The 144,179-nt window shown below is 43.8% G+C and overlaps 2 protein-coding genes across 10 annotated transcripts; both read left to right on the top strand.

Annotated features, from left to right (window-relative positions):
• Positions 1-36,806: 36,806 nt before the first annotated feature.
• LOC108132279 (neural cadherin) lies at positions 36,807-119,644 on the top strand. 9 transcript variants are annotated; one of them, XM_043213698.2, is made up of 21 exons: positions 36,807-38,531; positions 52,728-53,178; positions 53,610-53,826; positions 53,888-54,673; positions 55,067-55,300; positions 55,361-55,552; positions 58,773-58,963; positions 61,662-61,851; positions 63,644-63,826; positions 64,908-65,094; positions 98,867-99,010; positions 99,132-99,247; positions 101,348-101,509; positions 102,712-102,849; positions 104,633-105,956; positions 107,319-109,620; positions 109,709-109,879; positions 113,999-114,237; positions 115,366-115,578; positions 115,687-115,857; positions 116,214-119,644. In XM_043213698.2, exons 1-21 carry the CDS (start codon positions 36,971-36,973, stop codon positions 116,333-116,335), a joined length of 9,294 nt encoding a protein of 3,097 aa, XP_043069633.1. In that variant the 5' UTR covers positions 36,807-36,970; the 3' UTR covers positions 116,336-119,644. The 9 variants fall into 9 exon arrangements, with proteins under 9 accessions (XP_043069633.1, XP_043069629.1, XP_043069630.1 ...); XM_043213694.2 differs by lacking the exon at positions 113,999-114,237 and adding an exon at positions 111,055-111,296; XM_043213695.2 differs by lacking the exon at positions 101,348-101,509 and adding an exon at positions 99,964-100,128.
• Positions 119,645-137,897: 18,253 nt separating this feature from the next.
• On the top strand, positions 137,898-138,561 carry LOC108132272 (selenoprotein BthD). Its single transcript, XM_017251602.3, has one exon. It carries the CDS (start codon positions 138,057-138,059, stop codon positions 138,474-138,476), a length of 420 nt encoding a protein of 139 aa, XP_017107091.2. The 5' UTR covers positions 137,898-138,056; the 3' UTR covers positions 138,477-138,561.
• The last annotated feature ends 5,618 nt before the right edge of the window (positions 138,562-144,179 follow it).

Genomic DNA, 144,179 nt, shown 5'->3' with positions numbered 1-144,179 from the left:
TTTACTTTATTTGTTTTGGATATTTCATTTTTATAAATTTTTTTTTTTGTTTGTTATTTGGGCTCTACGAAATAATGAAATAAATCGATTAGTTGCCCTATCAGTTTCAGATTCAGTTTCCTTAGAGGCCTCCAGTAAGAGGTTCTCTAATAAGCTCACATCTTATTTTCTTTTTTTATTTTAGTTTTTATGTTGATATTTGACTCTAATACTTTACTTTATTTATTTGGATATTTAATTTTTATAATTTTTTTTTTTTTTTCGTTATTTTGGCTGTACGAAGTAATGAAATAAATCGGTTGGTTGCCCTATCTAGATGTTGCTGCTCTTGCTGAAAGGCTTGGAGCACTGATAAAGGACTTCTATTTTGAAGCGGTTATATTTTATGAAACATTATATACAAAAGGAACATTAAAAATTTTTTTTTTTGTATTTCGTGTAATGGCATTTCGAAAAATGACGAAACATCAAAGCAATATCTATTAAATATTAAAAATTGAAAAAAAGTTATAGTTATAGTTATTTATTCAGTAAACTTCTGCTTATTTTTTCGATGAAAACAATCCCTAAACTTTAAACAAGATATGATTAATGGTATGTTGCCCTAAATTCAAAATGGTTAACCATATTTCACAGCACAGCTTGGCCAAGAAACACCTTTTTGCTTAGAGATTTTGGCAAACATTTGCACATAATCCGTCATAAAGTGGAAAATCAAGTAACCAAGTGATTAAGCCATGAACAACTAGGAGGCGATGGAGGGTGAGGAGAGGGTTTCCAAACAGCGTTTGTAACAAAAATCAAATCGAAGATTATTCAATAGGCTTTGCTCGAACGTCTCGAGTGGCCATTGGAATCGGATTGGCTTGGCTCGGTGGCTTGGAGCTTCGAATTGGATTGCCTTCTATGGGTTTTCGTTTCATTTTTTATTTGGGCGGACTTCGTTTGCCTCACAAATGCATTTTAGCTGTTTGCCCACTGGGAAAGATTTACATAAATAAGTGCGCACCAAAAACGGGATAAGAAATCGTCTATTTTCCAATCCACAATCCCAGGTTTCTTTCTGCTTTCGGTCTTTTGATTGCCCCTCTTGTCGGGACTGTCGGGGCCCATTTAGACAAACCGCAACGAATTTTCTCACTTTTATCGCGTTTTAATTAAAAGCTGCCGTAGACTCGATACCAACCAAAACGAAACTGACTTCAGAAAAGTATACATTCGAACGGATCCAAAGAATTCGAGAAAATGGGCATCATATCTGGGATATTTATGAACACATAAATATGTCTAATTATTTGGATGGAGGCGCCGATACCGAATATGTTTAATATTAATCGAAAATGATTTAAAATGAAACCAGAACTTGGAATTTGGGCTGGAAGCTATGGTTTGCATTACTATTTCTAATTTATTGGCACCAATTTATGCGAAAAAACTTGTCTTGTAACTCCAACCACTTTTAATAACTGAATTCCAGCTTTGTAAGGCCTGACAGTCAATGGTTTTAAGCCCTTAAAATAATGTATTTAAATACCCCGATTTATGGGGTTCACTGGAGTACAGTTCTTTCATGCAGAGACAATATGCTAAGCGTTAACACTTCCAAAAATAGGCACTGAAACCATTCAGATGCTCCTCAAATTTCAGCCATAAGCCCCTCAATTTGGCCGGCTTAAGCATCCGGTAGCAGCTTGTTAGTCCGTTCTTAATCATTGCCCACTGGCCCGTTGACCATTTAGCTCTCAACGACTTCCGTTACGCTTGAAAAGCATTCTTATTTATTTGTTTTCATTTCCAGCCCCGGCTCTCTACTCCTTTTTAACCATTTTTGCGCTTGTTTTGTTAGCGTTTTCAAAGAGATGATTATCTAAGAGCTTTCTGCCGGTCTGTCTGTCGGTGGCTTTGTCTCTTTCACTTGCCCCCCGACCTCTGGCCCGTCAGCGGCCTTTTGTTGTTCCGACTGTCATCAATATCTCGCCGTCGATCGCCTTTCATAATTGTCACACATTGGCAGCCGGTTCACCGACTGAGTCCCCGATCCGTGGCATTCACTGATTGTGGGCCACATTATTCTCCGCCTTTCCATTAACGCATTTTAGTGCACTTGCCCATCTCCCATCCCTCGCTTTCCAGCCACTTCCCGTCTCTTTCGATGTGACAACTTTTTACAAAAGCGGTTTTTTAATCGCGTCGTTTTCGCCCCATCACGGGACTAATGACCAACAGCTGACCGCATATTTTTCGCAAATCTTTCAAGGTTGCTTAAGATAACGGTATGAAATCCGCACCTCATCGTGGGAACAAGCAAGTGTTTGAAAGTTCAAAAGTTTATCAATAATCTGCGATTTAATTAGCACGCTGTTCAGGGCATCGGGAAGAATTTAAGTAGTTTGAAAGATAAAATGTATTTAATGATTCTTAAATACTTGGCTTATTAGATTAAAAGAGGTATGAGTAGCCAAAAGCCGGTCCATCGTTCAAAACGTAAACAAAATTCATCGCGAGTTCACTTGCCGGCTTTCTCAGACAAATGAACTCCACACTCTCTGAGCTATCCCCCATTGCGACTAGGGGCAAGCCCCAGTTCCCAGTCTCTCTCGTTCAACATTTTGTAGCACGTGCAGCGTCAAACAAGAATAACAACATTGCGGGGTCAACTCACTGGCTCTCTCAGCGGCCTGCGCTCTTCGGAAGAAGACTACTGGGGATCGGCATCGCACAGATCGGGGCTTCTTTTTTCCAGTCTTCAGTTCATTTCGAACAGGCGAACGCGAAGCTCGAATCTCGCGGACGGATTTGTTTCCATTTTGGGCGGGAGATCGCGTAAAAATCAAATTAAATAAAAAACCGAATCGATGGAAAATCAATGAAATGGAATTGAAGAACAAAGAAGTTATGTAGAACAGAAAATAAACACAGAGATATAAAGTAGTTCCGGTAATAATATGTACGAATAAAACTTATAAATAAATACTCCAGAATAAATACTCCATACATTTGATTCCATATCTCGTCATCTTTTTCCGGCGGAGTGATTGAATCTTTTGCTTACATTGTCCCCCCTTTCAGTCTTTAAAGTTATTTTTGGGCGCTGTGCGCTTTTCTTCCATTTGGGATCGCCGTTCCTTGGATTCCCCCAGCCAGCCGTAGCGATACATTTGCATCTTCATACAGCATTTCCGTTGCGTGTGCAAAATTCGAAAAAACATCAGAGAATATCCGAGCGGGAACGTGCAGTGATGTGAAAAAATCGAGAGAGAATATTGTATATTTTTAAAATTTCGCCCTCAAGGCGCGAACGGCAACTGCGAACAGAGCCAGCAACAACCCCTTGGTGGTGCCCCCTGCTAAAAATGCATTGCATGTGTTTCTAATAATGAAGTGTTTATTTTGAGCGCCGCAAGTGAAAAGCATTTGAATGCCACAGAGAGCAACAAGCCGAAAATCCATAGATATATTTAAGTGGAAAGTGTTTTTTATTTCTTTTGTGCATTGTGTGCATCGCCCAGCCTGCCCAGGAGAGCCTGGATTGCTCATAACGTTGATTGGATTACCTCCTTTGCCGGGTAAGTCCCTTATCCGATATATCAGTATCTCCAACCATAGCCACTAGCCGGCGAACAAATTGTGATTTATGCACTTATTGTGAAATATGTATTTTCCCGCTTTCGAAATCTCCGTCATTATTCCTGGTGTCGGCGTAAAGTATCTCGCTTTTATTGGCTGCCATCTCCATGATTTTCAGCCTCTGTGCCTCACTCCTTGTAATTTGGAAGATTTCTACCCGATAGCCCCTTGAAGAGACTGTTCTTTGAGGTAATTTCAATAATTTCCTTAAATATCTCAACAGTTTGTTAAATGGCCAGAGGATCTTTTATATATATTCTTGAGAATAACACTCCTGTTGCGTAATTAAATGTAGACTTTCTGGTTGAATTTAATTTATTTTATGTGACATTTCCATCTTATCTCATGATGAATTCTCGACAAACTCAAATGTCGCATTCCTGTGTGCATCACTCCCATTTTGGCCCTCGCGTAGCCCCTCCCGATTAATATTTCACACACATCTACTCTTTCACTCAAAAAAGCAACCTTATCTGTGAAACGAAATCTTTTTCCACACACGGGTCTCCATCTGCATCCCCGAAGTACAAAGTGCTAGTCGCATTCTTGAGTCGCAAAGCTTAGTTTGCCATTTTTCTTTTGTCATATGAGAGAATGTCAACTTCTGGCCAAGTTAAATCGGAGACAATAACACACAACGCCTCGGAGTAAAACTTTTAAACAAAGCCCACAAATCATATTACACATCAGCAGCAGCAGCCGCACCAGAGTATAACTAGGCTGGGCTACGCCCCGCCGCCGCCCAGTGCCTTGGAGAAGGGCAAAGTGCATGGGGACAAGCCGAACGTCGGGCGGCACCAGCACATTCGAGCAACTATTTTGCACACATAAATCTGACTTATGACACACTCACAAATGGGGGGCAGGTCTCAATACTACACAGCAAAAAAAGTTTATAGCTTGGCTCACAGGGCGAATGAGCAATCATAGTTTCCCACAACAGATTCCATTATGTACTTGCCCACGTTTTCCTTCAGTGCATCTAGCATTTCGCTCCAAATGCCGTCTTGTTGATGATGTGTCTCTGTTAACAGACCGCGAGTTTTTCAAAATGAAAAATGCTGATAACTGCAACAAATCACCGACTCGACTCGACTCTCGGCGTAAATTGCAAGAATGTGAGCTCGTTCACAAAAACATCATTTATGGGCTGGGAGGTGGCAGCCGGGTTAACAGCACCCAGTACCTTTGTCTATGCTCTCGCACACCCCAAAAGTGGCGCCTAATGATGAATGCAATTGCCGCAATTTGCTTTTACTATTATGACCGGCAGAAACTGGAAAAGCTCCCTAGCGAAAAAGGCGGGAAAAGTGGAGGAGGATCCACAAGCAAGAAGCTGCAGGCTCGTAAAATGAAGAGCGTTTTTCGGTTTTGTTTGCAGGAGTGTTAGCCGGGGAATTCGACCTTTTGGCTGGCTATAAATCGTGTTGGTATTTTCCTACATTAAAGCCAGTCTTCGACACGTTTTTGTGAAGTTTTAAACTGGGGTAAACCAGGTCTCCAGTTAATTTTGGCCTAAGGCTTAAATATTTAGACTTTAAAGAGAATAAAGAGTTTTCTGATTATGGCTCACGTCTTTATAACATCTTCTGCCAAGGACATTGCACATGGCACTCCACTCTGGCTGTGGATTTCGGCTTTACTGTCGCCACAGTTGACAGACAAATACCTTGGGGAAAAATGGTTAACCCAAAAGGAGAGAGATGCAAAGGCCGGGTCTGAAATGCTGGAGTTTCTAGCGTTGCAACCATGGCAGATCGGAAGACGATGATGAAGAAGCGCGCGAAAAACGTGACGGTCGATTTGTGAAAAGTATTTCATACGTTTTTTTTTCAAAAGCCATTCGAATCCAGTCAAAACAACGGCAACAAAAACTGGCAATGGGAAATTTGCAGCCCTGCAGTTGCATGCTAAAGTTTTTTTTTTTTTGTAGAATGCAATCCAAATGTCAATGAGCTGCTGGAAGAAAAGTGTCTGACAAGCAACTTCAAAAAATATTGTACTACCCGTAGTTGTACAATATTGTCAGTTTGATATTTCTGACACTAATGACAGCGGAACATTCTTCCCCAAAGTTGCAGTTGAACTCCACCGACCCACAATCGGATGATTCAGTTTCCCTTCTTGTGTTTTTCCTCTTTTTTCACTTTGCCCAGTGTCTGGCATTTTGCTAAATTTTTATTTGTTCCCACAGTTTGTCGCTTGGCATAAATACATCGTTAGCGGCAGTTCCAGCTTTGGCTTCAGATATCCAGCTTAGCCCCAGCTTCACTTCGAGATCCGAGGCACACGAGGCAGCGGAGAAGACGAGGCAAAAACTTGCAGGAAGCTGCAGACAAAAAGTTGGACTAGACAAAAAGCAACAACCTGGAGCCTCTACTCGCTAGTCGCAGTCTTAGATGCCTTAGTCGTCTTAGTCGTAATAGTAGTTATTGCCTTACATGCACGTTTAATGTTCTTTGGAGGCGGTGCGACAGCTAAGCTGAAAAAGCTTGGGTCAGAGGAAAGGAAAACCTGGGTAGGAAAGAAAGCAAACCATTTGGGTTGATACCCTTTTGCTGTAAAAGCATAAATAGCTCCAATTCCTCTTTATTATTGGGAGGAGAAAGGATTGTATTATATTATAATCATTCTTCTACACTAGTTATATAATAGATGTTAAATATTCATTTGAAACCCATGAGCTTGAATAATTGAAATTATTTTTAATTAAATAACTGATTTCTATTGTATAGGCTCTGTAGGGTAACGAGTGACCTGTGTCTCCCGCTTTCGTCACCCGCACCTAGCTCTTCCCCAGTAGAATGGCAAGTAAAGTGTCTGTGAAATGGTGCACAAGTGAAAACAACAAATGGGTCGCCTTGTCAGAGAATCTCCGAAGTGGCTCCCAACTCGGGCTCACGTTTTTGTTTTTTATTTCGCCGTCGATTAGCTGGCAGTTCATGTCAATGTCTGTCCCATAGTCCAGCAGTCCTGCCCCCTACAGCAGCCAACATGTTAAGTTTTTGCCGCACAATTGCTCATCACGTTGAGTCGCAGCTTGGGTTCGCTTCCTCACTGGCTGGCTGGACTCGAAAACGAGAAATTGTCGCAGATTGTCACTTGCGGCATTCGCTTCCCCTTGCTCGACTTATAATCAACTGAATTCATAATTTTTGCAGCCATCTTCCACCGACTTTAATGAAGTTTAGCCAAGGGGACCCCGTTTATTAAGCTCTCGGTCAGGCGAAAGAGGATGTTTCTGTTTATTTAAACGCGCGTTTTTTGCCTGAATGTGTTTTCGACTTCATTAAGCCAGTTCTGAGGAGAGGCCGCGACATTCATTTCAAAACACAGGGAGCTAGGGCTGCAATCAAAAATCGCAGATGGCATTGAATATGCAGATGGTGTTCACGATGCATGAAGAATAACATGCCAATAACCCATAAAATACACAGTGCAGCTCATCGTTTAGACACTTAAAGACACTTGACTGGTATTTGTCAAGATACTTGTCTTTTAAAACATAATTCTAGAGTTAATTAAGTCATAACCAAGGCAATTAAATGGCTTTCCTTCAATCTACTTTCCTATCTCAGAATCCAAACTTCAAACAATAAGGCTAATGGTCCCGATCGCATGTGCTTAATTACCAATGCTTAAGCTTCAATTCACTCAGTAGGGGAGGATACATCAAGGAGCTCCCAACCTAGTAGGTCTATTCACAACCAGAATTTCCTTGCGGCATTCTCTCACAATCGGAGAAGCCAAAGTCAATGCCAGAGCTAATTCGCCACGACTTGGGGAAAGGAACTCGGTGGCAGGCTGGGCCGAACAGATTTGGCTACCACTTAATGCCGCACTATCGGGTCCAAGCCAAGCCAAGCCAACCAGTCCCCCGAGGTGCTGCACGTTCGCCCCAGCCACACTCCATGGCCAATAAACATATTAAAGACGTGCCACAAAAGCAATTACTTAGGCCGAAAGGGAGGAAGGTATGCGCCGAGCAGCGGATATATGCAAATAGGCCAGCATATATGAGCAGACCCGACTAGTTTGTCAACCAATTTGAGAGGCTGGCTCGTGAGAATCTTTTTCCTCTTCGGCACAACGGTAAGAAATGTAGGAAAAAGCCAAGTCACGCTCGATTTTTGGCCCGAAGAGGCGCGCTGGGCCCGGTTATCTGTGACCAAGACCTAAGCAGACTGGTATAAAGAATGCTTTTTGCCACAGAATACAAAATCCAGCATCCAGAGACCATCAAAAGTGGTGGGGGCGTGCAAATAAATCTTTGGGGGCAATTACCAGCCACAGACGCCCAAAACGGGCCAAGGCTAAACGGGTTCACAAGTGTTTGGCCAGAATGCTGTGTTTGACCTTTTATGGCCAACCATGCAGCCATTCTGCCATCCAGCCAGGAGTTCTGAGCCGGAGCCAAGGAAAGGTGCACGTTGCACTGCCTTTGACTTAGACAATTTTTAAACTGTGTTCCTCCCGCTCGACTGCGTTTGGATTTATGGTCAAAAGATCTCTGACAAGTTTTGTGCCAAGAGAGCACTTTAAAAACGCTAAACAGTTTCCAGGGAACCATTGCACTTGGAAAATGAACGCTTCGATTACTAAAGGTTAAACTTTTTGGAGAAGAACACCTGTTATTGCCTTTCTTCCAGTGCAGCCAAGTATCTCCTCTGATTGAAGACACGCCAAAATATGCGGCTCAGTTGTAATGCTGAGTGGAGCTGTGCGATCTATCCGATCGAACTATCTTCCACTTCGATCCCATGGTCCTGGCCATTTATTTACTCGTAGCTCTTCTCATGTCGTCAACTTGTTGTGACTTTGTTTGGCATACATAATAACAAGAGGCCGCAGCATCCATCAGTACGGGCCTCTCCAGGCCAGAGCCGACGGGAAGAAAAAGGCAAAGCCATTGGGGCATCCATCGGGCCAACATAGATCAGTGACTGATCATCAATTCGCTGATTTTCCTCGGCTAAATGCTCCATGTCATTGCTGGTTGTTTGTTTGCTGAGCTTTATTTTGTTTGGCATGTTTTATCTGCATCTTTCATGTTCGCATGTAATTTACTTTTGACTCGCCACGATCATCAGTCTTCGGTCTACAGTCTACAGTCTCCAGCCTCCATAGAGTGATCTCTAGTTGATCTCCTTTCTTGTTCTCTCTCTTTGCGCATTGCCAGTTAATTAGCTTTTGACTTGTCTCTGATTTGATTTGGCTCTGATTTGCGTTGGCAGTTTCGCGTTTGGGCCTTCAGCTTGAGTGATCTTCTTCGCCGGCCGTCAATTGTTCATGTGAAAAGCAGAAACGTGCATTTTCCAAGTGCCTAAATGGAAATTGGAGTGGAATCGGAATCGGAATTAGTTGCCTAACGAGTCGGGCAATTATCCCAGGCCTAAGCCGCCTGGAAGAGGAGTGTGACAGAAAGATATCGATCAATTAGGTAATTAGAGCTAAGTCTGTGGTACTGACCACTTTGGTACTGGCAGATCGATGGCCATGCGGAGAACATCGGCATCAGAAGCGTTTGAAGTGGTTCAAGAAGCCATTGAGTAAGAGTTCTCAGAAGCGAATAAATATAAAACAGTTGCGGCATCATCTGTGAAAAGAATTTGCGGAAAAACTGAAGGCAATTAACTATCAACTACTTCTTACCTTTGTTGTTGATCAGTTGATGGACAAATTTATCCAATTTTTATCCATCCAGTTAACCCACAAACGCCGCAATTCAAAGATTTATATCGCCCGTCCCAAGCGGACAAAGACAAATAGCTACATTAAGCGATAACCGATCTGAGGAGAAATAACAACAATTAATTCAATTTGCATTTTGATAACGTTTGACTTAAAAGCCAGTCCCATCGTCAGGGAAACAAAATGTAAGCGACAACGAAACAAAAATGAATTTTTTGCCATGCATATGCAAATGAAAAGCCAAACAAATTGAGGCGAGCCCTCCGATTGCCCCTCGGCGGAACCTATCAAAGCCCAAAACAAAATAGTTGTCGGCATGCGATTTTATTGACCATTTCAGATTCAATTAGGGGTAATTTGATTTCAATAACTAGGGAGACAACAGGCCAGACCCCTGCCCTCGCACAAAAGATACACGATGGGCGTATCTGTATCTGTTGGGTATCGTCGGCATCAATAGAGATGCTGATGGCTTCAAGGCGGTTATGGACGGTTATCGAGAGTGTGTCTTTCTAATTTTTGTTACGGTTACAGTTAGGACCGGGTTTCTTTCAAAGACTTCTTCATCAATGTGATACGTTTTAAAATAGCAACGCTATTAATGCTTTTACTTTTCGCTCAGTGTTCTAACTGGTTATTGGGCCTGATTTGAATGTTGCGTGTCTTGAAATGGCCTGCACTTCTGAGAGGAAAACGACAATGTCTCTATGTACACACTCTGTGGTGATTGCTGGCCACTCTGGGGCTTAATGATACAGTTTTTGTCTTATGGCTTATGGAGGAAATGTGCCTGAGTAATGAGTGAGCATAAAGTGTTGGGAGAAAGTCCCGAAATTAATTTTAAAGGTTTGTTTCATAGAGTCTCAACTCGAGTTTGATTAAAGACATCAGTGAGTTTTATTTATGAATCCATTAAGTCTTCCGTAAAATAATATTTTCATCGCAGGCCCCCTGCCACTGAAGCCCAGTTAATATTGACACTTCCGTGGCCACCTGTGATGCCTCTTACTTCCAAAGCACTTTTTAATTCAAGTGCCAGCAGCTCAATTTCAGTTAATTTGCTCATCACTTGGCCAAACACTTCATTCGGCCCGACTGGAAAAACAAACCCGAAATAATTGCGGGCCGTGATATGGGATCGGATCAGGTAACTTTCTGGCCGGGTTGTGGCCACCGTTGTTGGTTTTACGTTTTTTTTTTTGGTCGCGTGCAGCGTCCAGGGCTCGATGACGATATTTTTGGGCCAAAACAAAGACCCGACACGCAAATGAATTCGACTTTTGTTTTGTTTTGCTTTGCTGCGTTTTGTTAGGCATTTTGTAGGATTGTTGTATTTTTTTGGTCAAAAGATTCCATGTTTTTGGCGCCGGTGCGTGTTGCATGCGTTTCAGAAAAAAAAAGAAAAAATTTATGTGCAGCCAACAAAGGAGGAAACACCGATATGAAAATTATGACAACAGCAGCCGCGGTATGTCTGGTGGCCTATTGCCAAACACACGCAGCACATTGTATCTATGTTAATTAATTAACAATTAATTAGGTGCACCAGCAGCCCCAGAAGGAGGAAAACAACAACAGAGCTGACCACGACATCGACCCCGACGAATTGAATCGATGACGTCGCTAATGGGTAATGATGACTTTTTGAAAAGTTGTTGTGTCCCTTTTTTTTTTTTGGGGTTTGCCCCCTTTCCCCACACTACTCGGGTTCGGTGGGTTGGCGTGCCTAAACGAAATGTTTGGCCAAGAAACGAGTGAAGAAAAAAGGGAAGAAGCCGCTGGAGTTGCCACTGCCACTGCCCCATCGCCCCATCCCACTTCATTTTTTTGGGATCATCTCGTGCGGGTGCTGCAAACCTTCCGTGTGTCGCTTTGTTATCGGTCGCGTTTATCAAACGCTAGACAGCTTTTTATTAGGCAAACCCCGTTGGCCGACCCGATCCCTCTTCCATTCGGTTTCTGAAGCATATGAAATTGATTAATACAGCATGATAAATATTTTCAAACTTTCTATCAATTCGGTTCAATTTTTTCGATATCTTCGAGCTGCCATTAAGCCCATGATCTATAGTTGTTCGATAAGTCTGCCTGTTTGTGTCTCGGGCTCAGCCTCCTCTGATAATGACGGCTCAGGCGTATCAAAAACAATTTTTGTCGAAACCACTTTTCGGTAATGGATAAATGTGAACTTTATCCAGAGAGATGATTAAAAAATTACAAATTAAAATCGGAGAAAATTATCTAGGGCTGTATCAGAAGAAAATATCATGGGAAAGTAGAAAGCGTTGCGTTTAAATTTATTTCTAATTTATCAAGATGGATTAACATCGAATGGGTTTTGGTTTCAAATTGAATTTGTTTATGAATCTTTGTGTTCTGGATACAATTTAATATTTGTTGCACCAGAATGTGAGCGAAAACCACAAAATTCCACGAAAGGGGACCTATTTTAATTAAAACCAAAACTGTTTACAAACAAACAGAGCTGAGGTTTCCAGAAGGCAAGTACGAAATCTGCGTATAAATCTTCTAATCTCTGCTACTAACACCTCGGAAACAAATCGTGCAGAGAAGCCTCGGAATAGGGAATGAGTCAGAAATGAAATGTTCTGGCCAAGCCCAGAGTCTGAAGCGACTTCCGGCAGAAAGTGAACTTTCCTTTCCAACAAAAGCAAAAAGAAACCGATTTTGTGTCTAACTGGAAGAAGGGTTAACAAACTTCGCGCCGGGGCAATAAAATTTTGCAGGGCGAGGCTCTTCCTCCTCAGTGGCTCTCGGTCTGTTGTGTGAGGGAGTGTGTGGGTGGAATCTTCTACAGCATAATACAAATTGCTTGCATGTCTGAGCGTTTTATGACAATGGCCAACTTCTTCAGACTGTTAATTAATATGTGCCAAATGAGTTTTGGAGTTCCAGCCAAGCCTCGGCCAGCATTTGGAGCATAAATGACTGATTAATGAGTAGTAGATGGATAGATAGAAATTAGGTTTTATTTGCAAGAAGTAACCAAAATTTTATGGTTAATAAATCAAAAGGGAAAATCCCTAAACTAAAATTAATTATTCCGTGAGTGTTTGTTTTTTCAGAGCTATAAAATAGTAATTTAGAAAACTGATAAGCCATCGAATGGAGAACATTACCTTGTAATGGGCACAGACCTTATAAAATACTGGTCTAAATCTCCCTTTCAAGACTCTCTTTTCATGTAAAAGTATTTCAAAGAAATGATAAATGATGCAGATGACTCTCATAGAATCTTTTTTATCCTTTTTGTTGAACGGAAGTTGCAAGAAACGTGCCGACAGTGCCGTCATCATAGGCAGCATGAAGCACAATAATAATAAGTACAAGAAATGGTCTTTAAAAGGTCTTGCTAATATTATTTATGCATTGTTTCTCGGAAACATTTAGGAGACACTTACTTGAGAGTACATTTTTGATAATTCTTGGGAAATTATTTAAAAGACAAGATCTCTCCCGCCCAGTTCCTTATGCATTTATTAATATACAAGTTTTTGTTTATGGAGCTCTCCGAGCTAAGTGGAGCAAGCCACTCACAGTGGACACAGCTGGGCGCTTCGAAAGGCATTCACATTCCTTATGATAAATGATGATGTACGCAAATTTGTTTATGGCTGCAGGCGTTCTAATTGATGATCATGTGTGAGTAATAAGAGTTTTTCTCCGCGACTATTGCAGCTGAGAACTTTTGGGTTAATCGTTTCAGGTTACAAAAGCTCACACATTCTTTCCCGCCTTAGCCTAGTTGGAACCGCCAGTTGCCGAGGTCGTTAGGGTTCTTTCAGCTTTTATGGCATTGTAAAATCATCGCTAATGACCCAATTCGGTAAGCAAATTAAACAACAGGATTTATGCTGATTTACACACGAAGGCTCCTAGTTCGCAGGTCTCCTCGGGCGGCCCGGCTTTCAGGTTTGCTAGACCCATAAAACGGGCTAGACCCGCAAGAACAAGGCATTAAAACGGGCAAGGGGGCGGCGCGAAGGAAATAAATCAATATTTAAATTTTATTAGCCGCGTTCAACGGGGCGTATGTGGCATGTTATCATCGTCGACATCGAGCGACGTGGTGCTGTTGTGTACGCCACTTGTAATTAATTGTTAATGTGCCTACCCAAATATATATAATTTGGCTGGTTTGTGCAGCAAATATTTGCTTTACCACTAATTTACCAACAGCACTGACCATGGGCCTAGCGCAGCTTCGAGCCAAGTGTTTAATGTATTTTTTGCCCTTTTAATTTATAATGATGGGGCAGCCATAAAGTTTATACACGAAAATACTCCGGGGTATTTTAAATGATCAAAGAAGTGGGCCCTGAATGAAGCCAATGGAAAATGTTAATGAAATACCTTTAATTGCAGCGACTTGGAGGGTTTCGGTGAATGGATTATATGATTGATAATCTTATCGAACCATGAGTACATTCTGATTCTGAGTCTATGTCACAATAAATGGCATTTATTCACACAAGTGCTGTGAGTACCTGTCTAGACACTCAATCACTGCAAAGACTTGCTCTCCATCTTTAGTTATATTGACAAATTACTCTATCGAATGCCGAGCCGAGGGGGAAATAGAAAAAATAGTTTTCCTGTCGCTCACACATTCAAAGTGCCAGAAAGGAGGAAAAATCTGGGGCTTCTAGATTGAAGCTGGGCGAGCAAAGATAATGATTGTCTTGCTTGGATGCTCGTCGAGTGCCTTCCCTGGGCGGGGGTGGCAATAGTGGTAGTAGGGGGGGTAAATGGATCTCATACATAACGATTATGGGGCCACTTTTCTCATAAAAATTCAAGCAGCAGCACCACGATAATGATGCTGATGGCCCGCTGGTGGGGGATGCGAGATGCCACTGATGATGTCAAAACAAGCAACAAATTGGGTTCGACCGGCAAACACTTGTCATGAATTGAATCATTGATATTCCCCTTGATTACGCCTGCGGCGATGTATGAAGCGCTCCACATCATAATCATTATATTTTATTAGAGTAAACTTTCCGGCTTTGTTTTATCAGGACAGCCAGCCAGAGGAGAGGAAAACGAAAACAACCGCTCCAATAACAAAGGAAAATATTTTGGCTCTTGCCAGGACTTTGCATCGCTACCTCGCTGATTTTGTTGGAATCCCCTTTGAAAGGGGATGCCTGCCAAGGCTCTCAATCCTTTCTGGGAATCCCCCAAGCTCTCGAGTAGATTAGCTTTAATGCCCTTATTTTATTAAACTAATTCAAAAAGCGAGATCTGTTAAGAGACAAATCGCCCAGCAAATTGGATGCGCTCTGGACAGGAAGCTTGAATTATAAGATAATTGAACTAATCTAATTTTGCAAAAATTCAAAACTATCAACTCCACAAAGCCCATTATTTTGGCCATCAAAAATAAGTGAGTGCTCAGCATTATATTTTCCCGAACCTTTAATGAAATAATCTATTTTATGGGCTGTGTCGGCCGATTGGCTGTTTAACTTTCGCCATAAACTCTAAATTAGTTTCCAGCTCTATAGGTGCTCTTTATTGTATTTGACAAAATTGAATTCGTGGCTTAGCCACCGAGCCAGCAATGCAATATGTTTATCAGTTTATTGATTTTTCGGAGAACAAACAAACTTCCCCCCAGAGCTGCAGCGCATTTAGCAAATCTGTATCCACATGGCGAGGGGGAGCTGCTGGAACCTTGGGAAGCTGGCCAAGACTTGTGTCAAATGGCAGCAGATCAAATATCCTGTGGTTAAAATGCGATTCAGTGATAAATGGGACGCACATGTGGCCGAAGGCGGGGAAGGTAAACAAACAAACCTGGGGGACTGGGTCTCGGGGTCAGAGGCCACCAAATGGGGTTCTTATATTGCCCTTCCACCCATCGAACACTGACAGGGATATCTTTTAGTTGCCATTCCCCCAGCCTCAGTGTTTGCGGTCGAAATTAAATTGCAATTTCCAACTACTTCGGCCATTTTCATTTTTATGGGATTTGTGCTGCTGCTTCCCTTCCAGCTTGGCTCCCAACCTCCACCTGAAGGTACGTGCAAAGTGTCGAACTTGAACAAAAACGAATAAAAACAAAAGGATAGTTGGAGGGGAAATGGTTTTTTCAACACTAAATGGAAAAATGGGATCGCAGGGCTAAGATGAGTTCAGGTTACCGTTGCGCTTAATGCATTTGATTTGCACTCGGTTGTGACTCTTTTGGATAAACTTTTCTGTCTGCCGATGACATACTTTCGTAGAATCGTAGAAAAATAGTTAAATTTTTTTGCATAAATAGGTATTATAGTCTTTTGGTGCGATTAAAATCTGCTTAAACTCTTAAACCTAAAAATAACATTTGCAGAAACCGATTCTCTCCCAGCAGGGCATTGGAAATTCGATAAACTCGCACAAACTTCCTCTTCCTGTGTGCCTTCTTTTTTGATGCAATTTTGTAACTTAACTAGGGTTCATTCATTTAGCAATGTCAACAGTTGGCTGACCAGAGGCGTCTTTGTTCGCCGCTGCCGGACGGCCGAATGAATGGGCGAATGCCCGACTGGCCAACTGAGTGATTGGGGGAAGGAGCGTGGGCTTGGCTGCGTGTCAAGTGTCGCAGGGTGCGGAAATCCAAAACCGGGCAACTCCAGTCCAGTAACCGGCTCAGTAACTGTCCCGAATGGGCGGTGGGAAATCTGCGAGGAGAGAAAAATGATACTGGCCAAACTAACTAGAATAGAATTGATAAATGATGAAGCGACTGTTGCAGGAACTAAAGATACTGCTGTCCATCAATTGTCCGAAAGACAAAGAGGCTGATGCATTCATTTAACATTACTGGGACGGCTGCCGTCTTCCAATCGCACTCTGGATAAGAGAACATGTACTCCACTTGACTGGGAGCATCACCCTGCAATTAATTTCACTTTCAATTTATTTTTAATTCCTCATTTAACGGTCAATGTGTTGTTAAAGTTCGTCCGAAGCAGAATGCAAATTAATTTTAATTGCCGCCATTAAGATAATCGAATGAACTTGACCAGAAAAGGCCAGGCGACGAAGGCGGAAAATTAAAGACTAGAATTAGGGAAAATGAGCTTAAATGCGGACCTTTGGGCGGGCAGACAGTACACTGGAAATCAATTAGGCCTTCCTCAATTATTCAGAATCCATTTGCAATCGACAGCTTCCTTCCGGCCTCTCCTGGTGCCTTTGCACTTTTGAACTAAGCCCTGAAAATCTATGATTTGTTCCGTCTGCCGTCTGTTTTTATTTTGTTTTGTATTGACTGTATAATTAGCGGCATTAGGGACTTGGCTCTTCAATTTATGCAGAGTAAACAAATGAAATGCAAAACTTTTGCATCTTCCCGGGTCTCGCCAAGCATTTAAGCCCACTTAAATAAATCCCCAGTGCTCCATTGTCCCACCCTCACATAGATTGAATAAAATAAACTCTTGAAAACTTTTGGCTAATGCCGGGATTTCCTCTCCTTTTGTGGGTGGTGGATGGAAACTTTTGGCAAAACAATAAACGCTCAAGTGGTCGCCATGGTTTCCTTCTTTTTTTCGATTGTGGGGAGTGGTTTCTGGCAATGTGCCCTCCAAAAGTTATTAATAATTAATTTAGTGGTACAGCTTCGGCTCAGCTTGGTCTCATCTGGTACGATGGCTGCATAAGAGCTTCGCAAACAGTTTTTCGACTGCACTTGCCACACACGCAGCTCCTATAGATTGGGTCTCTGTGTCCTGTCCATGTTTGTGGCCAAAACAACAATTTTATTGCTGGGGATTTTCTTTGTTGCTGGTCTCTACGGCCTGCTCAAGTCGATCCTAGTTAATACTCGTTATTGCTTTGTTGTGTGGAAGCCAAGAGTCCTGTTCCCTCGGCTGCCCCTGCCCAGTCTGTTTTCCTTCCGGCTTCCATCGACCTCCGTTGACCAGTTGACTCCTTTTAACTCTGACATTTCCACAGTTTTTGGCCTTCGTCTTGTCGGTTTAGAACCTTTCAGCCATGTCCTTGGCATTAAAAGTATGCCCTGACTTTCCAATTCGACAAGATGTGATGCATTTTTAATAGGGATCAACCACATTAGGACCAATCGAAACCAGACATCTAAATTATTTCAAAATTATTATTCTCACAAAAAACAATAAACAAGGCTCTATCAGGAAAATGCAATTTGTTTATGACCAGCGCAGAATTTATTGAAAAATATTGCATGGGCGTATGGGCCACAAAAACTAATTGCAAACGCCAAAAAAGAGGAGTTAGTAAATTTAAATGGTTTAAAAAAAAGTTAAAGTAGGAAAGATTCTGAGTGGGTGGAGAAAACTGCGCTTTTGCATCCAAATGAATGGCAGACACATAAATTTCCAACAGACAAACGCGACGTGCGCATTGTCTGACATTGAAAACAGCAAAAAGTTGGTAAACCAGGAAAAAGGAAAGGGATTGTTGGGGCCAAAAACCAGGAACGTGCTCGAGTGTCGCAGCTCTAATTTATTCCTGGCCTTCTGGTCCTCCCGACTATGTTTTTGCGACAGCAGCTGAGCCCAAAAGAAAAACAGACGGCGGACAATGGGTGTGGACAAGGCTTAATTAGTCGGGTGAGCCTTGCACTTGAAAGTTTCGGTTTCGGGTGGTCCGAATTGCGTCCGAGGGCCATCAAGAACTCATTTCCGGTAGTGCTTGCCCTGTGGGTTCCCACAGGATCGGCTGGCTGCAATTGCAGTGAATTTGCCGCCATTAAATTATTAAGTGGAGCGCAAAAAGCGAAAAGAAGCTAGGTCGAGGGGAAGAAACTTCTTCCGGGAAAAAACTTAATCAAAAGTTGGCAACCCCTAACCGCAGTTTCATCAACATAGTTCCAATAATGTTGTTTTTGTAAAAAGTGAAGAGCATTTCGCCCATTGCGCCTCTGACTTTTCGATTTCCCTCGCTTATTAACCTTGCCAGGATTTCGCAGCGACTGTCCACCAGATACAAATGTATCTTTCTATCTGGGAGTGTGTATCTGTATCTGCATCTGCATGTGGGTGCCCCTACTTTGACTAGTTCTTGTGCCAGCTCGTTCATTTTAATTGAGTTTATGAGGCCCTGACAGGAGGGGTTGAAAAAGGAAACACGGCAGTGACTGAACTGTGGTTTTTGCAGCTCCCTCTCACTTGTCGGTCACATTGATGCATGGCATTTTAATAGAAGGCAGCAGGAAAATGAAGATTAACTTGTTGCCAGGGAGGGGAGGATTTATGGGCCTGTGAAGGAGTCGAGCCGAGCCGTCTGAAAATTGGTTGACATGGACAGAGGAATACGTGGGACCCAAGGTGCGGTGTCAAATGGGAAAAGCTGTGATGAAAACACGGCTCAACCTCCGGCTTACAGCTTGACTTACAGCAAAGTGGCTTCAAACCCTTTCGAGGAAAAAAGAGTCATTTGGCTGCAGCAATTGTCTGTCATATCCTCTTTTTCACCTCCCAGACTTAGGAACAAGTTTGCCGAAACTCTTTAGCGCCTGGCTTCTCGAGGAATCCAATTTGATTGCCATTTATAATATAATGCGCCATAATGTAATATGATGTGTAAACAATAAGCCTGGCATTAGGACGAGTGCTGTTTCCACTCCGTCACCTTCCCCGGCCCAAATCGAAGAGCCAGCAAAACTTTGGCTAAGCCGCAATACAAACTCAAGATGCCGGCCAGAGATGAAAATCAATTTCCCCAACTAAAGTGAATTTAGCAAGAGATGGCCACAATACGATTCCAATCCGGACGGCCAGAGTCTTCTCGTTAGGAGTCGAGTTAGAAGACGAAGAAAGAAAAATGTTCTTCCTGTTTGGTTCGGTTCCTTCCATTTTTTACATATATCCTGCCATCCCTTTGTTGTATTGGAAAAAGTTTATCGCAGAGCAAAAATCTATTAAGAAAGTTTTGCCACAACGCAGCAGTTTGGTTATGGTTTTTGTTTTCTTGGCCGGGCTAGAAAACTGTAAAAGTTGCACTTGGCTTTATGAGTTAGTTGTGCTCCGGATTTGGGCCTGAGCTCGGGGCTTGGGTAGGTGTTAGCGATAGGCCATGGAAACCTTGAGCACCACACTCCGGCATCTCGAGCCACAATAAAGGATTTCGCTTGCCTAGAATTTGGCGCGGGCTCTGCTGCTGCCAAGTTGCCAAATTAGTTTTGCATTGTGCATTGACATAATTTTCCCTCGAGCACGTTGTTCACAATTTGTTTTCATCTTTTCCCGCAGGCATTTGCCGCGCACTATTGAGTTTTAATTAAGAAAGTTGCCGCAGATAAAATAAAGGGCGCTTGTTTTAATAATTCCATTTCTCTGTTTCGAAATCGCTGTTTCTGCGGAATTCCTAGCCAGCTCTCCATCAATGCCAGACATATCAATTGTCATTATTTGTTAGTGTCGTACCTAATAGACCCTCGAAAACAAACACTCATCCGCAGGGTCGGATGCGAGAGTGCTCGGCGCCCCTGAAAGTCTGGGGAAACGTTCTGAAAAATTGCTTAATGCGCTCCCAGCGTGGGCTTGGGGGAAAAACCCGAGGGGGATCGCAGAATAAAACCGGGGTAGTAAAAGGACCAAAAAAATGGCAGCCAAAAGTTTTGATATTGCATTGCTTTTATTTGGATTTCTTTAAAGTTTCCCCCACTCGTTTTTATAACCCTCGCTTCCTGAGCAGAAGCTTCTGCTGATGCGTGTAAACTTTGGCATTTGTGCAAAATTTAACAGACAAGCTGGATGGGAGCTATATAAGGAGCTGGATGCTGGATGGGGGAAAAAGTGAAAAAGGAAGACTGAGTGCAAACCTTGAACTGAGACAGTTCCAGAAATTTTATTATATTTTTTATGATTATTTTCCCTTGGAGTGAGAACACCGAGGCGTGGCAGGAATTCACCATTAATCTCGGCAAAATTAGGTGAATAAAATACACGCATTACCATTTCACTTAAATAAATTATTTCGAATATTTATTACTCGCGATTGCGGTGGCTTTTATCCCCGAATAATAGTGTCTCCCGGCGCATCCTTAACAGTTTCAAGGATATCCCTTTTTGAACTTGTGAGCGGACATTTTGACAAGTAACAAAGGCTTTAAAAATAATAAACAGCAGAGTAGGATACTCCATGGTGGAGGTTATATAAATGTGTAACGAGGTTGGCATTAACGAAATGTGCCATCAAATTGCGACACTTGAACGATGTCATGTGGCCGCAACAATATCTAGCCAGAGTGGCCAGGATCTCGAGAACCAGGACTCAAAGTCAGAACTGTAGGGAGAGTCGGGTAATGGTCGGATGGAAACGTGACTCGAGTTCGGAGCCAAGCCGAACAGGATGGCAAAGTAGAGCTGTGAAGCGTTCAAGATGTCTACTTGGAATCTAGCTGGGAATACCAACTTCACAGTTTCAGACTAAAAGGGAATTCGCAGGGAAATATTTTATCCCAGTGCCAATTCCTATAACTATTTATTTAAAATTTAAAATAAATCGTAGCGGATTTTAAACTATTAATTTGGCATCACTGCCGTGCAATGCCTTTCGTTTAGAGGGAAGTTCAGTTGATGATGGTTTCAGCCTGCTGACGGGTCTGTGTGCTTGTGCCAAGTCCTTGGCGGTGAGGATGAGATACAGGCAATGTCAGCTCCCTTGCAAGCTGGTCAGAAAGGTGTCTAAAACGCGGGGAAAATGTGACTGAGTTGTTTTCACAGGATGATGGTGAATGTTGACATACAAAGGCGAAATGGCGCTGACATCAAAACCAGAAATTCAAAAGATAAAGTCCCAGAGAGTAAAACTATTCTTATTTAAACTGTTTATTAAAGTGCAGACTAATTGTATTGCTTTCCCCAACTCTATCAAGTAATACCTCCCTTTGGAATCATCAATAGTTTTATTTTAGAGTCCCACGCGCTTTAATTGCCTCGCTGGAGGAGGTGTCGCTGGAGGAACATAAATTAGATACTACTCCATTGATATCGACACATATCGAATGTCAGGGAGTGTCCGGGCAGGTCCTTTGATGACTAATGAACCGATGACAAATGAAACAAATGTCACAACAGAGCGACAAATGAACGCACTAAAACGAAATTGTTGCGCTCAACTTATAGTGACATAAAAATGCACTAAAAAGCGGAGAATAAAGTGGCAGCTGTTGCTGACAGAAACACTACTTCTGCGTTGATGATTGGCTCTGGGAGTTGTTTGGGTTTTGCTCCCAGACCCTGTAATTATATACAATAATGCGATCACAAGCCGCAAGGCCGCAACCGCACAGAAAGATGCTGGTTGCAGCCAATAATGTCATCATCATTACCAGCCCGGACATGTTTCCCATTCGGATACTCGGATGAGCGGGATTAAGCACAATTTGATAAAGTCAAAATAATAAAAATTTAAAAAAGCAGGAGAGTGTGCGCATGCGTGGCCGTGGCCTCTGTCAGTTTACAATCCCCGATCCCACGGAAAGGTCAACTGAACGAAATTGAACCTTTTATAAGGGCGAGGGCGTCTGCCGGCCCATATGCTCGTCTTTGCGTTTCAAAATTTTCAGGGGAATAACTCATAAAGCAAACATGTGCCGGCAATGTGTGACCAAATGTTGAGACAGCTTAAGGAAGAGGCATGGGTAGGATGTTTGTGCCTCGAAGGGCAAGAGGCACACGAGGCGAGGCAACTTGAGAACCTTTTAATTGGCGTGAGGTGAGAGATGTGGCTCGCTTCCATCAAATCCGATACAATCCAATCAATTCTTATCGAGCACGCAATGCAATCAAGAATGGAAAGCAATTATATTCCGCAGCCGGTTCTCGACTCGTTTTATGGAATTTTAATGAGCGAAATTATGCCGTGAAAACGCAAAAAAAAAAACAATATCGACCAATATCCCAAGCAACATCTCGACCTTTCCCGCAAATGTAAACATTTTGGGTTAGATTTGTTTGTTTCGTTGCCGGCACTCTAATAAAACCAAAAAACGCGCAATGAATATGAAATACGCTCCAAATATTCACCGAGAACCTAGGCCCTGAATGTAAATACAAAATATTAAAAGGAAATTGCGAAAAAATATAAAGAAATGAAAAGTTGATGGATCCTTTGGGTAGCCTACTACTTGTGGTGTGGATGGCAAAAGTTTTCAGCTTTAAAATTATAAAAGTGTCTAGACTGGGATTTATGGGAGGAAACAAAATGAATCCTAAAACAATCTGCATCAAAAAATCAAGCAAAAATATACTTATGTACTTATGGCTGCCTTATAAAGTTGGGGAAAACAAGCAAAGAACGCACATGGCCCTCAGTAATGCCTATATCTCTTGAATTAGGGCATTCTATATATTAGAATTGAATCAAAATTCAGCAGGATTTGAGCAGGATTTCTTAAAAGACTTGTATGTCAATTCTATATCAAACTGCATTTAAACCCTGAAAAGAGACTACTTTAAAAATGGAGAATTTACAATATCTACATATGGGCCCAAACTAATTGTATGTAATACCTTTGCCAACTTGTATCCTTTCCATATTCGGAATGCCTCGAAAGATTTTGAATCGGTAACCTACCAATCGGCGTTAAAATACGGGAATATATTTAGTAAAAAATTTTTGGTCCATTTTTTCATGGAGATCCTTTAAAAGTTGAGGAAAAGTATGGGTATACGGCCCTTAGAGACGTCTACATCTTTGCCAATTGCAAGATTCTTTAAAAGTTGTGTAGATCAATTCTCTACCGATCCATTTATAAAAGCCTCCATTAATTCGAATGGTTTTCTTAAGAGCGAAGTTTGAAATTATTTCCATCCGAATCCCCAAAAATTATCAAGCCATTTCCAATCAATTTGCTTCCCGAGGGACTTATTGCAGAAACTGTCAAACAATTATATTGCATTTCTTGGAAAATGGGAAATAAGTTTTACCCGCTTTTGGTTGGAAACTTTTAACACAACTTTCGTGTTAGGGACACAACCCCTAACCCCACCTTGGCCCACCTCTGTCACCTGTCAGCGGAGTCACCGTCGTCATCAACCCTTTCCGGCTTCTTTTCGTTTTAAATCCGACTCTTTTGGTTAATTAATTGGCCTTCTTTTTAATTTGAAATTAAAACTGCCTTAGCCCTTTGCACGATGGCCCCCTCCGCCGCCTGCTCTACCCCATTTACCGCCCTTCCTCCCTTTATCTCACGCTTGCCTGGCTGCTTAATTACAGAAATTCGTGAATCGGGGGTCTCCCTAATCCTTCCTCGGGCTGCCCGCGAAAATTGCATTCCCCCCCAGTTCCTACAACAGTGCACCCCCTCTAGGGGCGCTCTCTCTCTCAGGCTGGTAGGGTCGTAGGGGATGTGTTCTGTTTCCGTTTCGTTCCGCCGAAGACCGCTCCTTGGATATAATATTTCAGAGCTCCACTCAGACTTCCGTTTGCTGGCTTCGCGTTCGGTGTGTTTTGAATTCTTAGCTCCGTCGTTGTTGTAATTTATTCCAATTGGAAAACGCGTGCGGTTTGCCAAACGCCAACTCTCTTTCACTCCGTGTGTGTGTAAGTGAAGTCTTGTAAACAACGCAGACTCTCCGTTTTTTTGGGGTCCTACGGCCTAGAACTAGTGTGTGTGTTAGTGCCCGTGCTTGCGAGTTCCCTCGCATTTCCCACTTGACGTGTTCCCATTTCGCAGCTCTCTGTTTTCCTGTGTCCCCCATCCAGCCCCTCTGTTTACCCGATCATATGGCGCGCATTTTGCGTGCTTCCTTCCTACTTCTTAAGTTTTGTTTTTTCCTCCTTGGGTTTTATATTTTTGTTTTTGGCTAACTTCCTGTTGCGTCCTTCGCGCTGCTCATGCCAAATTCACGAGCTCCTCGGCGTTTATTGTGTGCATAACTGTCGGCTTCAACTTTAAATAACTGTATATTGCTGGCAAATAATTTTCGTCCTGGCTCCTGGTCCTGGTCCTTGACGTCGTCGTGTGCAGTCGAATGCAAATTTCATTTTATTTTCTCATTCATGCAAAATGAGTATTTATGACTCTTGCAAAGCATTTTCCCCCTGCTTGGCTTGCTACTCACTGCAGGTTTGATTTATTCCCCTTGATTTTATTTTTATGGTGGCCACTAAAAATGGGTGTGTCGCGATTTTCGGCCGGAATTGGCCAATAACATTTGCAATTGCCAAAAACTCCAAGGATGTCTATAATATCAACACCATTTTATTCTCAATTCATTCGGCTCGTTTTATAGCCATTTAAAAAAGCATCATGTAGTCCTTATTCCTAATCCTGATTCTTAAATTACTAAAAACTTTAGCCAGAAATACCACCCTCTAGCACTCATCATTCGAGCATCATTTTTCCAAAACCCTCAAAGCCCTAGTACCACGTAGGGTGTAACGGAAACTCGTGAAACTACAGGATATTACACAAATACAGATAGAGCAGCAACACCTATTGCCCAAAAGGGAGGGTATGTGGGAAGAAGTCGGCCCTAGCTAGCAGGTTAGCTATAAACGAAACGCAGGAAGTCAGGAAGTTCCATCTGCGGTTTGGGAGGAGACGGAATCTGTTTAGGCTTACTACACTTTTCGCACAGGATGCAAAACATATGATTCGGGGACCACTCTCTCGGTGGGAGAAATTTTCCTTCCGGAGAGAGAGTTTCCCTTTCTCCCTGTTGGGGTTTCCCACTGCCAGTCCGAGCTCTCTCTGCGCCCACTCAGAGACGCAGAGAGTGGGTTCCATGTGTGGCTTTCAGTTTGGTGGTGGAAAAGTCGGTTAGCCTAGACAGCGCTCGCTCTCGGCGGTTGTGAGGACTTTTCCAATACGCTCTGAACTCATTGTGTCGATAGAGTTGCCCGTGGAAGGACGACAGCATCGCTTTCTTCAGACTTGCTGTGTTCGGTTCGGTCCGCGCCAAAGGATATACAGAGACACACCAACACACACTTGCCGACACCACCCGCCCATCCCCCCCGAGTACATAGGCGCAGTGAAAAACCGTATACGTTGCTCTGTCTGTGTGCGTGTCTCGCGTCGCGTGTTCGAGTGCGTGAGTGTGTGTATTTGGGAAATGGGCACAGCGAAAATAATTTAAATAAATTCGGTAACGAGAAAGTCCAACACAGAAAGCTCGTGCGAATCCCCCCCAAACCGCAAACGGATGAAATCCTGTTCAAGGGTCTATGAAATACAACATATACCAGAGGAAAATAAGTGCATATAGTAGTATATGTATCAGTGCAATATCTTAATGCGTTTAGTGTCCATGTCATTTACATGTTTACATTTAAAACGTGCTGATGGAATCTGAAACTAAATAAAACAGAAACCTTGCCGGGTTTTCAGTTTAAACGAAAACCAAAGAAGCTATTGTGGCCAGAACAGCGTTCGCCGAAAATCAATAATTTGGATTAGTAGCTGAAGTTTTTAACAAAAGCATAATTGCGGCAAAGAAATCAGTAAAGTGAATCAAAAAGTAAGCTGGAATACAATAATTTAATAATGTATGGAAACAAGAAAAGCATTTACAAAAAAAAGTGAAAATAAAATAAATTGTTTACTCATTTTTTTTTAGCAAAGAAACAAAAAGAGTGACTGTGAAAATACTACTCCTGAATGGGATATTATTCTTTCTATTGAAGAATGAGATTTCCAATAATTTAATATTTTATTTTTTGTAGTTTTTTTAAGCAAACCCACTTGATTTGCGTTCTTTTCCTTAGTGTGTGTGTGTGGAGCATTTGAGGTTAACACACCTTAGACATATACATACACGCCGCACACACCAGCAAACGCAAACCCATACACATGTGCAGGAGAGCGGAGCCCCAGCCCGAGAAGCCGCTGGGCTCTATGGCTCCTGTGCGTATGCAGCAATTTCTTTTTAGCCGTAGCTCCCGCTCTGTTTTTGGGGAGCATGAAAAATCGATCGACCCGCCCCGCTCCCCTTTACTGTATCCCCCTTTCGCTCTCTCTCTTTCTGTTCGTCTGGAGGTACAATTATGTCCTGGCCGTGCTCCTGGTCCGTCCCCCAGGAGGAGGTCCCCCCAAACAGCGGCTGCCGCTTATCAGCGAACTACGAGCTCGTAGTACTCCACATAGTTTTCCTCTAGGAAAATTGGCAGCGCTCTGCAAAGCTTGCGGGGGGTTGGTTTTTTTGCAGAGCCTCGGAGAGAAAGCGCGAGAGTGCTCTCCGGGCTTTGCAGATTTTTGGCTTACTCTCCGGAGGACTTCTCTGTATTGTTCTCGCTCTTTCTCCGCAGGATTACCGCCATGTGGGTGCACTTGTTCCTCGGCACTTGCTTTCTGCGCCTTTCTGCCGGTTTCCTAGTCTCTGCTTTCATGTTTGCTTTGTCGCGGCGGGTTGGAAAAAGCCAATGAAGGGTGAAATGAATGGAATCGAGTTATCTTGAGAGAAAGGCGGGCTTTGAGATACAGTATCTGGAAGATAAACAAAAGCGAATTGGACAAAACTATTATTTACAAACTCCAAATTAGCTAAATGTTTCGTTTAGCTTCATGTGCCATTTATTACCAAAAATACCTCCTTCGTTTCGACCCTAATCGATCTTTCTCACATATTAGGCGCAAAATTGGCCGCAGGAAGAGAATTTCCATTTTATTGAAAACGATGAAAAACTAATCACTATAATTTGGCAGTCAATAATAACCGCCGTAATTTGCGGACAACGAGCACACTATAATCTAGCAATTTGCGAGCAATAATGTAATCAGTGATTGCGTCTCCACAAAAACAAAGGCCCAGACCCCGGCCCGAAGCTCGAAGCGGCCCAAAGATGATACATAATTCGAAAAAACTAAATAAGAGGAAAAAATAAATATGAGTATAAATCTACGTGCCAGTCAGAAAAATAATAAAACACTGTCTGGCCGAAAGAGTTTTCTGCAGGCGGACTATAGCCAATGACTGTGGTTCAAAGATGGTCAAAAAATTTGGCTGAAATATTTAGTATTTAAAACCACAAATACTTTGAGGATTAAAGGTTATAGTATTTGCTTTACTTATTCTATAATGTTTATTTTTTGAAAGAGTTTTCAGATCCCAGGTTTGGTAAGGTCTTAGCCCACTTCCAACCACTCTCCCATTGACAGCGTTGATTTTATCGCCTTGGTTCGAGCCAAAACTGAGAAAAAATCGAAGCCCAAGACGAGCCGTGTCGGTGACGTTGACTTTCAACTGTGGGAACTGCGAGAGGAGCAGCCAAAGAGCTGCTTGCCACCTTAAAAGCACCAGACAGCCTCAAAGAGTTCTTGGCCAAGTCAATATAATTGACTTATCTGCGCTGCATTGTTCTTGCCTTTTGGGGGCCAAGACTAGTTGCCGTTGTTGCTTCAGCTTCGGCTTCGGCTTCAGCTTTGGCTTTGGCTGCTTTTTGTTATTGGCCCGAAGAGGTTCGCTCCCTTCTGCGGTTGGGCTTGGAACATAATGAAGCTCGCTGGCCTCGTATTTGACTTATTGCGGTCGCAGCTCGCCGCCGTCGAAGATTGTTGCAAGAAATGGGGAAAAAAGCACAACATTCATTGATCGATGGTGACGGCGGCGCGCGAAGCGAAAAAAGCACGTGAAATATTGAACTCTTAGGCAGGGGGGCAGGTCAATACCTATCGAGATTGATTGAGATTGCTTTGCGGTTGAATTGAAAGCAAACCAGCCGGACAGCAGCAGCGCTTTTTCTGCTTATGCAAAGTAAAAATAATAAACGAAAGATAGATCTGAGCGGGAGATTGGCGACTTCCTCCTTCCCGGCTTGGCAGGGCATTTTCAATTAATTTTTTTCGGCACCTTTAGTGCCGGAGCGTCGGCCCAGGTTCCAGCTTCCATCGGACATGCCAGAAAGGCTAAAATTATTAATTTCAACCTCAATTTCCTCCTGCTGCAATTTTCCACTCAAGCGACAAGTCAAGGTCCACCAAGACGCAGTCGCAAGCAATTTGTTTGAACCCTAACCCGAGATGGGGCGAGGGGACTCCTCCACGCACGTCCCCGCCATTCGATGTACAAAATAATTTCGTTGCTGTCCATGTTTGCATTCCCCGAGTTGCAGCAGAGCGAATTGTGGAATTGGGAATGTTCAGCATTCAATGAATTTGCATGCCCGGCATTCGAGTGTGGCAAATATTAAAACAATTTCGCATTTATTGTGTTTTCCTTGGAGTTTCACCAGCTTGAAAGCGGATGCAGGGGCATGGGTGTTGGAGGCGTTTGGATTCCTTAAAGGCTTCACTTTTTATTGAATTTAAGGCCAGCTACTGTCCCCCTGGTGTGTGTCTACCTACGCCCCTGGGCAATAAATATTCTTCGGCTGGGACTCCTCTGGCCGGCCCAGACCAACGCCTTGTGGTCTCTTTGAGGAGGGAAATGAAATGAAATCTTTATGAATGAAATTTCTGCTTAATGCATTCGTTTCGGTTCGCACATATGAGCAGCATGTGTCGAAAAAAGAAGGGTCATCTTGGGCAGTCTGCCTGCAACTTGGGTGTATGCTTCTGGCCTGCCCCTTGCCTTTTCGAGTGGCCCGGCAGAATATGTCATTTCAAATGGAATGTGTATGCAAAGTAAACTTCTGGCGAGGGCGACCACAAAAAATGATGTGTTTGATGGCCGGGGAAGGCCTCACACAAAAGAGTTGCAACTTGCAACCCCGGCTTCCCATCGCTCTGGATCTGGCTGGCCGTATTTTCCACTGCATTCCGTTGCTAATTGAGGACAATTAAAATTTATTAGCTGGCAACAGCAATTAAATGCAGACACCCGGCAACGAGAGATTTGAAACTGCTTGAAAAAAAAAATGAAAACTGTTGAAGCGAAGCTCTGCAATTACCATACTGTAATCCATCTATTCTGGCCTTTAACAACTGGTTAATTAATTAGGCTTCTAAACACAACTTAATCACATGATTACCAAACAAAATGTTTGGCTAAGAATGCAGGCAATAAACAATGAATCACCTAGTCCTGGCATGAACCTTCAACCAGATATCAAGCTCTCGGCAGCCCTAGGTCCCTGTGGGATAAGCTTATAACCTCTAATAAGCTTACGACAACTCATATTGTGAATAATTGCATTTGCTCTGGCATCGTGGGGCAAGCTGCATCTACTCGAGGGCCGTAGCAGCCACCCACTTGCAACCACTTGACAATCAATCAATCTTGAGTTGCTGGAGGGAGTGGGGAGAGAGCGCTTAAGCTGCTAATCTGCATACTGTGTCAAATGGTGATGTGCACTGGGCTAGTTTATTTTTTGCCAAGTGGCACTTGCAACAAATTGGAGCCGGAGTCGCAGCTGCGGGTGGCAAACGCAAAGAAGCTGAGTCCACTTGGCCAGGGGATTTAATTTAACCAGAGGCAGTCCGGGGGCTGGGAACTTCTTAAATCTTTTTGCAACTTTTGCCGCACTGCAGAAGCACCCAAAAGCAGCAGCGACAGCGACATCAGACAACAGAAACAACGGAAAATCAATAGGAATTGCAACCCCAAGCAAAAATCATAGTCTGCGATCCGATGTCTCGGGTCGGGTGATTGCCCTCTTCGCCGGTTGCTGCGGTTGTTCTCTGCTCGCTGGCTGGAGAATCCCTCTCCCTCACTCTGACTCTCTGTATGCCACTCTGTGTGTTCTTCGACCCCCTTTGGCCACTCCACTTCCTCCTTTGACAACAGTTCCGGCATCGTCTACTCACATGATGGCGAATGGCTATGTGTGTGCGTGTGTCCCAGGGATATTTATGTGTGTGCGCTCGCGCATCGCATCCTTTTTATTGCACAAAAGCAGGGATACACTGGGAGAAAGCAGGCTATAGAATTGATAGAATCTCTACGAGCCTTGTTATAAAATATTGGAGATTAACATTGATTTTATTTGCTTTTTTAAGAGAAGGTCCTTTGATACTGTTTGTATTGGATTTATTAGACAAGTCCCTACTCTTCAACAAATTTATTTCAGTGGAATAACCCAACGGCATAGACTTTCGGAGGGTGGGCTGCTGAGGGTGGTGACGACAAATGGCAAAAAAATAAAATGGGAATGGTGCGGCGTGTACGGCAATACTTGTGACAAATCTGCAGGAAAACGAAAAAAAATGCAGATGTACGAACACGAGGGTGATCCACAATTCGCTCACAGGAAGGAGAGCTGCGGCCGGGCGCTATAAAAATGTAAAATTCATTCAGGGCAGCCGCAGCACAGACAAAAGGAGAACTACGCGACGGCAGCAACGTGACTGCGCATAAATACGTGGAGGAATACGGGCCAGAATCGTGACAGAGGGTGTGGTGGGGAAGAATGTCAGAAAATAAGAATCGATTAATTCTTCGGGGCATATAGGAAGTGTTCTTGCAGTTGTCAAATCAAAAGATAATCAGAAAGCATCTGAACACAATAGTGGGTTTAGATTTCCCAAATTAAAATGCTCAAAATAAATTATAATTTAAACAAACAAAATGTAAGATATTTTTGATTATTTACTCAGGCAGAAGAACAACATTTTGTTAATATTTCTGCCACGAACTGACGTTGCATCCACAAACACAAATACTCCCTGATTGGGCCATCTTCCCCTGGGCATTATCCTGCATCTGGTATTTATTTAGGTGTTTCGATTACCGTATTATCCCCACTTGGGAGGCTTCTACACCGCTGTTATTGTTTTACCCGATTGGAAAATGCTCTTCAATTAATTTCCGTCCCCATTCGCCCATTCGTGCTGCGGATTGAGTCTCAATTTAATTAGCGTTCGAGGCTTTTGGGCATTAAAGTGTCGCTGCTCGAAATGTGGCACACACAGTCTCCGCCAGAAAGCGCCGGACAATAGTACATGAGTGCAACATGCTGCGCCTGCAAAACAAATGCAAATATTTAACCTTGGTGCTACATTCTGAATATCTACAACATCCCCTTGTGCGAGTTGAATGGCTTCTCGCCTATGACGGTCACTGTACTGCGGCACCCCCGTTCACCTTTGAATTGATTTTGTTGCACTTTTTCCCCCTCATCGATTGCGATTTACACGCTCTACACTGCTGTTTTTTGTTGTTGGCTGTGTTCTGGCACAGTCGTAGGTTTTATTTATTTTTTTTCGTTTTGTTTAATTCAATTTTAGAGCATTGCACTTTTTGTACCGGCGATGAAGCCGGAAGTGCATCGGAAGGTGACGAAAGGAGGGAGGGCCTGAAGGGTGGCTGGCACTTCCCTGCCTGCCGCCAGTCATGGGCTGGGAACGGCTGGCACTCTGCCAACGTGTCTTGTTGTTCGGGTGTGTATGCTTAGTTCCTTCTGCTAGCAACTCATAAGTTTTTGGCACATTTCATGCTTAATTCAGTTCCATTGTTGAGCATTTCTCGTTAGCAGAAATAATGTCCAAAGTCTTGTTACTGGGTTCCTACCTTGTTATTAGAAGTTGGTTAGCTACAGAAATACTGCAACATATTGTATCAAGTTTCTAATTAGAAAAGAGGATATAGTGCTTCAGGAGTGGGTATTATAGGGTATATCCCAGTCTCTCCCAGTTCTCCATCGCAACCATTGCATGCAGAACGCCAGGTTAATCCAAACACACAAAATTGCTTAATCGTCTCTTCCAAATAAAAGTAATCAGCAACTGCCAGCACCAAAACCTGCATAGCAGTACCCTGGTGTAGCCCCTTTAATGGCTTGTCGAAGAATTCGCTTTGTACACGCAAAACGCTCCGCACTCCATGTTCCATGCTCCTCACTGCACAGCCACCGCAAAAAGCCAGACAAAAGTCTGCAAATTTAATTAAGGCGCTACCTCTATTCAACACCTTCCAGGCGTTCGCATCGCACCGAACGGTAGTGAGTAGTGAGGCGAATAAAAAGTTAATTTCTCTCCGGAGAATTCCTGGAAGCAGACTGGGTTCGGGCTGCAGAAGGTCCTACATTTAATTGCTTAAAAGCTTTGCCAATATTCGGTGTGCCGTGGGGCAGGGAGCCCCTTTGATCGACTAAAATGGTTATTACACGGCACGGAGCGGACAAAGCGGAGTTTCAGTTGCCCCCAGCTAGCCAGTTAATGACATTATAATGGCCAATTGTCCTGGCCGGCGGAGGAAACTATTGTAAGTGCAGGAAAATGCGATTTGTTTTCATTGGGAATTAGATTTGGGATATCTACCGAGCTATGATTATTATCCATGATTGGGTTACTTTTTAGCTTTTTATAGAATTAAGAAAAGTTAAACAACTTTTGCCGGTGCAGGCACTTCAGCTATGATTACAAGCCATCATCATTTCAGGCACTACACTCCCTCTTGGCCTGCCTTGTGTGATCACCTACCTGAGTTATCATTATCGCTAAATTCCAGTTGGCAGCTCAGGTTTTTTTCCTCCCGACCAATGAGTCTAGAGGTCTTGAGGACCTGAGCTCTCGAGCTCTCAAGGGGCGTGTCACCAAGCGCTGCCCATGAGTTAACACATAATTTGTTGCCGGTCAGGAGGAGGAGGGTATCAGGTTGCTTCTTACCTGTAGTGTGTGCACGCCCTCCTCTTCTGCCTGGCTACTGTGTTTTTGTTTACCCTTCCAAGGGAAACCGGGCGGGCTCTTCTGATATGCAAATATTTTCCCAGTGCATTGTCTGCCGGCAAAAAATCCTTTGGCGCATGGCAAGAAAAAATATAACCAGCGAGTGTGTAATGACTTTATTTATGACTCCGTCTCAGACAATAGCCCGGGGCCAGAAACCTGGACCGCAGCGATGCGATATTTGCATGGCAGAGTCATTTTCTGCTCGCCATCCTTTCGCGGGAGTGTTGACAGGCCATAAATACTCGCAGGACTCTGCGATTTAATGAGTTTCAGCTGATTTCACGGGAATTTCTTCTCGAATTGCGCCCGCCCGGCCTCAATTTAAATAGCAAAACAACCGGGAGCAGGCCAATTAATCATTGTCTCCTCAATTTTTCATTGTCACCCGAAAAGCAAGAGGGCTCGGTGAAGTTGACAATTTTTGGTAGGGCCCTCCATTTGTCTCCCCTCTGGTCGGATGGTTGGATGGTCGGACGGCCTATTTCATATTTGATGAAGCACTTTGTCTGCCATGTCCTGTCGGATGTTGGCAGCCTGGCTGGTTTAGAGCCGAAAAGTAAAACAGAATCTGGTCGTGGCGTCTATTCTGTTTCTACTGCCGGATACATTGAGAGGAGGGCGAAACCAGATTTCGACCCTCCTGTGGATGGCAACGAATCAAACCAGATACCAAAGACCGAAGAGTGCTCACCCCTCTGCCTGGCGTTCTATTCATTTTCAAATTTTTACCTGAGGGGGACAGAGGGCCATTGTTGTTTCGAGTGCCACGCGCTGGTGGCACAATAATAAAAATCTCAATGCCCCGATGCGAATGCCTCATCGCCTTTGATAAAGTGGACCCGGGCACACGAGGAGTTGCGAGCCCTTCATCGTGTTCCATTAAGGTTTATCTTTTGTCTAGAGCTCCCGTTTAGTTTCTCATTTGCATTCGAGGGGTTGCCCGCAGTTCCGCGTAAAAAATGTATAAAAAATTTAAATTTTTTATGTTTTTTTAGGAATTAGGGTAACTATTTGACCCTACAACTGCTAAACTGTGCATATGTATATTTTTAAATAGACCTTCATGACACTTTTCATAGCCCCGGCCCTCGGGCAAAAAAACGTTTCCTTTTATTAACAATCTGCTCACTCTTTGTTGCCAGAGCCATTTATTGGCCATTAAAAACATTTAATAACCATTATTTAATAAAGTTGATTGAGGCAATTCAATATTCTCTTTGCCACGAACTCAAAGCGAGAAAAAAGCTTAAATCGTACGTTTGTTGGCCGTCCAATTGGGCTCAAAGCGTGAAAGAAACCGTCAGTTCAAATACAACGTCGACTCTTGTTTGTGCGGATGACGATTGTGTAAATAAAATATGGAAATGTGAATTTTAATTGCATGCGATTGGGCAATATCCACAGGAGAAATCAATAAAGTGTCCCAGGCGAGCGCAGGTCCGAAAAGAAAACAAATATATCGACGACAATTAAAGCTTCATTAGTCAACATTTTGTGCCATTCACTCCAGGGCCGAGTGTATTTTTAGGACAGCCCTAAAAAGTAATTTATGCAGCAGGCTCGACCTTTTATGAGCTTCGCTACTGAAACCGAAACTTGTTAAATCTGTTGCCAGCAGTTAAAAATTTAATAAACGGCGGGCAGACAACGCCCTAAAACTCGAGTTCTTTGGGGCTATTGCGCGGCAGGTGGTCTACTGGCGTTGACTTTAAATCGATTTTAAATGACTTTAATGTGGGGGAAAGCCCAAGGTGATGCTCTGAGGGGGCGTGTTTTGATGCGAGGCCTACATAGATCTATCGGGAAAGTCGGTCAGATTGATTTCCCGACCGCAGTCTCGTGCCTAACAATTAGATACATTTTCATCAAACAAAGGTGTAACTCTACCCCGTGGCAGCTTCCAAGCATTTATATGTTTTGTTAGCCTCCTCTTCCATACCCATTGGCTGCCATGACGCATCAATCAATTGAATGTTTGAATAAATAAACAGAAACACACGGAATTCCAAAATCAAATATTCATTTATGCCAAAATGTAGAGCTATGCATTGGCACTGTTTCCATTCGGCTGTTGTATCGCGTTTTATCTTCGCTTTTAATTAAGTGACACTATGAAAAATAAAGAAGGAAACTTGTGGCTTTTATCCGGCAAGCGGAGGAGACAAAGCCCGGACTGTTTTTGATTAATCACGTACTGGGCCATTTCGAATGAATTTTAACACGAATCACAGTCAGCGGCAGCCCAAAGCCGCGCCGCCAATCAAATTAGCAGAAACAAAGAGATTATTTTGCTGGAAGCCGTGGCCGAATGTAAAAAACTTTGCCAAACAAATTGAAAATGATTTATAAGGCTCAGATCTGGGGATCCATGAAGCGAGCTTGTTACCCCAAAACTATGGGTTTATTAGCTGAAAAACGGAGAGAGCTGGTTATGCAAATGGACGACATTTCGATAATTTGTTTGGTAGTCAGCTCCGTCAACTGATTAGCAGATGGCACAGCCGATAGGCCTGGGCTTAGGTTTTATTATCTGCCTCGGCGCTGCTGGACATTTTCATAGCTAATTGCAATTAAGATGCCGCGTCCGCGATAAGCCAATGAGGTGAGAAAACAACATAGTGAGTTCGGACATTCGGATCTGGGCCTCCTAGTTAGTTATAGAACAAATATGAATGGCTTCAAAATATTAAACAGATGTCACACACGTGCACTTCCTACCATTTATCATAGGCCTTGTTGCCCTGTTATATCCCCAGTGCACATGCCAGTACAAACTAGTCATGTAATCACCGAAAATCATTTGTCAACGAATTCCGGTCACACCCAATAATAAGTCTGGCTAGTTATAAGATCATTAGCTCCCCTCTCTATGAGCCTCGGGCAATTGTTGGACCAGAAATCCTCCCATTCAAACACATCCCGTAAAAAGCAAATAAAACTATTGTCAACACATTGGTAAGGCAGTGGAAATGGCCAACAACCCAAAAGTCATCGGCGCCTGCGCAGCTGTTGGAAAAATAGTGAAGAGGGAACCTTTTTTTGGGCTCGACTTACCCTAACTTAGGTAGGAAGATTACAGGGTGCGTGCTGTTGTCGGATTAGTGGGTCTGGCAGACGTGGCGTGTTGCACATGGGGTAATTAAAATAATTTCTCAATGAAATTTTTACTTTTCAAGGCCAGCCAGCCATGTGTGGCGCACATTTCCAGGGGGTGGAAATACGCAAGTACTTACGCGGGAGAAGCCCGGAGTTAGCTGGAACCTAGGACAATGCAATTGTTGAGGCGTTATGTAGAGCGTGTCACGGCAACATCAAAAACCAGCCAAAAATCCCACATCCTGTGCAAAGTCCTTGACAGAATCAGGCTGCCGCCGACCTCATTTTCTCACTCTGTCCCTGCTACTCTTGAATATTTAATATTTTTGCTAATATCATTAAAAAGTTTCACTTTGTGCAGCATTCTCAGTGTTCTTTGTGAGTCGGTTGGTGTTGCTTTTGCTTCTGCTCCTGCTGCATGCCACATACCAATTAAAAACTGGAAAGTTGACAATTTTCTCAGGCTCAGCTGGGTGTGACGTTGGGACGGAGATGATGAAAATAATGTTGGCTATATGTATGTGTGTCCTTTTTAAAGAACTTGTAGCAAGGAATTGAATAATTAATGGCTTTTTGTTTGTTAGCAAAAGCAAAGGAGCTGTGGGTCATGGCTATTCGAAAAGGATTTTATTGCATACTCTACCTTAATTATCCCTGCACACGCGCGCATACTCGATTAACCCATTCAGGACTATTAGTGTGCTATTTATTGACCCCCAATGAATTATTCACCGCCATTGACCTGTAAACTTTGCACAATGCCCATAAATATTTACCTTTAATGAATCCTGCGAGTAACCACAAATCAATTTCCACTTTACTTTCAGGTTTTCGCGGCGACCCACACTAAAGCCACCAAAATGTATTGATTAAAGGTGAAACTAAGAGGCCCATGAATAACTTAAGTATAAAGTGTAGAATCCACAACTGAAAAATTATCAAAAGGAGTCGAAGAAGTCACGGGAGATTGTTTGTATAGAAAGGATTGAAGAGTGCCCCAGCAAAATGGCGGCACGACGTTGCCTGAGTCTGAGTCTGCCCAGGCAACGTGATTACACAACCAACAGATTTAATCTGTGCACCTGCGCGATACTTTTGATAGCCCTGCAATCGATTTTGGCCCAGGAGGAGACGACCTTCTCCGGCCTGTCCGCGGAAAATGCCGCTCGCATGCTGGCCGGCAGTCCCGGCGAGGTGGAGAAGCCCTCGCACCACAGCGAGATGTCCTTGGTCCTCCCCCACGACACTTATCCCGGCTTCAGCATCAAGAAGTTCAAGACCCATCCTGTGAAGGTAAACGGCACTTCCCACCGCGCGGAGGGCGCCGCCTACCACATGCTGGACAGCGACTACTCCAAGTACTTCACCGTGCTCGACGATGGAGTGGTGATGACCACGGCGGACATCTCTCCGCTGGTGAACCGCCCGGTCCAGCTGGTGGTAGTGGAGCAGACCCCGAACGTAACCAACACCCACAACCTGCAGCTGTTCGTGATGCACCGCAACGACATGCTGCGGTTCTCAGGCTCCCTGTTGGACGCCAGCGGCGAGGTGAGGGAGAACAGCCCGGCGGGCACCAGGGTCAGGGGCGTGCCCCTCATGCAGGCCTTCAGCGGCTCCATCCTGGAAGAAGAGCTGGCCAAGCCGAAGAAGGTGCGGTACACGATTATCGATGGAAACGTGGAGGACGCCTTCGCCCTGCAGGAGCGCAAGGCCAACCGGAATGTGCAGATGAACGCCAAGTCACTGGTGATCGACGGCGACGATGAGTCCGGGGTCTGGCTGGTCACCAACCGACCTCTGGATCGCGAGGAGCGAGCTCACTACGACCTCTCTGTGGAGGCCTCCGACGTGGATGGCCTGGATAAGACGGTTTCCAAAATCCAAATCACTGTTCTGGACGAGAACGACAACAGACCTATTTTCAAGGCCGTGGACTACAAGTTCGCCATCGCCGGGCAGAAGGCCGCCAGCATGGAGAGCAACAACAGCATTACGTACCAGCGGTTCGCCATCCTGGGAAAGGTGGAGGCCACCGATGCCGACGGAGATAAGATAGCCTACAGGCTGAAGACCCCCAACAACGTGGTGATCATTGTCCCCCAGACCGGAGAAATAATGCTAGTCGGAGAGCCAACTTCCAATGAACTCCTCATCGACGTCATAGCCCACGACCTGAGGTACCCCAGCCTGCTGAGCGCCCAGCCAGCCAAGGTCCTCCTGGAGTTCCTGGCCCCTGAACCAGTGTCCTTCATAATGCAGCACCTGGAGCACGACGAGGTGAACAGCCACTCGCACCATCGCGAAAAGCGCAGGGTCACTCGGGCCGTTCGACCCACCAAGAGGATCGAGTTCACGGAAGCCGATGGCGATACGGAGGGAAAGTCCGTGTTCCAGTTGGAGAAGGAAACGGATAAAGAGACGTTCAAGATCCGGGACGACAATCCCTGGGTGACGGTGGAGACAAACGGAGCTGTGCGCGTCAAGAAGAAGTGGGACTACGAGGAGCTGGGCCCCGAGAAGACCATTGATTTCTGGGTTATCATCACCAACATGGGCCACAATGGTAAGTCACTGTTTTAAAGATAATATTACTAGAGAGAGGGGCTAATAGATAGACCAACTTTCAGGCTGTTAAAGCAATTAGCAGGCGTTCACCGTACTTGTACAGGGATTGATTCAAACGACCACAGCCTCTCCAATAATCTTTCACATTAGCACAGAAATTTGTTCAGCACTTTATGCATAATTATGTGCGTCTGTGGTATTTATGGGGTATCCGAAAAATAAATGCGTCTGCATAATGAGGCTCAGACAATACCGCATTATGGAAATCGGGGGAGGAAATCAGGAAGGCCAGGGGAGGAGAAGAAATATTTGAATGGGTTTTCCAGTACTATGTGTTGCGTTAAAGCATTTAACATTTTAAGATAATTTAAAGCAATCTAAAATGAAGCTCAGCTCAGTGGACACAATCCGAATTAGGAATGGCTGAATAATTTAGTGTGTGCTGTTTTTATTGCAATTCGGACACATATACATAAATCACGGGAAAATTGCTGACTATCTTGTGCTCTCTGGTCCTTCTCTGCTCGAATGTCCTTCTATTTTTCTGTGTTTCCGTTGGCAGCATCTTTTGTTGCGATAAAATTGCAAATTGCTTTTCAAATATTTGGTTGACATGGCAAGCAATTACCTTCGATGCCAGAGAGAGCCGGCACTGAAAGTATAGAGGACATTTTCATACTATTCCAGCCCCGACTTGTTTCGACCAGGTCCTCTGTTGACTGTCATTCCAAGCGGGGATCAATAAGCAAATATTGACGCAACAACAACGGCATATCCCGTCAGCCATCAACTGAGCAGTTGTAAAGCAAGTTAGGATTAAAATCGAGGGCGTGCGGGCTGAATGCAGAATCCTCGAAAGCCCCAAAAACCGCACTTCCCGTCCACATTTTCCCACCCAACTCTGACATGAGTCAGGCGAAAAGTCCAACTGTCAGCTTTCTCTGCCAGAGTCCAAGCTCTTGTTGCAACCAGGACAAGTTCATGAAATGTTGAAATATATTCACAAGCCCATTCGCCCACACAGTCCGATTTAAACCAGTGGCTGTTGAAAAATGAAAAATAAAAGGCGGAAGTACGGGAAACACAGAGGAAGCTCTCCTCTGCAGTTTTCCGCATTGCCGTCGCTAATTGTTAAGGACAGTGTGGAATTGTGAGGACGAACTTTGGGCTTGGTGTCGAACCCTCACCCGCTTCCCGACTGTTCTGTCAGTCAATTAACTGTTTCCATCAATGTTGCAATTCTTTTCAATCACAATCTCTGTGCCCTCTACTAAATTGATTTTCATCTTCACATATCAAAGTGAGTTTTCCTCATTTTCCTTTCTGGCACTCGATCCAACTGCATCTAAAAATTAATTAAAAATTTATTTGCCAAGCTCAAAGGAATGGAAATGTCATGTCCTTCAGGTGATTGAACGCGAACCACTCTTAGCATAATTAAGGTCTTGATTATTTTTTGTGATGGTTTATTCAGTATGAGATATCTAAAACCACTTGACGACATCCTCACAAAAATTATCACTAAAGAACTCGCTTGAACTAGTGTTTAGTGTTTCAAGCGTTAACCAAAGGCATTTAGGATTTCAAGCACAGTATTTTCTGGGCTCTCAAAGGGATCCTGGCATCCTTGAGTTAATTTATGAGCAGCTTCTGGGAAAAGGCAGTCAGGATGCACACACGGCTCAGATAACAGGGAACGGAGGTCAGGGGACGGGGTGAGAGGGGCGAGGGAGGAAAAGGAAACCCAACTATGTAAAACACTTAACAAAGCATTGCACCAGCCAAAGGATAAAGAACAAGGACATGGAGGCTCGAGAGGCAGGGCCGAAGCAAAGGCAAGGCGGCCCAAGTGAACAAGAAATTTACGACAATATTTTTCATTCATTTAAAATGCTACGCTAATACACATGAGGGAACAGTATGGAAAAGGGTGGAGAGTGCAGGAGAGGGGCACAGTAGAGAAAGGGAGAGACTTCGAGAGAGAAAGGCTTTCTCAAATCGGAACGAGAACACCTGAAACAATGGTAATTCGAACATTTTGTTGAGCATGCGCCCTTCGCAGTTGAGAGAATCTCCTTTCCAGAGAGTGAGTGCACTCCGGGAGAGTGGAAATCTAAGGGTTGGGTTGGGATATTTGGGATGTATTTGAGAAGCAGTACCAAGACCAACAGGAAAATGCTCATAACAATTAGAAACCTCCTTACCTCATTCCCGCAATCATATGGAAAACCAATTGACTTTGGAGCCCCCCTCCATACGCACAATTTGGTATTCAGAAATCCTAGATGCCTAGAAGGGTTTTAAGCGAGGAGAAGATGAAAAAATGGGCCTTCATGATGCAGGACTTGCCTCTAAAAACTGGCATTTGTGTTCCTCTCAAAACACTAGTTCCTCATAGCGCATTGTTATTGCTCGAAAATGTATGCTACGTTTTTTTTGCTTGCATATCTCGTCCAAAGAAAAGGGTGGGAGGACGGGTGGGTGGCAGGTTGGAGGCTTTGACATTCCGTCACACACACATGCAGGCTTGGTAAAAGGGAAAAGGCATGTAATTTATGCACACCATGAAAAATGAAAACTTGCATGGACGGAAAAAAAACAAAACAAGGAAAAGAAAAGCGGGACGTTAAAAATATTGAATGCACAGCGAGAAATCATGGGTTGTTTGTAGGAACTTCATGCTTTAAAAATGTAGTGGGCCTTGAGTGAGTCCTTTAAAAATATCATGCACTTAGTTTCCTGTGCAACATCTCTTAGAGCAGTTTGGAATTCTTTGCCAAGTTATGCGCTATCTCAGGTGTAGTTCCCCAGCATCAAACTTCAAGGCATACCGGGTTGACATTTATCCCCTTTATTTGCAATTGTCAACTTTTATTGCGATAAAACTTTTTCGGGGCTGCCAAACCTGGACCGTACCCTGTACAGAAACTTCCAGTGCTCTGGGCCATAAACTGCAGCTGCTGGCCATAAAACTTGCACTGCCAAGACGGCAGTCCTGAAAGGGCAATCCTGGCTAAATACCGCACAAATTGAGGCATAGCCTGCGGCTGAGCCTGTGTATAAATTATGAAAATCGGAATTTAAGTTTACGGCAGGGAAACTTCTTGGAAGCCTCTTTGCAGGAATAATCGAGTCTGAGAAACGCCCACACACACGCTGGGGTGTAATGGAGGTAGAACTTGCTTAATTAAGCATTAATTTCATGTTTTATATGCAAGTCTGTGCCTTCCAAGAGCGCCGAGTGAGTGGAGCAAGTCAAAGGCCCTGTCTGGCAGCATCCTTCGTAATGAAAATTATTTAAATTAGGTTTATGTCGGCACAGTATGCATTGGCTTTGTTTCAATTTAATTTTAATATAAGTTATGAGCATACTCCGGCAATTATAGGAGGAATGCCGTAAGCTCTAGTGCGTAGGGGTCTCTAGGAATATCTTCTTGCGGCCGACTACTCTATGAACCTCTAACGAAGAAATTAATTTATTCAGACTTTGAAAATTTCCACAATAGTTCACAAACTCGGGCCACCCGATTTAAAACAACAGCGAGAGCCATTTGTGTCACATTCTGTACAAGTTTACACGGTTTGAAGGCCTTAAAATTTGTTAACCTGCAGCCCACATCTGCGCCATGCTGCCAGCTTCAGAAGTGTTTTGGCCTAAATTCCGAGTGGCGCCGCGGAGGGCAGCAGGACCAAGTGAGGTGGAGCCTAGAAAAAAAGTTGCGCTACATAAATTTTCCATGGCGGGGGATCCCGGTTGGCGGGCTAGGGTTTTCAATGTGACAGTCGAGTATCGCGAATATTAAGCAGGTTCGAGCTAACGACGCTCCAATTTCTGCTACATACACGATGAATACACAAAAGTATTTAACCTTCCCGGCACGAGGTGGAAAGTACGAGTCCCGTGATGAATAAAAAATGAAAATCCAAGCCCGTTTGACGTGCGATTTGATTGGGTTTTCTAATCTAATTGGAATTGCATTTAAATTGCTATCTTTCTGTTTTTGCCAAAATGTCATTGGCAGTCTATCGGCCATTATGAGGACCAGTTGGCAAATTATTTTTGAATATCTCACTTGAACTGTCAATGCATAGTTATGTCCATCTTTTAGTCTGGCCTGATCGAGAGATAAGTGCTTTTTCAGCTCAGAAATGTTGAACCATGAAAATGATTATGGAGTAATCGTGTTGTTTGGTGGAACAAGATTGGGAAATGTTTAATCCATCATCCAAAAACTAAATTAATATGTATCTCTGCAGTGTCATCCCCAAGGGCCACTCAAAACTTCAATTGTCATTTAATTTATTTAATCCTTGCATTAACCGTACACATAGTGTCGTGAAAATTGGTTTATAAAACACAAGCTGTCCTTCGGCGGCACTTCAAGTTGCCAATTAACTATTAATGCTCCTGACATTTTAATTCACAAAGTTTGAAAAGTGTTGCAACCGATTCAATAAATTTCAACACTTTAATGGAATTTCCATTTTGTCAAAGGTTCAATAAACAATGAAAAAAAAAATGAAAAAGTTTCAAATTACGGAATAATCGGAGTAGACAAGTGACAAGAACAGGACGAAATAAATGGCCCTGGCCAGGACGGGAAGGCAAAGGAGCAGAGCCAGAGACAGGGCAGAGGCAGAAACAGGAACCAAAGCTGAACCTGAAGCAGAAACTCAAACACAAATAGACAGGGAATGAAAGGCAGACACTGAGTCGCAAAACCAGAAAAGCCAAAACTGCCTAAAGGCAGCCTATCGAGGAAAGAACGCAACCAGACTCGTTCAGGGATACGGGGATACACGGATACAGATACAGATGTGGCAACAAAATGGCGTCTATTGCGACCATGTTGCCGTGGCAGCAGACGGACGGGAAAATTCGGGAGGTTGGACCGAGGCAGAGGCTGGCGCACTGCGTCCAAAAATCTCCGAGCACGGCTTAGTCTGTTTGCTTTGTAGTTTTTAGTTGCTGGCGACTGGCACTGGCACTGGCAGTGGCTCTGGCACTGCGACTGCAATAACAAACACACACTCTCAGGCCGCAGAAACATAATGGCGTCCAAGGGATAAATAATGGCGCCCCATTCGAGCAGTCAAAACAGGAAGAAGAACCCTTGGAAAACTAAACGACAAATGGAATAATAAGTATGAAGTAAACAGAGACGACGGCTGCGAAAAAGCACAAAAGTAAACAAGCGAAGACGCAACCCTCCGATGGAAAGATTTATATTTGTTATATGTATGAGTGCATATAGATACTTTATAGGAAAACTTGACGAGGAATGTTTGACTGCCAGAATGCCGAAAAATTCGCTGAGCTCTGGCTTTATTGTCGCCCATCCCTGGGACCGGATTATTTACTTGAATTCGCAAAATCAACTTTAAGTTGCCAAAGTTTTAGCTTCAATCTCCGCAGATTGGCTTAGTTTCCTCCGCAAGCTCAGCTCGCTTTCAAACTATTTCTATAAATTTTCGCACAAACATTATATTTGTCGCGAAACTAAAGATATTGACTGCAGAACAGCGAGTTAATAAAAAACTCTGTGGGGCAAGGAAAATTAAATGTTGAAATTTATTTCAATGCCGCTTCTTGGCCATGGATTCGTGTTCTACACTTTCTCCCGCCCACAGTATGTTTTTCTTTTGTGGCTCTTTTCTTTTTGGTCGTTGGGTGTGTGTTTTATTTCCAATTTGTTTGCATTGCAATTTCACATACCATTTTTTCTTGGCCAGGTTTCTTTTTTTTTTGCCGGAGTTGGCTCGGTTCTCGTTAGGTTCTCTGTAAGATGGGGCATATACGTTGCGTCTTGCTTTTGCTGGACGAGTACCGGGTATTATAAATACATATCTGAAAATGTATTTAATTTCAAGCTCTGATGAACTATTTTATTGTTTTTTTTTTCAATTATTTATTCAAAATTCTTAATAAAGTGTGTCTAACAAACCCATTCACCATATTCTTCATTTTGCGAGCCAAGTCCGCACATCCGCTCGGCCAGTTCGCCGCAGTAATAATTCATGATACAAATTGCGTTTATTACAACATACCCCGGCACGGCACGACGGGGCGAAGGGATCCTGCCGTACACGGAACCCGTAAGCACACGAACCCGACTCCTGGGCTGGGCTGCCGGAGAAATGGACTCCGTCCCGTGCGTGGCAGGCTGGCAACTCGATTTGCAATGCAAAAAAGGGGTAACGATATGCTCGGGGCGTGCCACTCCGCCCACAAATATGCGACTACAATTGGCCTCTGGCAATTCCAGGCGAAGCTTGACGTTTTCTTGCGGCAGTTATTTATCACAGTTTGCACAGAGCTCGCAGTTTGCAGGTCGTGATTTGTGTTCTTGTGGGCGGTTTGGTGGCGGCCCTACAGTGGGCACACACGTCAAGGTCCAATTAGCAGGCCCCAGAACGATGAAGTTGTTATCCGCCATAATAATCGCCGGTCGCTGATGAAAAGTTAACGCACAAAATCTTCACACTCGATTGGGCGAGGCGTTAGGGCTCGGCGCCAAGTGATCCGTGAAAATTTCGCATGTCAATGAATTCGATTGCGGCGCTCTAACAAAATTGGCCAAACCTATCGACGTCAAACGTCTAATGCCAGAAAAAATATAAATATTTAACACGTTTTCAAGCACATGTTTTGGCAATAAAATGCGAGATTATTTTCCAGTAAATTGCATTAAAATAAATAATTAATTCACATGGTCAGGCGGTGCTATTTTTTATGAGACACACAAAGTAATCAAATAAAAGGATAAATTAAATGAGCTGTGCATAAGCAGGGAATTTGCAGCATCTCTACTTTTTACCCAAAAAGCACTGATAGTTTGCACAATTTAAAATCGCAAAATAAACTTTCACTGAGCAAAATCAATAAACATTTGTTTGGTCGAGCGATATAAATAATTGTGCCATCCGGAGGGGGGAAAATGTGCGGCTTGGACGAAGGGCTGCGCAAAAAACAACTGGAAACCATATTGGGGACAGTGTTTTTCGCTGTTAACAGCTTTGGCTATTTGATGAAAACGAAAACACAAGAACGGCGACTATTTTTTGAGTGAGAAAACACAAATCAAACAGCAGGTGTGCCCCCATGGCCGGAGGAGGCCACCGTCCTGCGGATTGGCCGTGTGCAGTGGCCATTTTGTTTCCACATCGCAAATACAAATAGTTCGTGGAAATTCGTGCCTGTTTCTGGCTTTCGTTTCTCTAAACTCCACCAACCGCGCTACAAAAGCCGCTGTGAAAATTCGCTGTGAATGTGGGAAGTGGGAAAAAGTAGATATGGTAGATGGTCCTGCTTGCTTTCCACTTTTTATGATGTTCTTGCCCCTTTTTTGTGCCTGCGACCAATCACACTTTGCATATGCAGCGTTGCGGTATTCACACCAGCGATCCTGCCACCTTTTCCACAGGGCATCCTGCCCGTCCTGTCAGCCCCCTTTGTTCACTCCGTCAGCGCCACTGTGTTTACTCATTAAAATGCAAAATGCTCTCGCCTGTAGAGGTCCCGACTCGAATTCATGGGGCGCTCGACATTGTTGATACTGTGTGTGGATGTGACGAGTGCTTAATGGGAATCCAATGGAAGGACGAGGTTTCCCATACAGCAAATAGATTTCTCCTTCGGAATCCTTGCATTAATCCCCATCGATAGGCCACTTGAGCCGTTGTCCTGTAAATTCAAAAGCCGAAATAAATTCAAGCCACAACCTTATTACTCGACCTTTTCCACCTAGTGTGCATGGGTCCCCCCTGCTGTTCTGGGGGTCAATCCGACTGGCCTTTAATGACAACATGCCAGATGTTGTTGCCTGATCTGGACACTTGCCAGCCACCCGGCCAGTTGGGCAGCCGGGCACGCCCCTTTCGACCCTCTCAGCGTGAGTGGGCTGTGCAAATTGATGTGCCATTGTGTGGTTGCAATTTTATTGAATGGAAAGTGCGTGTCAGGCCGGGACAACGCCAAACGACAACAATTTACACAGCTTAATGCGCTGAAACATTTAAATATTTTTCGGTATTTGCATTTAATTTGAGCAATTTCCACAGGCTCGATTTCAGGCTGCGGACGTGGGGGGCCTCTGGGCGTGCCTGGCAGAGATTTCCCATTTGTTTTTGTGCTTTGGTATGCCGCACATGCGAGGCACAAATCAGCAGCAGCAGCAACAGCAGCGGGCTGCCCGAATATATATATGCTAAGCTTTATGATTATGATTACAATTTTCATAGCACACTTTGTTGGGCTTTTCCTATCTGCGCGAGCTTTCTCTTCATGTTTTCGGTGTGGGTGTATGGTGTACGTGTGTGTGTGTACATTATTTCTTATGGCTGCCATTGCTGCTGCTTATTATTATTGGAAAGTAAGGCTCATAAAAATGCATATTAAATGCGGTAATGGTTACGACCCGAACTATAATTTTTCTAGGCCAGGACCTTCCGCAGGGCGGATTGGAAAATTTGGGGGAGCTCCTAATGAAGTGGCGTGGAGTGTTTGATTTATGCGCCACAAGGGACCGCCAACAATCAAATCAATGAAATCGAGGGCAGGCCATACGCCTCCGGTGCAGTGAGCAAAAGTCCTTGTTTTCTTTGTGTGGATATAGCTCCCATTACTGAAAACTATGGCCAACACTTTGCGGAGAGTAGTATTTCGCTCTGTGCACCACCCCGCACATTATTTTATCTGGCATGCCCCACAGTTCAGTGCATTTCTATGTCACTCTCTTGGCATCTGACTACCACTACAACTAAAGTGAAATTTATGGTGAAACTTAAAGCCAACTTCTGCTCGGCTGGCTCATCAATCAAAAGCCAAAGTCCTGCGCTTAACTAAGAGCTCGAAAAAGAAGGAGCCGGGCCGGGCCGGAGAAAAAATGAACTAATGTCTCGTGCCACTGCCAGAGGCCTTAAATGACTGACTGCCACCTGAGACGGGGGTGCAGCTCCACCTGATTGGTATGCACGGGGGTGTGGCGCATCGCCTCCAGCTGTCTCACCACAGTCGGTGGGAGGGGCCGATGAACATCATGGCTGAAATTGCAATCAAGGCAGCGCAGTTGGCGCAGCACAATCGCCATCAAACTCAATCAAGCTCACGACAGCCCCCGGATAACAACGGATTGGACGCGGAGCAGCCCCAGAGAATGGCAGGCAAACCCGATGATAAAGCTCGCCAGGACTGCGTCTACACTGGAGGCAAGGTGCCATCGGAAAATTTCATTAATTTTCGCCTAATGTCCGCCATGTGCGCCATTTCACTTCATTTTCCCAGATCCCAGTATCTGGCGTAGTGCATGCAAAACAGAGGCTAGGCGGAATAGGCAGGTGGAACTCGATCTAGATGACTTTTTAAAGAGTGTGCCTTAGTTTTTCATTTAAAGTACCTATTCAGATTGTCCTCTATTCGTCGCATTAGCTTGTTGTTTCTTTTTTGTAATTATTTCATTCTTGGAACATTTCTTGCGTATGAGCCAGCCTCTCCCTCGAGTTGATTGGCAAATTTTAATTGAGTCGCAGCTCTAAGCAGCGACGCGTGGAAATTAATTTATTAATGTTGGCAATATTTTTCCCCAGCCTTCTTGGAGGCTGAAATTGGCAATTAAAGTGTCTGAATGGAAGGCCTGGGACAGGCAATGTTTCTTCTCCTTAAGCCGGGCAAGTGGCGTTTGCCGCTTTATGTGTCAGCATTAGGCTTGGCAGACTCGCAGAAATGCTTATAAATTGCCAAGTTTATTTATCAGATGCGGCGCGAGAAATATGACACCTGATGAAGAGCGTGTTTTTATGCGAAATGTCGGTGGCTGCGGCGGCACCAGAAGTCATAACATTATCTCTATCTGCAACTGCCAATTTGTTGGCAGCCACGCGATGTGGCGAGACAGCGAGAAGATAGTTTTTAATGCACTGAGAAAAGGAACCTCGAAAAAATGTAAGCCCTAGAGTAGATAGTAGCCTTATGTAGGTATTTCTGTATTTATTTTTCTGCGTGTGGCACCTTGCATATCTTTGCATTCGAAAGCAGACAGGCCTCCCCCGGCCCCAGCGCCCAACCTGAGGCTGTCTAGTGAGCAGCAAACTCGTGTCGCACCTCGACTTCTGCGGCAGTCGCTGGCGTCGTCCCACCTGTCCAGGTGTTAACTCATTTGCGAGTCTGTTAAGTGACTCAATAAACGACATCTCAAATTGAGGACTCCACGCTGGGGCTGCGGCTCTTGAACACGCGCTCTGGCGTATCTGGCATCTCTTGGGTTGCGTATCTGCTAGCTGATTTGCGGAGACAAATTTTTAGTGTCTTCCAGATGTTTTCATTATTCGGCCCAGGAGCAAACCAGTTTCCCGAGAACTGACTTTAAAGCTTAGCCTCAAGTATTTAGTTTAAAGTTTTTGTTTGCCGATTAATCGAAAAGTGAGAAGAGAAAGGAAACTTTCATAACTCACTTCAACCGATTGCACAGGATCCTGAGATTGCCCAAGCTCTCCAATTCGATTATCCTTGCCTCTGTTTTCATTTCGCCGGATACTTGGCACTCTGCACCAGAGCAATCTTGGAGCCAGAACCTCAGACCGAATTAGCCTCAACTCCAGGCTGCTTCTTCAATCAATAAGCAAGTTCAATATTTGGCCATGGTTTTTGCTACTTTCTTGTTCCGCCCCGGAATCCATTGTTAACTGCTTCATTAAGTCTTTTGGCCGTAAAAAAGGAGAGCTCTTTCCCCCTGGCCCGAGAAAATATTACAGCAGCCATAAAAATATTTCGGGGCGGAAACTGCTCAACATTGTACTTGTATTTCTTGCACGTATTTATCCGGGGCATAACCCCTATGCAATCCAAGCACTCGCCCTCGCCATCACCCTCGAAGGAACTTTTTCCATTCAAACCGCAGCGGAAAATGAAGAAATTCATTTGGAGCGCGTACCTGGATCCCGAGCCGGAGAATAAAGTTTCGACTTCACTGCATTTTAATCAAGCCGAGAGCCACGAACCGAACCGAACCACATTTTGACCCTCTTGATTATGTCGAACACCGAGGGGTGTCAATTGTTCGGAGCTTGGAGTGGCGGCTGATGTTGGGGTTCCCCCCAAAGTCACGAGCTCCCCCAGGCAAAGTCATAAAGGTTAAGTTGCCGTTAAATTGTGGCGAAAAACGGAGAACATTTTTCGGGTGGCTGATACCAACCAGAATCTTTCATGTTTCCATAATTTGTTGCGGAAATGAAGAGAGGTCTATTGTGCAAGAGGAGCGGGTTAAAGTTTCCGGTTCCCCATTATAGTTTCCTTGTAACTTATTCTCTGAAATCTATGCCATATAGATTCTGACTTGATGCTGAATCGACTTTCATTTGCAGAGCGGTCTCTCGAGTGTCTATTTTCGAAACGTAAACTCACAAATTGTGTTTATCCGGAGTGAAATGACATTAATGGAGCACGTAGCACAAGTTTCATTCGTCAATTTTCCTAACAAATTCAATTTCTATCCGCGCAGTGCTCCCACACCGAGATTCGTTAGCTTCCGCTTTAAAAAAAAAGGGAGAAAAATGGCGGTGCTTGGTGCTTGGTGGGCGAGGAGCTGGAAAAGTTCAAGCTGGCACCCACTCGAAGATGCCACCACAGACGATGAACCCGCATCCCCTAAGTATAAGTCTGAGCTGTGATGAGCAGCTGCTTCTCAACTCCCCTACTATTTTTTTCTCAGTGCAGCATCTCCCACTTCTCCCTAATCCATTGAAACAATAAGCAGCTTTGTTTGTCTATCCACGACGACAGTCTCGCACTTTTTCTTTCGGACTCTTTTTTTTTCCCCAACAAATGGATAGAGATGGAGCTATAGAGGAAGAAAGAGAGGGCTCTACGTGCAGCTACAGCAGTTTTCAGCAACTCTGAACTCTAGTCACACTTGGACGCTTTATTCCCTTTTAAAAAGAGACTCGATTGGCTTACAAAGTGAGACATGTGAGGCTAATTGAATTATTTTCATGGGGCACTATGCATTTCTCTCTTTAAAGGAGGGGACCTTATTGATATTATTCCATTATGGAGTAGTAGAGAATATAAAGTAGTAATTACAGAGTATTTTAGCTATTTTGTTGGCCTTTGCTACCATTTCTTTTCTCAATTTTTCGCTCGTTTCTCCATTGTTGTCCCAGCCCGTCTGAAGTGCAGTGCAAACGGGAATACGGAGACAAAGCCGGCACAAGCCCTCCCCAGTCTGCTTTTGGGTATTGCATTTAGTGCTAACCTCTGGGTGGGTTGCCACCCCGCCCGTCCCGACCCGGCCCGGAACTCCAACTCCTCTAATCTCATCCCCCTGGCGGCTAGCTTATGATGACAATGGCTTTGACTCTGAGGGAGTTGTGCGGCGAGCAGGGTATCCCTTGGCAGTGATTACGAGTATTATGGTTGCTGCATGGCTCTGGCTCCTCAAGGATCTCTCCGCCTCGGTTTGCATCGCGTGTGACAGGCACTTAATGTGCATACGTACGGTATATGGTGTTTCTGATAAGAGAAAAGCGACTCACACCCGCATAGAGGAAGCAATAAAGGAGCTCTGAGGGTTGTCGCTAAAAAAGGAGGCATATGTGGCCAGAACTTTCATTAAATTGGAAGGAGTGTGCGCGGAAGATGAAGGCTGATTATTGCAACATTTTCAGGGAATAGATTGTAGTGCTCTGTGTTGGATATAGTTGGGGACTGCTCCATGGATTACTGAATCGCAAATCACATATATTCACGGCTATGGCTGCGAACATAATGAAAATCTTCCGCCACACACATATTCGTAATTTCTCTGACAGAACACAAAGGGCATTTCCCCTTTCCTGGCCATTTTCCTACCATTTCCATCGTGGCTTTGTCGCCACGGAAATCCGCCATGTTGGCTGCTGCCTTCACTCTACATTAGTGCTCCCCACACACTCGCACACCCAACAATAAAACTCCGTCCATTTTATTTAAATTTCCAGTTATGTATGGGTATAGGATGGTTTTACTTCATTCTGGTCGTTTCTTACCTGCTGGCAGAAGCACAATAAGCCATAGAAAAGCGTTACAATGCCAAGCTGGCAGGAAAGTAACAAAAGTTGGCAAAAGTCAGCAGAAACGCTGCCAAGTTATGCCCAGCACTCTCCTGGACCCGAAACATGGCATGTATTATGTTCTTTTTGCGAAAACTTTTTCGCTGCGTTTTCCTTGCAATCTGTTGAGCGAAGATGCTTATTTCGCTCCCGGTTTAAGCTTTTTTTTTTGGCAAACTCGCGTCTTTGTTTCAATTGCAGTATTTGCTTACACGAGCCAGGGGTTAGCCACTCCTACCTGTTTGCGATTCACTTTGCCGCTCTTGAGAAATTACACATGCTTCACCCCTATTCGGCTTATCCTTTTCTTACTTTTTTCAAGCTGCCCCTTCTATGTAGCGCTCGAATTTCTTGGGGCACGCGGGGAGGCAGGTAAATCGTCTGCTTTATTTGCCTGCTACTTCAGCCAGCCCGGCACCACCCACACGACTCCCACAGACATCCACACGCCCCTAATAAGCGTCAGTGCCGGGGGTGCCTCTCCCTGTGGCGCTTCTTGTTTGCCCCAACCAACAACAACAAAGAGAACAACAACAAACACGGGGAGAGGCACACAACAACATGATTGGAATTTTCCGGTGCAGACATTTTTTGCAAAGCCAGCAAAAGCGAAAAAAGGGAAATGAAACAGGGCGACCCTGCATTACTTCTCCACTCACCTTTCACTCAGGACTCCCTTCCCAAGGCCCATTATTGATTTTCTTCAACGTAAACCATTTGGTAACAGAAAATATTTGTGTGCATGTTTAGTGGAAATTACTAGCTGGCTTCAATGGGCGGATTACTCGTCTAACTCTTGAAAATGTTACAAAATTATTAAGGATTATTTAAAATTAAGAAGCTATACTAGAACTAGTTACAATTTGGCTCAAAGAAGACCATCGCCTGCGAGTGCTTTTCCGGGTGATTGCATTTGAATGGCTTAACTGAAATCGGAGACTCTTAAATTGCAAACCAGGGGGCCTCTCTCTCATGCTATTGTTATACCCGAACCACTATCCATTAGTTGGAATAACAAAAGGCAAAAGTTTCGGCAAACCAACCGAAAAGCAAAACACAAACAAGCCGAACATTGAAAACAAACTTCTCATGCCCTCGTCTCTCCTTTCAGCTGGCATCAAGTATACGGACAACCAGCGCGTCATAATCCTGGTGAAGGACGTGAACGATGAGCCGCCGTACTTCATCAACCGCCCGCTGCCCATGCAGGCTGTGGTGCAGCTGAACGCTCCGCCCAACACCCCCGTGTTCACCCTGCAGGCCCGCGACCCGGACACCGACCACAACATCCACTACTTCATAGTCCGCGACCGGACCGGCGGACGCTTCGAGGTGGACGAACGATCGGGCGTGGTGCGCACCAGGGGCACGGATCTCTTCCAGCTGGACATGGAGTATGTCCTCTACGTCAAGGCAGAGGATCAGAACGGAAAGGTGGACGACCGCAGGTTCCAGAGCACCCCGGAGGAGCGGCTGTCGATTGTGGGCGGCAAGCGGGCCCCCCAGTTCTACATGCCCAGCTACGAGGCCGAGATTCCAGAGAACCAGAAGAAAGACTCAGAGTGAGTATGCCCAAACGGTCGATGTTTTTAGAAAGTGTTATCATTGCTAGCGTTGCGTGCATAAAGTTACATACGAGTTATGCCCTTTTTCGAGCTAGAAACAACAAGCTCAGAGTCGTCATATTCCGGGAAACTCACCGCCCCAGAGTATGCAAATTTCATTCGGTTGCTAATAAAAGTTATGCATAACAATGTGAACTAGACTGCGCCAAGTATGTGCTTCCACATACGGCCACATATTTGTTTGCTTTGCAATGTGTGGCTGGTGTCTGTTTGTCTTCATTGAAATTCCAATGGGAAAGCAACTGTCAAAAGGCAGTCGAGCGATTGACAAGCACACAAGGCAGGGCTTGAACTGGCCCTGGGTTGGATATAAAATATGCAAGAAACTTTAGAGTTCCTTCTAACTTTTCTTTTTCCACTCTTTCTAGCATTATTTCGATTAAGGCCAAGTCCTTTGCAGACCGCGAGATCCGCTACACCCTGAAGGCCCAGGGCCAGGGAGCCGGCACCTTCAACATAGGACCCACCTCGGGCATCGTGAAGTTGGCCAAGGAGCTGGACTTCGAGGATTTGCGCCAGCCCCATGTCTATTCCCTGATTGTGACAGCCACCGAGGACTCGGGCGGCTTCTCCACCTCTGTGGACGTAAGTTATAAGACAATTTTTTACCAAAAACTGAAAACTAATCTCGCAAAATCTTCCTCAGCTCACCATTCGGGTTACGGATGTCAACGACAATGCTCCCAAATTCGAGCTGCCCGACTACCAGGCCCACAACGTCGACGAGGACATTCCTTTGGGAACTAGCATCCTGCGGGTCAAGGCCATGGACGCTGACTCGGGCTCCAACGCCGAAATTGAATACCTGGTGTCGGATGATCACTTTGCCGTGGACTCTAATGGAATCATCGTGAACAATAAGCAACTGGACGCCGACAACAACAATGCCTACTACGAGTTCATGGTCACTGCCAAGGACAAGGGCGAGCCTGCCAAGTCGGGAACAGCCACTGTTCGAGTCTACACCAAAAACAAGAACGACGAGGAGCCCAAGTTCTCGCAACAGGTGTACACCCCCAACGTGGACGAGAACGCCGGTCCTAATACTCTGGTTACCACTGTGGTGGCCTCTGACAAGGACGGCGACAATGTCCGGTTTGGGTTCGTGGGCGGCGGCACCTCCTCGGGCCAGTTCGTCATCGAGGACATAACCGGTGTGATTCGGTTGCACAACAAAGCCATATCCCTGGATCGCGACAAGTATGAGCTTAACGTCACCGCCATGGACGACGGCTCCTGCTGTGTGAACGGCGATCAGACCATCCACACCTCGACTGCTGTGGTGGTGGTCTTCATCACAGACGTCAACGACAACAAGCCCGTGTTCAAGGACTGCAGCACCTACTACCCTAAGGTCGAGGAAGGGGCTCCCAACGGAAGTCCCGTCATCAAAGTGGTGGCCACCGACGAGGACAAGGGCGTCAATGGACAGGTAAGAGGCACCTATGGGTTATATCCTTGAAACCTAAACCGGCCTAATTGGAGCATTAACCGATTCAGATGCTTGTTTTACCAATTTGCCCCATCAATGGCTCTTCAAGGACTGTTCTGATTATCCTATCCTTAATTACACGCCTCTCGGCTTGCACTCCCCATTAATTATACACTATTTGTGTTTTGAGGCCAGCCCCAACATGGTTATCCTAATTGAATTAGCCCCATGTGTGTGTGATTTCATGCCGAGATTCAGCCATAATTTTCTTTTCGTGTCGCCAAGTTCAATGCACTGCAGAGTGCATGTCGTGTGCCGAGGTCAAACGCCTCAACGGCTCTAATCGCAATTTGTGTCAATCACTAAGCCAATTTTGCATGTTCTGGCCCACAGGTGAAGTACTCGATTGTGCAGCAACCCAACCAAAAGGGCACCAAATTCACCGTGGACGAGGAGACCGGCGAGGTGTCGACCAACAAGGTCTTCGATCGTGAGGGCGACGACGGCAAGTTTGTGTCTGTGACAGTAAAGGCTACGGATCAGGGCGATCCCAGCCTGGAGGGAGTCTGTTCCTTCACTGTGGAAATTACGGACGTGAACGATAATCCACCTTTATTCGATCGACAGGTGAGTATTTCCATATTTTAAATGGAAATAAATTCTTTAACTTTTACCATTATTCTTTAGAAATACGTCGAGAATGTAAAGCAAGATGCCAGCATTGGCACAAATATACTGCGTGTTTCCGCCTCCGACGAAGATGCCGACAATAACGGAGCCATAGTCTACAGCTTGACGGCCCCGTTCAACCCCAACGACCTGGAGTACTTTGAAATCCAGTCCGAGTCCGGTTGGATTGTCCTCAAGAAGCCCCTTGACGTAAGTGTTTGCTTTCCGATCGCTCCAATAGAACTCATTTTGTTTCGAAACTCTCCCGATTTTAAGTTTGCCTAAACCCTACTAACCAAGTCTGTTACTTTCAATTAAACTTTTTTGTTTATCGAAAGGAAAATCTTTTTTTTTACTAACCAATGGCGGATGCCTAGCATCTACTGAGCTTAGAGACCTTAAGCGGCTTGACTCGTAATCTATCTTATGTTTGAGTTTTTCGGTTTCTTTTCAAACTGCACCTTTCTTTTGTTCTTTATTGAAAGTACTTTCAAGACCGCAAAACAGTCGTAGGTGGAGTCCAATTTGAAGTGCAAGCAGTGCAAGTTTTTTTGCCACACAGAGCGGAATCGGCATTCAGCGTATACCGAATGCCGAATAATTTAAGTTGATTTGAACGATTCTTTTGTTTAGTTTATAGTGCGTACATTGGCTATGAAATGAAAACCTGAACACGAGCATTGAATGCCAAGAGAGCGAATTGATTTTTAACATTTTTTGAAACAAATCCAACTAACACTAACTAAGAAAGTCGAACCCTGAGTACCAGGGGTTCGGATTGAACGCTTATAACCGAAGCTGCTTATTTTTTTGGTGATAGGCTCGTAGGTTTAAGAAAATTATATGGAAACCCCCCAGGGCCCAGACCCCAAACGATCACCCATATTTTTGAGCATCGTTGCCAATCAATTTTTAAAGAATTTAAATTTAAATATACTCTTTATTTAATAAGTAGTTTAATTTTGTAGAGATACCACATTTTTATTTCCTTCCCATGAGAAATACTATCCCCAGAAAATCCCCGAAAACTGAAAAAAAAAAACTTTTTGTCGAGACTATGCAATTTTTGAACGTCTCTTGCTGAAAGCCTAACATATTTTTGCCGTAGCTGAGTTTATGTTTTTGTAACTAAAACTATATATTTTGAGAAACTATCATTTTTGCATGCCCATGGTGAATGGGGCCCGAGTACTCGGTGAATATTGAGAGAGATTACTTGAAGATTTTGATTTAACTGCACCTTTACTGATTTGTTTACCTTATTTCCTGTGTGAGATACCAGACTTTCCTAGGCATTTTAATGTTTTCTATTTTCATTTTCGATTTATCATTACATATACAAATTACGGTTCTATCAAATGTATGAACAACGATGTAGGGGTGTTATCCAGTAAGTAAATGCACTTCTGCGTTAACTTTGTTACTGTGCTAACCCCTAAAAGTCGCAATTTCAACTGTAAGCTAACCTCAAACGCAACTAACTCAAGGAACAGGTCCTGTTCTTCATTGTTGTACATAGTGTCGTGAAAGAGTACTTCACTTCATCATAGGGCCACTCAATAGAGCAAGAAATAGTCTCGTCAAAAGAAAACCCATAATTCTCCAACCTTTATGCGAACCGCCCTTCCCCAAACCCCATAATAACCGCTGTAACCTGTACTAATCCCCCTCCCTACTTCCATGTTCTGCCTAATTTTTTAAATATTTCATTTTTTATGTTTCATATATTGTAATTAAACTCGATTTGACAAAATCATATATACTACGTCAACGATGCCCAATACACAAACCTTAATACGTAACGTAACGTAACATGCTAACACTTTGGGTTCGGGCCTCGACTACCTCGACTCCCTGCCATGTTAACTCCCCGTACCGTTCTAACGCTGTTAACGCTAACACTTTGGCCCAAAACTGATAACTGATAACTGAAAACTGTACCATCTCCAATGCTTCAATCGAATTTCACTTCAATCAATCAATCAACAGCGCGATCGCTATCGCCTGAGGGTTAGCGCCTCAGACAAGGGCACACCGCCCTCGGCCGCCGATGTCGACGTTGAGTTAGATGTCGTCGATCGGAACAATAAGCCTCCCATTTGGGATAAGAGCATTTATGGGCCGATACACATACGCGAGAACGTCACTGTGGGTACGGTTGTAACATCGGTTAAGGCAAGGTTTGTATAGCCATTGAGACATCAATCACCTAACACAAAACTTTGAAATGCGAGTCTAACAACAGCCCCTAACATAGTTAGAACATTTTTTTGAGAAATAACGCATTGGCTAACATAGCATAAGCTTCCAACTACTTTTAGCATAAGGTCCTTCTGTTAATGCGGCGGGAGCTTTGCGATGTGAAAGGTCCTTTTTGGTGGCATATCGTAAAAGCTCTCCCAAGTTTCCTTTCAACGAAATTCGGCAATCAAAATTGAATTTCTAAATCGGAATCTGTGATTCAAAATCCTATCTTAATCGAAATGGAATCGAAATTTGGTAACTTTTTGAAGCAAATATTTTCGCATTTTTTCAACGGATGTCCTCGGTGTATTTTGCTTTTTGCTGAGACTTGAAAGACTGACTTTCTCTTATTCTCTCCACCACACACATAATACCCATTGGATTTGCAGTTCCCCCTCTCTGATCTGTGACTTACCTTTCAAAAACTCAAGCCCCCAACACTAAGTGCCTGGAATACTGTGAGGATCGTAATGAAATTTTGGTGTTGGTTTTCATTTGGTGAATAAGCTACTTAAACATGATGTATCGCATTAACTATAGTCCTCCATACAAGGTTGCAGTTTAGTTGTAAGCTCTAGAAACAAGGTAACTACACTCTGTGTTCAAAAATGTTAAAAAGCAATAGTCGAAATCGAAATAATAATCATAAGCGCAGCAGACTCTGTAAAGTATGCTATGAAAATTGTATTTATAAAATGCACAAAGCCCAGTTTTATTTTGAAATTATTTATTAGTTGAAGCATTTGTGATTCTTAAGTTAATGCTACAAATATTAATCCTAGCATATGAGATGTTTATTTTTCCAAGGCTAGGGTCGAGACTATAAAATAATTTGCACTGCATTTGAAAACAGTTTTTGCCAAAGGCCTTTCAATGACTGTTATCGTTTTTACTCCCATTATTTTTAACTTCTCTAACAGAGGTGTTGGTTTACCATTTTAAGTTTGTATCTTTTCTAGAATTTGTTGAAAAATACTCCAACTATATTATATAATTTTGTTTTTTGCATTTTTCCTGAACAAATGTCGTAATTACCAACCCGTATCGACGCGTCTGTCATTTTTGCAACGACATGCTTGATTTTGAACTAAAAAATAAAAAAAATAAAAAATGAAAACTGTATAAATTAACGATAAACGATAACGATTTTTGACAATATTGATCGTGAAATGTATATAAAATACAGCGCGAGACATACAAGTTAGAGGCCATGGCCCAAGACAAGGGCTATCCGCCACTGTCGCGTACTGTCGAAGTACAGATCGATGTGGTCGATCGGGCCAACAATCCGCCCGTCTGGGATCACACGGTTTATGGGCCCATTTATGTCAAGGAAAATATGCCCGTTGGCGGCAAAGTCGTCTCGATCAAAGCCAGGTCTGTTCATTTTTCGTGCAAAAGTTTTACCAACCAAAACAAAAACAAATATTAGACATAAATGAAATATGTTTCATTCCATTTTGCTTAGTTGAGTTTTAAGACTTACTTTTAAGTATATTTTACCATACTATTCTAGGTGTTTTTTTTCCTTAAAATTTTATTGTTTTGTTGTCGTGCCTTGCCATTTCTTTCTGTGTTGTGTGTTGAATGTCTAGATGTTTCTTTGTGACTGCCTTTGAAATCATTTTCTTGGGATCCCTGGATCCCCAAACCATACTTTAGCCAGTCTGTATATGTTTTATGTGGTTCCACGATTAGATTCCTCTTCCCAAATCATCGTTCCCCTAGAATCCCCAATCACCTATACTGCACTACACCTGCACCAGTTGCTGCCAAAACTGCACAAGCCACACATGTATATTAAATGCACCTATATTTTTTAGACTTTTAGTTTAAAATAAAGCTTTAAAAGTAAATACATAGAAAGGAGTTTATGTAAATCAATTCCGTTTTTGATGGTTTCCATATAGAAAAGCCATTTTAGCCCGGCTTTGGAAAGAAGGAGTATATTTTATAGCCTCTGCATCCTTTTGCTGCATAAACCTGCGATGGCACATAAGCAGGCTCACCGTCGACCTTTCGCATGATGAGCCGGGTCAGTTTCAATTACCTGCCACTTAGTGTCAGCCAGTGGCTAAAACAAAATTTATACATAAATCCGCTTCTGCTGCTATGCGAGCGCCGGGAGAGATTGCGAGAAAAAAATGGAAAGTTTATTTTAAACAAAGTTTTGTTTTTTATAATTGCAATTAAAAAACTTGAAGCAGAGCACTTAAATGACTTTTGACCCGCCCCATCTCGGTTTTTGCCTTGGATCTCCCCGGGCTGCGTTTTATCTTCGTGGCAAACCAGCCACATGGCACTGGCGTTTTAATTATGCGTCAGTCCAAGTCAGTTTTTATATTATCCCGTTCTGTATTTTTGCCATGCACTTTTTCTCATGCCGCACTAAAAGCAAATGCACTTAAACCTAAAGGCCAAGTAAAAAATAAAATAAAAAACAAAACGTAAATAGTTAAACGCTGCACATACGCACCTGCACTCACCCGAGCCTGAGCCTGAGCCTGAGCCCGAGCCCTGGCCCGGGTTTTAATCCGAATCTGGAATCTAGAATCTGCCGTAGTAAGTTAGTTTAGTGTCCCTCGGTCCTTAAGTACACCTTCTTCCGCTCCCTCGTGCAATATTACGGAAATTACAATCTATTAAACGTGCTTGGGTTCTGCTTTCCGTTCTGTTTCTTGAGTTTTGTTCTCGCCCTGTTTTTTATGTTTTTAAATTATTTAAAATAAAAGCATTTCGCCCCGAGTTTCAGTTCTCCTTCGGTTTGTTCCTTTCTTCTCTTCGCAATTATCTGGTCATGTCCCAGCACAGAAATTTGTTAACAATATGTACATATACATTAGACGCCATTAGACGCCGGAGAGGGTTTAAGTGTTTTAGCGAGGAAGGGGTTTAAGGACTCTCGAGAACGCCGTGTATATCATAATGATTGTGTTTGCTCTTGAGGCGCGCAAACACTTGGCAAGGTCGAGGCCACAAAAATGTAAAAGAGTTCCCAGAGATATCTGGGGCAGAAGTGCCGATAAGCTTACCGGTTGTTGTATGATTTGTTCCATTTTATTTCAACCATCTAGCCACTAGTATGTAATCTTTAGTTTAGGCTTTAAGCAAACTGCAACACAACCTTCAAAGCAAACATGTTCTCAGTGTACAGACACTAATGAGTAACTAATCATTTTCCGACACCTTATAGTTTCCAACACACTAAATGAAACCAAATTCGAACCAGCCCACCCACACTGAATTCAATCACAGAACAACTACAAACCAAACAAAATAAAACGAAACGAAACCTCCAAGAAAATTTCATGCAATCCACGAATCTCCTACCCATACTCTCCCCACCAATCCACCCTGTCACAACTTTTCCCCCCCAACCATTCCGCAAGCCATTCCGGTTTTCCTTTTTGTTTGCAACAATAATTTTTTTGCCCGCCAAGGACAACATTTTGGCGCAGTCTGACAGTTTTCATTTATTCTTAAGACCCGTTCTTAGGGCTTTTTTTCGCCGCCATCCTCTGTCAGCTGCAAGTGTTGTCTGGGCTGGCATGAATCGTATATACCCTAGGTATATGTATTCATCTTTTTGCGCCTAATTTCTTTTTCATTATCGTGTGCCGAACCCACTTCCCAACACACTCAAATGGCAATTAGATTTTTTGAAGCCATTTATGTTCAGTTGGTTTGCCTCAGTTTCCTTTTTTTTGGGTTCTCAGTTTTTTAATCGCACAAGGACGCTTTAAGGAATTTTAAAGCGCACAATCCCATTTTTGACTGCACTAATCCTAAGAGTTCCAATTGTGCGTCATGTTTTGTATTTTGTCATGTCGCATGCTATTTTTTTTCTGAGCGTCTGTCTGTGTGGGTGTCCTGCGAAGTCAGGACCAGAGCACGTTACTTTCGCTTCGTTTTTTTAAATTTAAGCAATTGATTTTTGAAGATAATGTAAGACCTTATTTTGTAGACAACTCATTATTTCATGTAGCCCGTACTTGACTAAACACCATCCTTCGCCACTGTCCCGCTCCCTTACTAATATTGTTTCTCAATTGACCTTTGGCCCCGACGTCTGCAGTTCGGGTATCGAAGGGAACCCCACAGTGTTCTACCGACTGATGCCCGGGTCGACAGCGCAGACGAACAAGTTCCACACCTTCTACTTGCAACAAAGACCGGACAACGGCGATACCTGGGCCGACATAAAGGTGAATCATCCGCTGGACTACGAGAGCATCAAGGAGTACAATCTAACCATACGTGTCGAGGTAAGTCTATCTGGAGAACCAGACCTACAGCCCAGAAACCGAAAACGAATTCAATTTAAAGTTTCAAAACGTCTTCTACAATCCCAGGCAGTAGCCAAAAGTTTTCTTAGGCTCAATTAGGCGCTGGGCCCGAGACATGTATTTGACTTTTGTATTTGGGAATGACTTCAAAATACGTTCGTAATTATTTGATTTGAAAAGTTTTAATTACTTGCGCGGGTCGGGGTCCACCGCCCACCCACCAAGAGTCGGGAAATGCAAATGCGGCTCCGGTTCGCTTCGAATTCATTAGAAACTGACTGATTGAGCGACTGCCTGGCAGACTGACTGACTGACTGACTGACAAACGGCTGATAGACAGCTGGTGGCGGAACGGTAATCAATTGCATTCCCAATCAATGTCAAGTTTTAGCATTCCGCTGCACTGGTAGCCTCATTAGTTTGGCCATTCAGCGCTCCTGCGAAGGACAAATCGTGTACGCCAGACAAAATAAACCGCCATCTGAAATATTAATGCGAATTCCGGGCTAACCGCAGTACACCGCGATCCGCGACACACTCGCTCGCTCGTCCCGTAATAAAATGTTATAAAAATTCAATTGCGCAAGAGATTCCCGCATTTCGTATTCAATGTTTAGGTAATTAAATATCACAGGGTTTCATTTTCATTTCGTGCAAATGACCCGCTAAAAGTTAATGGATCCCAACGGGTCCATGTCCTTTGACGGGCGTCTTGGCGGAAGGGGGCGTGGCAAAGGAAAAATTTACAAATGAGTTTGGAAAATAGTTTGCGGTTTACGTTGGCCATAAAAGTTTAAACACTCGCGTTTTAGTTTGACAATTTATTTGGATTAATTTTTAATCTACGCCTTTCCTTATTTTTGTGGTTGCGAAATATGTCAAATATATATCAGTTTGCTTGCGGTGGGTGGATGGTTAAAACCAAATTGGGAAAATGAAATATTCAGCTTTAATGCATTAGGAGTCCAATGTTGTTGAGCCAAAACTTCTAGGCCACTTCCAAGTCTAATTAGGCGCCAAAACCGATTCATTTGCGGAGGAATGTGGAATGAGCTCAGAATAAATAGTTCTCCATATGTGGCCTTGTTATGGCCCTGTTAGTGTAAACAGTGTATCGATATCATATGCATTGATTAATGCCGAAATATAAATGCCAAACTTTGTGCAAATAAACCTATTGGGGCGGGAATATAAACTAGACGCACCAGCAGGCTGCCACAACTCAATGCCTGCCAATAAAACAACTAATGAATGACAAGTTGCCAATGAGATTTGTTTTATTGATTGATGGCAATTGTTTAATCAATCATATGAAAGGGAAAATAGGCAATCACCAGCGGCATATTGGTAAAAAATTAAAGGGCTTTTTGCTTTTTACTCTAAAGAATTTTTTTAATCAACACGGGCTACGTTTAACTTTTATTGAAAAGTAATATACAAATATTTTGCCAGGACTGGATAGGCAGGAAGAGAACTCATTAAACACACACTTTTTATAGCTTAATTAAAAAACAAACAATTTGCCGCGCAAAAAGTTATTAAACAAATTGAAAAAAGGCAGAGCCAGTACACTGGAAAATTGATTGCAAATTAGATCCAAAGAGACTGGGAATGGGGATAGGATTAATAGAAATACATGTTTAAAATATTTATTAAATTAAAAATGTAATCAATTATTTATAATAATTATTACCATTTTTTTTCACTGTGTACTGTACTGAACCCTTTTAAATTGGTTTTTCCCCTTCTCTCGTTTCGTTTCACTTTATAGAACAACGGGGCCCAACAATTGGCATCGGAAGCGACCGTTTACATAATGCTCGAGGATGTTAATGATGAAATACCGTTATTCACCGAACGCGAACAGGAAACGGTCCTCGAGGGCGAACCAATTGGCACAAAAGTGACACAAGTGAACGCCATCGACAAGGATGGCACATTCCCAAATAATCAGGTGAGTACCATTCCTGCTGCGTCCTGGAAAATGGAGTTAAATTGAGAGCTGGGGGCTTGGGACGAGACGGGGAGTGACGGCTTTGGCCGGAAATGCCAGACGATTGGTAGCAAATTAATGGCGCTGACAATGAAGAGTTGCAAATCGAAAGAAAACGAGCCTGAAAAAGGTGACTGACAGCTGGCGAGATGGGACGAAAACCAAAGCATATTTAAAAGGCATTCGGTTGACTTTTAAAGCTTGTAATAATAGTCATTCAATACTGAAACCTAACCTTTATTTAAATTCTAAGATATCCCTGAAATTCCTTCTTAAACCTCTTAAATTGCTATCATCATAGCCATCTCCCCTTCTTGGCCAGCTACCTATCTCATTCCGCTTTCTGCGACCCTTTCACGCCCCGTAATTGTTTTTTTCTGCTCGCTGGCCACGTCCTTCGTCCATTTGGCCATCAGCTGGCAGCTGGCTAATAAATGTCAAAGAGTTAACATTTTTGCACGCCTTCCAAGTGTGTGCTAAGCCCTTGGTGAAAGTCCAAAGCGCGGGGCAGGGCGGCGACCTAATGCAAAATGCAGAGCCCAGAACCCAGAACCGCAGGCGATGTCTTTTGTGATGAAAAGGGGAAAGCTTAGGATGGAATGGGATCGGCTGTGTTGGGTCGTTCAGACGGGCCCCTCCAACCGCACCGCGATTATAATAATATGGCACTTTGGCGCTGGCCAGTCTCTTTTTTCTTTCAGCCAGTGAGCCAGCCACAATTTGTGTCCTCAAGCCAAGTAATTTGCATGTACGCGCGAAATGTCCGCACTAATTAGCGTTTTCATTTATAGTCCCAGCCACAGACCCGCCTGCGCCCCTGAAAGGTCTCAGGATTTGATTATCATTATCGTTCCGCTTTAATGTCCGAAGCAGTAATTAAATTTCTCACTTTCCTCACGCTCGAGCTCCATTTTTACTTTGTCTCCGTTTGAAGTTATGTGTGTGCCTGGCCGGGTGTTGGCATCGGGCGTCAGGACCATGTTTTAATTAACCAGAAAACCAAACAGAAATAAACCAGAGTGTCTTGTGTGTCGACTTTTAGGTCTACTACTACATTGTCGACTCGCCGCGGAACGAAGGCAAGGAGTTTTTCGAAATCAACCTGCAGAGTGGAGAAATTTTCACCAAAACCGTGTTCGACAGAGAGAAGAAGGGCGCCTATGCCCTCGAGGTGGAGGCCCGGGACGGAGCTCCCTCGGCCCGACCCAACAGCAATGGACCCAATTCAGGTAAGTGAAGAAAAAAAAGAGACATACCTCTTCTATAGCCAAATTAAGTCAAATTTAAGAAGGATATTTTCAAATTTAAACTGCCAGTCCCCTTGCCACTTTGCAAGGCCAGAAAAGTTTCAATTATGTATCTTTTTCAAACTGGCTGCTTATGCAAAGCAACAAACTTTTATCACATCAAGATCGGAAAACGCATAAAATAGTATAGCATTTGGCTGTAAAATGTTGTGTTCTTGAGGGCGACCGAAAATGGCAGCAAATAAATTTGCCTCGAATTCCCCGAAACCAAAAACGAATTCGTTCAACAAATATTGGCCAACGAATTTGTGTGTGGCGGTGTGTACTGGCAGTGGAGTGGAGTGGTGTGGGAGAGTGTGTTTAGTCGAGTGCATTTGGGGCATTTCATTTATGCGGCATGTTGACCAGGCATTTGCCACATTCGGCGTGGCGGACATCAAAAACATTTTACGTCAGCCGGCCTCCCGACTTTGAATGGCTAAGCTGGTTGGAAAAATATTTGACATAGGTGCGGATTGTTGACGGGGCTAGGACCAAGAACATAAAAGCATTTAGACTGAAGTGATTTTAGAGGATTATTCAACACAAAAGGAGGATACAAAAAGGGCTTTCTTTTCGGATACAAATTTCACTAAAAATTGGCTTAACTTGGTGGTCAGTTGTGTGCCAATTTTCAAAGCCAATATTTCTTTAAAAAGCATCATAATACTTTTCTGAAATTTCACTTTCCAAATCGGATTTGTTGTGTGCTCTTTTTCAATTGTGACACATTTCTATGGCAAAGCCTTGGCGTCATTGTTATTTGCTCTTCATTAAAAATTGCCCCTGAAATGGCAATCAATTTTTGTCCACGTTTCCCCCTCGTTGAGCGTTGATTTTGAAATTTTCTCTGTTGCGTCGCTCGGTCCGGATCGGCCCTGCCTGGGCCGGAAAATGCTTTTCAATTGTTTAATACATCGCTAAGCCGTACATAAGCCGTGGTAAATGGAAACGGCGAAAAAATAGACTCGCTAGCATACTTTTCATGGCGGCACATTGAAAATGATGTGCAATCAACGCGCAGAGGCAGAGGAGGCTGTTGGCCATGAAAACGAAAATTAAAAAGTTTCCATGTTTGTTTGGACAGCGCAAGGCATTGGCGGGGCCAACAGCTGAAGACTGGGAGCGAAGGGCTAGGAGATATATGTAAATTACAACAGTTGCTTCAGTAACAGGAGCTTGCGAATATTGATATTCATGTTGGGCAAATGCTGGGAAGGGTGGAGGAAAAAGTTGTGGCAAGGTTTCGGGCCTTCCAGGAGGCCTACACATTTTGTCGGCCCATTCTGCGGCAACAGCTTGCGGTTTGGTACTCGCAGAAACAAATGCAGTCCGCTGCTTGGGATCTTGTTTAGAGAAAAGCCATAAACTATTGTTAAATGCCAGAGCCATGAGATGATTTGTTTTTCGTTTCAATTTCGTTTCGGTTACGGTTTCATGTTCGTTTTCATTCTGTGCTTCGACTTTTGCTGATGCCAACTTTTTGGGACTTTTATTTATTGTTTTTAATTGAAGTTGCCTTATTTGTTTTTTACACGCCAGCACGAACAAAAACAAGAGAGGAAATAAATAAATACATCAGTGTTAGGGGTACTAGTGTGCTGTACGGTGTTTCCGGTGAAAAATGGCTTTCGAAATAGCTAGACTTCCATTTCGGTTCTTTTCTGAATTTCAATGTATTTCAATATTAAATAGGGACTACCTTGAGAAATGGGGAAAGGACCCACATTTTTCACAGCGTTGTCTATGTATATCTTCTGTCATTTTCATAATAATTATAAACAGTACGTCCTTAATGATTTGTAGATCGATTCTCCACCAATCTGCATCAAAACCTTGAAGAAAATATATTTTAAATGTTTTTTGGTCAATTTCTCCATGGAACTCGTTTAAAAATAGGGAAAGTATAGAAGTATAGAAACTCTCTATGCAGCCCACAGAATTTTTGTCCATATTCATGAGAGGAATACCGTTAAAGATTTGTGGATAGATTCTGTTCAAATCTCCACCAATAAACTATACTTTTCCTACGAAAGAATAAAATAAACTCTAAAGTTGAAGCTGAGAGGCATGTTTAACCCCCAAGAAAGCACCTTTCTTTCATTGATATTTGTTTTTCAGAGTCCTCTTCCCTTGCTGTTGCCTCTTATTTAATTTATTTCCATCTTGCTTTGATGCCTGGGATTTTTCTTGCCATGATACTGGCTTTTGTTCCACTCTGCTTTAATATTTGTTTGTCATTTTTAGCGCTTCGCAATGGCTTTCGTTTGCATTTGTGCTGTTTGCAGATATTTGTACCTTGATGTTTTCTGACTGCGATGCTCTGACTGCATTTGTTTGCTTTTTCACTTTCCTCGATGGCGGAGTTGATGTATTTTTGCTCCGCCACCGACCATTGTGTGCGGTTTCCCTGGATTCCTCTTTGCATTAGAGCGGAGCACACAGATTTCATTTGGTCTTTGTTATCCTTTGGCTTTGAGCGTTTTTGCTTTTATGCGGCGACCTTGTGACCTATTTAAATGGCAACGATTTTGTCACAGCTGCGCCCCGTTTCGGCTTCGGCGTGCATTTTCCGCTTCATTGGCAGCTGGCCCGGAACGATGCCAAACGGAACGAAAAATCATTTGGCTAAATAACAAACATATCTGCTAACCCACACGCACGCACAATCAGACACAATCGGATGGACCCGAGCTGGCAGATACACAGATACTCAGATACTTAGATACAGTTATCAATGGCTTGTTTTTCTTGCCTGTTTTTGCAGCTTTCTTTCCGTTTGTTGTTTTGTTATCTCCGGAACGTGCTCTTTTTAGTTATGCATACTTTTAGGCTTAAAAGCAGCCAGCCTGCACGTACGTCCTCTAACCATCCCGCAGCCTTCTGGCTTCCTCATGCATAAATTCCGCCGGCGGGAAAACCAAACCGAAAGCAGACAAACAAAACATGACAAATGTCGGAAAGTTAAATTTTAAGCATCAATGACTGCGTAGAGAGTTGTTGGTGAGGACCCTAGGAAAAGGACCCGATGGGGATAGAAATTATTATTTATCCTGGAGTTAGGAATTGAGCCACTCACAGAGCCAGGGGAAAATTAGGCCCTTCCTCCGGCACTCGTAAAAATCGCATTAAATAAAATAACCAGAATTTGCATGACATACTCGAGTGAATGGCCAGGGGCGACCTTAACAATGGCCCGATTGTTACACACATCATAAATTCCCAGAGATAGAGCAGCCGAGGGAAGCGGGAAAAGACTTATTGGGACTTCTACTTATTGGGAAGCATTCTTGATGGCAACACCCTTTCGGGCATAAACGGTCCAAGCAGTTGTCTAATTTCTGGGGCGGAAATAAGTGCTCGTAAAAAATGTTGGAGGCCATAAAATCGGAGGCGGCCGCACCCACAAATACACCGAATATTTGGCCCGCCCTTCGTCCGGGAACTGCGCTCTAAACGGTTTCTATGCTCCCGTTCCACGCGCGATAATGGCTTCATGTCCCGTCCACATCCTGGGCGACGTCCTGTCAGCCATTCAATTTATGAGCTCCTTCGAAGGGTCACAACAATTTGTAAATAGTTTGCTTGATTTTTTGTTTTCACCGTTTTAAACTGCTCTTGAGGCACATTGCGCATACGCCGTGATGTCATCAGGTCCACAATAAATGGCCGTCGAGTCGTGAATTCTGGGCCCCTCTCGGCCCTGGCCCTTGATGGCACTCGGCGGGACCATTTATCTTGATTGCCGCACTCCATCATTTATGATCGATGCTTGAGCAGGCGGAATCCTGGCTGCCAGACGTTGAACTTTCAGCTAGGGACATTAAAATAGTCTGGCACAGCATCAATATTTGCTGTAAATTGAATAGGTTCCCTAATGCTAGATGATAAGTGTAATAAGTGTACACAATACCTCGCAAATCGATAACCCGTACATGAACCACCTTCTTTCCTAGCCACTTGTGTTCTTGTCCGAAGACAATTTCCAGACTGTTGAATCTATCCCCAGATGCAGTCAGTCCCCACTGATGGATATACACTGTTAATATTAGCCCAGAAACGCCAAACAATTTGTCAAAAGCAAACCCCCGCCGGACCAAAGGCGGACTAGTTGCAGAAAAAACAAAGAGGAAGCCAAGTAAAAGTCTATATAGTATTGGTATGTGGCAGTGTGTGGAGGGAGAAATCATGAAAAATGGCATTTCCGCATTGCCAACTTCATTTCCGCTTTTCCTTCCGAATGGTCAGAATGGCAACAAGTCAACAACAAGTTGCCCCAAAGTGGCAGCTGCATTTACCACTCACTATTACTCGTCCGGGGCTCGAGAGCTGACAACGTCTTGAGAAATGCCCAAAGCGAAAAGGAAGGAATGCGCTCAAATAGAGTGGCAACGGGATCCAAAGGGGGAGGGCAAAGTAAACGCAAATATGTACTTTCGACCATTAAACAAAGCTAAAGGCACTTGGGCCAATTTGCTACGTTTTCTGAATAGCCCGCCCTCGATAAAAACAGCTGGAAATATGTAAACGCCGCTCCGCCAAGGACCGGCAATTTCCTTAAATTTTCGGCTGCCGAGCTTAAAGAAAGGCCTTTAACAACAATGGCCCAAAAATAGACACTCGGTGGCACAGCCGAGTCGAGTCAATTGCGCTTTCTAGAGCAATAAATCTTGGAGATTATTTTAATTTCATGCAAACTATTTCAAGCTGAGCTGCGTCGAGATGCCTGTCAACAACTTTTGCGACTCGAGAGCAGCAACAGCATCAGTCCCAGCGCCAGCAACACTACTACCAAAAGCGGCAACAAAAGATAACAAAAAGTTGCTAACCCATCACAAAAAAAAAACAGAGATGGAAGAAGGTTACGCAGTAACAAGCAGCTTTGAAAAACGAGGTTAAAATCCACACGCAGAGATGTAATAAAACGAAGTAGGGAACTTCGTTAATTACTCGGCATTCGCAGCAGGACGCTCTCGTACTTTCTCTCGCTTTCTGTTGGGCTTTCCCCGCTGCAAAATAACATTTTGAATTCGGAAAATTCTTTTACCAAAAAGGGGAAATATTGCTAGAAAGCTAACAGAACTCGAAACCAAGACTTGAACCCAGAGCCTTTTCGAATATTATGTCTACAATGGCATCCACTTTCTCCCCGACAATGCTTTCTAACAGAGCCAGAGGATTAATTCGAATTTGGCTCTCACTGTTCGAAGTCCTTCTGCCCCTTGTGGAACCCATGTTAGCCAGAAAGAATTTTTCGAAAAAAATCGCTCACAGTGCCGGCTTTTTGGCAGGTCTTTGAACTTGTGTCCAACCCAACCCATCGCGCTGGTCGTGTGTGCGTGAAAATCTGTGTGAATGGGGAAGGACTCTCAACATCCTGCCACTGCTGCTGCTCATGGCGTTTTTCGAGGGCGCTTCTGAACATGTTGAGCAGCCATCGAAGCGAATGCAATGAAATGCATCTCATGTAAAGTAAAGCGTAAGGACACCTCGACCGGGCCATCAAAAGTGCGAATCTGTTGAATGGGAGTGCCGAGTGCTTTTTGATGAGCAATATTAATGCACTTTGGCCCGACCTTGACACCCATTTCCCAACAGTTTGATTTTCCAACTTAATTATTTTATAAATATTGAACTTCAACAGAGACCTAGAGCTCTTTAAAGGCCATCCTTGTGGGCGTGTCTGGGCCCTCTTCAGTTGATATTTATGGCGCCGCACTCAGGGTCTACTTTTCAATAAACTGCTTAGTCGCAGTCTCGGTCGCAGGCAACCACAACACCAGAAAAAGCATGGCGGAATCTGCTCCAGCCTTCGGTGATTTATAAGTGGCTGGGTAGACACCCACCACCTTGATCCTGGTGCAGCCTTGCCCCCCTCTGGCGCATCTTGTTGCTATCAAACTGCAAATAAATGGCCGCCCGCGGAAGAAGAACTGCCCATTTGGCATAATGCTGGGAGGCCACCGCTTAAGCGTTTTCTGATGAGACAGCACACCTGGGTCTGGGACCTGAAACGAGTGTTTGGATATTGGAGGTCAATGATAAGGCATATCATTTGATGTTCTACTTTAAGCTCAAGTATCCTTTGAAGATTCCATTCATCTTTGTATATTCATGCAATTATTACGCCCAAGTGCATCGGAATCAGAGGGTCAGACATTCTCAATTAACATTCCCCAAGAGCCCCTTGGCCCTAAGCCCGGCCAGGAATGTTTTAATTGCCACAGGAATTCAGGTATTTGTAGCTGGCATCTTGGCCAGCAACTATGCCCGGCGTGTGTTTGTGGCTTGATAGCCATTAACATGGCCTTGTCATTCATTCTCATTCACTTTGACATCGTTGTTGTCGGTGTTGCCGGTGTTGTTGTCGTCGACGCTTTCAAACGTAAATGACACGTGTCAAAAGTCAGTAGCAACAGCAGCCCGGCAAAAACGTGCCACGCCCACACGGCCAACGTTAATTGTTTACGAAGCACAAAACCGAAAAAGTCCAACGCATTCGGGCCTCAAGTTGGTGTCGGAAGAGTCCTTATCGCTCAGTAGGGTATTTGGGGCTTCGATTTGAAACAATTTTTCTCCCGAGATTAACGTCACCCGAAAGCTGCTTGGCACCTTTTTGGGGCCAAATGATTAATGACAGCCAGTGGGCGGGGAGGTTGGAGGTCTTCCAGTCGTGGGCAGCCTTCCCTGGACGGAAATCTACTTGTTGGCGCCGCCCTCGCAGCCAATCAAATTTGTCCAAGAAGAGCGACCGGCTCTTTGATTTATTCTTGGCGATTTCAGCGCATTAATGATTACCCAGCCTGGATGATTGCTTTTTGCATAAATTAATCATATCGTGGCTTACGTTGGGGGGAGCCAAGTTTAAGGCCAATCAGCCTCGCAAATGTCATATGCTGGGCCCCCGATAGGAAGTAGTCGTCAAATTAGAGCTCCACAAAGTCAAGCTTCAGGTGGCACCCGCCACGCTCGTAGCCCCCATGGCTGGAATATTCAAAAAGACTCCGAATGGAATACACGGGAGTAGCACAACGAACGTCGTTTGTCGGCATTTGTCACGTGCACCGACAGGAGGCGGCTGGGGGCAGAACCAACTGTCGGTTTGTTTGGGAATTTGTGTGCGGCGTTTGATTGAAAGGCGTTGCGATTGTCGCTCCACCACGTTGCAACGCCTAACCCCAAAAGCACGAGCTACAAAAAAATGTGGAAAATATATGTCGAGGAATGCAGAGTGGGTCGGGAAAATGCCTGGCATGCTGTATTGCTGCTCTCAATCAACTCCAGCCAGTCAATCAGCCAGCCAGTCACTCATGCATTCAATTATCCAATTCAATTCATTTGAACACGCGTGCACTCGAAATTATTGAGCAAGCGGCTTTTGTTGAAACAGCCTGATGAGGACTTGAAAACTGAAGAGCACCCAAACTCAGCAGGAAAGTAACCATAGAAACAGCATTTTATTGCTCCCCCATTGCAGTTGCATTTCCTCGACATTTGCATCGGAATGTAACAGTTTAAAAAGCAGTTCAGTTCGTCCAAATTTCATGCTGCCAAAACATTTTAGTTGAACTAATACCAATGTCAGGAATACGTGTCCGCCCATCAGCTCTAATTGAGGCCACCCCCCTGTCGATACAATTTAACCTTCCATTTAAATATTAATTAAATCGGAAAAGTGTGAAAAACCAAATTATTACATAAATACGACATTTCGGGACTCACACTATACACACTTTATTTAATAGGGGTAATTAAAACTGCAGACTCCCAACGAAAAATAGAATGGCAAAAGTCCGTGTTAGGCATTTAATAACCCAAATAAAATCATTTTTTCCGCCACACAAATCGCAGTTCCAACATTTGGGCGAAAAGGAAATCAGGTCAGCGGCAGAAATTGCGTATACGCCGGGTGTTGCCATAGAACTCGATTGATTTTTTGCCAAACTGTGATACAGACAGGAATAAAAAAAGTGTGTTTAGTCTGGGGGCCTGCTTTCTGGCTTTGTTCGATGAATCGTGGGTGTACTAGGGATCCCTAGTTGGGGCTTATTCCGAGAATTTCAATAGCTTGAAACCAAAATCAAAAACTTCCAAAAACTCCCACAAGCCTGGAGTTTTTCCGCCTTTTTCAGCATGGCGTTTTGCATTTTCTAGCCCCTCCGGCTGTCGACACTGAGCCAAAACGCATAAAGTGTCAACTTTATCATGCGACCGCAGCCAACTAGCCCCGCTCCGTGCCCTTCCGGCCGGCTCTCTGGGAGGTAGAAAATATTACCGAGGCGTGCACATTCCGCACGTTTATCGGAGGAGGTCAGGACTGGCCAGAGGTCCTCTGGCCTTTGGCTGGCCATGTGCGCACTTTAAGCTTCCAAAAAATGGCGGTAACTATGCATTAAAGGTAATACACGAATTGGAGTTACGAGTATTATCCAAAGATATGGGACAAGTCTTAGTCCTTGCTCGCTTTATGTGCCTACAAGAAAGCCAATTTGCTCGTCACTCGCCAACAACAACTGCACAAAGTGTCAATGTAGAGTCTAACAATTTAATTAAAAACTTTATGGAAGCATGTAGCTGGTCCCCCGCCCGCCCACTACTAAGAAACAGAAAAAACAAGGAAAAATACTTCATAACTTCTGTGGCTGACAATTGTGGCTGGGAAGGAGGAGCGAGAAGAAACTGAAGAGTGGAAAATATTTTCATGTAACCAATAAAAGCATAAAGTAGACCAGGCACCAGAGCAGGAGGAGTGGCGTCGGCGATAGAGCTTGCCAGGATATATTGTCATAAACGTTGACGGAAAGCGAACATAGGAGTCGCAAGCTGAAAAATCATCATCAAGAAAGCAAAACAAAGCCGGCCACCCAGACACACTCCCCTGCCACACAACTGGGCGCAGCTGCTGCTGACAGAGGGAAATCACATGAAAACAACATGTCGCTGACATTGTGGATGTGGGCTGGTGGGTGGCATTCAAAGAAAGTCCTCAGCCCACTTTGGAGACTTGAAAAAGTTTTCAAACACTCGATACGGCTTCATAAGACACCAAAAAAAGACAACACAAACTTTTCACATATTTTACTTACAATTAAATGCAATTGTTACAACCGGGAGGCAAGGCGTGGCCGGGCTGGGGCGGCTGGTAATAATTTATGATTCTTCGGCGAGCGCGGAGCGCGTAAATTATGAAAATCCACTTAAACTTGCGCCGGGAAAACCGCGAAGAACCGCCAAGGAAAGGCAGCTAACGAAGCAAAACAAAAGTCTCAACAGGGCTAGACTTTTTTCACTTTTCCGCCCGTTGTTGCTCCTGTGTTGTTGGCCACTTTTATAATTGCTGGAATTTTTTTCCGCTGCCTTGGCATTTTTCCCTCAGACTCGAGCCACACCTCAAGTTGTGCACTGTAAGCATTGGCAGAACGGAGAGTCTTAGACTTTATCCGACACTTGATATTGAAAAGGACATTAATAAAGATCACAAGTGCTGGCTTAAAAATAGCAAGTATTTCCATGTGATTAACAAAGGACTTGACGAGCCAGAGAAAATTCCTCTCCATGAAACTCCCACTTTATGGAAATTCCTGTCTCCGTGCTTATAAAAAGAAAAACAAACAAGGATAACACTGTGAAGCAACATAATGAAAATACTTCTGCACATCGGTGTTGTTCTTTTTCATTACCCCTAATTAGTTATGAAAATGTCCCTTTAATTGCGGCTGTAATTAACTCTAATGAATTTTAATTGTCCCACTGCCATGATGCAAATATAATTTAATCAAAGACAGCCGTGAAATATGGCTGTCTCTCCGGTTGATTGTCGTCTGTGGGTCGGTGTGTCTGTTTATTTGTCAGCAGCTGTCACTGCAGTGTGGTTTTCGTCACAACACTCTCATACACATGGGTAATTACGAAAAACTGGTAAAGGTGCAGGTGTCACTGCTTTTACATTTGAAAGATTGAAATTACTAATAGAAATTTAAGTGAGCGAAAAAGTCCACCTGGCTGTAGTAAGAAATTGAAACTGAAGCCCTCATTGGGGTCAAGAGATGCATAAAACTGTCGACATAATTCACAGATTCATTGCGAGTCTCGAGGGCAAGAGACACAGATACACGGCGAAATGGAGGAAACATCGGTGCACAGTTGCAATTACCAATTAGAAGTTTGCTGGTTTCTTTTTCTGCATCTGCAGCGGAAACAATTTCATTGCCATTTTTGATTTATTCGCTATGGAGTCGCAGACAGAGCGAAGCACCGACCGGAAAAAGTAAGCGTGTAAAGGGAAAAAGACGGTCGAAATAAATCAGGGCAGGAATGCGAAACTATTGTTTTATACAGCAGTGGATGCTCCAATATTAAGTTCTTAAACTGGGGGGAAAATACAAAGTAACTTTGCTTAAATTAATAAACATTTTTCATGCAACATGCCCGCCACCTCCCACAAACATGTGAAAATATGATTATCAACTAATTTGGGCTGATAGAGGAGAGGAGCTAGTCCCCACTGGACTCGAGACCACCTTCCACATGTTGTCGCATTCTTGTCAACCAACATTTTCGTGTTGCATGCAACAAGGCAGAAGAATTCCAGCCCAACTCTCCATTGCCGCCTGCTTACACACTCCTTGCAACAGCTCAACGCTTTTGACTTTTAATATGCAAGCTTCCCGAAAAGCCCGACGAATCCCCCATCGCGCTGGGTTTTTTGTTGCAGATGAAATTATTTTGTTGGAGCGGCAACGACGTTGAGTGTTGCTTTGTTTGAAGAGGCACGTCGCACCCTGCTCTACAAATTTATGGTTGGCCCCCTCGTAGTCTTTTATTAAAGTTTTTGCACATTTCGTTCCTCACATACGAGTACAGTATGATGATTTTGTTGCTCTTCTCTGGAGGCGACTCCCCCTCCACACACTGGCAATTTCTCATATGCAACAAAATTTGCATAAAAAATAAAACATTAGCAGCCACGCCGAAAAATTGTTGCGTTCTTTTTCTACTTCTGCCCACATTACTTTTCCTTTTGGTTTTGTTCATGTTGTGTTTGGGGCGGGGTTACAGGGTCGGTGGGGTCGTGTTGTTATTTTTCCAGTTTGGTTACTCTTTGGGCCCCGCTCATAAAGATATATATGCAAATTGTGCTCCACTTGGCTCGCGGCGTCCTATGCGCACATGAGTTGCCCTAATCATGTGCCACTCAGTGGGGCAGCTCTCCCGAAATGAGCGGAAGGGTGACAGGTCAGATTATCCTGGCAAATAGGTAAACAAGTTGTGAACATCGGGCCGGAGCCTTATCCTTTTCGGAAATTGATTTTTCAAAAGTAATTTAAAAAGTTCATTCGCAACTTCAATAGTCTCTGTTGGAAGTTTGAATCCCTTTTTAGCCAATTATCTGTGATATGCTTTTGATAGATTTCTAAACCAAGAACCTGTCCGGAAAGAAAGGGTAACTGTTCGCAGAATATACTCCCAAACTGAACTGGGAATTAATTTAAAAAGTTATGCCAGCCTAAGCCTGCCAATGCCGATCGATCTGATGAAAGCAAACATAAGCTCGGCTTCTGTAGCATCATCATCAATATGTTTACATTTAAGGGCGCCACTGGGCAAAATAACGAAAACCGAAAACTTAATAAAAAAGCGACTTTGGTTAAAAAAACGCACTCGCTCATGCTCTGGGCGGCAAATTCATTTCAATTTTTCAGCTGCAAAGCTCCTGGCAAAAAATACTCTACAAAGGCCGCGAAATTGCAGTCGAACGCCCCGTTCTGGCGTTCTGCTGGTGGGCCCAATAAAAAAAGCTTTGTTAGCATAAAATTGAACATGTGTGGACTTCTGGGGAAAAAAAAAACGGGGGACAGGGCTTTGTGCGTTCCTGGATCCTTTTTTCATTGTAGTGCTGCCCGACAGAGGCGCATGGATTATCCCTTGGATTATCCTGTGCAGCATGGCTGCGTTTTAGTTGCAATTTCTTGGACGCGCTTCCCCTCGTGTTCCGGCTGTTGAGAGTCGAAAAGGCAATAAAATGGCCTGCCCTCACGTTCAATGGGTCCTGGAAACAGGCCATGGGCCAAATACACGGCTCCTTGGCGTGTTTTCTTTAAAGTTCACCCGAGTTTGGCCAACTTTTGTCTTCGGAAAAACTTTCAATTTGACTAATTGAAAGTGTATTTGCAAAGGAAGAAAAATAATTTTCATAATTTGATTTCGCTCGAAGCTCCCAACCGTTTGGCGCCTGGGCAAATTTTAAATAAATAGAACCAGCCCGGGCGCAGTGGAGTTCACGGAAAAAAGTTGAAAATTAATTATAAAAGGGCTAATAAAGGGCGGTGTTGTCGTCTTTGTTTTGCCGCCGCCTCTAATTGAGTTCATCAACAAAATTTGGGGCTTTTTTTAGGTCGGGTATTTGCCGAGTAATACGCTTAGGCAGGGGCGGGCTTAAGTGTAACTCCAATTGCTGATCGCCTTTGTGTGTAATCCGATGCGCTTAGTCCCCGTGGGATTCCCGTGTCAGTGTGTGGAACAATGAGTGAAAGTATGCCACATAAATTTGCGGGCGCCAAAGGCTTCGCTCTGGCCGTGTGTGCGTGTATGGGAGGATTTAGCATGAAATTTTAATAATATGGATGAAATTCCCTTCAAAGTTTTGCCAGGGAGGAGACAGGAATTTGTTAATTTCATATTTAAACCAGGAGTTTGCAGAACAGGAATTTTAAGGAGCCTTAAATGGGGAAAATTAAGAATGATTCAATAATGCAGTTCATAAACACAACAAATTGTAAAGTATTCTGGACTAATTTAAAGTAAAGCTCTTGCTTTAAATGGCAACTCTACAATAAACAAACGGGCTTAAGTGCTCCAGTCCCCAAATAAAAAGTAAACGCCAGGCAAACACCAAGCACCCACACTTACGTTGACACAAATAAACAAATACCAATGGCAGCCGCAAACAAAACGGAAGCAAAGCGAAATCCTGTCTCGCAATGAGCAAACAATGGCCGAGCGAGTGTGTGTGGGCGTGTGAGAGTGTGTAGGGGCCAAAAGGGTTCAGGTGGGGTCAGCTGCGGTTAAATGCGGATGCGGAAGGGAGCAGGGAGCATAGGAAAGGGTGGCCCCGGCATGTTGGTGTCAAGACAACAAATTGTTTTATAATGCTTACGAGAGGCCCATCCGCCGCCCAGACAAAGGCCACACACAGAAGACAAATCCGAAATGGAAATGGAAGCCCAAAATGGCCACTCACACTCCTCGGGGCGTGGTCAGCCGGCAGTTGGGGACGGGTTCGGCTTATTGTTCACATTGTCTAAGCTTAAATAATTTGCCAGTCCACGACGCCAGTCAAATGTCACGACAAAAGCATCGACAATTCTAGCACCAAAATATGGCCCCTCGCCATTGTTGTGGTGCTGTTGTTTCGAAAAAGTCCGTGAAAATGCCTTCCACAAAGCGCAGCATAAATGATTGCCCCCCTGCCCTGCTCTGCCCTGCAATTCCTCCTTTTTTGGAAGTTTTTCTTATTTGGAAAAGTTTCCCATAGTTTTTGCACCTGTCGAAAATATTGCAGCCAAAAAGGAATTTGTTATTGGCTCCAGGGACGCGGAAGCACTCCACTTTGGAGTGCCTTTTGTTTTTTTGCCCTTCCCCGAAAGCTGTTGCATATTTACAAAATTAAATACTTTTCCCTGCAGGAGCTAGTGTTTTTTTTCTTCTGAATATGCAGGTGAAATTAAAATAAATGCGAGAATGACTGTGATTTCTGCGCCCCAGGAAGCTACTCATTTTATTTGCAACTCTTTAGGCACAAAAACGGTTTAAAAATTTGCTCTATTTTCGCTCCAGTTTGTGCCTGTAATTGAATTTCCCGCCTTGTTGGGGTTGCCTTAACATTTCATAGAGATCGAATGGGATTCATTGAGTTGTCACCTCCGTAGCTGCAAATTGGCCCGACTAACACGATTTGGAGCGTTGTAGGGAAGGAGCAGGGGCTGTTGAGTGTGGTGACTGTCTCGGCTCGTAAATTGGCATTCATTTGCATTACCGTTGAAAAGTTATTTGCACATGCATGTGTGCACTTGGCCCGGCCGCACGCCCCAGCAAATTGCAGCTACTAAAGCGCTAAAACGTGACGACAGATGCCGGAGAAAGCTGGCTAAGGAAGCTGCTGGGAGCTCACAAAAGTGAGTGGGCCGTGCAAATACCCAAGTAAATTCGAGTGCAACAAGGGCCGGATCGAAGGCTAAGACATGGCATTAGTCTTCTCCACTTTTATTTCACTTTACTCAAACGCTTATTGGCTTAGTCGACAATGCAGCTGCAGACTCAATAAATGCCGAGGCCATGCATCCATACTTTCCTGTAAGCCGATTTGCCTCGCATTTTGCCGCCTAGAATGTCCTGGCCCTACCCTTTCCCTCGAAGGATCCAATTGCCTGATTGAAGAAGATTTTGTCAAGGTTTTTCAAATAAAAAGTAAAACATTATTCTTCAAATTTACTAAAAGTGTTTTTTCTTTTCTCTTCCAGGTATGTGATGTTTCTTAATCATCAGAGTACTTTTATTATGTCTGTGAGTATATTTTTAAAATTGGGGAAAGTCTTTTTAGAAAACTGGTGATTTAAAGACCTTTAAATATAGCAGATTACCCTTGTTTATGTTCCATAGTCGCTTCAAGCTTCAACTTCTATTCGCCTTAATGCCCTTTTCTAAAATTAAATGCATACCATCAGCCGATGATGGCCGCTTTTATAGGAAGAGCGGTCTGGTCTGGGGTGGCTAAGCGAGCGGTGCAGGTGGAAGTTGCCTGAACAATGACAGTCCTGCCATTTACAACCCGGCTGAAATAAACGCAAAATGACAGCCAACAAGCTGCAGCAACAGTACCTGTGCCACCAGTCGCGACAACCCCAAACCGAAAACAACACCAACAACAGTCGTGACGCAAGTTATGCTCAAAGTGGAAGCGCAGTTAAAGTGTCAAAAACACGCGCACACAAACACAGGAGAAAGGGCAATGGGGGGTGCACCCCATTCAGGTGGGGCAGCCACCACCTGAGTGTGTCCCTTGCCGGCTGGGTGCGGGTGTAAGTCAGTTTTATAGATTTTTTCGCACGTGAAGCATTTTAGACGCGCCATTAATCTCAAACACTCGTGGCGGCCCTCGCAGACCACGCCCACGGGGCTACAGTGAGAGAAAAACAAAGCCAGCTGGCCATTTGCTTAACGGGCTATCTAACACAAGGTAACTCCCATTTTCTCTCACTGCAATCATGGCCACATTTGTCATAAATATCGAACAAGCAAGTGGTTGCCACTTTCTCCATTTCTCCATGACTTTATTTTTATGTGACCACACACCCACACCCACAGATACTCGAACAGGCACTTACGGGAGGCGTAGAGGGGCGTGGCACTGTGCAGCACATGCGATTGATTTAAAATGCTCTTGAAATTATGTACGATATATTTGACAAGTGAATTTATTTAAATTTTTGTTTTTGGCAGGTGTCCGGGCCGGGCCAAGGGGGCGTATGAGTGCTTTTAAGTTATGTGTACGGCCCGGCAGCCACACCACTACCAACTCCGTAATTTACGGTTTCGAGTGTATTCTGTTGTCTGCTTTTAGGGGTCAACTTATGGCCGTGCGTGCCCGCAGTCGTGTGTTTGTGTTTGTGTTGCCGGGTTTTGGCCATTGTTTATGGGGCGCTCACTTTTTGCTGCAATATGTTGCTCTGGCAAACAATGCGATCGCATGTAGCGGACCAGTTCCAGAACAAATTGCGCCACATAAATTATGCGAATGTCAAAAAGTTTTTGGCGATTGAAACACGCCCCCAGGCCACGCCGCCCACGCCATTTCCCCAGGCCCCAGTCCAAGCATTATTGAATTAAATATAGGAACATGGAATTAGGTTAATTTAGAACGGAAATGCGCCAAAATTAAAAGACTTTTCAGAGCTAAGTGAGAAAAATCATTCGTGTTCTCCAGGTTATTTCTGTTTGAATAAGAGTATCAGAAAGTTTTACCAAAAACACTGTTCTTTGAAATATGAATAAAAAAGTTGTACCACATGTTTTTGGCGTTTCCTGGCTCAAGGAAGTGATCAAGGATGAGTTCCCAATTTCCATGAAACTTGCCGGTGGAGAAGTGGAAAACTTCAACTCAAGATTTCTGCATAAAAGAAGCCAGAAATTTCTCTAATAAATGAACTTTGCTCATCCAAATAGTTTCACGCGCAGTTTCATCACGAGTTTCCCAACCAAACTTGTGTCATCAAAAAATCACGCTCTTGGCTCGTTGGCTGATCACCAATTTTTCCGTTGTGCATTTAATAAGCAGAGTCACTTCTTTTTATGATTTTATCATGCATATAAACATTTCACAGCTCGAGTGTTTACGGCCAACTTCTCCTGCTCATCCAAACTTGCCAATTTCATCATCAATATCATCATCAGCCGCAGAATCAGCGGCGAGTGGCATGGGGCAGGCAGGGTAGCCACAGGGCTATGTGCCTTTGATGGCTGTGTTTAAGTATCCGCCTTTGGTTATAAAACTTTAAAATATGTGCGTATAAAAACCTAAGCAGATTCTTTGCATCTAACAATGTACGGATGCGCGGGTTTTTGGCAGCAGCTGTAGCCGAATTTTGAAAGCATTTCGGTCCTCGGACTTTACCGCGGCCAGCGTAATGAGCCAATGCTAAACCAAACAGGCGGCATGAATATTTCCTACTTAGTTAGTGGCAATAAAGTTTTCACATTGAATGCCACAAAGTTTCCATTCAAATTATATATAGCCAGATAAAGGATGAAATGTATGTATATACAAGGACGATTTTTTAATGATTTCTTCTATCTAAAAATTAGTAAATGTTTCAGGATATTAGAAAGGAATACATTCAAGGATACTGATAAATCACAATACTTCTATAGACCATAAAACTAACTAAATGGCTAGAAATCGCAACTTTCACTACATTCTCTACAAAAAAGTTTCGTTAAAAGTTTCCCTATAAAAATATCCTTCCATAAAAAGTTTTCTACAAACATTTTCCAACTTATACGCCACTTTCAAAGCTTTATACTCAGCTTATACGCTTATATTAGCTCCTTTTCATATATCCATCCTTTATATCTTTAGAATTTGTAGCAAAAGCTTTCGAAATTATACATAGAAGTCAGAAATGTCGAAGCTCATGAGTATAAGTTGAAGTTTATTGCGAAAGACTATACACAAAGTTCAAAGGATTATACTCCTTCTGTATAAGTAGTAGCTAGTAGCTTTTGATTTGAAAGCTTTCGAGTTTGGTTGAATTTCCCAGTTTTCCTAAGGTCCTTGGTCCTTTTATAGTGAGTATAACAGTTTTTCCGTTCATATTTCAACTAAAGAGCGATACAAACCAGAAAGAGTTACCTCCAACACGCCTGAAGTCCTTGTTGGAGGAGCCACCGTCATTCCTTCACCGTCTTGTTTCCTAGACCTTATAGTCACACAATTAAAAAGTCAGAAACCACCGCACTCTCCCTCTTTATATATGCAGTACTCCTTTGCTCCTCTTGCAAGTTTAATAACTTGGAGTGGACTTGGCGCCTGAAAGGTCGCGGCCGAGGACTCATTAGAGAAATTATGAGCAGTTTAAAAATCATTAGCGATGTTGTCTTGGAGTGTGTCTGGTTGCTGCAGAAGTAACTGGATTAGCCCAATTACCACTGCCACAGACAGCATTGGAGTTTCTTGTTAATGAGTGGACAAGGTCAAGTGCTGCAGGCGATTGTCGATTCTGGACGGCTGCCAACTGAGGGGCGGGGCTTCACCCATTTCTGTTTGCCAAACAAATCGCTTAAGACCCAGATGGCAGCCAAACAGCAAAACAACAGAGTGGCTCCAATATACACACATTTGTCAGTCAATTTTCAATTGACACTTGAGCCTTTGAGCTGCACGTAAATTTATTTGACTTCGCCGGGCAATCAGAGTGGGAATCAGCATACGAACTGGAATCTGAATCCAGAATCACAATCGAATCGCTGGGACAACATGTGTGGAGGTGAAAAGAAAATCTAACTGAAATCGTACACCTGCACAATGAGAAATCGCCGGATTTTCGCTGGAAAAGCCCGTGCCATAATGCAGTCAATTGAGTTTTCATTTCAGCGAAAATGGATCAACAAGGCGCTGCACTGATGCATGCAACAAATCAGCCAACGCTGACGATTTATTAGTTTGCAAATCGAATTTTAACAATCCGTGCGCTCCGGCCAGGTGTTCTGAAATATACTGAAATATTTGCTACAGCCCCTATGGTTACGTTGTTTCCTGAGTAAATTATCCGCATTCTGCTAATAATTTAATCGGCTTCATTTATCATTCGATCGAAACCGAATCAAAACCGCTATCAAATCAGAACCACTGGCGTGTAAATAAATTTCAGCTGACCATCCGAGCATTCACCGTATTGGAATAAAATACTGTAATTAAATATTTAATTTGCATTAAAAATCAGGCAACCGACGACCCGCTCCTTCTAAATGCATAATGCAGATGCTGCGAACATTTCAATTATGCGCCTGCCAATCGGAATTGAAAGCCGCGGGGAGGACTTAACTCCCTTGATTGCGAAGCGGCTGAATTCCAACCCCGGCGCCTTGGAGGCGAGGACATTGCAAGTTATTAATTACATTTTATACATTTTATGCGATTTATTATTATGCGCATTATGAAATTGCTTGATTTATGTCTGGGGTATGTCCGAGAAACCCTGCCCCCTAAATTCCCACACTCATTGTTGAAACTCTTTCCTTCGGCCATAAATCAAGGGTTTTCTTCTATTTGTTGTGCTTTGTTTTTTGGCCGGGCAGCTGTCAGGCAGTCCCGCAGGACGTTCGAGTATGTAGAAACGCTGTGACATTCCTTTTCAAAAAGGATAAATTGCTTCTGGCGGAAGAAGGCGCTCCCCAGGGGCGGGCAATACTTTTAAAGTGGTCGGGTAGTTAAAAGGAAATGGTATATGCGAGGATGTGTTGCTAAATCAGGAAACTTTATTTTCTTAAGAAAACAGAAGGCAGAAGCCAGGAGTTGACGCCGAACACCTACGCGAAACTTTTCTTAATTTTCAATTAAGAAACGCAAACAATAATTTAGACGCCAAATGAAAAAGAGTAACTGACTTATCTCTCTACACTGCAACCCAAGTTTGTGAACAGAATTCATATTTAACTTTGGACGATGTTTGACTATCTTAACTGGTTCTGAAAGGCTCAAGGTGGGGAGTTACCAATTCAGTGTCCACTTTTGTTGCCGTGCATCGCTGGTACTTTTTCAGCATCCTGTCTGCTGTCTACGCAATTAATTTGCTGGAAAAGGCGGACAGAAATCAGCTGAAAGCATGCAAAAAGTAACACGGACAAAAAGCAATGGCAAGACAATTTCTACTTTGGCTTTTTATTTCGCCTGCCTTCCTTTAGCTGAATACGCATAAATTCGCATCCGGCGACAAGATGGCGCAGCGAGAATGAGTTTCGGCTGCAATACCTCGTTCACTTAAAGCGGAGAAATTGTCAACGCTGCACTCTGCGCGACAGGGACGGAGAGGACTGCCTAGTCCTGGTGCCTTCTCTGTCTGTGTTTGGCAACATGGCGTATGCAGCACTTCCGCTAAGCGAAAAAAAAGCGGAACGGAAATGTGCAAATGAGTGCGCCTTGAATATCTTAAGCAGGCCACGGATACTCCGAGTCCCCCGTCTACAGTCTCCGCCCTGCTGTCATTGCAAATATTGTTTTGTTTTTGCGCCACGCCCCGCTTGCACTACCACTCCCTCTCCCCGAAAAGATGACAAGCTGGATAAAAATTACGATTTGGCCTTCTAGTTGCATTTTTTGTATTATTTTCGCTTAATTGGAAAACTATATGCAGACAGTGAGAGGCGGTGGCAGCAAAGTGCTGAGCATGGCAGGGCGAAATGGGACAGCAGCGTCAGTAGGGCAGGGCAGTTAAGAGAGGAAAATATGATTGGCATTACAAGTTGCAAGTAGAAGAGTTACTCAATCAAAGAAAGAAAAAGAAATGGAAAATGCATTTATTTTAAATTTTTCTTCGACGGAAAAGAAGAGTAGCTGTAGCATTTAAATTTGTGGCATTCAATCCCCAAACTAGGCAGAATTTAAGCTGTGACCTGGCACACAACAAATTCCCAGAAAGCTATTTCAATTAGTTGCGTTTGCCAGCTGCAAACAAGTAGTTACCCTTAACCCCTGAGCCCTGGCCCTGGCCCCATGTCCAGGACCTCTGTAATTAGATTTCATTTTCGGACACGATGTGAAAAACAATACGTCAATAGCAATAGACAAACAGCAATTGCCGCTCTGGAAATTAACAATGGCCAAGGTTATGCAATCTAATTGCCAAACTATCGGGTTATCTGGCCGAAATGAGCCCTCTCCTGTCTAATTGCAAAATTTGCAATCGAAAAGAGTTGCTATTTAATGAGAAACATCGACGCACTTTAAAAATTCCATTATGCGAGATGCGGCTCGAATCCTTCTGTCTCACTTCGTTAATTTTTCATCAAACTCCATGGAAGTCAAGCCGCAAACTCATTCCGATAGTGGTTCGAAAAATCTTTGTTGGCCAGAGGTAGAGCGTGGGGCCGAGTCCGACTCTGACCGCAGAAGCGCGTTTCTATTTCCGACTTCTGTGATGAATGACAGCAACGAGTGTGCATCATTCATCAGAGCCCGACCGTGGTGGAAGTTCAGAGCCCTTGATGTGTGGCCGAGTGCGTGCTGGGCGAGTTGAAAAATTCATTACAATTAGTTTGGCGCCACTGCACTGTCCAGACCCGAATGGTTTTCGCATTCAATCTGCGAAGGTCCTCTTAGGGCCCTCCTCTGCCTCCTCGTTGGCTGTTTGATGCGATAATTTGACAATTATCGCACTTTACCGAGTTTTTTATTTGGAACAGACACAAAGGATGTGTCAAGTGCAAGCTGTAGCGACAAGGGTCAAGTTAATAAAGGTGCCATTGGCCCAGGTGGTTCTTGACATATTAGGCTTTCACCAGGGACTGTTGCCTGTTACCTGTTACCCGTCTTTTCTTTAAGTCCTTCTCCAAAAAAATACATATCTGTTTGAAAAAAGTAGTGTATCTCTCAAGTCCTTTATTTATCGTCCATGCAATTCTCGAATATTTTTCTACGCAATCTGGGCAAAACTTTATTAGCTCGACCAGCTGTCACACGGCAACCTTTATCACATTTAAACAGCCGCCGAAAATACAAGAGAAATGAAAAAATGTTCGCTATCATTCGGTGGGGAGATGGTGGCCTTAAACCAGAGTCTAGGCCCTCAGACCCTTTTGCGTTCTCTCTCTCCCCTTAATTGATCAAAGGAGCTGGTCGAAATGGGCGAAAAGAAAACTCAAAACTTGGCTCAACAATTTTCACGCCAACTTAAAGCCGCTTAGGAGCGAACTCGGAACTGAATACTGAGAAGCGTGAAGGCAGACAAATACAGAAGTTCCCAGAAGTTCCGGCAGAAGGAGGAATCTTTCTGGTTGAGTGGACTTCAGGTCTTGTACTCCATCATTTGGCCTGCCTACCTCGCCACCTTTTTATCCGCTTTTTGGCCAACTTTGCTTCTCAGCGCTCCGCTCATTAAGATGCATTGCAATCTAGGTGTGTGCAATATGCTCCTACCTGGGCTGATGATAATAAACGGGAAAGTTTCTCCACAAGTCGAGTTGATTATTATGCGCCGACAAACTTGGAATTGTTAATGCGTGTTAAAGATTTTGCATTAATTATCTCAGATGGTGTTTGGCGACGCAGGGAAAACTTTAATTAAGTCGGAGTCCTCATAAAATAGTGAATTGCGTATATGCAGTGTGGGTCGGTGACTGTTGACTGAGGATGGAGGCCTGTGTGCAAACTAATTAAAAGGTGCAAAGTATATGTCTACTGTGTATGGGAGTTCTTCAAAGAGTTCAAAGCAAATTTTGGCTTCGAATATATTGTTGAATTCATCAACTGGCCATTAGGACATTTCTTTGCTTGAATTCAAAAAAAAAAGGAAACTGGTAAAGTGAAACCGAATAAACAAACCGATAAAACCCCAAGAAACAAATAGAAAAGTCATAAATGCGGACACAAGCAACTGAACGGCATAGCCGAGCAGACAAAAAACAAAACTTTTGCTACAAATGCCATAAAATGCCGAAAACTGCAAAAACTTCTTTGGCTGCATGGTTTTATGGTCGCAACCTTTATCTACATACCCCTCGGGGGTGCTCCGCCCCAGAGGCTTTCGACTCCTGTCGATATAACATGGCCATTGACTTTGAGCTGAGTTGATGATTTAATTGCGAGGACAGGTGAAGGAAGAAGGCCTTCAAGTGTTTGGCAAGAGCTAACCAGAAACGTTTCTCAGTGCTCCCAGCCCAGTCTCCCGCCTCCCTCTGCGGCCATAGTGGCTTCCCATTGTCAACGTTCAGACAATTGAGCTCAAGTGTTACCACTTGGATTGGAGTCCCCTCAGCACTGGCCTCATAACAAGTATAAATGTCCCGAAGAATGAGGTCCTGCTGCGACTGAAAGCCGGGAGAATGGAAGGGAGGGCAGTATCCGGGAAACTCTCGTTGTGCGGCAAGACAATAAAAAATGCTGGGGCAAAGTTTTCGCAGATAAGCCCAAGCACGTGTCGCTGAATGTGGTCGAGACCTTGATGACGCATATGCCGTGTGTTGCCAAGTAGCTTTTTCCTCATTTGTCAGGCTTGATTTGATGTGCAAAATTAAATTCAGATCTCTTCATTTTGCTTACCGATTTGGCCCACAGTTACTCCGACAAAAATTACATAATGTCGCCTCTTATTTATTGATTAACCGAGACAAGACCTCCTATCTAAACTTCAATTTCAGTTACTTTTGTCTCGGAGCAAACACAAGCCACATTGCTTACTTTTCTCTATTATTACTACTGCTTATTGTCCTTGGCTTCCTACAGCCACAAAGCCAAGAGTGCAATTGTCCCGGGCAGCTCATCCTCATGGCCGGGAACATTTTATCGCACACCCACGGACACGTCCTCGACTCTCGTTTAACTTTTGACCTCCTTGCGGCCTTTGTCTTGGATCCCTCCCAAGTGTTATTTCTATTTCGGACCATCTTTTTTGGTCGCAATTGAGTCGCATAATTCACAAAAGTTTATAATCAAAATAGCCTCCTCGGGGCTGGAATTTTTCACTCCGGCCAGCTAATTGAGTTTGCAATCTACGAAAATCGAGCTTGTGTTATTTGATGAAACTGGGCCGGGATGATTATCAGCTACTGACCAGCTGCTTTAAAAACCTAGCCGACAAATTAGCAAAAAGCTTCTGCCAAGGACTCTGGCCACCAGGAGGGAGGATATTTTCTAAAAAGCCCAGGCCCTGGACCGATACATTCATGTGTATATTTTATTGAACCGACAGACTGTGATTTTACCAGCACACTGAGCAGTAAATTCTCCAGGCGTTTCCTGATTGCTACACGAGCATCCATTGGCCAGAAGGGTGGTCGGGGGCTCTGAGGTCAGGTTGCGCAAACACGCACCCAAAGCCAAATCAAGTCGAGCTGACTTGGCCCAAACTATGTACAATACTATCCGCAATCCACCTTCCGGAGATTTCTTTTCTCCCTCGTCCTTGCACTATCAGCACGCTAGGGCGAGGTGGGCTGGGGTGGCTGGGAAAAGAAATACAGGTCCTGTTTGGGCTTGGGTGGTACGGGATAATGAAATAAGCCACAACAGCAACGGCTCCTCGAACATATTGAGTGGAAGCTGCACAAACAAATGAACTAAATGTGAACACGTAAGGTAAATAGCGGCTGGCACAGATTGCTGCTAAAAGAGAGAGCCCATGGGTGGGGAAACTAGTCGGACCAGGATGGACTAGTCGGAGGTATAATTCAGTTCTTAATCTTTCGAACTACGCTCTGCACAAAGCAGATTTTCCGATTTCCAGGAAGTGGTGTTGGTCCGTAGAGACTGTTTATGGTGTGGGAGTTTCAGTGCGGGAATATGACGACTAGTTACAGGACATGTGTTCAAAAGCTTATCATTAAATTAAAAAAAACACAAAGTGGAATGCTTTTACATTTTTGCCACTGAAATTCTTAAACATGAGTGCCATTAATCAGAGGGACGTGCCACCCCGGGCCACTCTGGCCAACACGCACCGAAATGTTGATAAAAATGTTCATGGGCACTTGCAACGTGTTGCGAGATTGTCGACTGGCCTTTATTTATACAATTTTTTGCGCCTGACCCTCTGTTCCGCATCCAACAATGCGCAAACTATTTTGACATTTTTTCCGCACTCTGGATATTTGTTAAACAATCGCAGTTTTTTGCTTTCGAACAAATTGCTTGAACAAACTGTTAGCAAATGCCAGAGCTGCTGCGGGTGATGGCCTGACTTTCGAGTTAAAAGTGTGAAATTCAAAAAAGAAGGAAAACCATTCAGTTTGGCAAATGAACCAATTGGATCCCCAACTTAATCAGCATTAATTAAAATCCGTTGGTTCTTTCAGACATGTCCTTCCTGGCTATGGCACTTTGAAAGCGATTCCAGTTCAAGTTCCAGCTCAAGTGTATGTTTAGTCGACTTAAATTTTATCTTTAAATTAACAAACAGCGAGTGAAAGCTGCAACGAGGCGTGGCCAGGGGCAGATAAGCTGCATCTTATGCAAATGTAATTAAATGCAACAGAGAGCGCTGTTTTACAATATTTTATGCCATTTCGCTTTATACATATTTTTTTGCTGCTGGCTGGTGGCTGTTGGCAGTTTGTTTTTGTGTTTGGGCCATGACGCTGCTTAGAAGGGAGCTGGCTTAGCGAACCGAACTCGTTGCTTATCCTTTGGCCGCCACTCTAGTTATTTCAGGCGAACGAATACAATGAGAGCTGTGTTCTATTTAGTTTTGAAGCGATAATTAAAACAAATAAAAGTTAATTAAATACAGTTTAAAGCGTACGATGATCTTACGACGACTCGAAGGACCCACCAATTCGTGGAAGATATAAGCGTGTCGCAACGCAATCCCAAAGTCCACACTAATTGGTTTACATAACAAACAGACCTCGACCAGGACCTGGACTTGGACTAAGGTGTGCAAAAGTGAGGTGAATCAAGAATCACTCCGACAAAAGCCCTCTCCGCCTTGCTTTAAGCTGATTACAAAGCACTTTTTTGCTGTCCTGCCTTATCCTTGCAGCGGGATTTCCGCTCTCCTGCTCCTCATTGTCACTTTTGTCACCTTTGTTGTGATTGTTGCCAACGTCAAATTCAGATTATGCAAGTAATGGAATTTCTATGCTCTACTCCTGACTTATTCAACCGGCGGGGGTCTAAAAAAAAGGACGAAAAACTCTGCCTGATGAATGAAACAAGCGTGTGCAATAACAAAATAGATTTCAATCCAACTCAGTGACAGGAGCCGTTTTATTTTCAACGCGACATTAAATGAATAATTTCACAAAGAACGTTTAGTGTCAAGCGCAGGTTTTTTGCCTCCTACGGAACATATTGTACAAAAGCAGTAATTACTTCCTACAAAGGTGATTCAATTAGGACTCCCGTGCAAACAAATAAACAGAAAAACGAAACTTAAGCAGATCAAAGTTTAAATTTGGCTAGTGGGCATTGAAATTCGAGTCATTAAATATAGGCAAATGGATACTTTGATGTGATTTTAAGGAAGTAATTAAATAAATACCGTCTCTGAGTGACTGTCGAAACGCGCCCGGGGGAATCGGGGAACGGATTCAATTACAGGGCGGATAGATAATGAGGTAAACAAGAGCCGAAAATAAATATAATCCAGACTTTCATTTTATCGAATTTAAACGCATCAAAATACATACTACTTTTTATACAAAATCCTGGCTAAACCTATTTTCCTTTTCTCTATTTGCAGGTAAACAAATTTTACTTTCTATCCAAACTCTACTCGAAAGCCGCACTCAGGTAAGGTTGGTACTTCACCGCATCGAAGCAAACTTTAATTACTTTGACGCCGAGTTCCGTGCAGTTGACTCTATTTGCAGTCCCTCCTAAACTTTAAGCCGCTTATAAAGAAAACAGAAAATTCCCCAACACAAGCCCGAGCTCGATCCCGAGCCAAGTAAAGCCGGAAACTTTTATGCGCCCGAGTCAATAAAGCACAATGGAAACAGAGCCGGCAATAGTTGCTGGGAAAGAGAATTGCTAAAAATATGCATGACTGTTGTTAGCCACATACACACATGGAATGTATTCCACAGAAAGATACCAACAAGATTTGTGTAGCAGCCAATGCCATATAGTAAATGGGGGAAGGGCTAGCTGGCAGCAATATTCCACATACGCCAGGTGGTACAGCACTTTAATTTTCACGCAAAAATGACACGGACGCGAGGGCGAAATCGAATGGTCAACGGGAAATCTAAACATAGTCGCACATGCATATCTTATATTTCCATTTCCGCGCCCAAAACTGCCATCCGAAAACAGACCAAACAAAGACTTGGGATCATCTATGAAAAGCAAATATTTTGAAAGCAACTAACCAACATTTGGACGAGCGGCCATTGTTTCATTTACACAACTAATTTCATTGCACATATTTGAATCGAAATAGGTAGCGAGTGCCATGGGTAGTGGGTATAAAAAAATATGATATCTATAAATCCGAGTGGCCCAGATAAGCCGTGCTTCCGCTGCAAAGAATTTTTGCATCGGTTTCCATCAGAATTGTTGTGCCGAATTCATGCGAAATGAATATTCTTCTATTTGAACTGATTGCATATTTGATTCGGATATAAATGTGAAAATGTGGAATGTGTCGCTTGGGCGGGAGTGCCTTAAATTTCCATTTTATTTCGTTTAATTCCGTCCGCTTGCTGGGTCATCTCTTGCCTGATGTCCTGCCGTAAAGCCAACTCTTTAATGCCGTTTTATGCTTAGGTGGCGACCTTACATAAACCAGAAATTGTAGACGCAACAAACATTGTGTAATACGCTACACCGAGCACCGACCAACGACCACCAACCGCAAGGGGCATAAACAATATTTATAGTTGGCTGATGTAGATAGAGGCGGAAGCCTTCAGCGCAACAACAATGAATTTGCGGCCATAAAAGCCAAAACATTGTGCAACACCAGCACCATCTGCTAGTTGAAAGTAACAGTGCCACTGCCACATGACGAGGTCTGGAGTCCAGAGTCTGGAGACGTTTTTATGAACCCCTCCGCCCGCACACGCTCCCCCGAAAACTCAATAAGCGAGGATGTGTGTCGCCTCCCAGTTTCCTCGTTGGTGGCTTCCCTGTACTTTCCCGCCCCAATCCAACCATATTCGATCTCCATTTGAAGCACATTTCAATGGTTTTTATGGCAAGAACATCAATCAAATGGAAAATATTATTGACAAAACATGCGCACGACATTGTTGATGCGATTTCTTAAAAAAAGTTCGAAAAATATAAGAGCACACTCGAAAAAATTCTGTTGGGGCTTTGACTTGATTTCCTAAGTTCCCACACCCCCACACTCGTAAATATTTCTTGCCTCATTACCCAGCTAATTGATGAGAATTGTATAGACCAGTGCCTGCTCATTTTTTCAAGTGTAAACATTCAGTAATTCCACACACACTCGGACCACACAAACCAGAAACATCTAGAGTAAAATAAGCTATTTGCGAACGTGCCGCCGCAAAACTAGGCTACAATTTAAATTGTATTGCAGCGCAATAGTTTGATAAATTGCTGCAAAAAATTGATTGATGCCCGGGGGCTTCTTCTGTTTTCCACTTCGCCTGTCGCAAGGACGTCTAGGACAACTGGTATTCCGTCCACGGAGGCGTTGGCGTGTCACTTCCGAGACAAGTGTCGATAAGTCACGCGTGACTCTGGTCCCGCTTCTCTGGTCGGGCATAAATCAATGTAATTAATTCGAGTTTATCAAATGCTGAAAGTTCTCTCGGCCGCCACTCGATGCCTAATGGCCATTCGAGGAGCATAATTATCTACATTTGTGTATACAACACAATGCTGATGCTGGGCTGATGTTATTGGTGTCTGTCATTACTGGCAGACATTAAAGCCAAGTCCTTGAGGGCCTCTGGGGGAGACCATTCGCTACAAAGAGATGTCTGCCAGCCGAGCCTGTAATTTTTATTAATAGGATTCTAATTTGCTGGCCACTTTTCTCCATTAGCCCCGTTCGTAGGGCGGGTTCACTGGCCACGTCTGGGAATGCTTTAAGGAATTTAACTTGGTTGGTTTGGAGTCGGGTCCACCTGTCGCTGTTTGGGGGGGGGAATTCGTGACGAAAGGAGTGGAATATCTTGGGCAGTTGCGTTGAAAGTTTTCGTCGGAGATACAATTTAATGCTCCACTGCCATGCGGTGGTAAACTCATTTACCTCCGGGACTTGGGAATGCGAGGCACGCATTCGGGCCAACTATTTCCTCGGTTGGAAGTCCCTGGTCCGCTCCCTGCTCCTCGAATAGTGCAGCCAATCATGGAGCATATGCTGTGATAGAGAACGAGCCAAAGTGCTTGACATGTTTACACCGTTCGATTGCCGAGCTGTGGATGCTATTAAAAGTTTGGCCAAAGTTTCGCACATAATTTAAACTATGACACGGGGCCGCAACTTTCCGCCGCTGTCCTTTCAGCATGATTAGTCGTCCCTTGGCTCAAGAAGTCAGCAGCAGGTGTGCTGGTAAGTTTCTGGTGATATAGCACTTTGTCCATTTGACGTAGTTTCTTAACACTTGGGAGTGGCATTTGAGGTGCAGGCGAGGAAACAATTGTTGTCGCCAAATATATTCATGGTGAATTCTGTATTTAAAAGGCTATCAAATGGAAGGGTGTCTAACTTTTAATTGTTGCCCGAAAATGTAATATCATGAATTTTCTCGGTGTATTTCGCTGAGCTCCCAGTTTACTTCTCCAGAGCTTAACTGACAGCCGTCGAAGTTTAGTGGCAGTCAATTCGGAGTCGGAAAAGAAGGACCGAGTGGGCCCCGCTCGGGTGGCGACAACTGGTGATTTTCGACGACCCAACCAAGCAGGGCTAACCCGTTTCCCAGCCATTCATTATGCAGGAGCTGCTACTGTTGTCTGCATAAATTCTCCGGCTTGGCCGAGACCAGCATAAACAAGTCAAGTGCAAGAACAGGGCCTCTAGTTTTTGGTCAGAACAGAATTATGGCCATTTGGTAATTGTACAATCGTATGCAACAACCCCCGGGTACCGGAAACTGCAACTGCAATGACAACTGTTTTCGGGGCTGCAACATGAAGCAAGGCCTGCTTCAAAGCATCTTCTGCTTGCCGGCTGTCATCATCAGCATGGGGAGAAGTGTTTCTTATCCTCACTCTTCCGTCCTCCGTTGTCCGCACTTTCTCTCACTTTCTTTTCTGGCCACAAAAACCGCAAAACATCCAGCCCCTGCGAAAACTCATTTGCTTTTTGTTGCCACCATTGCTGTGAGCCCCAAAATGTTATTAAGGGCGCTTGGGCATTCTCTTTCATGTTCCAATTTCTTAAAGAACATTTTAAGAAGATTTCTTCCCCAGCTGCCGGACGATTTATCATCCACCTGGGTCCTATATAAGCATGTTCTTTTATCAATTAATGTCCTGCCAGAATTTTTGGTTCATAAATTTTGGCAGTGCTGCCAAAGTACGTGACAAAAATTCTTGTTTATTTTCGGGGTGAGGACTCCGTCGCCGACTCTCAATTGATTGTAATGGATTTTTTTGAGCGGCTGTGCCGGCATGTCTGCCATTTAAACCAATTAAAAAGCGCCTCTTTAAGTTGAAAACTTTTCGGCGCCTGCCCAAGAGCCCCTGTGCGATGATTGAGCGAAGTGTGAAAATGCTAAATACTGGAATGAGCAGCGAAACCTCAATAACCACAAGCATGACAATCATATACACATGACACAGACAGGCGTACGAAATATCAGAGCGAACCGCAGCAACATTGTTGCCGGCTCGCATGTGGTGTGCATTTTGTTTTGGTTTCTTTTTTGTTTCGAGAGATGAAGGACGCAGGACGAAGGACGAGCTGCAGGGAGCAGCTGCCAGTCAGAGAGGCGGAAAGACAGACAGGCAGATAGACAGACAGACGGACGGATAGACCGCAATCATAAAAAAATCAGCAGCAGCCAAGCGACAAAATGCATTTGAACAAGTTTTTACGATCTAGTGGGAGGTGGTTCAAGCGGGCGGTTCAAGAATTGCAATAAAATATTTTTGCAACAATTTAGATGCCACAGCTTCCTCAGCTCAGTTGGCATTAGCCCTGGACATGCTGCTGGCCGCCTTTATGGCCCGGCCCCATTAAGCGCCATTAATGGCCGCCAACGCACAAGAAAGCCACATGTATAGACCCGACCGGATGGTCAGCTCTGATTTTCTTCTATATCGTACATTGTGTGCTGCAATTGCTGTGGAGGCGGTCGTAAAACGAAATGGCTAACGGAAAACTGCATCTTGGCCAATTAGTTTTTACCTCAAGAAAGCGGAGGAAGCTCCTAAAATGGAGCAAGAAATCTTAAAGTATCGACAGTTGTTATTTACTTTTCGTCCTGCCATTTAATATCGTTAAAATTCACTCAAGTGCGAAGCTTGACGATAAACATTGGCGCTCTGGCGAGGAGACAACACCCCCAGGGTGGGGGAATTGCCAACGAAAGCCGGGAAAAAATATGGCGTCTTTGATTTTGACATTGTGCCACATCACGTAGTGCATATACACATATAAATATGTTTGGATGGCGGAAAAGCCGCCTGAACAAGCGAAAATAGCGCATAAATTTATGACACTCAAAGTGGGGCAGGGCAGGGCCGGGGCGTGGCAAGTGGCATGTGGCATTTGTGCAGCTAAGCGTGGCAGCTCCCCCGAAAAAAGGAAATATATTGAACACTATTTATTTGAGGCACATCCAGCAGCACCCAGCACCCCCTAGCCGGAGAAAAAGAAAAGCAAATTCGACACATACGTATGTATTCCATGGGCTAAATAAGTGATAAAGTTGACTTTGATTTCGCCACTCGTTCACTCCGTTCGAGTGCAGTTAACCCAAATTGCTTCAATGTCAGTTTTTATGGCCACACAAAGGACGCGGCGCCAAGATCCTGGCGGGCTTCTCCCAAGGATCCGCTCCCCAGCAGCTGTCCAAACATTGCACACACAGTTCGCCATCAAAACTCGCCGAATGTCGGTGGGGTAGCCCTGGAGTGTGTCGGAAAGCTCAAGAGCTCAATGGGATATCTTCTATTTGATTTTGGGGTTAGTTTATGTCCCAGTTCGGGAGAAGAATGCAATAAAATTGGTGTTAGATAAATAGATAAAATATTTCAGGGACTGAGCGTTTCGGTTGACAAAGTGATGTGATAAGAGCATCGCAAATAGGGTTAACCTTTGTGCCTGCTCGGCTTACAATAACTTATTGCGAATCAAATTATATTTCTGCCTACGACGTATTTTAAATTCCCCGCTTCCCGAATATGTGCTTAATAAAAGTATATAAAATTTCATTTATCCAAGCTCCGAGCTCTGGCTTCGAGAAGCTCAAAGTCTTGCGTGGTATGCGGAAAAAATCTGCGTCAAAAATATATGAGGCCACATGAAATTTTCATAGCATTCGATATATATTACACACACACATCCGCATCCCCATATAGATAAATTGAATTTTGACGTAATAAAGTCAAGGAGGAAAATTCTACGGGGATTTAATGAAAAAATCTGCATACGCGCGGCCATGAAGGCCATCGATGTCGCTATCGCTTTTAAATAAAGCGAAACATATTAATATTTATGTGGGCGAAATAAATGAATAATAACAGCAGCTCGGGGCTGAAATTACTTTCAATAATTATAAGAAGGCGCACAATTAAGGACAATACCGATTGCAATTAAAGACTTAAGTTCTGATTCCGTAATTGCCTTATTTAATTCGCCTGCCGGGGGATATCATTATATTTAACGATATACTGCAGTTAATATCCATTGCAATCTCGATGGAAAAGTTAGGGAAAATGGGCCGAATGGAAATGGGAAAAATACAAGCAAAGTAATATGCTCATCTGGTGGATGCAAGGCCTTTTGCTGAAGCATAAATATTAATCAGAGTGCTGGAAATGATTTGCATTTAATGCCGTTCTGCAGCGGCTCTTTGCCAAGTTTTAATTAAAATGTCGTCACATGGAAACCCAAATACAACTGAGTTGGCAATTAGCAATGTTTTGCCATAAATTTAATTCCGAATTGGTCCCAAACATTTGCTAATTTAGCCCCCAGAAAGGAGGCTGGGCACAGGGTTAGGAACTTATCGCACATACGCCATGTGCGCCCAGTTGCAGTGTTGCAACTGGCAAGAAGAGTTGTCAACCTGCTGGAGCCAAGTGTGCATATAGATAATTCTTGCACACAGATAATTCCCAGCCAAGACAACAAAATTATAAACCAAAACACAAACACACCTTTGCCCTGAAGGACATTTTCATAGGTTGTCCTCCTTGGGAGACCCAAGTAAACTTACAAATGAAGGCACTTGAGATCTAATAGGATAACGACAATTATTATAAAACAACCAAAACCAAGGAAAATATAAATGAGAGCAGGCTCTGTTGAGAGCATTTCTTGACAGTGATATTCTCTTTAAAATTTATCTAACAACTCTTTTCTTTCTGTGCACTTGAGGACTTGTACATGGCCTGTTAAACTGCAAAAGTTTGTCGCTTCCTTGGCACATCTGCTGACTTAGATCTGTGTGTACAGTGTTCAGGTTTTGGTCTGGTCCGGTGCTCTTTGTATTTATTTAATTAAAGCCCACTGGCTTTGCCCAGTCTGTTGTTATTGGGGCAATTATAAATGATATATGTAATTTAGTAGCCTGGTGACGTCCCTGCTCACTGATATGTCTCATTGTCAGTGGCTTTGTTTGCACTTTCCCGCCTCGCATTGTCGGGAGAGTGGGGTTTGTTCTTCGAGTATTTGCCCGACCTGCCATATTAAATCAACTGTGTGCTCACAATTCAACTCGGGCGAACGGGCGACCTTTGTGGGCCAGTTGGACGAGAAATTCGTTTGAATGATTTCAAAGCAATTCCAGCGCCACAATAGGTGTTGTCCTACATGGCCCGAGGCAATGATAGTTAATTATGTGGCTGAATGGGCGAGACAAGACAGAGGGCCTCAAATAGCCCGAAAATAATTTCAAATTTACGCAAGAATTCATTTGCAATCGCATTACCTTCCACTGCCTCTGCCACTGCCGGAGTCCTTGATAAAATAGAAAATCCATGAATATCAAATAAATTACATCATCGCACAGAGCCTACACATGCAAATAAAAATCAAATGGGAACCGAAAATATCCCGGGCTGTTTAATATGCAAAAAGCGTTTCAACTCCCACTTCGAATGAAAAAAAAGGCCACAAAAAGCGACATTGGGGAAGGGGTCCTAAATAAAAGACAAACAGAATGATTGTCGCCTCAATAAGAGGCGTCAAATTGTTGCTCCGTCTGGCGAAAACTTTTCCTCATTGTGTCTAGTACGTGATAATTGCGCCGACCAGCCATCCAACCAACCCACCAAGTACCAACTTTCCTTGAGTGCCGAATTGAAAATGAAACGAGATATTTAACCAGGCCTTCTATTCCTCTATTCCCGCAGTCACCAAGTTCATACGCATTGGCATCGCCGATAAAAACGATAATCCGCCCTATTTCGACAAATCGCTCTACGAGGCCGAAGTGGATGAGAACGAGGACATCCAGCACACAGTGCTCACTGTAACGGCCAAGGATCACGACGAGTGTAAGTATAGGCTTCCGCCAAAATGTGCCCCACAGCTAAAATTCCGCAATTATTATCTTACACACACATTTTTCTCTACTTTTCCCTTTTCCTGAATTTTTTCTGTGGTTTCCCCTTGCAGCCTCACGTATCCGCTATGAAATTACAAGCGGCAACATCGGCGGCGCTTTTGCGGTTAAAAATATGACGGGTGCCATTTATGTAGCTGGCGCTTTAGATTACGAAACCCGACGCAGGGTAAGTAAAAACGAAAAAATATATGTATGGAAATACAAAAAAAAGAGGGCGGAGAGGGTGCCCGGAGAAGAAAAATGCAAAAGGGAGACCCGAGCCGGAGTCCGGAGTCCTCTGTAATCGACAAACGTTCCTTTGCAGCGAGCAGATATATTTATGGCATAAGCGTTGTGGGCTTAGTCAACTGTGAGATTTGTTTATGTCATTGAAAGCAGAGAATACATAAGGGACAACCGGGATTACAATCTGCCTCCATTCCCCGAAAAACCATCGAAATCCTTAAAGCCAACTTTTTAAACTCCCAGCCAGTCCAGCCATCTTCCCATCTTCGCCATTCCTGGCTAACTATAAAATTCATTAAGAAACTCGCTGCCAAGTTGCCTCGCCGTCTCCTTTTGAATTTCAATTTACACGCTCCGCACACCGCGAGGCTGCTTAAATATTTAAGAGTTTAAACAAGTTTGGTTACAAGCTCTGCGGTTAAAAATTCCAATACCACAGGCAGAAAGGAGACGGAGGGCGGCAAAGGTCCTTTGGCAAAACATTAATTGAATTGCAATTCCTAACAATTGACCAAAGTTCGGAGTCATTGTCGTGACTTTAATTGGAAGACGGCTGGCAAAACTTTCCGAGGGCAAATGTACAAAATTCCAATTCATCCTAAACGTCCTGAAATATTAATTCTGTGTAATAAATTCTCAATGTATTCCCATGTTCAGTATGAGCTGCGTTTGGCCGCCTCCGATAATTTGAAGGAGAACTACACCACCGTGATTATCCATGTCAAGGATGTGAACGATAATCCTCCAGTGTTTGAGCGACCCACTTATCGCACCCAGATTACCGAGGAGGATGATCGCAATTTACCCAAGCGCGTCTTGCAGGTCAATGAATAAAGAAATCAATCGCTTCTGAAGTCTTAGTTGAAAATTATGATTTATTAGAGCTTCTTCCATTGAGTTTTTAGTCATTTTTGTACATGAGGCACATTTCGCAGCAACCCTTTACGTTTCCTAGACTTTATTGCATGTGATGAGTGTTTATTTTGAAGTTCCCCCCAAAACCTGCCTGATCAAGCTTTATTGCACCCCACCACCAATCCACAAATGGAGCTTTATAGTTAAATGATTTCTTAAATATTTTCGTTAGTTTTGAGTTTTGTTTTTCATTCGAGTAAGTGCCTGTCCCCCAAAGCAAATATTTATTTTAATCACCTGAAAGAATACAAACGTCCTTCCCCGTCAGTCACACATCGAAGGCATCTGCCCATCTGCCCTGCAATATTAATGGACTTTGCAGCCAAAACTTTTTGTTTTCGTTCGAAAGTGCAACTTTTTAAGTATGGAGAATGTAACATAAATATTTAAAGCCATTTGCATGTTTCGCGTCCCCAGCTTTGCCGAAGTCCGTATGATTAAGGGCTCGGAAAAAATGGGGAAAAGTAATTAAACAATTTAAAAAAGCTGTCCGCTCCAGAGTGTGTTCAAGAGCTGTGGCATGCGGGCTTGAAAAAATACAAAATTTATTTACAGACCACACACACCCAGAGAATCACATTTAATTGGCAAAGCATTAATGTTGCGGTTGCGGAAAAAACAGCAGTCATAATATTGATTTATCATTAAGCACGCCACGCCAAGTGCGCAAAAAATAGATGTTACGGGGAGAAGATGACTTGGAAATATGTCGATTATCAGCTCAAAATGCTATGCAGCTTGTAATGCATAATTGAATAAGTCGATTAAATTACTGCTTTTTAATGAGTAAACAGCGAGCAATTGAATATGGAATATGCAAATCAGCTGCCACATCGAGAGTCTCCGTAGTCCTTGATAGTTCATAGACAGGGCCCACTGGATCCTGGACAGCCACAAAAACGCATATTCATGTACAGAGCATCTCGAACATGTGTAAATTATTATGCGAGCCTTAATTTAATTTTAATCAATAGATATATGTTTCTTTTGTTATTTACGAGCATTTAAAATTTATTGTTTAATTGTGTTATTTTTGTTTCTTGCTTTCCACCCCACCAATCCCGCCCACCAATTTTGCGTTGGCCATATATTTTATTTAATGTTTGCACAATGAAACACACGCTAGTACGAACTGAAATTGGTTGCCTCCGACAGTTTGAATGAAAATCAAACAACAATCGTCATAAACGTGCGCGACGTCAACGACCTGCCGCCGCAGTTCCCGCAGACATCCTACGAGCGGACTCTCAACGAGGGAATGACCGACACGCCCTTTACCATCATGCAGGTCGCTATACACATTATTTACCACCTCCGAGTCCTGTACATACCATATACAATTCATAAAATCATGCAGCATTCACACTGCAGCATACTATTCCCCTGAAAACAAACAAACCCTGAAAGCAGCTCGTAACAATTAATTTAACCCAGCAAGGGGCGACACAAATCAGTCGCCTCCTCAGGCCCACTTTCATGTAGACTTTTGTGTAAACCACCAATAACACTCGCAGCATAATGAGTGATCGGCCCGTGCAAGGTGTAATGCCGGAATTCATTAAACCGTTCAGCATTAATTGTGCAAATTGAAAGAGAACACCAGCGGGCCTGCGATTGAGCGTCTATAGCAGGCCATTGTATGGCCAACAATTAGTAGAAAGGCTTTAATCGATTTTTTAACAGCATTCTCAATAAAAATTTAATTTTTTTTCGGCCTTTAATTGCCTGCGTACTGTACAGTATGTATGTAGGCTGTGTCGCACTATTTTTATCGTATGGCTTCCGCTTTTCCATTAGCCATTTTCAGTCGGCTGCCAAAGCTGCTAATTAAATTCAATACGCTCTTTAAGTATTAATGCCACACATTTGCACGATTAAGCCTGACCGACCAGATTTTCCGTTGTGGTTTTGTTATGTTTTCCTTGTGGCTAACTGACGCCAACTAATTTAATTAAAATGGACCTGGTTGCAGGTTGCAGCTTAAGGCCAACAAAGGGAATTAAAATCAATCTGTCAGCACTCTAGCATAACATTGTTTTTATTTACACTTTACTAACCGTAAGCAAATAATATTTTATTTATAATTTACCATTTGCCAATGATTTTCTGTTCTAGCACTTCTAACAAAAATGTTTATTCGCTTCCCAAACTCAATACCTGTCAGCGTTTTGCGGCAAATAAATCATAATCCTTTGGAAAAAACCTTCAGAAAATTAGGAAAAAGAATGTTAAAAAGCCATAAAATATTATTGCCAATCCTAAAAAAAATATTTCCTGTTGTGAATCCATAAAAAAAAAACTAACACAAATACACAAAACTATTTTCTTTTTTTTTAATAGCTAGTTTTTGCACGGCATGTTTGTTAAACTTCTCTATAATGCTGCATTTTGTTTGTTTATTTAATTTGATATTTTATTATTTTCCGAACAACCAACCAACCGACCATTAATAATAAATATCTCTGTTTGTTCACCGCTCTGGATGAACAGGTTACGGCCACCGACGGGGACAAGGATCGCCCCCAGAACATCGTGTACTTCCTCACGGGCCAGGGCATCGATCCAGATAATCCTGCCAACAGCAAGTTCGACATCAACCGCACCACCGGCGAGATATTCGTTTTAAAGGTAAGTCATATCGCAGGAACAACAGCGCTTACACGCGCTTAAATCAGGGGCACACCTTCAATTTAAGCATTAACAAATTGCCAGTGGCAACTCACCCATAAATAAATAAATAAATGCGATATTTAAAAATCCGCGCCACGCCGGCCAAGGCCGCAGCTGGCCGACGGACACTGGAAACCGAACTGAACATGATGGCGAATTTCGAAATATGCTTTCGCTGATTAAGCCCCATCAATGCGCACTTAAGCCCGGTTCGATTCAATCGGAATCCCCACAAAACGCGGACGTGTGAATCCGTCTACGTGCTCATTATTTAACATTTAAGTGGCAGTTGACGAACAAAGGGCAGGGCCATTCGAGCTATTAACTAAAGGTTAAAACGCGTCGGAAAATGGACCTCTTTTTCAATCCAATTTAAAAGTTAAAAAATACACTCCATAGGTGAAGAGTCGGCTTTAATGCCATCGTTTTAAGCCAATTTGAAAGTAGCGCTTTGGCTTTTTAAAACCATCCGCAGAGTCGTACATTTCGAAACAAATTGAAACTAATTACGAAATCACAATTGGAAGTCCCTCGCCATATGCGGGCTGAAAAATATCACTTAGCTGGCGCAAATGGAATGCGTACTCCCAAAAACTCCAGAGCCAAATTAAATTAAATTCCCTGGCGTCCGGCTGGAATAAAAATAATATGAGAGCACTTCCTAACGAATAACACATTTGGCCCGCACAATTTAGCCATTTTTAGTCCATTTACTATCTGGCTCTCTATACGAAATTAATTCTACATCCAAACGAAAAGGGGCCGGGCGGGGAAAGTCCCGACTTGATAAGGGATAACAGCCATCTGAACCCCCTGTCGAGGGGTGCGGTTTGTTCCCTAGTCCGTGACCCACTCACAACTAATCCCTTAAATTGAATATGTCATAACAATGTTGGCGAATTTGTCATGCAAATTAAAGCGATGACTGCGCAGGGGTTATGTGTACATATTTTTATGTTATTTGTTACTTAGAGGGTATTCCCGGGGCGTATTTTGGGGTGCAGCACTGCGATATGCTGGGCTTAGAACGTGGAAATTATTTTTCAATCCAAGTCTACCAGAACATGCCCAAGGTACTCACTACGAAGTACCTGAGGGTCTAACCCATCTCCAAAATAACTCTATACACATTCCTATTGTTGTTGTCGCCTCGTGCATATTTTTTACGACAAATCCAATGTCAGCGCCATGAAAGCTTCTCTTGTTGTCGGTCTGCTGTGGCTGTCACATGTGGGCGTGGGTTAAGGGGCGCCGAGGCTAACTGGAGGGGGCTTGGGGCATTATCCAAGGGTTGCCCCGGCAACAGCCAACAGATACAAAGTACTGATTAAACTCGGAGTTTTTTCTCGTTCGCTTTTATTATTTGCATACGTGATGGGTTAAGAAAGGGGCATGGAGGCACGGGGCATGGGCTTGGGCGGCACCAGGTGGGAGCAACACATCCATCAGGCTGCTGTGAATGCATATCAAAGTCACAATCAAAATCAGAGGCAGGTAGAGGCTTCCTTTTTTTTTTGGGTTGGAGGTTCTGGCCCCATTGTGTGAAAGGATAATTTCATGGGGATGTGCTGAGGATGTGTCCCCAGTCACAACAATGTTGTCCTCCCCAGACCTCAGCCCCCATTCCCCAGCCAGATGTTAATCGGTTTTGCGTTTATGACAGCTAAAATTATACAATGGCTCGGTAACAGGGTTTTACACTTAAACTCACACGGCTCTCTTTATTTTTGCGCTTTTATAGCCCCTGGATCGCGATCAACCGAACGGGCGGCCCCAGTGGCGTTTCACCGTGTTCGCGCAGGATGAGGGCGGCGAGGGCCTCGTGGGATACGCGGACGTCCAGGTCAATCTGAAGGACATCAACGACAACGCGCCCATCTTCCCCCAGGGCGTCTACTTCGGAAATGTGACGGAGAACGGCACCGCCGGCATGGTGGTGATGACCATGACGGCTGTGGACTACGACGACCCGAACGAGGGCTCCAACGCCCGCCTGGTCTATTCCATCGAGAAGAACGTGATCGAGGAGGAGACCGGCTCCCCCATTTTCGAAATCGAACCCGACACCGGCGTGATTAAGACCGCAGTGTGCTGCCTGGACCGCGAGCGAACCCCGGACTATTCCATACAAGTCGTTGCGATGGATGGAGGGGGGTTGAAGGGGACGGGGACTGCGTCCATAAGGGTCAAGGATATCAACGACATGCCGCCGCAGTTTACTAAGGACGAGTGGTTCACGGAGGTGGATGAGACGGACGGCACAGCGCTGCCGGAGATGCCCATTCTGACCGTGACGGTGCACGACGAGGACGAGACCAACAAGTTCCAGTACAAGGTGATCGACAACAGCGGCTACGGCGCCGACAAGTTCACGATGGTGCGGAACAACGACGGCACGGGATCCCTGAAGATTGTCCAGCCCCTGGACTATGAGGACCAGCTCCAGAGCAATGGCTTCCGCTTCCGCATCCAGGTGAACGACAAGGGCGAGGACAACGACAACGACAAGTACCACGTGGCCTACTCGTGGGTGGTGGTCAAGCTGCGGGACATCAACGACAACAAGCCGCACTTCGAGCGGGCCAACGTTGAGGTTTCCGTGTTCGAGGACACTAAGGTGGGCACCGAGCTGGAGAAGTTCAAGGCTACTGACCCGGACCAGGGCGGTAAGAGCAAGGTCTCCTACTCCATCGACCGCTCCTCGGATCGCCAGCGACAATTCGCCATTAACCAGAACGGATCGGTGACCATTCAAAGGTCCCTCGACCGCGAGGTAGTGCCCCGTCACCAGGTTAAGATTCTGGCCATCGACGACGGCTCCCCGCCAAAGACCGCCACTGCCACCCTCACCGTCATAGTGCAGGACATCAACGACAATGCCCCCAAATTCCTGAAGGACTACCGGCCAGTTCTGCCGGAACATGTTCCGCCGCGCAAGGTGGTGGAGATCCTGGCTACCGACGACGATGATCGATCCAAGAGCAACGGCCCACCATTCCAGTTCCGCTTGGACCCCAGTGCTGATGACATTATTCGAGCTTCCTTCAAGGTGGAGCAGGATCAAAGTGAGTATAAAATTCATTGGTATTACGTAAATGATTATTTTTCGCGTTGAATTTGAAATATATTTAAACCAAACTGTATTGCATATAAAATCAATTCCGGCTCTGATTAGAAATTCTATTTTTGACTTTTGCCCTTCTGCAATCTGACTTCCATACCCAATTACTTGCAAATTGCACCACATATATACATACGGGAGCACCAGCTCCTCCAAATCCAAAGGGGTTCCTCCTACCCCAGAGCCTGTGTCCAAAAATAGTTACAAACTGACCAACCTGCCTTTCTGTTTCCATGGAAAAGTTTGCCAAATATTCGGGTCAAAGCTTAAACAATCCACAAGCGCAACATTTTGGATTTTGTTAGTTCGTTTTCATTGGCTTCTCCATTGTGTTTGTATCGAAATTTTCTTGCCCGGCTCTGGGGCGCCCAGTGTCACAGGACGCTAACAATAGCATAAAAATGCAATTACCTTCCCCCCATAAAAGGGGATCTGCAAGAAATGAATAGCCCGGAAACAGGAACCGAACGGCACACGAAAATTTAAATAATATAAGCACCGAACGACCAGCTGGCAAGGTGAAAAACAAAATGGCAAATGCACAAGTTTTCAATTAAATTACCCGGCCAGGGCAGAATCGAAACCACACACATGTGTGTGCATCGCAGCTCCCTCCCATGCGAGCCGAGTATGAGCGAGCCAGCAGAGCAAGGAGCTGGAAAAAGTGCCCAAGCAGTCGCAATTTGAGGGTGGGCGGCAATCCAATTTTGATGGCCCAGCTGGGGCAACAATCCGACAGAGGAGGGCGGAGCTCCCAAGTCCACAAAACTACCAGAGTGACTTTATGCAAACGTTGCGGAGAACACAGGCTTTCCAGACTCCCCGTATTTGCATACAATTTGCCTAAAAACTCGCCAAGGAGTGTCTTTAAAAATACATTCCGGGTGTGCGTTCTCCCTCTGCTTCTGGGGCCTGCTCCTTCAGGGCAATGGTTTCTATTCCCACCCGTCCAGACTTAACACTTGTTGGCTTGTTCGCTCGCCTCAAAAGCGTAATTACAACAAATGGCCCATTGCAACAGTTGCATCTGCAATCAGGTGGCAAATGTGCTCCTTGCTTCTGGCTAATAAAGGATTTGACTCTCTGGTTGGCTAGTTGTCGGAGCTAACTGCCTTTGAGGCCCGGCCGGTAACAGGATTTAGGCAGGACTTTTCGAAGCTATTTGCCCAAGAGTTTGCAGTTTATTAACCTGTGGCCAGATGTGGAATGTGCAGATGGGATGTGAGCTAGGATTGCCAAAGTCTTTTTAAAATATTCCATGAGCTTCTCTTAATTTGTAAATTGTTTCTCGTCTTTCACTTTACAGAGGGAGCCAACGGAGACGGCATGGCTGTTATCTCCTCCCTGCGATCCTTCGACCGCGAGCAGCAGAAGGAGTACATGATCCCCATTGTCATCAAGGACCACGGCTCTCCGGCCATGACGGGCACGAGCACTCTTACCGTGATTATTGGCGACGTGAATGACAACAAAATGCAGCCCGGCTCAAAGGACATCTTTGTGTACAACTACCAAGGACAGTCGCCCGATACTCCGATTGGACGGGTCTACGTCTACGATCTCGACGACTGGGACCTGCCGGACAAGAAGTTCTACTGGGAGGCCATGGAGCACCCCCGCTTCAAGCTGGACGAGGACTCCGGCATGGTAACCATGCGGGCTGGCACCCGCGAAGGACGCTACCACCTCAGGTTCAAGGTCTACGATCGCAAGCACACTCAGACGGACATTCCGGCCAACGTCACGGTCACTGTGCGGGAAATTCCCCACGAGGCGGTTATTAATTCCGGCTCGGTTCGCCTGTCTGGCATTTCCGACGAGGACTTCATTCGCGTGTGGAACTACCGGACCCAGAGTCTCAGTCGCTCCAAGCTGGACCGTTTCAGGGACAAGCTGGCCGATATGCTCAACACGGACCGTGAGAACGTGGACATTTTCAGTGTGCAGCTAAAGAGACGACACCCTCCACTGACAGACGTGAGGTTCTCGGCCCACGGCTCCCCCTACTACAAGCCCATCAGGCTGAACGGAATAGTCCTCATGCACCGCGAGGAGATCGAGAAGGACGTGGGCATCAACATCACCATGGTGGGAATCGACGAGTGCCTGTACGAGAATCAGATGTGCGAGGGCAGCTGCACAAACTCTTTAGAAATTAGCCCGCTCCCGTATATGGTAAACGCCAACAAGACTGCCCTGGTCGGTGTGCGAGTGGACACCATTGCGGACTGCACCTGCGGGGCAAGAAACTTCACCAAACCCGAGTCCTGCCGCAACACCCCCTGCCACAACGGTGGCCGGTGCATGGACACTCGCTTCGGGCCTCACTGCTCCTGCCCCGTGGGTTATACTGGACCCCGCTGTCAGCAGACTACTCGCAGCTTCCGAGGCAATGGATGGGCATGGTACCCGCCTCTTGAAATGTGCGACGAATCCCACTTGAGTCTGGAGTTCATCACTCGAAAGCCCGACGGCCTCATCATCTACAACGGACCGATTGTGCCGCCGGAGCGCGACGAGAAGCTCATCTCTGATTTTATTGCCCTGGAGCTGGAGCGCGGATACCCGCGACTGCTGATAGACTTCGGCTCCGGGACCCTGGAGCTGCGAGTCAAGACCAAGAAGACCCTGGACGACGGCGAGTGGCACAGAATCGACTTATTCTGGGACACCGAGAACATTCGCATGGTTGTGGACTTCTGCAAGTCGGCGGAAATTGCCGAAATGGAGGATGGCACTCCGCCAGAGTTCGATGACATGTCCTGCCAAGCGAGGGGGCAGATTCCGCCCTTCAACGAGTATCTGAACGTGAACGCCCCTCTGCAAGTGGGAGGACTCTACCGGGAGCAGTTCGACCAAAGCCTGTACTTCTGGCACTACATGCCGACGGCCAAGGGCTTCGACGGCTGCATTCGGAACCTGGTGCACAACTCCAAGCTCTACGATCTGGCCCATCCGGGACTGTCCAGGAACAGCTTGGCCGGCTGCCCCCAAACAGAGGAGGTCTGTGCACAAACAGAAGCCACTGCCCGCTGCTGGGAGCACGGAAACTGCGTGGGCTCCTTGTCAGAGGCACGCTGCCACTGCCGCCCGGGCTGGACGGGACCTGCTTGCAACATCCCCACCATTCCCACCACCTTCAAGGCCCAGAGTTACGTCAAGTACGCGTTGAGCTTCGAGCCGGACCGCTTCAGCACTCAGGTACAGCTGAGATTCCGCACGAGAGAGGAGTACGGAGAGCTGTTCCGGGTGAGCGATCAGCACAACCGAGAGTACGGCATCCTGGAGATCAAGGACGGCCACCTCCACTTCCGCTACAACCTGAACTCGCTGCGCACCGAGGAGAAGGACCTCTGGCTGAACGCCATCGTGGTCAACGACGGACAGTGGCACGTGGTGAGGGTGAATCGCTACGGATCTGCAGCCACCCTGGAACTGGACGGAGGCGAGGGACGTCGCTACAACGAGACATTTGAGTTCGTGGGACACCAGTGGCTCTTGGTCGACAAGCAAGAGGGTGTCTACGCAGGTGGAAAGGCGGAATATACCGGAGTGAGGACCTTTGAGGTGTACGCGGACTACCAAAAGAGCTGTCTCGATGACATACGGTGCGTATACTTGATATACTACTCTTAGGGTGTTTCAAAATCACTTCCATATCATCTAATCCGTTTTTATTGTGATTATCTGTTACAGTCTCGAAGGCAAACATCTGCCACTGCCACCGGCCATGAATGGAACCCAGTGGGGTCAGGCCACCATGGCGAGGAATCTGGAGAAGGGATGCCCCTCGAATAAGCCCTGCTCGAACGTCATCTGCCCGGATCCCTTCGAGTGCGTGGATCTGTGGAACGTCTACGAGTGCACGTAAGTACCATCATCCCCGAATCATCACGCATTGCTTTTCGTTTCTCATCAAAATGAAAAATTAACCCACCAAAAGAAAAATTAAACCATTAAGTTGAATGGACTGCCCGGACTGAGTACTTGACCATCTAAAAATTATACAAAATGAAGAGCCGAAAGGGAGTGCTCGGTCGGCAAAACCACAGGGCCGAACCGATGCCACATAAAAGGGAACATGGAAACAAATCGCCAGCTTTTTCGATAAGCAAGCAAAGCTAACATTTGATAGGCTTAATCAATTAAAGGGCAGCCAGTAACCCACAATAGCAAAAAAAGAAAAACACACACTGAAATAGGAGTCGGGGCAACGAGTCTGGCAAAGGCTTATTGGACCTGTCCGTCAAATCAAAGAACCTCCTGGCATAGCTGCCATAGAATCACAGCTTCACACACTCACTCAATCACACTCCCACATACATAGATGGCACAAAGTCAGTTAGTGATTGGCACTAAACGTTGCGTGACAAATCAATCGGCTTAGGCTTACGTTTTCGTTTCTGTTTCCGTTTCCGTTTACGTTTACGTTTCCGTTAACGATTCGCTTTCGCTTTGAGTTCGGGTCCCGGGTTAAAGTCGATCCAAGAGTCGCCAAATCGGAGAATCAGTTGTAGAGAACATTTATCCGGCTCGCAATGGTCCTTTGTACATATTCACGCTTTTGTTTCATTACACGGAGTAAGAGTAACAAGCTCAGCACAGGTACAATCTGTACAACAGCGCTTATCTTTGTTCAACACACACACACACACCCTACACACCTACTGGCTTAAAGCTTTCCCAAGGGACTTACCAATCGGCTAACCAATCAGCTAAGGGCTAGGAGGCCCTCCCTGCCCAGAGAAGCAGCGCAGAGCCATTTGCAAAGTGCCACATCAGTGCGATTATTTGTTTATTTTTGTGTACTTGGAAGGTGGCATTTTGCATAAACTTTTCTCTGCCAAGTCGACTGCACCCATCCTGTGACTCGGACTCTCTCTCGAACCTGTTTAACTATCAATCATAAAATTGGAACATCTATTCGATATTTGCTTTTCGGTTGCCCAGTTTTTGTTGCCATTGAACCCCATCACTTATCTAATTAATGCTAACCTTCTCGGTCCCACTGAATACTGAATATGTGTAAACCCCAATAATAGTTGCGGCGAAGGACGCATTATGTCGCCCGACTCCAAGGGCTGCATGGACCGGAACGAGTGCCTCGATATGCCCTGCATGAACGGGGCCACGTGCATTAATCTCGAGCCCCGGCTACGGTATCGCTGCATTTGCCCCGACGGGTTCTGGGGCGAGAATTGCGAGCTGGTGCAGGAGGGTCAGACCCTCAAGCTCAGCATGGGCGCCCTGGCGGCGATCCTGGTCTGCCTTTTGATCATTCTGAGTGAGCATCGATCCCATACGCCCCCCGACCATCAATATAGCCCCCTATATGCAACAACAACTTGTGACTTAAGTCAAGCAACTAGTGCTGTAGCCAATGCTTAGTGTTTTAGTGTTTAATGTTTATTAGTGAAATCATTCATTAAATCCATTTAGTTTTCCCATCAATTCGACATTCTCAACGATTCCATCTCATGCACTTTGATTTTGTTTTGACATCTCTATCTCTATCATTTGTAAATCCCATCATTCGGCATTAAATCATGGCTCACTGAAGAATGCAAATCAAACATATATTTTGCACATTGGTTTATTGCTTTTTGAAATTAATTCCATTCAGAAGGGCATTTCCATATTCATCAAACTATCATTTCATCTGCATTCCAATTCGAGTATTTGTTTTTGGCACATTTTCCGTTCAGCCTCCACTCGATGTTCAAGCTTATCACATTGTTCGATCTGTGTATGTTGTGTCTGTAAATAATTTATTAATTAAGCGAAGGTATGTATCCCCGAAGTAGCCGGATTATTTAACCAAACAAGTCCCCGACTTTGTACTAGAAATGAACTTACACTCGAAGAGACACTGTAGTCTCTGATACATGCTCTGATACATTTCGTTTTTCGTGCTATTCTTTTGCCATTCTACCGACTCTCCGCCCCTATCACACATTTCAAAGTGCACTCAGCCAAGACAAAGAACAAGACCTGAAATGCCCTTCAGGTAAGTTAACAAATGTGCAGCCAAAGATACAAGTTGTCCATGAGGAGACAAGGCCAGGCCATCAGCTATCCACCATCCACCGACTGAAACCCGAGGAAGAGCAATTGCAGTTGTTAGCTTTGGCATTTCGAGAAATCACGATGCACTAAATCCACCCAAAAGCCAAAAGGAACTTAGGGAATCACACACACAGTGGGAGGACAGCTCAGAGGAGCTATCAGAGGAGGGGTTTGGCTTCCGGAAAGTGGCTCTAAGGAGCTGCCAGTTCCATTTTTGGGCACTACCTCGCCGGGATTTACTGTGTTTGCATTTTTTTATTCCCCCTCTCAATTTTTCACGTTAAATGCCGGCTATGTGTGTAAACAGCCAGAAAAATGTCAGTTGCAGGCTTATAGCCCGGCTCCATTTGTATGCCACCTTTACCTTTGCTTAACATTTAAAAGCAAAGACGTTTCAAGGAAGCACAGAAATTGCCCGAGCTCGCTCCAGTCAATTTCAACTAAAACCTAATGACATAAAATATGGCAAACTTTGCAGACAAGCTCCCCGAAAAAGGGAAAAAAGGCAATGAAAATATTCTGAAAAATTATCAAGTACCCCACTCACTCTGATGGCTTAAGCTACGCACTTGGGAGTAATCGAAGGCAGCCAAGAACTATTCCCGATTCAACTTTTCAGCTGGCGCTGATTTAGTGTGAAAGTTTTTACTGCTTTTGAGGTATTTACTCTTGCTCCGGCCCAGGGATTTCTTTTTTTCCTGCTGGCGCCCCGCCGAGGAAAACGGTCAAGCAAGGCTTGTGGCAATAATCTTCAATATATCAAAAGTGGCTAAAGTCTACCTTTGAAGAGTATTCAATTGCATTTGAATGAAATTCTCTAAGGTTCTTGAAAAGAGGTAACATTTTGAGAATTCCAACAATGAAGGACCACTGTGGCTTCTTGTATTGATTTATTTGAGACAAAATATACATTTCCTTCTCTCCGATTTATCACCATTACTCGCTGGAGAGTTTGTTATGTTTAAAGAAGGAAATCCCATGCATCTCAATTACTCAAACCTTGAGAAGTCTCTCCGTTTAAGCCATTTCACACCTAAGTTGCCAATGTCAACCGACTTTAAAAACTTTTGTCCCTCGGCTCGAGAGCAAGTGTGGTTCTAGGAGTGTTGGCCAAAACTAATCAAAACAAACTTAAGGAACGCAGGAAAAAATAGTCAACCAAAGTGCGACAAAATAAAATGAAATCCTGCTCGCCCCAAGAATGCAGAGGGACGAAAACTTTATTCAATTCAAAGTACAAAAAATTACAATAAAAATTCCTCCATAATAATCATAAAAGCACAAAAAATAGTAGGGAACAGCACTTAAGAAGCGTGTTTGGCGAGGAAGTCGGAAAGGAGCTATGGGAGCTATGTTTGTGCAATGCAAATGCAAAAAGTTAGTCACACGACCGAATCCCAAAACTAAAACTCACAAAGCGTGAAATAATAACTACAAAAAAGTAAACAAAAAATGGAAAAATTGGTAAAGTTGCAACGAACGTTTAAAAGGACTTTTTGACAGTTTTTCACATACTGAGGGGATGCAAGGAAAAGGACAAAGCGTATTGTTCTCTTCTATTCAAACATACGAAGGGAGAAAGGCATTCACTGAGCAAAAAATTGGTTTATAAAATTAAATGGGATATTTATAAAATTTTGAAGCTATTAAGTCTTCTTTGGGAAGTACTAGGTATTATTGAAATAGTAGGATCAGTATCCAAATCCCTTTTGCTTTAAGGCAATTTTCTACGGTGCTTTTTGCAAAAACTTTACTCAACTGTGACACATCGACACCTGATACTCCCACACCTGCATGATGAAACAAATTTTTAAATAATTTCTTTTGTTTTTTCAACACTCCACATACCATACTCCCACCCACACATCCAACATCCAAACCGTGTTACGTATACGCAACTGTCGGGCCTCCGTTCCACAGCTGTCCGGCCGGCTTTAAGAGCTCCGGCAGCACCTGTGTTAACGACAACGAGTGCCTACTGCACCCGTGCCGCAACGGGGGCCGCTGTCGCGATCACCACCCGCCCAAGAAGTACGAGTGCCACTGCCCCATGGGCTTCACCGGCATGCACTGCGAACTGGAGTTATTGGCCTCCGGCGTGTTGACGCCGTCGCGTGATTTTATTGTCGCCCTGGCGCTCTGCCTGGGCACTCTGATACGTAAGTACCCCACAACAGTGTCCACTAACCCGCAGTCGGAGTGACTCACCCACAGGTTAAGGTAGCCTAACATTCTGGTAAAGTAATTACTCAATGGGTCTTAAAGAAGTATGGTAGCTTGCATGGTAGCTTTTAGATATCTTTCCTTATTTTTACCCGCAATCCCCGATAATTTAAAACGAAGCCACGCCCTTTAAATATTAATGGGCCGGCGTGTAAGCCATGAAATTAATGAAGTCTTACAATCGGCCATCTGCAATGACCGGAAACGGCGGATCCGCAGCAAGCAAACATGTCAAAAGTCATTTCCGCAAATTACATGACGCAACAAAAGGCCTCCATAAATTAAGGCTTATTGAATGGTCAGGAAAGTATAATATTTTGCATATCAATGAGGTCCTGAAAAATCCGTACATCCGTACATTACAAATTAAAGATGGCGGGGCAAATTTTTGGATTGCGAATGTGTATTTGACGAACACAGTAATTGCAATTACTGGCGGCCAGCTGGCGTGGTAGAGCAGCAAGGACCAAGGACGAAACTTTTCCCGTCGCAAAAGAAGCCGCAGCAAATTACTTGCGTCAACTTATTCCAGTTGCTGTGGCAATTCCACGACTTTCCGAATGCCCGTCGCCGAAAACTTTTTGTTTTCCCTGACTGAGCAACAGATGCTGTGCGCTGTCTGCCCGACTCTCAATATGCTGGAAAGCGCTTCAAACGCACTGCTGAAATTAGAAAGGCGACTGGCCACCGAAGGACGAAGGACGCGAAGCGGCGTCTGCAGCTTGATCTGCCATTTTGGTCAAACGAAAAGTGGGACAATGCTGGCAATATTTGTTTGCTTTCCCTTCCCTTTTTCGTTTATCACTGGCATATTCTTTCCGCCAAATTCCTTTTAGCGTTTCCCAATTTAATTAAGCATTTTTTGTTGTGCTGTGGCGGAAAGCTATTTTCAGTTTCGCTCTTCCACCGTGAAGGAGAAAGTAGAATTGCAATTTTTCTGCATGTTAAATTAAGTGTAGTTTGGTTCACTTTATAAGCTCCCAAAGATGTTGTTGCATATTGAAGGAGGGTACAACTTCACTGGAAACGCCAATTTAATTCTCCGTAATTGAAACTATTCCCAGTACTCGTCCTGGTATTCGTCGTTTACAATCGTCGCCGTGAGGCGCATATCAAGTATCCGGGACCCGATGACGATGTGCGCGAGAACATCATCAACTACGACGATGAGGGTGGCGGCGAGGACGACATGACCGCCTTTGATATCACTCCGCTCCAGATACCAATTGGCGGCCCGATGCCACCTGAGCTGGCGCCCATGAAGATGCCAATCATGTGTAAGTACTACCTGTGATTTTGCAAAGCCATATGATGGTTAATTAAACTCAATTCTGTGACTGTGTGATTATGTTCTCATTAAAACCAATTCCTTGTTTTATTTTCAGATCCTGTCATGACCCTGATGCCTGGGCAGGAGCCCAATGTGGGCATGTTCATCGAGGAGCATAAAAAGCGCGCCGACGGCGACCCGAACGCGCCTCCCTTCGACGACTTGCGGAATTATGCCTACGAGGGTGGCGGCAGTACTGCCGGGTCGCTCAGCTCCTTGGCGTCAGGTGAGTCGATGTGCCAATGGTCGAATTCTAGTTTCTTGCACCCAATATTCAGCAGTTTAGACACGAAATTAGAACCACAATGCCTCGATGCCCCAAAAAGTAGGCTACAAACTAGAGCAGCACTCGTAGGTGCCTGGCGAACGGGAGCCCACAATTTGTTTTCACTTATCATCTTTTCTGACATTTCCAGGACAACGAGCCTCAGATACAGCTGAATATTGGGTGTAAATTTGGCAGGATAACAAAAGACCTTAAATGGTGCTTTTGTGGGTTGTTTCTGATTTAGTAGGACGATGTCATGGTCCCTCAAAATTAAATTTTCGATTTTTGTGTGCGCTTGTACTTGTTTATTGCAGGCACTGATGATGAGCAGCAGGAGTACGACTACCTCGGGGCCTGGGGACCACGCTTCGACAAGCTGGCCAATATGTACGGACCCGAGGCGCCCAACCCCCACAGTACCGAACTAGAATTGTAAGCGACGAGCGAGGGAAGCGGGATGGTAGAACGCTCACCGTACCCAGTCCGAAGCGGATACCTAATGAAGAAACTAAAGTGTTAGTAGATACAAAGTTGCATTTAAAACGAAATGAATCGCCACACAGACACAAAGAAAGCGCAACCAAAGAAGCATCTGAATGCTGACAGTTGGCACTACTCTCTACATAAGTGAAAAACTACAGTCTATAAACCTAGAATCGGGCGGGAAACGAATTAGAGTCGCACGGAAGTGAAGGAAAATCAAACACATATTATGACACGTAAAATGACATTTGTAAAAATTTTTCATCAGCATTTAAATTTAACGATTACGATAAAGAAATTAAGTTATTGTATTAGGGCGGCGCAACCTGCTAACCAGCAGTTTTTGCTGCAAAGTTAGTAGTCGGAGTCGGAGTCAAAAAGTGGGGAAATGAAAATTTTAAGATGTAGGCGAGAGCATACCAAAGTTTAGTTTAGGAGCGCTTATGAATTTATAACATTAGTTCTGAACAGATTCGTTGTGCATATTATTTTAAGTTGTACATTTTGTGTTAGGAGTTTTGGTTTCTAAGTTTTTAACTTTTCTAGAGTCAATAGGCGGATAGGCCGACAAATGAAAAAGATTTCGTTTATTTATTTTAAGCTTTCTAAGTACTCTTGATTTAAAATAATTTCTAAGGATTACAATTAAACATAATTAAAACTTATATAAAGGAATACCCAAAGACTGTTTTCGTTCCATCATAACAAGTATATACATACATTAAAACACGAACATATATATAAATATATATTAACGTATAAAAATTACGACATTTTTAACTGAAAACTGAGACGCACTTCGCCGCCTTGTGTCTAATTTATTGTCTAAGCACAAGCGGCAGTTGAGGAGCCAGTTTTTCTCAACTTAACGAGTACGAATCAGAGTCGAAGAAGAAAATACTCCTAAAAGATATTCTAAAGCAAGAAAAACTTATGCTAAATTCTCCACACCAAGCTAATCTAGCTGAGAAACGCTAGCCACGTAAAGTAAAAATTAAAAGTAATGAAAAAGAAAATTACCTTTAGATGAACTTAGCGCAATTGATATAATTAATGAAATACTTGAGAAGCAAACAAAATTATATATGAATGATGGAAAACGGAATAGTATTTTACATTGTATATATTATTAGTTTTAGCACCTATATAAAGAAAACACAAACACATTATGAAACCACATAAAATTGATGGAAAACCTAAAATCCTATTAAGTCATTTCACTAAGCTGCGAGTATGGACAGATAACGAATGCAAATAAACAAAACCTTACGTATACACGAATCCAAAACTGAATTCCCATTTTAATTTTTAATTGAAAACAGAAATCAGAAAATAGAAAATAGACACCCCTCGTATGCTGCATAGATTGTTGCATAAAGGAAAAATTTTTTGTGTTGAACTCGTTTTTTAGTTTTGCTCGATTGTTGAAATGTCAGCCAAGCGCAATACACAGAAGCAGTTTATTGAAAGCAGATTGTAGAGAACCATAAGTAAATAACATAGGCATGAGAATAAATATAAGAAATTAATCCGAATCGTAGCATTTTCCAGGCAGCGTATAAACCAGCATTGGGCCCCATTGGGAGTCATGTTTCAGTTCCTTATTTTCACAAGTTCTCCCTCTAGGCAGATAATCAAGTCTCAGCCCAACCACGAACGTTTTCGGTATTCGAGTTATCCTACTACCACAAGAGAAAGTAAAGTAAATTACCTAAGAAACACCTACATATACATATAATGAACAAAGAGGAAAATGTAACAAACTGCAACACAAGTTGACTATTGAAAGTGCAAAGATTTTAACGTAATTGTTAAACCATACAGCGAAATAATATTGAGATGATGAGGCACCATTAACCTTTCCGCTGTACTTGTTTGAGGACATTCTAGAAATTTTAAAGCACACTAATTGTTAATATGAACCTCGACTCGAGTCTATAAAGTAAAATTAGCCATCGACACAAAACAGAAGACAGTTGGCATTCAGCGCCATTTGATTTGCATCCGAAATGCCAGATAGTACGGAATCCAAAGCAAACACTGAACACTGCCAAAATTATGCTTCAGTTTCTTTAGAACGAAATACTATATCCTTTGGCTATGCGCTTTCGCGATTTGTTCATTTTAGGATTTGGCTTTTTCTGATCCATCCGAGTATGAATCAATTTTGCATTTATATATGTATAGGTCGAACAGCAAACGCAAACTGAATCCGAATGACACTGACACCCACACTAAGCAGAGGGGAGACATTCATGAAACAGAATAATCGGTGCAATATTTTATATTTTTAACAAATGGAGCAGCAGAAGAACAGAACAGAACAAACCACGCAATAGGGAACCCAATTAGTAGAATGACAGTAAATTATATACCCATTTACACGTATTTGTTATATATTTTGTAATGTAAGTTAGAAGCATATACTACATATTGAATAATGCACAGACACGTATACATATATAATGCGAAAAACATTACACCATTAACAGGAACAGAAACAGAACACTCCCACAGACAGACTGACGGGCGGACAGCTAGAACCGACACGCGATGCAAGAGTCATACTATTTGATAACTATGTATTTATAATGTATGCATTTTTTACCGACGCAAAAATAACCCGAAACCCTATACCAGACACCATCTACCAAGAACGAACCCCATTAAGTCGAATATTATGAAACGAAACCGACACACACAGACTAACAAGGCAGAAATCCAATTCGAATGCAGTTTTAGATAAATTTGCGAATAAGTAAATTATGTAAAATCACTTTAATATACAGTAAACAGAAATGAAAAACGGAACTAGTATTAAATCGAAAAACAAAAGAATTATGAATAAATTACGAATAATATTATGACAGAGGCAACTGCAACTGCAACTGAAAGTAAAACTAACAAATCAATTGTGCAGCATTCGATTCTCTTGACAGTATCGAAAATTATAGAATTGCAAATTAAGTAAGCAAAAAAAGAACAAGATGGCGAAAAAACTTGTAGGCGGATCACAAGCCACTGAAAAAATGGGGAAATATTTAGTTAAGAGACACGAAAGAGTCACACGAACACATTCATACACTGACATATACACACATACTATACACTCATAGACAACAAAAACAACTGCAATTATATTAAACAACAAATTATTATAAAAGCCAGAAAACACAAAAAAGAAAAGTGGAAAACAAACAAAAAGAAAGAATAAAAAAATAAATAAAGAATCTGTAACGTTATATGGAAAACAAAAATCGAAGTGAAGTTGGCTTTTATTTTCTTGGGGGGTTGGTACATATCAACATTTTCAATATTAAATCGCTCTATACTTCTAACTCTCTTAATCACTAATTATTCGTTATTCTAATTATTCGATTTCCAGGTACTGACCAACTCTTACCTTACGCTACCTTACTATACTTATGATTTAATATTTATTCCATCTTTTGTTATGAAAACATCTCTGTCTTAAGGTATCCTTATCTCATTTGAACTAGCCCCACTTCAATCCCCTACCTGGCAGCATCATATCGATATTTGTTTGTTTGTACATTACATATTGCATTGTTACAAATGAAACCAATATTATGCCAATGTCAATGTTGAGTCAGACATGCACAGAGCCGCGGGCGGACTTCCCAGCAGCATATTATATCCTTATTTGACCCGGGTGGCTGTGTTCCTTTGTCTGCAGCTAACACTATTGCCATCAGCAAATATAGCCAACAGTTCCTATAAGCACATACATCATACACAACAAAGGGAAACACTCTGGCCCGAAGAACAGCGGCAGCTCCTCACCGGTTTTGCTTTTTTTATTTATTTGTTTGGTTCTGGAGAATGTGTAAATGGATTTGACTTTGGCTCTACAATTTCCTCTTGCCAGCAACGGAAAGGAATAAAATCTTTGTTTCGCCAGAAAGGCAAATATGTATAATGCGCAAACGCCAGGGTTTCTTTGCATTTTTCAGTAGAGCATCAAATTTCCAATATTATTGCCCCCTGTTGAACATTTGTCTCTCGCTTTTTCGCCTTTTCCGCGGGTTCTTGGCACGTTCCAGCAATTGTTTAGGGCGTGAAACAAATTGCGCATACGCCGAGTGGTACGGGAGCGATGGCGACGCCCAAAGCGAGCGATGGCGGTATGCAAACATTCACTTTGAGCACAATTTATAAGCCACAATTTGTGCGGACTATTTTTAGCTAAACAATTTGTTTAGCCGTCTCTCTTCCAGCTGTCGATTTATTGGCCAACCCTTTCCGACCTTCTCCAAAGACCCCCCTCCTCATCTGATTTCATTGTCAAGCCCTTGTTTTTGTTTGCGTTCCCCCGCTTGATGGTATTTATGGGTCCTGTGTTCTGGAGCTGCCAAATTTATGAATTTTGCACTGACAAGAGCCGCTCGTTTATCTCATCTAATAAGTTTCGCTTGTTGCGCGGCCCACACTATTGAGCTTTCCATTTCGTTTCGGATTTTCCCACCATTTCGCGTGGGCTTCTGTTTCCCCTCATTTGCAGTAAAATTTTCTACTAGAGGTCGATGCGTATGCCGTCGAAACACTTGGAGAAATGGCTTGAATACGATATTGCGTATACGCCCAGTGAGAAACTATTGTTTAGGGAAAGTATTTCAGAATAATTAAAAATCATTGGCTTGTGTGGGCCCTGGCTTTGTGTTTTGCTTTCATAAATCCCAGTCTTGTTTTTTCATTGAGATTTTCATTTTAATCCTTATTTTCTTGTTTTTCTTGGACTGTACATAAAATATTGATTCTGGGCTTGGCAAGCAGTTTGATGAGCCTCCCGAATTTTTCGATTTCAGCTCCGGTTTTTGGGTTTCGGGCCTGCGTTCTGTGTATGCCTTCTTTTATAGCAGGTTGTTAAATGCGAGTTCTCCCCGAAAACCAGCAGGAGAAGGGCAATATGTCCGAGATTTTTTAGTTAAGTGCTGCAGTTTATGAAATTGCTTTTGGCCATGCAGAGGGAGCGGTGAATGGAATTTAACAGGCCGTAGCTGGGCTTACACTTAAAGCGAAAGGAAGAAGAAAAGTATTGATTTCAGCCGAGATTTCGTCATGTTCATTTGTTTTGAGATACTCATCAAATCATCACTTCAAAGCTATTCGGAATGCCCGACTTATGCCCGAAAGCATGCAACAAATATGCGCTCCAGATAAGCACATGTCATCCCCATATGCTCTGATTCCGGCTTTTGTAGTCTCGCCCACATATTTCAATATTTTGCCAACATGTCACATAGATGACATTCATTTCCTACAGTCAACACGCACAATTTGTCGCTCTCAAATGAAATGAAACGCTCCAAGACAACAGCGGCGACGGAAGGAGCAGCCAACAGCTCTGACATCCCCGGACACACCGGAAAATCTTGAACAAAAACCAGAAAAATATACATAACGAAAAAGAGGAATTTTGCTAACAAGGGGAAGCACAGAATGAGCATAACACGTTTTAGCCCAAAAGCAAAAATCAACACATGCAAATGGAGAAAGTGAGAGCACGAGCTGACAGCTCTGGGCAACATGGCTACAGATAGACTCCACACTCAGAAAAATACTCGGTGGTCGAATTGTCTCCAATGAAGCAAGCCCTGAATTTCACTAGTATTTTTCTCAATGCACTTTCTACGATATGAAAGCGAATGTGTTTAAATAAACCCACGCGTGCACAACCCGGAAATACTTGAGGGGCTACACAAAAAATGAATGAACCCCTGGAAAACTTGAGCAATTTAAATCCTAATCGGGATCAATTTGATTGTCCTAGCTGGCCCGCTTCCCCACTCGTCCCTGCGGTTAGTCGTTAAGGCCAACTTGTCAGTCAGTAAAAGGTCAAAAGGGTTGCCTTGGAGCAGAGAAAAAGGAATAAGAAAGGAAGGCCTACCCCCGAAAAGGGACAGCGGTCGCTGCTTGACAAGCATTAAATAAATAGCAAAGGATCACTTTAGAAACATATTAAATTTTGTGGCAACAAATTACTTAATGAATGTGGGAATGCCAGCGGATGACGACGAGGACCAAATAGGAATAGCAATCCGAAGATAGATTCCCTCGGCCATATGCAAATTCTTTGGCCCGCCTCCGCCAGCCTCGAGCTCTTGAGCGGGCGCCAAAAATGTTGATTACTCGCTCCTGCCGCCAGGATTTGCATAAACTGTCGCCAGGCACGTCTGTTGACGTCGAGCTATGTATATCCGCCCCATCTAATTGAGCCGAAAGAGGAGCCCCATCTAAGCCCGATTTAATTGCATTAGGGAGAGCGGACGAGTCCAAAAACTCCTGCTGTGATTTCTACATCTCGGGCGGACAGAAATCAGGCTGCCATGGGGCTAACCGCCATTTCTGAAATTAATTGGTATCTTTGGTTTCTGGTCTGCTCTATTGGCCTGTTGGTCTGTTGGTCTGATGGTCTGTTTGGGACGGATTCACATCCCACACATTCACTCAATTAATTTAATGTTTACATCCGCCTGTGGGCTGGCTTTGCATCTCTCCCTTGGTGTCGGTGACTAGGGCGTTTATCGGATTCGGCTTTCTGGGAAAAGGATTAGTTCATTAGTATATATCAAGTGAAGGCTTAAAGGGAACTATGTACCTCGAGATGCATTGCAGCTGCACTCAATTAATGTGGGGATTTGGCAAAGGGTTATGGAATACTGCCTACTAAGATTAAAAAGGAACAGATTGAAAATCATTGCACCACCTACGTTATCCTAAACTGCACAAATTTAATTAAAGCCAATAATTCTGAATATCTTCTATTATGTAACATGGACAAAGAAAAGTCGTTTAATTTTGTGCTCAAAGCAGATTTGCAATGCAGCTGGTCGTCCTCGAGCTTCCCATTAAGTTTGGATAATCCGATTTAATAATGCAGCTTCTTAGCGGGAGTCCAGCTTGCTCAAATTGATGGAATACGCTTGACTGAGGCTAGGAAAGTGCCTTAACGCTTAATCAATACCGAAACCAATTAAGATATTCAGCGAAGAGCATAAATACCTCAAGAAAAACGCACATTTCCCGTTTGGGGGATCACGGATTCCTTTCACTTTGACTCATTTTCATGGCAATGTCCCCTCCATAAGACCCGAAGACCGCTCAACTCTTTCGAGTAATTTAAATGTATGTGTACATACAACGGTAACATTTTCTGATTGCTTTCCATTTGCGGAAGAGATTTTCCCCCACTTTCCACTTCCCGCTCGACGGCGCCCAGGCGCCTGTTTTTGGGGTGGGCTGGCATTCAGGCTGTTGTCGTGCGGAGGATGGATATTCATTTAATAAAAGCCAGCAGCGAACAAATTTCAATGAAGGACTGCAAGTGCTGCATGCAGCCAGGGTCCGCTGCATCCTGGGACCGTTGCATATGTCTGCGTTAGCCTTAAGCGTATACTGAAAAGTCCCGAGGCGAGAACGAAAGGCAATGACAGCGGCAACAACGACGCCAGTAACAACAAGAGTTGCAACACCGCCAGCAATGGCAATCGTTATATCAATGGGCGGCGGGAAATGGGTGGAAAAGAAGGAAAAGCGCTGGGCGAAAGGAAGGAAGCCCACTGCGTTACGCTGCTTGCTGATAAACTCTTTGGCGGGGCTTTTGACGTGGTCCGAACCGCTGAAAGGACATAATAAATGCCTCGACTTTCAGGCCAACGTCGCACGGCTTGAAAGAGAGTATATAAACTTAATTAAATTTAATCCAAACAGCCTCGGTAAATACCCCTGGAGGAACTAAATCTGCCGCTTGCTAAAATAAATGGACATGTGATGTTTGTTTATAAGCAACAGCTTTTAAAACTATTTCCTCCCAAGGACTTTACTAAAAAGATTTAAATGTTAACACAAATAACATTTCATGTTTATTATTGCTGCACTAATTTTTTATATTTTTTTTTTTATCCTTTATAACAGAAAGGATTTCTGTGTAAGCGATTTGTCATAGTAAATTCAGGTTAAATGAACAGGTTGACGAAAGGCGCCCGTCAAATCTGCTCTGCCAGAATGGGAAACAATATATTTCAGGCACTGATGGCATTCGCAATCGCTTAAATTTTTACTTTCGCGTTGGTCCCCAACTACTGAAGTTTTCTGCGCAGTTCTGCGACACTGTATCGTTTCTCATTTCGTAAATTGCATTACTGCCCAGTCATAATTGCGCTGATTAATTTCCATAAAGTAGCAATGGCCAGAAGACCCGGCCGAGTATCCTTACAGCTGGCCGGCACTCTGGCACTCTCTCATGTACGTGTATCCAGGCTATAAGGCATTTTCGCAGCCCGGTAAATGAATTGCAGCAACAAAAGTTTATGGCTGCCCGCTCCTTTCCCAGTTAAATTATATGCGCATATTCAATTCTTTTTTCCGTTTCGTTATGCGTCGTAATTTAAAAAGGCAGTTTTCTCATTAGCATAAGAAGCGAAAAGATAATTCCGCGAATCAACTGAACTCGGAGGATAATGGGCCCAAAGTCAAGTGGACTTTTCGAGAGCTATGCCTTTATTATTTAGAACTAGACAAAGCTAGTTCGTTTTACTTTCTTGCAAAATTTTAACAATACCCTTGCAAAGTAAAGCAGCGGCACTACCCCGCTTTCTGCATCATGTGTCGTAAACTCATTTCGAAGCAAATATTTACCTGTCCATGAATCCGGTTGTCACCTGCCTGTGCTGCCTCGATCCACCCACGCATCTCTCTGACAGGAAACACGTGACATTTGGGCGCATCGCAGACGGAAAAGGTGAGTTTCAGGCTTTCTTTACGTTATTTTGCACTTTGCACTCTATAAAAATCACGTAAATTTCATTAACAATACTTCGGAAAGTGGACGCGGATTTCCAGAGAGCGGGCCACAATGGGAATACACCGAACAATAATAATTGCAGCGGGATTTAATTGTGCATGGGAAGTTGCCGCCAAAAAGTTGCGGAAGTCACACGCCGAGGATACACTCGGCGGCGGCAAAGGTGCAAGAGGATATGCACCGTGAAATCCATGTGCTTTTAATGTTGAAAAATGAGTTTGTGAGCGCGTCGTAAGCGGCCAACTGACCCATGGGTATAGCGCCCCCTCCAGTCGCCATCCTCTTCCGTTCCTGCCAACCGCCCCGGGCAGTCTTTGTGTGTGCAGCGAAGCAATTTGGCGTGTGAAACGGGTCAGGTCAGTGGCGTCCGCACTCGGCAACATTTGCAGTCGGAATTTATACTGCACTTTCGAACAAGTTGCTGCCTTTCTGTGCTGGTTGTTGCCTTTTAGTTCAATATGTGCTGCCACTACCCCGGCTGCACTCGGCCAAGTCATTAAGTGAACGTGCCGGCTGTGTGTGTGCTACTTTAACTACATTTAATTGAAAGAAATTTCAGACAAGTGGCTTTAATATGCAAGTACAGGTTGTCCTCTGACCAGCTCGAATATTCTTTAAAGAAATCGACAGCCAATCAAAGCTACATCACATTAAATATTCAATTTAAATCCTTTCCTCCTGCCTTTCAGTAGAGCCAATATTTCAAAGCGGTGCCACTGGCTGATAGTGCTGCTCCCATGAAGAGATCCTTCGTAACCGCTTGGCCTTTGAGCTCGAGGCATAATCATAAATACTTGACTTGTCATTTAGTGTGCAATTTCCGCACTTGCTGCTGGCTGGAACTGGGGCTGGGGAAAACTTGCCGGTTCCGGCTGCCAGGCTCATAATTCCTGTGGAACTGACAGCAAAAGTGGCGCTAATGTGGCAAAGAAGCGCGAAGCTAATCATCCACAAAATGGCGATGTGATCATAATGAAGTTGTAAGTGGGTATAAGCATCATTATTGGGCTGCTTCTGCCTCAGTTGCATGCTGGCTGCAACTTTAATAAGAAAATGATTTCCGTTTGGCAAATTGGAAAAACGTTTGCGGAGTTTGCTCGGTGATTTTTCGTTTCTCGTTTACTTTTTTATCCCTCCTCCCCGTCCTCCTCCGGGTGCATGCCTCGACTATGTCTGTAATCCATTTATATGGTAATTTTGTGCGCTGTGCGTTCCTCGTTGCGCATACGCCACGTGGCCTGTCATAACTATTTCAATTCGCACAACATGTGCCGCAAAAGTAAGAGTAGCTACCACCAGAAGGAAAACCCGTTGCTGAAAAATCAATAAGATGCCGTTACCGCAAACAAAACGGAAACGGATACGGCTACGGAAATAAGCGCAGCAGGTGAATACTAACTCTGCCACTCGATGCGATGCTGACTCCTCACTCCAGACCTCTGCTGAATATCCCCTTTCTGGCCAAATGATTACTTACAGTTTGTTAAACTGCTCCGCTTGAATTTTATTGGTTTGCAGGATAACCACTTTTGCGCTTGGCTTCAGTGATGGTTTCCCAGTTTGGCGAAAATTTGTTTCCAGTTTGGTGTGGAAGCCAACTCCCAAAATATCTGAGGAACATGAGCCAAGATCAGTTAATTAAAATAACAATAGCAGCCTTGAACTTCTAATTAGGGGCTTGTTTTTTGTAAAAGTTTTCTTTCATCAAGTTTTGTGGACTAATCAGGACTATTTTTGAAAAAAAACCTTTAGTTCCTTTAGTATTTAATGGAGAATGGAACAGCTAGTCTACCGGCGAAATCTTTTAATTCTTTTAAAGTCTACCCACTGCCGTAAGGCGAAACACTTTGTGTGGCAACAACTGTGGCGAATATGGCAATAAATTAATAACGATTTTAATTAGTTTTGTTGCCAGACAACACACATCCGAAAAGATACCAAAAGCGGAAGATACAGGGCGACACAAGGCACCAGAACACAGCTTTGCATTTGAAACGGATTTTTTGGAAAACGAGCCACACTTGGGTTCCACCTTTCCGTGCCGTTGTCGCGTTTGGTGTCACAGACGAAAACTAATTTGAAAACATTTTAACACTTGTTTGGCAATTTTGCACTGGTTCCCCGCTGCCACCGCTTTTGGCATTATTAGTTGCTGGTGTTGTCGTTATTTTATTAGATTTCATTTCGGGCACATTTACTTTTGCCAGGCATTATGGCACTCGCACAGAGAGAGTCTGCTGGCCTCTGGCCTGGCCTTATATTGCAAAAACATTTGTTCAAATAACGAGCGTAATAACAATAACAACAGGAGCAGTAACAACAGCAGTGGCAGCAACAGCATAAAATATGTATCCACTTTTATGGAGTTTTAATTTGTTTTGTCGCCGAAAACACTTCCTGGAGGGGAGCGACGGCGGAGCTGGTAATATCCGTTTCACGTTTTCCGAAGCTAAAACACTCAAAAAGTGTAATTACCCAAATGGTGTTATAATTTAGATGTGTGGCATGGTGTGTGTGTGTTGCAGGGGCTGCTATGTTGGAGGACAAATTGAAAGGGCTGAGCAAAGAAAGTTAAAGAAAGTTTTCGTGCAACATTTCCTGATTTTTGGGCGGAAGGAATCAGGGCCAAATGGATAGGCTTTTAGGAGCTATTAAGAAAGAATTCTTTTATTTGATTTTGTCATTAGGAATGAGCACTCAAATATTTGTGCGAGATATTTGCATTTTAATTTACTTGATTTGCAATTACCATTCGGCTCCAATCAATCTCCGATTGTGGTTCAGCCCGTTTGTTGTTTACACTTACCGAGTGGAATTGCATCTCAATTTATAGTTTCCCTTGAAACAATTTGGCCAACGACAGTCATTTGTTCTGTATCTGCACTATCTGGCGCCCGGCCGGGCCACCCGCCCGCCGGCAGATTTGCAAATAAATTACATTGAGGGAAACGTGAGCACTGCAAGCTAAACTGAAATATGTTTTGTAAAATTCCGCCGAAAAATTGCGCAAACATTAAATTGGACAACATGTGCGCGCCTTTTGCTGTAGCTTTTGCAATAAATTTTGCTGATTTACGAGAATGCGATGCGGATGGCGAGCGATGGGAGAGCGGGTAAGGAGGCGAGGCACACGCTTAACTAACTAAATAAATGTTGCAACTTTGCCCCATCTGGGGCTGCATATCAAATTATTTGTTGCACTTTAATAGTGCCAAAGTGGAGTACGCAAACTTTGCCACTTTCTCTCGCTCGGTGCTTGGTCCTTGGTCCTCCTCGGTGGTCCTTGTTTGTTTCGATTTTTTCTTTTCGCTTTCCAAATGAATTGCACATTTGACATTTGGCGAGCCATTTGAATAATGCAACGTCCCGGGGCGGATGCCACTGCAACCAACAGGTGTCGTCGAGTGTTTTTGTGGACCGGCGAAAAGCTTTTAGCGCCTAAAGGTATGCAAATCAGCTGCTCTGCCACAAAGATGCCAGCACTTTCAACTCGGTTTTTGTAAATGCAGAAAAGAAGTCGCGACGGTACTTGTCATTAGTCCCCCTCCTTTCACCGTCCATGGCCCAGCTCCAACCCCTGTGCATTCTCGACCTTTTGCATTCTGGCCACGCCTTTGTTGCAATCTTCGTAGCAAACTTTTCGCATTAGCTCCCCGAGTTTGATACTCCAAAAACTATTATAGAAAAATATTTTTGCAGCTCGAGTGCGGCCCTGGATGCTTGAGCTGGGGCGGTCGGGACGGGGAACTTGATCCTGCAGCTGACTGGTACATTGTATTGACTGTTAGGTGGTTGCGCCCCAAACGCAACAGTGGAGTTATTTATGCATAAATGTTTTATTCCGAAAATTCAAGACTAGGAAATTGCGTTTTCAGTCTGGAAATCGTATCATCATAATCCTATTTTCGGCATAAATATTACAAGGTAGATCATTTATTCTGATAACTTTCCATTTTGTTGCAAGGACTTTCTCCGTTTGAAAACATAAAATTAATATTTCATTTATTTCAAATATGAGCTAAATTTTTCCAACCTTGTCCCATTGCGCTTTTTGAGCACTTTCGTAGCCACCCACATGTGGAAGCGTGCCCGAGAAACTTTCCCATAAAACTGCCGAATGCTTTTCCCTCTTTCCACGAGCGGGGAGCGAGTGTGTGTGTTTGGGTTGCATTTTGTGTGCAGGAGCTGTCGTTGTCGACATCGTCTAGATTGGCACTCGATATTCGCAACTGCATTCCTGCAACGTCACAGGGCTTCCCCCGCCCCAGCCCAGCGCCCCTTTGTATTTTCAGCTTAGTTAACACAAAGGCATATTTAGTTTTCTTCCCATCTCGTCCCGGTCTCCAGACCCGAAAAAACTGCAAAAGTTACTTGCATAAAATTTGATAAATTCGGAGAGACTTGCATGTCTCCTGGACTGACGGCAAATCTAATAAAAAATACCATCCAGGGCTTCACTGTGTACGCCTCAAGCTGCCACTGCGGTCAAAAGTTAAAACGTCGAGTGCCATAGTCAGCTTTTTGTTAGTCAAACTCTTTCGGAGTTCAAGTGCCTGGCAGTTGGCCCCCGAAATTTGTGGTAATTTCCGAAATTGTGCATATGTTCGTTGACCTCTTCAACCTGCCCAGCGTTGTACTGCCAGCCCTTGAATTCAATTACCTTTTTAGGCCCCAAAATCAGCAACCAGCTTGCAAAACACTTTGCTTCCTGTTCAACGGAGTCTTAAAGCCCGAGGCCCCGGCTATTCCATTATCCAGCTCTCGAGGTGAACTTGAACCAACTGTTGCCTCTACTTAGCTGTGATATGTAACTTGTCAGAAGTTTGCTGACGTGCAGATTAAACGCCGAGTGGAGTCTGCCAGGAGCAGTGGGGTATCATTTATCATAAGCTGCGTACTCAAAACATTTTGTTGACACTCCTGACGGCTTGCAGTTCATGGATAACGAATTTCGAGGGCACCGCCAGAGCGCTGAAAAGGGTTAAGCCATTGGGTGAAATATTGTTGTGTTATTTTGCTCTTTAATGGAAGTCCTGGAGGATAAATGATAAAGGCTGTTCAATGCACTACATTGAATGCTTTTAGCACTAGGTTTATGATAACAACTCAATCAAAATTCCATGTCGCGCTGTGACAAATAGTTGTATCCACCTGAAATTAAATTTGGAGCAAGGTCCTTAAGGTCTGGGGGAATAGACAGAGGATACAACGCTCTGCCCAACAGAGCGTTACAAATCACAACAATCATGCGCGCTCAATTGTGCATATTGATTGTGCATATAATGCCCATTCCCCGCGTTGATTGTGCTCACAGGTCACATAGCGAAGGTCCCGGCCCACGACCTAGGAGCCACGCCCCCCGCTGTTACGGCCCACCTCTCCGGGCAAACTAGCTCAAGTCCCCGGACGAGTAGCGTACTTTTGTGACTGCCTGCTGTCTCGGCTGTCATTCGTCTGTGCCCCTGCTCATGTCCCTGTCGCTGTATCTGTCCCAGTCTCGGTCTCAGTGTGCCACAGCTTGTGTTTCCTCCATGGACACAAGGACAAGAGGTTTATCCGGCGCAGATTGTTGCGCGGTTGTCCTAAGGTCGACCCCATCCGCCCACTGAGACAAGTAAAGTAGACTCAGCATTAACTTATTATATATTACATAGAAAAACATATTCCACAAGGGGTTCAAAGTAAGATCTGGACGTTTAAGCTCTTGAATCATATTTAGTATATTTAGTTTTTTGAGTATTTTACAAAAAGTATATTTTTCTCAGTGGACTCGCCGACTACTCATCGTTCTGGGTAATTGTGCGCACTCGGGGCAACCTCGTTTGTCATTGTAAATTATGCGGTTAAATCGTTCGTGGGCCTAGTTTTAACCTCAAAGCGTGGCTTTAAAATAATACCCTGGCACTTGCTTAAAGCTTCTTCCATTTGGGCTTCCAGCCAAAATGAATATTCATGTAGTTTGTGGAACGAAACCCAGCTACTAACTACTTCTGTACTTCCGTGCAATTCGCTCAGCCCTCACTTAAAATTTACATATCTGTTACAAATGCATACAGAAAGTTGGCCAACAATATACATACATTTTTACGCGAAGCAAAGTGTGCTGGATGCTTGAAAAATTCTCAAAACTCTTCAAATATTGCTTAAAATAAAAATACATTTTCGTTTTAGAAGTGCCAGTTGGCTTCTCACTGGATGCTCACGAACAAAATTAAGGGCATGTGTGTAACCCGTATTAGAATGGGTTTTTAATTAAATGTTTTTATGGGCGACACACTTCCTAATAAAAATGAGAATTTCTTAAATTAAACTTCTTGCTTCATGCTCCCCAAAATTCTTGGTAGATCCCAGGATATTGTGCTGTTTAAGTCGCCATTTTCCGGAGACACAACTTCACGTTTCTGCGTTGATGGATTAATCTCTATCACATGTAAACAATTCACGTGCTCCAAGAGTGTCGTTTCCATGTTGTTGTGGCTGATGTTGTTTCGCAGCACTTTCAGCTTCTGGCTTCTGGGCTTTGCACGGCTCGAGCTACCGCGTTGCATCATAAAGTCATTTAAGCATATAAATTGCACTTTTATGTTCCGCTCCCGTCGCACAAACACAATTACTCAGCCACGTTCCACGGAAAAACCATGGGAAAAGGTGAGTGGTTAGGGAAAGACACTTCGTATGTAGAAATAACTGAGCTCCAGAAAACAGTAGCCGCAAAACGACTTAAATATGGTATCTCGTATCTGAGATATTTTAAATCGGATGTGTTAAAAACACGGAAAAGCCAATTTTTTCTTTGGTCTATTTCAGGACTTTAAATATTTCGGCGGTTCTAACGATTCAAGAAGGGAATGAGAAAAAGTTTGAGGAATAAGGAAACCATTTACCTTCGACCCAAATCTAAAATTATGTAAAGTCGATAAAAATTGATGTTGTTGATCTTTAAAAAGAAAATTGTATCCTTTTGCATTCCGATAGGTTAGAAAACGCCTGAGATATCTACTATCGGTATAAGAAGAATTTAAAGAATATACAACTAAAAACTTCTTAAAACCCCAAGTCCTTTCACTCCATTTGGGAGCCTATCCGATGGATATTCATAGGTAGAAGATAGATTTCTATATGAAGAAATTGCGACCATTACTAATATAGATATTGTTTCTTTTTTATAAAAATAAGTCTGATTTTAAAATAGTTTGTTTTTCTTCATTCAAAAATGTCGCGTTTGTACCGCGATTGGGTAAGTTAACTTCCTAATGCCTTTCGATTGCCCAAATACATACATATGTATACAGCAGGCCAATTCATATCTTCATAGCCGATGGCCTTAATTACACTTCTTCAGTTCTATTGTGCCGCGGGGCTGGCCAAACAGCGACATGCTAATTATGGCAGGGAGGGATGCAGTGGAATGCAGAGGGAGATTTCCCCAGTGCCACAAGAGGCCAAAGAGTTATGCATTAATAATGCATTCGCAAGCAGCCCAAAAGCCAAAACGAGAGAAAGCTCATTTGGACACACATGGCCAGGGCACTGGCTTTTGTCAGGAACTGTCGGCATGTTGCAAGCTGCAAGCCGCATTCTTTCTGTTGCCACGCCATAGGCAGAAGCACAGCAACAATGGCATCACCATTGGCAACAACAAATTATAATGCAATTGCGAATGTTCGTCGTTTGTTCATTTCGGTGTCCGTGTGCGTTGCTGGTAAATTTATGCGCTTTCCCAGCGTTTCCTGCATTGACATTTACTTGGGTTATTACCAATGGATGGTTCCATGCAGAACCGACTCGTTCCGCATAAATGCGAAACTGCAATTGTCCCGACAGCCCTCACACGTTCCCCTACCTTTTAGGCACGGTAAAGCTATTGTGGTTTTTGCCATTTTTCCGCCAATTGTTTTTGGGCCGACTATTCCACACTTTTGTTTGGTTTCTGTGGTTGACCGCATCTAGCCAAGCCTCCTTACCATTTAGCCAACGATTTCGATCTATAGTCGAGTTCAAACTAAGTCGTGGAGTATGATTTTTGAGTGTAAATTAAGGTTTCTATTTGGACAGAATATTGAAGACCCAATGACACTCTTTAAACTTTAAAAATTCTTATAAATTCTCTTCTTTCCACGGAGTTTCAACAACTTGTTGCAATCACATTCTTGTTGATAGGAAAAGTTTTAATCGGCTTAATGCATAGCACAACCATATAACTAATTTCTCGCTAGGAAAACTTGGCAGAAGCAGCAGGAACACTAACTATCACCCGAAACTCTGCAGTTGGGGCTCGATAGCACTTAAACACACACTGATCAATATGCACACAAAACATAAATACAGCCTCTCTACAGTTGTGGATGAGATTATAAAGGCTATCTTAAATATAAGAAAAATGTTAGCCTTTTTAGGGTTGTGGAAGAAACCTCAAGGAGTTTCAATGTAAAATTTTTTTAATTTCAAAGTTATTATTTTTATAATTTAAAAATTTATTGGACCCCAAGACTGTAGATGTCCCATCATCCTCATAGGAACATGCAGAATGTAATGGCACATAATTTCAATGCTTGCACAAACTTTAATTAAAACAACTTTGCCGAGCGCTAAGCATCAGTGTCCCAGGCGGCAACCGCATACACGCTCGCACCCGGGCTTCCACAGATACCAACCTCATAGATACTCCAACATACAGTAGCAGATACATACTCTGCCCGCCGGTTGCCGGTTTCCGCTTGCCGCATGACATGACGCTCCTAATGAAGTGCATGAATACCTTAACAAAATGGAACCGCCCGAAATCTATGTGCGTGTCACTGGGAGTGGGAGTGTTTAGCGTAGCTGTGTGCGTGCTCATAATCATTTTGATGGGCACGTAAAATTCAAACTAAAATCACTAGAGCGTTGGCAAACAACGGCGCAGCTGCCAAACCAAAAGAAAAAATATCTGGGGAAAGACAACATCAGCCTGGCAGCCTGGCAGGAACTAATATACAACATTTGCACGTGACTTTGATATTGAAAATGCTTAACATGGCGGCTGTGTGTGGTGCTGTATGTTGGTGTTGGGTGCGCGGGTGAGATACATCTGTAAGTATGCAGACGGAATGGCAGGTCAACAGACGAAAACTTACCGAAACAACTGTATCCCATTTCGGATGTTAACCGGATTTATGAGGAAAGTTTGGTTTATTTTTAATAATATTTGCTTTTATTGTTTTTGCCCAGAGTCCTCTGGTCTGTATCCTCTGTGCTCTGACCCTTGGAATTTATATCCTTTCCTACTTGTTGATGCCTACAATTCGAAAAGTTATCCGGCAAGACCTTCTCACAACACCTGCATTAAAGTGTAAATAGTTTTGCCATTGATCACCGCAGAAGAGAGTAGTTCCGGGGTGTGTACGTGTCTGGCATTTCTGGCAGGAAATGCTGAGCCACCGCATTTATTGGGCAAAGTCTTGACCTCAAGCACAATTGAAAATCTATTGAGTGTCGAGAAAAGGCAGCGGCAGTGGCATTGGGGAGAGGGGCCAGTGATTAAACGGAGGCAATAAAAGCCGCAGGCCGCTTTAGACGCACCAACCGCAGCTGTGCGATAATCTAATGCAATAATTAGGTAATTAATCATATCAAGCACCGCCATCTTACCGACATCCGACAGCCCCACAAATCGCCGTCGATTGGCCATTAAGTCATTGGCCAGCATCTCCCTTCTTCAACGGGCTGCTAATTAAAGACAAACAATACACTTTAAAAATCGCATTTGATGGAAGCCGGCAAGGGCCACCTGGCCCCCATACGAGTTATGAGAATTGAAAGGAAAATATTTAATTAGAAACACAGGGAGCTCGAAGAAAAAACTGCGTAATGGCGTTTACCTGTTGAGCAACAAAGGACTAGAGTGAGAAATAGGCAAATAGGAAAGAGGCTAATGGAATGACGGTTCTGCTTTTATCCCAGGAATTCACTATAATGCTGTTCTGGAAATGAATTTCGTAGTCTTAAAGGTAGAACTTTATAAAACGAAGTTCTCTAATGGAAACCAGTTTATTCAGAATTAAAATTTGTTAGTAGAGATGTTCTATTTTTCTTACATTAAATACGCAGCGCAGAAACAGTTCAGAACGTCAATAAAACTAAACAAACTCCGCGGGATCATACGCCTGACATACCAATTAGGCTAACACTGTTGATTATGAATAAATCGCAGACACGAGGAGGGGAGCAGCACAACAAAGATATAGAACGCGGGAAGACAAAGCCACCAGATGGGGGATGGGGCATAAAAAACAATAGATGGCGGAGGGAGCTGCTTGGAGGGGCAAACAATTTAAAGCTCATCAATTCAAGACAAAGCAGCGCGTTGAAAACAATTGAGCAGTTAATGTTTGTTTACCCCACGTCCTCGAAAAAAAAAATGTGAAAAAAATGGGAGCGTAAAAGATACAGGACTCGAACGAGGCAACAAGAATGAGGAATCCCTCTCAGGGCCCTGGTGAATTTAAAACTGCCCCATGCCCGATAGAAAGCAGCAGAAAAAAATCCATTTTCTTCTTATTATTCTTTCTAAGGCATTTCTGTGGGCAACGTGCCGGCCGACAGAAACTTTTCATAATTGAAATAAATAAAAAACGACCCAAGAGGAGATGGAGAAAACATTTTGGGGGGGCAGGGTCCGCTTGGGAAATCCGCACTATCTATGTTTGTGTATCAATGGAAACTCATTTATTCGTTTATTTTATAAATAATGCCGATTCGTTTTCTGCCCGCCGGACTCGTTGGCTCTGAAATTTAATCAAGCCTCGACCAGGCTGACTGGCAGGCTGGCAGGCCGGCAGGCAGGCGCAAAATAATTTTCGCAAATTCATTTACGCATTTCGTTGTTCATCCTGCCGCCCTAGTTCGATCCTTTGCCACTGGCATGCAAAGCGTTTTTTAATCCCCAGCAACTCCGGATGCCTCGAACAAACGCATTGGCCAATTTGCGGCAAGCAGCAAGTAGCGGCGAGGAAAGAAAAAGCGAATCCAAGGGGGACGGGCAGTAAATGAATAAGTGAAACCGAAGGTTGAAGGCTCTGCAGGCCCTGTGGCAGTTGCAGGAGCTGTGGCGGGGGCCGACTGCCGGCGAACGTTGACAAATGGGGCGAGGCCACTGACCGGCTTACGCGGTCATCTATAAGTTTCAGCTGACGAGCAGAAAGTTGCTCAATTTGAGGCGTCCTTGCCGGAGGCACGACGCCACTGTTGACAATTATCTTAATGAGTGCGGTAGCTGAAAAGATCATTAAATGCAGGGCAAACACATTTTGAGGGTTCTTAAAGCCACCTCACTGAAAGTGAATCTTTTGCTTTAAATTCTGCGACTGAACTATGTCAAACCCATTTCAAATAAACCTTTTAATCCAAGCAGTGTAATCCTTTTACGAGAAAATAAATATTTTTAGACTTGAATAAATGTATATTCTATACGAAAATCATAAACTTTCTGGAGCACAAAAATTGGCAAATATCTTGAATTTAACAAGGGACTAGTATGAGAGTCTCCCTCTTGTATGACCCTTGCTCGTATATTAACAGAATAAATTCGGAAGCTTAAATTCCTGGCCTTCCATTAAGCCAACACTCAAACTCAAAGAGCAAACGTGACCATAAACTACCTTGGCGGGCTGGGGAGTGCATCCCCAGGACTATTTGTGACTTGCTTGTTGGGTTCTTCGCCAACACAAACTAAGTATGTTGATCCAATCAGAGGGAACAGCAACCAATCGTCGCAGCAGCCCCAGACCTCAGGATTCGGTGAATACATTTTCCTTGGGATTTGCGGCTGGCTTCGCCGTGTTCTGTCAACTGTCGTCGGTTCACGTCCCGACCTCTAACCCTTGGCGGGATGCAGAATACGTATTAGGGCGGCTGAGATGGGGCCGGGGCGAGGGCCCATGACTGGGTCTTGCTTTTATTTATTTTCATATTATTTGAGAGCAGCACTGCTCTACTTTCAATAACTGTGAATAAAACTGAATGAATGAACTGGCTAACCTTGCCGCTGGCACGACGCTCGCCGGGTGGCTGATAGTGGGTGGTGGCAAGGATGAGTACGGTGGCCGTCGGCTTCTGCTACTCTGCTTTGTGTTTGGTTTATTAAAATATACATTTTCTTTCCTTTTTTCATTTGGCTTCCTCCATTCTATTTATCTGTGTGTGTTTGTGCACTTTTGGTTTTCTTTACTCTTTAGCTTGGCAAATTTTGCAGAAAAAAATATTTTTTGATCTTTTTTTCCATGTTGCCGCAGGTTAAAATGTCAGCAAAAACTGGACAATATATACTAGATGTACAGTAATTATTAAAAAATTTAAATATCACTCTGACTTGGCATAAGGGAGCGGATAGGCTAGACTTCAAGAACTCATCCCATATTTTAGTATTCATGGAGACATCTCTGAAAGTTAGAAACTTCAGAAGCTATGGAGCTTTTGATATTCCAGGGACCACTGTATATTTACGTTGATTTAATTTTTTTTGTATTCGTTTAAGTCTTGCGGCTTTTGCATATTTCATGCGCATTTGCATGTTCTTTTTTTTCTGCGGCTCTTGCGCTCTCGAAGATTTATTTGTCAGATACGCTCTTTTATTTGATTTATGAAGGTGCTCCCGCTCACCTCCGACCCCGAGGCTTTGAGGTCGCCGATAAGCTGGAGAGATGGAGCTGCCCAGGAGAATTGTGTCAAACAAACCTCTGTGCTTCCTCCCCTCGGTCAGGGGGAGTCCGTGCTCCAGCCCCCGATGCCTACTGCCCATTGTGGCCGGTAGCCTGTCCGGTTGTCCAGCTGTCCTTCGCGTCCACCACCAAGCCACCCACCTTCCGCCGAGATGCCCGACAAGAGCCCTCTGGATCCTAACCAGCCGGTGCTGTATATCGAGCATTGCCGGTACCGCCAGAACTACAGGCGCATGGCCCTGAATCTCCACTCTACATTGGCGGAAGCCCTGAGGGCCATCCACCCGGCGGTGAAGCTCCAGCTGAGGATCAACGACAAGGGGATGCCACAGATCGGATCCTTCGAGGTTTCCATCGCCTCTAACCCCACTGACGATGCCAAGTCCAGGCAGAGGGTCTGGACGGGCTTGAGGAGGATGCCCAGTGCTTCCAAGATTCCCCACGTCGACGATATCTTCACCCCCGTTTGCCATGCTCTTAGGCTGTCGGATCCCCAAACGGAGTCACATCGGCGAGTGCTGACCAACCTACGGCACAGCGAAGGCAGCCGGACGAGGAGACAACTCCAATAAACAAATTGGTTCGTGTAGTTTCAAGAAACTAAACGGTGTTTTATCTTTTGGAAATACTTACTAGTTATTGTGACTTGGTGGGGAAGGTTATACATAAAATTCAAATAGCTACTTTTCGGAGCTAATTACCAGAAGAGCTGAGGCGAGTGTAGATAACTAACAGCCAAAAGTAGCCACGCAAAGCTAATGAAAATTCCGCAGAAAGGTCAAGAGCCATTTTCTTGTTATTTTTGCAACTCTTCTCCGAAATGGTCCTGCCGAATTTTCATTTTAAAGCCAGCAGCCTCGCCAAGTCAGATAAGGGTAACATTAAGACTCGAAACTAATGAAAAGCCAAGCCGCGTGCCTGGGAAAACTCCGCTTTGCCTAACTTGAGTGTGATGTGTAACTGCATACAAGCGGCAGTTATGGCAGCGCCAAAGGATGCAAATGAGAATTCCTTAAGGCAGTGTAAGGACTTGTGCCTGTCTGGGTCCCCCCCACCCGACATCGCTCCACAGAGTCCCTGCTCATTTTCGCTGGCAGCAGTCGACTCGTGGCGGGGATCTTTGAAACTGCAGGAGCATCTGCAGCTCAAGTTGAGTGCTGCATTTCGGCTTCATCGCATCTCGGTGAGCACACAGTGGGCGAAAGAAGTCTGCGCCATGGCGGAGCAAGGAGCACAATAAATCCCCTTCTTTAAAGTAGTTGTATAATATTTTATTTGGCAAAGTATTTCGTTGTCTGACGTCCTGCCTTTTGCTTCTGCTTGTGCTTTTTCCTTCATGACTTAAGTTTTCAACACACGCACTGTGCAAACACATACACCCACCCACACTCGTTGAATGGAAGGGCACACACATGGGCCAGGAACCGGATACAGTGCTCACAAATAATTAATTTGATTTTCCCTTGGAAGCTTTTTGGGGATCTGGCTATTGTTGCAACTCTCCAAATCAAAATACTTTCATTAGATAAAATGTGAAATTTTAGTTTCGAAATTAATTGGTGTAATTGCAATTTAAATAATATCAGTTAAAGGTTTAAGCTTGAAAGGCTAAGTACCATTCATTTACCACAAAACAAATTTATTTGTTTTGTTTTTACAAAGTTTGCCCACATCAGCTGCGAGATTATTTGCAATGCAACAAAATCCTTAAAGAGCTTACAACATTTTCGATTTCCCTGGAAAAAACCACTGTACCGAGAGGCAGTAGTGCGCGCTCCTTGACAGGACGTGGCTGGCCTGGCCCTGAAAGGCAGCATAAGTAGTGGAAAAAGGCAGCATATTAATCTTGCAAGCAACAACGCTAAAACAATACATAGCAACAGCCATGATGCACTGCAGCACTACTTGCACCACTACTCTTTTCGGGCATCTTTCCTTCCGCCTGTAAACGGAACATGAAACTAAATCGTTTGTGTGTTCCTTTTGTATTTTTGCACAAAGTAAATGAACTTCATTATAAATAAACCGTCTTTTCTTATGTTTCCTTCCCATTTTTGCTCGCCCCACCACTGATTTTTTTTGGCTTTCTTAGCTTTCGGTTTCAGTGTCAGTCTTGTTAACAGAAATGGCGCATTTTGTTGGTGTCTGCCAGCTGTGTCCTGGCTGCCAAAAAATATTGCAGACTTTTGGGGCGCGACGGGATTCTTGCCAACAACCTGATCACGTTTCGCTTAAAGTCTGTGTTATGATTTATGTTTCCATAATTACTTTGCAATTTAAACCGAAACTTGTTGAAGGTTTGAACTCGTTTACTCGCTATTGATGGAAAATTTAAATAATTGTGATAGTATTGGAGTACGAGATTCCTTGCCATTCTTGGCTTATTTTTAACTTCACAGCCAACTCAGGCAGCTCAATGAAATTCTTGTCATTTTTGCCGAAGCTCCAGCAAATATTGAAAAAGATGAATAAAAGGAGAGGCGAGCTAAATGCTGTTTACGCACATTTTTGCAGTCAGGGAGACAGTTCTTTCAGCCATTTGCCTGCCAGCTCGAGCATTTTTCTAGTTCTCACTTGGCGCTAGGGAAAATGGTTTTAATAATATTTCAAATTGACATAGTCGAAGGCACTGATGACATTCAATTAGCGGGGAGCACTTTTTCGAGCTGCAACAAATGATAAGTGATTGGTCTCTGGTTTGGAAAGCAGAAACTGCATTCTTTCCCGATGACCAGAAACCATTAATCAACTACGAGAACCCTTGACGGGCTATCATTTTTCCGGGACGTCATCCAGCTTATCCAAGAGCGCAAAAATAGTTGTCAATTTATTTAGAGTATAGAATTCATTTGATTAAAACATTCCCCTCTATTCATTTGGGCTTTTATTGTCACATTCAGTTCGCTCAAAAGCAAATCCATTTTGCAAAAGTTAATTAAATTTTTCCTTTCGAAGCATCTGATGCATGACCAAAAATAATACGGTATGAACGCATTTTAAATAACTGAAAAATGCCCTCTTCTTGCCCGCATGAATTATGAATGCCCAGAATTTATCAAATGTCCATGCCGAGAGTCATCGTTCTGAACCGAATTCAATGGGCTAATTGACATTCTGTTTGACCGTGTTTTTTTGTATCGGTTTGTTAGTTTGTTTGTCTACATTGTGCGCATAATGCGGATGACATCGATACCGCTCTCCCCAAGCCCCAAACTCTAATCCAATTCGTTATCGTCATCGGCTCGCCGGTTGTTTAATTAGAAGTATTAGCATTGATATGGTCGGTGAGACCGCAGGTATCATTCTAATTTGTTCAGTATTATATTGAGCGTTTGGTGGATTTTCGTACCTCCCACAAAACAAGGATAAATGGAAATATATATGCACTCCTGCAGACTCGATTTCGATTTCAATTAAAAGACAGCACAGAACACAGAATAAGGCCGGAATGCAAATACAATTTTTTGACATTTTTGCAACCGAGTGCGGGCGGTTGGGTGTCTGCCAAGGTGAGTGAAAGGCAAAGGATCTCTCGGCCACTGCCGACTGACAGACAACTTTTCCAATCTCTGCCACTCATTCAGGGGGAGTCCACTTTTTTTTTGGGATGGCCAAGACATACGCAAGTGACAGCTGTAAGCCTTTAAATTGGACTTTCAACATCTGGCACAGGATTTTTGAAATATTATGTATATATTTGATTCAATCGTAGATCCAAACTTAACTCAAAGTAAAAAAATATACACAAAAATTTGCTCTTTCATACGCGTTGTATACGTAATGTGTATGCACCATTTTTGGGATACGCTGCGTATACGTAATTTTTTTGGTGCGTTGCGTATACGACCAGTGTTTTATCTAAATAGTCGTATCTTTATATCTTAAAGATGCAGTTGCTGCCTCTAATAATGAGTTTAGAGAGGCGAGTACTATACAGTCTCTCTTTAAAACCCAATAAATGTTAAGATTTAAAAACCCAAATTAGTGGTTTAAACACCGCATATTTTTAAAGCCGTTTAACTCAAACTACAGGCAATCTAGCACTTCAATCTCTGTTAGAAGGAATGTTGGAACATCCTATTCCCCAAAGAGCCCATACCGAAAAATATGCCAACAATACCAACAACTGCCCGTGTCCGAGTGTCATTCGTGATGATCTATGGATGGTAGCATAAATTTTGACTGCTCAGCTCGGGGGCGGCCCTGTCGGTCCGAGTGCGACAGACCCCAGCATTGAGGGGCATCGATGCTGCGACGAGAATTGAATTGAAATTTGAAATTTCAGAAAAGATTACAACTATACTATCTGGTTCGGCTGTTTGTTGCACATTGCATGTGTGACTCTTGTTGGGCGCTAAAAACTGATTGCCGGAAAGGCTTGTAATTGGTTGCACATGCAACCGAGCTATCGAGCCACCGAGCGGGTGGTGGTCGGGCATTTTCTGGAGGAAGTGGCTCACTGCTGATTGGGTGGTGTGGCATACTCATGGGCATTGTGGCAACATCGGTTTGTTTCACTGTTTTTAGCATTATTGTTATTATTTTTGCGGCGAGCGGAGAGCGCTTGTTAATGATTTATGCATTTTGCATGGTGCATAGAAATGACATTGCAGTTGTGCCAACTAAATGTGGCAATCTGTGGGTGGTAGCGTGTTTCGCTAATTTAAATGCACATTTGGGGCACGGGATTGGAGTGGGCTTGCACGTTAGTGGCGTTGGAGGTCCTAGTGGTGGTGACATGCCGATGCAACCACATTGCTGTCGACAGCCACGACTTCTGTGATTTATGCTGCCACGGCCATTAGCCCACCATCCACTGTTCGTTCACAGGATGCCAGCTAACAGGACGCCAGCGGAACAGTAACTGGCTAACAGAAGAAGAGCATCCTGGCAAGAGTAAATTGCCCAAAGAGCCAGCTCTGCTAACACGACACTCTCCGGAAGGACACTCTCTTTACCTCTGTTATTGGTTTTAAGAGTGCCTACTGCTCTTTCGCTGATAAGGACCTAACATAATGTTCCGCTTCTGGCAGGACAACATAAGGACCATTAGTTGGGCATAGGTCAGTAATTTTGGTAAAAACAAATACAAAACCCAAGCACGTGAAGCCATAAATCATTGGTTTTCGCCCAGAGTTTTTCATGTGCAGTGTTTTATGGGGGCTTCTCGAAGCTAGTTTATATATCAACAATATTGCATCATGGTGTAAGTTTTTATAAATTGAATTCTTTTAAATTACATTGCAACATGTTTTTTTTAAGGTTCCCAAATAGAGCTCGAATATAATCCATAGAAAACAAGCCATTGTTTTAGCAACGCCTCTTTTACTGGCCATCATTGTCTGTCAAATGACTTAAGTTCGAATATGATTTAACGATTCTATAGTGGCACCCTTTGTGGTTGGTTCTGGCAGAAAACCCTCCTAAATTCCACCTCAAACTAAAACACATTAAAAATTCAGCTCAGTCATCGAAAGAACTGAGCAACAATCCCCGCAAAAAAGAAACCACAACCAAGGGAGGGCAAAAATAAAATACTTAAAGCCCAAAAGTGAATCTGTGTTCCTTTTTTAGCCTGTGTGTTGCTCACGTTGCTATTTAAGATTCATTTAACTGCAAAACAATGTTGAAAAGCAGCCAGAGAGCTGCAACGAATGCGAATATACCCTGAGATACTTTTCGCAGGGAAAACTCTATGTTTTGCAGTCACTTGATCCACTTGGCCAGCTGTTTTCAAGCAGAGTATGTTGGCGGCAGAGGCTGACATTGGTTGGGGCCGTGGCTTTTGGCTGTTGTCGTTGCTGCAACCGGGGCAAATTACGTGAATCAGCGAATTTGGCAACAAGATACGGCCAACGATAGCCGGATCGCAGGCATCGGACACCACTAACGAAAGCAGTAACAACACCAACCACATAACGACGCCGCGGCCAATTGCCGATTAGCATCACTCTCGACCAGAGGCGGAGAGCGGGGTTGAGGACCAAAGCGGTTAACAAACAGGACTCCTGCCAGGACACGGGGCCGGAAAAAAGTGCTCGACGGATATGCAATCGCGAAACAAAAGGGCAACGATTTGCGTTGAGGAGCGAGGCAAGAAAACGTGGCGTGACTGTAAGTGATTGTAAGTGAGTGGCGAGTGTCTAATGAAGCCATCGCTGGTGGCCAGGCGGGCTAAGGGCCTAGAGCACTGAACAAAAACAGAGTACCTTTTCCCAGATAAATTTGAGAATGATTTCTTTAATATGGAAAGCACTGGGCCTAAACATCAATCA

Source organism: Drosophila bipectinata, chromosome 2L (assembly GCF_030179905.1).
Source record: "Drosophila bipectinata strain 14024-0381.07 chromosome 2L, DbipHiC1v2, whole genome shotgun sequence".
NCBI lineage: Eukaryota > Metazoa > Arthropoda > Insecta > Diptera > Drosophilidae > Drosophila > Drosophila bipectinata.
This window is presented reverse-complemented; position numbering and strand designations above follow the sequence as displayed.

Coding starts and splice junctions, on each gene's coding strand:
- LOC108132279 (XM_043213692.2), top strand. CDS start 36,971: ATGGCGGCACGACGTTGCCTGAGTCTGAGTCTGCCCAGGCAACGTGAT. Junction 53,827..53,887: donor GCTTCTCCACCTCTGTGGAC/GTAAGTTATAAG, acceptor AATCTTCCTCAG/CTCACCATTCGGGTTACGGA. Junction 99,011..99,131: donor GGCCAAGGATCACGACGAGT/GTAAGTATAGGC, acceptor TTCCCCTTGCAG/CCTCACGTATCCGCTATGAA.
- LOC108132272 (XM_017251602.3), top strand. CDS start 138,057: ATGCCCGACAAGAGCCCTCTGGATCCTAACCAGCCGGTGCTGTATATC.